Genomic DNA, 144179 nt, shown 5'->3' with positions numbered 1-144179 from the left:
TAAGTTAAATGAATTTTAAGATTTCACAAATGATTTTACAAATTCGATTCAATTAACCGAATATCAAATTATTACTCCAAGTTTTTCAAGATCAATTTTAATCCTTACTAAATGTGTAACATTGTGATTTGTACTTAAACTATTTTTGAAACAATTTTCACAAAGTATTTTGAACCAAAAACAAGCCTTAAATCAATTATTCAAAGGCATGCACCGATGCATCAGTACATGCATCGATGCATCGATGAATTAATTGAACATCGAATGCATTCCATGCACCGATGCACTCTCCATGCATCGATGCACTCTGAATATTTTCAAAACATCGAATGCATTTGATGCATTGATGCACAAGCCATGCATCGATGCATCAGGCTATTTTTCAAACATCGAATGCATTTCATGCATCGATGCACACTTGGTGCACCGATGCATCAAGTGTTCCAACGGTTAAAATATTTGAATTTTACACGAATGCACCGACGCATACTTGATCATGCATCGATGCATGAGACGCTCCACCTAGAAAAATTAATTGTTTTCACACTTAAACGTCTCTATTATCCCCACTAATTATCACCAACGTTCAGAATTGATTCAAGGGGTATTTAAATAAGTTCTGGAGCCATTGATCAATAACAAGAAACATCAATCAACTAGAATCAAGAGAGAATCAAAGAGAAAGCATCAAACCTCAAGTTTGAGTATTTCAAGCCTATTTTTCATCCAATATTCATTTGCTTTCAAGAACACTTTTGTACTCAATTGTATTTATCCTTGAGTGTTCTTTTCTTTGTTCTAGAATTGTGCAAACATCTTACCTTGTGAGGTTTTCTTGTAAGTTTGCAAATTTGTAATCTTCTCTTTGGGAAAAAGAGTGTTCTCAAGAGTTAGGGTATACTCTTGAGAGATTTTGTAAGGTTATCTCTTTGGCCTCAAAAGAAAGAACAAATTAGTGAATTTGTTGAAAAATCCTTAGTGTGGATAGCTAAGGTAGTGGACGTAGACTTTGTTTGAGAAAGTCGAACCACTGTAAATCGCTGTGCAATTACTTTAAATTTTCTGCAAAAGCTTCCACGAAATTTTTAATTGCCAATTCACCCCCCTCTTGGCCGATTCCGTAGATCGATTAACTCAACAATTGGTATCAGAGCCTCACTCATTTGAAGGTTTAATCGTCTCTTGAGTCGATTCGGGAAGAGTTACATCGATTACCAAGTCATCAATGGCCTCCACTTTAAATTACGACTCTGGTCTTGATTCAATGCCCGTCAACAAGCCTCCTTTCTTCAATGGAGCTAATTACGCCTATTGGAAGAATAGAATGATGTACTTCATTCAAGCAAGTGATATGGGAGCATGGAATGCCGTAGAAGAAGGATACATCAAGCCTATCACTCATCCAAGGTTGTGGAGTGAAGGAGAGACAAGAATGTTCCAGCTCAACTCCAAAGCCATCCATATTATTTTTTGTGCTCTTGGACCAGATGAATACGGAAGAGTTTCATCGTGTACAACCGCCAAAGAAATATGGGACAAGCTTCAAGTCACACATGAAGGTACATATGAGGTAAAGAAATCAAAAATTAGTATTCTAACGCATAGCTATGAAAATTTCAGGATGAAACCAAATGAAGACATCAAAGCTATGACGGATAGATTTTCAACGATTGTCAATGGTCTCAAATCATATGGAGAGATCATCTCAAATGAAAAGCTTGTGAGGAAGTTAGTCTACTCCCTCCCAAAATCATGGCAATCAAAGAAGACGACAATCATCGAGTCTAAGGACCTATCGTCCTTAACTCTTGAAGAACTTATCGGTTCACTCCTCACTCATGAGATGATGCTCGAAGATGAGGTGGACCTTGATAAAGTTGAAGAGACACCAAAGGAAAAGGAGAAGAAGAAAAATATTGGAGTTGCTCTCAAATCCACAAAAGATGAGAGTGATTCTAATAATGATGATGATGACGAGGAAATGGCATTGTTTGCCAAACGGTTCAGAAAAATGATGAGACCTTACCAAGGAAGAAAATTCAAACGAAACGAACGCCTCAAAAATGAACCAAAAGAGAAGGACCCGATCATTTGCTATGAATGCAAAAAACCAGGGCATGTCAAATATGATTGCCCACAATTGAAAAGAAAGGGTCAATCAAAGAATAAGCACAAGGCTCATGTGGCTACATGGAGCGATGAAGAAGGTTCCGATGAAGAGGAACAAGAAGTAGCAAACTTGTGCTTGATGGCATTCGGGGAAGATTCTAAGGTAACCTCTAACTCATCTGATTTTGATGATTTATCTTATGATGAGTTATTTGAGGAGTACAATGGGTTGGCTTCGGATTATGAGAAATTGTTTTTAAAATATAAAAATGATGTTTCAAAATTGAAAAATGAAAACAAACTCATATCCAAAACCAACAACGATCTTGAAAGTAAAATCAAAGATTTGCAAATCAAACTAGAAGAGTTTGAAAAGAAAAATTTAGATTTGCAAAATTTACTTTCAAAGATCAATGATGATCATCAAAAGAAAATTGATGATCTTAAAACTTCTTTTGATAAAGTTGGAACAAAACATTTTGAAAAAAGGTGGAAATTCAAAATCCAACTTTGTTAGAAAAAGTTTTAGAAACTACAATCATAGAGGTCCACAAAGAACCTCTAATGGAAAAATCATTAGAAGTATGTGGGTTCCTAAAGAACTCATTACTACTAAAGATAAAGATATCCTACACAAATGGATACCTAAGGGGACTAGGATTTTGGAAACTAATGAATATGGACCCAAAAGAATTTGGGTACCAAAAATCAAAAATTAATCTATGTTTGTAGGGAAAGGAGCATTGCTACAAGGCACGGGAAACAAATTCAAATTCATGGTACCTTGATAGTGGATGCTCAAGACATATGACCGGAGACAAAAGCCGGTTCATTGAGCTTAACGCCAAAAATGGAGGAGAAGTGACTTTTGGAGACAATTCAAAAGGTCACATTGAAGGTATTGGTACAATAGGTAATACCTCTTCCATACAAATTAAGAATGTTTTATATGTGAATGGATTAAAGCATAATCTATTGAGTATTAGTCAATTATGCGATAAAGGATTCAATGTCTTATTTGAAATTAATGGTTTTAAAGTCATTGACATTGCATCTAATCGGATTATGCTTGTTGGTCATAGAATAGGAAACATTTACATGGTGCATTTAGATTCTATTGATATGACTAATTTATGCCTAGTTGCTAAGGATGAGCATGATAGTTGGTTATGGCATAGGAGACTAGGTCATGCTAGTATGAGTGTTTTGCAACGGTTAATTCAAGGAGACTTAGTAAGAGGGTTGCCTAAGCTTAAATTTGATAATGATAAAATATGTGATGCTTGTGCTAAAGGAAAAAAAACGAATTTCTTTTAAATCTATTAATGATGTATCAACTAGTAGAGTATTACAATTGATCCATTTAGATCTTTTTGGGCCAACTAGAACTACTAGCTTGGGAGGAAAACAATATGCATTTGTCTTGGTAGATGACTATTCTAGATACACTTGGGTTCTATTCTTAAGTACTAAAGATGAAGCATTAGAAAATTTCATCACATTTTCAAAAATAATCCAAAATGAAAAAGGTTACTCTATCACTAGTGTTAGAAGTGATCATGGAACTGAATTTGAAAATCTTGGATTTATTGAGTTTTGTAATTCTAATGGTATTAGCCATAATTTTTCAGCACCTAGAACCCCTCAACAAAATGGAGTTGTTGAGAGGAAAAATCGAACTTTAGAAGAAATGGCTAGAACCATGCTTTGTGAAAATAATTTGCCAAAATATTTTTGGGCGGAAGCCACAAATACCGTTTGTTATGTTGTAAATCGAGTAATGATTAGGCCAATTTTAAAGAAAACTCCATATGAAATTCTCAAAAATAAAAAGCCTAACATTAGCTATTTTCATCCTTTTGGATGTAAATGTTTTGTTTTAAATAACGGTAAAGAAAATCTTGGCAAATTTGATGCTAAAAGTGATGAAGGAATTTTTCTGGGTTATTCCTTAAATTCTAAAGCTTATCGTGTATTTAATAAAAGAACTTTAGTTGTAGAAGAGTCTATACATGTTGTTTTCGATGATAATCCCCTTCCAAGGAAGGATTCTTCTGTTAATGATGATGTAGGTATTGCACAAGCAAATGACGTTAGACATGACGTTGGAGAATCATCATCAAAGGAAGAAACAAAAGATGAGGAAACTCATGATCCCCTCGAGAATCCAACCATTGAAGAAAGGGAAGTATCTTTTCCAAGAGAGTACAACTATGTCAAGGATGGTGAAATTATAGGTGATCCATCAAAAGGGGTAACTACTCGATCTTCTCTTAGAAATATCTGTAATTATGTTGCATTTATTTCATGCATAGAGCCTAAGAACATCAAAGAAGCATTAAAAGATGAACATTGGATTATGGCTATGCAAGAAGAATTAAATCAATTTGAGAGAAGTAAAGTATGGATATTAGTTGAAAGGCCTAGTAATAAATCTATTGTAGGTACTAGATGGGTTTTTAGAAATAAACTTGATGAAAGTGGTAATATAGTGAGGAACAAGGCTAGACTTGTTGCTCAAGGCTATACTCAAGAAGAGGGCATAGACTATGATGAAACATACGCTCCCATAGCTAGGATGGAAGCAATTAGAATGTTATTAGCATTTGCTTGTTTTCATGAATTTAAATTATATCAAATGGATGTTAAAAGTGCATTTTTAAATGGTTTTATAAAAGAAGAAGTGTATGTGGAACAACCTCCAGGTTTTGAAGATTCAAAATTTCCATATCACGTTCTTAAATTGACAAAAGCTCTTTATGGTTTAAAACAAGCTCCTAGAGCTTGGTATGAAAGATTGTCAAATTTTTTAATTGAAAAAGGTTTTTCAAAAGGAAAGGTTGACACTACATTGTTTTTAAAACATAAAGGTAAAGATTTATTAGTAGTTCAAATTTATGTTGATGATATAATATTTGGCTCTACTAATGATGTTCTTTGCCAAGAATTTTCTAAGCTAATGCAAAGTGAGTTTGAGATGAGCATGATGGGGGAGCTCTCATTTTTCTTGGGACTCCAAATCAAGCAAAGAAAAGATGGCATCTTCATTAATCAAGCTAAGTACGTCAAAGATATGCTCAAGAAGTTTGGACTGGAAAATGGGAAACCTCATAACACTCCAATGAGCTCTTCAACAAAGCTTGACTTAGATGAAGGAGGTAAATGTGTAGATGTTAAATTATATAGGTCAATGATTGGCTCTTTGCTTTATCTAACTGCAAGTAGACCGGACATTATGTTTAGTGTTTGCTTATGTGCTAGATTTCAATCATGTCCTAAGGAATCACATTTACTAGCTGTTAAGAGAATCTTTAGATACCTTAAGGACACTCCTAGTTTAGGACTTTGGTATCCTAGAGACTCTAGCTTTAGCTTGCATGCCTTTTCTGATGCGGATTATGGAGGATGCAAATTAGATAGGAAAAGCACCTCCGGTACTTGTCAATTCCTTGGAAATATGTTGATTTCTTGGTTTTCAAAGAAACAAAATTGTGTTGCATTATCTACCACTGAAGCGGAATACATTTCAGCCGGTAGTTGTTGTGCACAAGTTTTATAGATGAAACAACAACTTTTTGATTATGGAATTGAAGTAGGTACCATTCCTATCAAGTGTGACAATACTAGTGCTATTTGTCTCACTAAAAATCCCATCCAACACTCTAGAACTAAGCATATTGAAATAAGACATCACTTCATTAGGGACATGTCACTAAGGAAGATGTAGTTCTAGAATTTGTTGATACTTTGCACCAATTAGCGGATATTTTTACAAAACCCTTAGATAAAGAAAGATTTTGGACACTTAGAAGAGAATTAGGTTTAACTGACCTATCTTCACTTAGTGTTTAAAATAATTTAGCACTTTTAATAAATACTGAAAAATGCTTATAATAATAATTTTTGATTGTATTCTTGCTATTAGTTAGGGGGAGTTTATGATTCTTAATAAAAATTAATTTTATGTTCAAATAAAGTTTGAAGATTAATTTGATTGATTGAACATAATTAATTTTTGATATATGAGTTGACATTACCATTAGAGCCAAATTATTTAGCATTTTAAGTGTTTAAAACGGATTTTTGACATTTTTGTGCTTCATGCACCGATGCATTTAACAATGCATCGATGCATCCTTGAATATGCATCGATGCATAATACCATGCACAGATGCATCCGTCGGGTTTTAGGTTTAAAATCTTCATCTTCTTCATTTTTCTCAAAACCTAAAACATAAACTCACGGCCGTTCGTCCCACTCTCACCTCAAATCTCTATTTTTGCTCAAAATCTTCGGGAAAACATCGGATTCTTCAAGTTTTTCATCCTACAAACCTGCTACACTCATTAAATCGCGCAAAACATCTCCTCATTCCCCTCAATCCGAATTTTTCAAAGTATTTTCACAAAAACTCTATTTCATTAAATTTTTGAACTTAGGACTAGTTTAGATTAGTTCTAGTTTGAAATAATTATCGGGCATTGGCTATATGATGATTCTAAACTAGTTTCTACAACAAATTTCATCAAAAATGCATAATTTTTCAAAATTATTTGGAAATTTCGAATTTAAAAAAAAAATTATTTCGAAAATTATTGATTCAATTGTGTTGTTTTCATGAAAATTATGCGTATTATGATATTAATTTTAAATAGTTTTCAAAACTTTGCCCATTAGGATTATATTAGAGAACCTTGAATTATTGAGGACTCATTTGAGTTTTGGGATTGAATTTTGTGCATACATGTGTTTTTAAATTGCAGGTGATATTTCTTTTCCGATTTCCCTAACCATGTCTAATCCCAAACGCCCTAGATCATCCTCGAGTCGGTCTCACCAAAATCGTCCTCCCGCTCCTAGACCTCAATATCCATCCAATATTCCTTCATCCCTCATTAGTACTTGTTTTAACATGCCTGAAAACCGTAGGGATGAATTATACTCTAGGTACATGAACTCCTTCCAATCTTTTCTAGAGTCGTTTGATCTGCGTTTTGCTTCCATGGAGTCTATGATTACTGAGTTTCAGAGGGAGATGCGTGATCGTATGGATGCTCTTACTCTTGAAGTTAGAGCTCATTATCCTCCTCATCCTCCCGATTCTGCTATGGATGATTAACGTTATTTGATGATATTTGGTTTTAAACTTTAAGAACTTGGATTGTTAAACTTTTTGATTTGAATGCTTATGTTTGTTTGGATGTTTGGATGCTTGAATGTTTGAACTTAATTTTAATATATTTGGTTTGAATTTTATTCATTTTGCATCATTAGATATATGACCAATTATGCCATTTCACATTTTATTATGAATATTGTTTATGAAAACTAATGGCTAATCTCTCTTTTGATTGTGATCTTAGCAGCTTATTATTAATAAATCAATTGGCTAATTTTTTTTTAAAATTCTTGTTTAAAACGTTTATATAGAGTCTTTTTGATTTAACAAAAAGGGGGAGAAAATTTAAGATGTGCTATAGTAAGGGGGAGTAAGTTTTTCAAAATCAATTTCAAAAATAATTTCTTAAACAAATCTTAAAATTATTCAAATGTTTTGTTATATCAAAAAGGGGGAGATTGTTGAAAACATTTTTGATATTTCGATATAACAAATTAAGTTAAATGAATTTTAAGATTTCACAAATGATTTTACAAATTCGATTCAATTAACCGAATATCAAATTATTACTCCAAGTTTTTCAAGATCAATTTTAATCCTTACTAAATGTGTAAAATTGTGATTTGTACTTAAACTATTTTTGAAACAATTTTCACAAAGTATTTTGAACCAAAAACAAGCCTTAAATCAATTATTCAAAGGCATGCACCGATGCATCAGTACATGTATCGATGCATCGATGAATTAATTGAACATCGAATGCATTCCATGCACCGATGCATCAGTACATGCATCGCTGCATCGATGAATTAATTGAACATCGAATGCATTCCATGCACCGATGCACTCTCCATGCATCGATGCACTCTGAATATTTTCAAAACATCGAATGCATTTGATGCATCGATGCACAAGCCATGCATCGATGCATCAGGCTATTTTTCAAACATCGAATGCATTTCATGCATCGATGCACACTTGGTGCACCGATGCATCAAGTGTTCCAACGGTCAAAATATTTGAATTTTACACGAATGCACCGATGCATACTTGATCATGCATCGATGCATGAGACGCTCCACCTAGAAAAATTAATTGTTTTCACACTTAAACGGCTCTATTATCCCCACTAATTATCACCAATGTTCAGAATTGATTCAAGGGGTATTTAAACAAGTTCTGGAGCCATTGATCAATAACAAGAAACATCAATCAACTAGAATCAAGAGAGAATCAAAGAGAAAGCATCAAACCTCAAGTTTGAGTATTTCAAGCCTATTTTTCATCCAATATTCATTTGCTTTCAAGAACACTTTTGTACTCAATTGTATTTATCCTTGAGTGTTCTTTTCTTTGTTCTAGAATTGTGCAAACATCTTACCTTGTGAGGTTTTCTTGTAAGTTTGCAAATTTGTAATCTTCTCTTTGGGAAAAAGAGTGTTCTCAAGAGTTGGGGTATACTCTTGAGGGATTTTGTAAGGTTATCTCTTTGGCCTCAAAAGAAAGAACAAATTAGTGAATTTGTTGGAAAATCCTTAGTGTGGATAGCTAAGGTAGTGGACGTAGACTTTGTTTGAGAAAGTCGAACCACTGTAAATCGCTGTGCAATTACTTTAAATTTTCTGCAAAAGCTTCCACGAAATTTTTAATTGCCAATTCACCCCCCTCTTGGCCGATTCCGTAGATCGATTAACTCAACATCATGGAACATCAAGAGAAAATAAAGAACTTATATGAGCAGATCCAAATTGAGCAAGACGAGATTGAAGGCGTCAAAACGAATTGATCATTGGTTCAATCACCCTTAAACACTTGTTTGGGCCTATTTATCCATTTCTTTCATAACCACGAACCATAGCCTACATTACGTACCTAAAAGTCCCTTCTAATCATACATGAATTTCTAAACAGAAGAGACTATCTTCAGATTTCATTCCGCCCATCAGGATTAATCTTTTATTTGCAAAAAAAAAAGGTTTCCTAAAATCTTTAGTGCATGATAGATGAAAAAATAACAAATAGGGGTTCAAGACATAAATTCTAAATAATGTCTTGAAACCAAAGGAGGATTCGAGTTGAAAACCTGAAAAGGCGGCTCGAATACGAAGATGGTGCAGCTATTGCATAGAATACCATATCTTTGACCAATAATAACCTGAGATATTTTTATCATTTTCTTACCTAACCATTTCTCAAAGATAGCATTGATCTTGACACTTGTCAAATAGCTATAATTTATAGAAGGATTAACAGTGTAATTAATTCTTTGATATACAATGAACTCTTGTTTTATGACTTGCCAATTGTGAAACCTTGAAAGTGGCAATATTTTCAAAACTTTTGATTAAACATTTTTTCAAAACTCTTTTAATTGATATTTTCATACTTTTGAAAATACAAGAAGAAGAAAAACGTTTTTCAAACAAGATAATCTCTCTAGAGGCATATATTGGAATTCAACGAAGATCCCTCTAAAGTTCAAGATTGAAGCTGGGAAAAGAAAAGACAAATTTTTGGGACAAATTTTGATAGGGCAAGGAAAATAAATTGTCTCAGGTTGAGGTTTGCAAGAGTGCACCATAGTGGAAATGCAGACAAACTGAATCAATGATAGAGTAAAGACTGCTCTCGCAACCATTCTCCTTCTAGATCGAGAAAACATACAAATATACATATGTATATACATAAATATACATAAATGATACATAAAATTTGCATCAAACATTTATCATCATGTGCATTAAAGACATTTTTTTCTCTTGAGGACAAATTCAATAAAACGTCAAATAAATTTCATCTTGACATCAATCATAACATCTAAGATAGTCCGCCAAAAATGCATCATTTTGATATCTCAGGAAATCAAAGCTCGGAAATGACCAGATGTCTCTAACTTGAAGAAGCAAGGATTTGACTTCCTGAAGTCAAAAATCAAGACATTTCCTCAACATGCAGGAACAAACAGACTTTCTATCACCTTTGAGGGTGTTTTTCTTGGAACAAAATTATGTCGAGACATTTTTCCATAAATTTTGAGAATTTTAAAACAAATTTTTGTCTTGCTTGAGACAATTTTTCTCAAAATAAATTTCGTCTCGCTTGAGAAATTTTTTTCTCTGAGATACAAATTTTGAATTTCCTTCACTTGAAATAAAATTAATCTCACTTGAGATTGTTGTTTCTTTCAAAACAAATTTCGTCTCGCTTGAGACATTTTTTTCTCTGAAATACAAATTTAAATTTATTGTACTTGAAACAAAATTAATCTCACTTGAGATTTTCAAAACCGATTCGTCTCACTTGAGATAATTTACCCTTTTAAACACAATTTCTGAAATTGTTTCACTGGAAACAAAATTTGTAATCTTTCAGTATGTTTCTCTTGAAACAAATCTTATTTTCCTTGAGACTGTTTCTTATGAAACAACCATTTTGGGATCATTTCTCTTAAAACAAATCTTATTTTCCTTGAGACCATTTCTCACGAAACAAAAAATCATCTTTGAGTCGTTTCTTTAAAAACAAATTTTGTCTCTCTTGAGACAGTCTTTAAAGAAAAACCAACCTTTGAGATTGTTTCCTTTGAAACAAATTTCGTCTCACTAATGACAAAATTCATCTGTGAGTCATTTCTTTTGAAATAAAAATCTTTGAGTTGTTTCTTTTGAAAAAAACAATCTGAGTCTGTTTCGTTTGAAACAAAGTTTTGTCTCGCTTGAGACAGTTTTTCGTAAAAAAATCTTCGAGTTGTTTCTTTTAAAACAAAAATCTTTGAGTCATTTCTTTTGGAAACACATATCTTTGAGTTAGTTTCTCTTGAAACACCCACATTTGAGATCGTTTCTATTAAAACAAATTTTGTCTCCCTTGAGGCAGTTTCTCTGGAAACACAAAATCTTTGAGTTTGTTTCACTTGAAACAAAATGAAAAAATCTTTGAATCTGTTTTCTTTGAAAACAAAATTTTGTCTCTTTTGAGACAGTTTCTTTTAAGAAAAATCTTTGAGTCTGTTTCTTTGGAAACAAAATTTACCATCTTTGAGTTTGTTTTTCTTGAAACAAATCTTTGAGTTTGTTTTACTTGAAACAAATCTTTAAGTCTGTTTCTTTTTAAACAAATCTTTGAGTCGGTTTCCCTTGAAATAAAACAAACATCATTGAGATCATTTCCCTTTAAACGAATTTTGTCTCATTTGAGATAATTTCCCATGAAACACCGATCTTTGAGAACGTTTCCCTTAAAAACAAATTTTGTCTTGCTTGAGACAGTTTCCTTTTAAAGTCATTTTGAGTCGTTTCCCTTGAAACAAATTTTGTCTCTTTCGAGACAGTTGCTTTTAAAACACATCATCTTTGAGTTTTTTTTTTCTTGAAACAAATCTTTGAGTCTGTTTCTTTTGAAACAAATCTTTGAGTCAGTTTCCCTTGAAACCATAATCACTATAGATGGCCAGCCGTCCTCATCACGTAGGAACCGTGTCATCCCCTGACCAGACCTCCTCATCATGTATGAGCCGTGTCACCCCTAGATAACCAGCCTTCCTCATCGCGTAGGAACCGAGTTATCACCCTTCCTAAAGATGACCAGAACTCTTCATTATGTATGAGCCGTATCATCCCCTGACCAGATCTTTTCATCACGTATGAGCCATGTCACCCCTAGATAACTAGTCGTCCTCATCACGTAGGAACCGAGTTATCACAACTCTTAAAGATGGCCAGCCGTCCTCATCACGTAGGAACCGTGTCATCCCCTGACAAACCTCCTCATCACGTAAGAGTCATGCCACCCCTAGATAACCAGCCGTCCTCATCGTGTAGGAACTGTGTTATCACCCTACCTAAATATGGCAAGGATCTCTTCATCATGTATGAGTCGTGTCATTACCTGACCAGATCTCCTCATCACATAGGAATCGTGTCACCCTTAGATGACCAGACCTCTTTATCGCGTATGAGCAGTGTCGTCCCCACCAACACATTATCCTAGTTATAAGCAAAAAGGGAGAGAACCAGACAAAAACGTGTTGTCTTGTCGTATTTGCCCTATTCTTGTTAACACAATAATGTGCAAAGAGGGGCAGCTGTGGACAGTCATTTTTGTACGGGTCTTTCTTTTTTTTTGTTATATATTATTTATATTTAAATTATTATTATTAGTTTATTATTAATATTTTATTTACAATTTTAATATACAAATTTTGCAGGCTCAATTTCGGAGCCCAACACCAAAGCCCAATATGCTAATCCAATCATTAGACCTGGACTCTACCCACTGGATTGTGACCTAACCCGATGTGGCCCGTTTGGGAAAACCCTAAACACATTAGGGTTTTAACCCTAACTCATCAGCCAGTCAGCCAGCCGCCTCTGGCTATTTAGCTTCCCCAGCCTTGCGTGGTCTTCACCGGTCACTCCCGAGCCGAGTGAGCCACCGCTGGTGATTTCTCGAGCCACTGCCAATCTCTCCAGTCCATCCATCATCCACAGTGACCCTCAACAGTGAGATAGCAGAGAAATCAATTAAAAATTAGAAAAAATCCAAGCAAATCTAATCAAATCCAAGAGATGACAGCATGAGTATAGGGATATCATTCCCTACGAACTCAACCATCCATCAGTTAGAAGATATCAACACATGCATCAATAAAAGAAAAAAAATAACCCAAGAAAAAATAATAAAAAGAATCGAGATCCATTCGAACCACAACCGAGAATAAAAGAAAAGAGGAGTAGGAGAGGATAATACCTTCGTCGGAGGAGTGCCGGAAAGCCAAGTGGTCACCGGAGTTCAAAGCTTTCGAGAGGTATAATCTTAGATCTAGGGTTGTTAGGTGGTTTTTAGATGAAAATGGTTTAGGTTTCGAGTAAAGGAAGGTGAGGAGATGCTTTTGGGACCATCTGGTCCCTCCGGCCGTCGTGCCAGCAGTCGTGCGTCGCTGCTTGCTGCCGCAAGCTCAGCCGGGTCCCTCTCTCCGATGAGAGGAGTTTAAGAGATTTTTGAATCTCTCTCTCCTCTCTATTTTGATAAGAAATGAGAAATGGGGATGAATGGGTAAGCAAGCCCGATTTTGGGCCTTATATATCATTAGTGAAACGACGTAGTTTCACAGGGGGCCTTCTGCGTATTTTAGCTTGTGGGGTAACTACAATCTAGGTCATTTCTCATCTGTAATTTGTTATTTTGGCCATTAATGGAAATGCATTCTATTTTAATTTCAAGCTCTCATGTTTCATATTTCTATTTTAGTTCTTATTATGTGTTATATTATTTATTATTTTTTTTGGCTAATGTTCGACTTTGGTTTTTATATTCATAAATGTTTCATTTTCGTCCCTGTCTAGTTATTATGCATTTTTGCTAATCTTCCGGATTTTTTCTTATATTTTTGTTTTATTTTATGTTAATCCCCATTTGTAACTGCAATTATTATGAGAATATTTGAATGCGGTCATAGCATTCATGCAAGTTCACATTCTAGTCCATGTTTGTTTGTGTTTATTATTTATGGTGTTTTTGACTTCTGCTTCAATGTTTATATAACACTCATTTTGGTCCTTAAATAAAGTTTAGAATATAAAGACTTAAATCCTATAGGTTTAATTTTATTTTATTTTAAGTCATTATATGTTGATTCTGAAACATCTATGTTTATGGGTTTATTACACATCTAGACTTTTATTACTTTATTTTTGTGGTTTGGTCCTATCCTTAGTTTTACTTTAATCTTAATTAATCAGGTGCACTACAATTTGATTATCTCTAAATATGGTTTTGTATTCTCTTGTAGATTGCTTGCGTTTGTTTATATTTTTCGTTTATTGTTTGTATCTATGATATTATATTTGCATGCATGCATGTATGTATTTTACAAATTTTGACCTTATATATATTTATATCCATGTATATGATGTAAATTTAGTTTGATCTCATTTATTTATTTATTTAATAAAGGACCCGTTAGTTAATGTTTTATTACATACTTGATTCTAATATTTTGCAAATATTTTATCCTTTATATTTTATTAGGTATACGTGCATCTTATAAATATTTCAATATATATATTCTAATTATTTTACGTTATATGTTAACTTGTTGCTCGGTAAGTTTCAAGAACAATGATTTGTAGAATGGGCGTGGAAATCATTGCTTGATCGAAGTATTGCTTGGTCGAAGTATTACAATCCAATACGACATTCGAACCAAATACGGACTTGAAATAAATTAATTGTATTTTGCTAATTATTAATTCATTCCATTTTAAACATTGCAAAGGTCTCTGAATAATAATTTATTTCATTTCATGTAAATTGTCAATCTTCGTTCTACATTTTATATTCGATTCATTTTTTTTGTTAATCAATTTATTTTGTTGTATGTAAACATCAATTTTATATATATATATTCAATTCGTGTTTTATCAAAGAGAGAATATTTTTTATGGATAAGAAATAGTCTAAATAGTTTTCCCGACGGAAGATTACTAATTTCGAGATTTCTTTTCGAGTTAAAGAATTTTCTCTATTTATTTATTTCGAATCAAATTAATTATATCTTAATAAATGGATCATCGGTTAACTTTACATTTGATTCATCATTTCTACCATTTACGATGACATGTAAACGATACAATACAAATAAATTTTGGGCGTTGTGGGGGTGCTAATCCTTCTCCACGCGTAATCGACTCCCGAACTCGTTTTTATTCAAATCTTTGGTAAATGCATATCAGTTTTTTTGTCTAAAAATGATTTTTCTTAAAATTGTTTTAAAAGACGTTTTTAGGTATTCGACCTACCTAACCCAAAGGTCGATTGCGACTCTCTTTCTATTTAATTCAAATTAATCCAAAATCACCAAGTTTTTCAAATTAAAGTCATAATCGTTTTTTAAATAATAATTTAATTGTTTTACCGAAAAATGGTTATGACAAGTTTAATATCAAATTATAATGTGTTGAACAACAATATTACTGTAGCATTTTGGTTAAAGTTGGAGTACTGTGCATGGCTAAAGTTCTAACAAACGAGTTAAGTCTAAAACAACAACTCTATTCTCATTGTTTGAATAATGTTTGTCTACGATAAATCATTTAATTATTTGTAAGGAATTTGTGTTATAGATTATAAAAGTATGATGTTTGTTTTATTCATTGTTATTCGACCTTCAAAAATATTATCTTGAATATTCGTGAATCTCTCACAAGTCGCAACAAATTAGGTATGTGTTGTTATATTCTTGCATGATAAGATAAAACATGTCATAATTGGATCTAAGTGAAGATTTTACTTGTAGGAGATTAAAATAAAATTTTGATAGTAGTGTTAGGGGTTGGTCGAAATCTTCAAATATACTATTATTGCAAGAAGGAAGATCATATTAAATGTGAGTGTTATAAGTTGCATAATAGAAATGAGAGGGATACTGTAAATTAGAAGAGAAAAGCACAAGTAATGAGGAATAATTGACGAATCTTGATCCTATATGATCAATTTTCAGATATGTGGCTGAGATAAATTTTTCAAGGATAGAGTCAAAATAGAGGTAAAGTTGAATTTAGAATATACTCACACTAACCCGTCTTAAGGTATTAGAAAATACCCTTATATATATAAGTGTAAACTACTCCAATGGTCACTAATGTTTTGTAAGTTTTCGTTTTCACCATTGATGTTTGAAAAGTCACAAATCGGTCACTATCGTTACCCTTTGTTACAAATAGGTCACTCGCCGTTAACACGTGTCAACACACTTTTTCGTTCTACTAGGATTCAAACTCCTAAAAATAGGATAGAATTTTGCTAGGATTCAAACTCCTAAAAATAGGATAGAGTTCTACTATGATTTAAACTCCTAAAGATAGGATCCACAAACACTATAAATAGTCATTGTAACTCACTATTGTAAGACACGATTTACAGACAAAATACAGAGGAAAATACGGAAAATACAAAGGCAAAGCTATTGTAAACGATTCGAAAAGGAAATAAAAGGTAGCATTTTTTTGATTCGTTCATTTCTCGCATTTGCACGTTATTTTTTTGAGATTTGGTTCGAATAACCCAAAACGTGGGTTGTGCCGATGATAAAAAATGGGTGGGGTTTCGAAGTTTCGAACCTAGATCTACCCCAAGGCGTGTTCATTTTTTATCCCCCTAATGCGTAATATCAACGTTAATTGTCTTTCAAATTTGGCCCCAATCTTTATTTTTCTTTATATTAGTCCTTTTATTTATTGTATAGATATTTTTATTTATTTATTATTTACATTATTGTCATTATATAAATATATATACGTATGTTCTTTTAAATGATTTTTAATTGATTTTTTTACACTATATATTATTATTATCTATATATATATATTTTATTTATTTATATTCATTTGGTTATTTTTTATATATATTTATTATTTATATATATATATATACACTTTTTAAAAAAATATTTTACTTATAATCGTATTATTACTATATATATGTATATATATATTGTAATTATCTTTATTTAGTTTTTTTTTACTTTATCATTTATATATATATATATATATGTATGTTTTATATAGTTTATTTATAAGCCAATTATCATTATATGTATACTTTTATATTTGGTTTATATATTTATTTATTTTTGTTTTTGGTTTTTTTATATTATATTATATTTTCATATTACTATTATTATTGTTATGATTATTATTTTTCTATTTTACTCATATATATATATATATATATATATATTAAATTTCATTTATTTATTTATTTATTTTTCCTTTTATTTTTTTTACTTATTTTTATTCTTCATTTTTTCATTTTTTCATTTTTTCCCTCTGACACATCTTATGACTTTTTAAGGGTATTTTTGTCAATTAATCAGAGGTAAGTAATTCATTATCAAATTTTACATTTTAATTTAAAATTACAATTTTCTTAATTAAGACAACGGGAAATTACGTAGTACCGAAATGGCGGTTCAAGGGTGCTAATCCTTCCTTGACCGTAACCGACTCCCGAGCCCGTCATATTTCTGGTAAGACGCAGATCAGGTAAGAAATAGGGTATCCGATCAACCCATTTATTTTTAAATAAATGATCGGTGACGACTCCCAATCCATATTTTTCAAGTCGAAGCCCAATCCCGGGGCCCAACCGAAATATGGTTGCGACAGCTTGGCGACTCCGCTGGGGACACATGTAAGTGAGTCAAGCTAAGGTAATTTCCAGTTGTCTTTTTAATGAAAAGGGTAAGTTTAAATTTTAAGGTAACATTTCGATCCTTATTACTTACTTTTGATTATATTTTCGAGTAAATAGTTGTACTGGTCGTTTTTTAATGATTTCAGCCCTTAAAGATTTTTCATCCAAAGGCTCTATAACCGAGCTCTGAACCCGTTTTAAGTGGGGGTGAAAGCGACGTCTTCGTGTGAATGTATTCATCGTATGGGCCTAGCAAGTAACCTTCGGGATTCATATATCTTATGCCTTCGTGTGAATTTATTCTCCGTATGGGCATAAGGGAATGTTTCCTCTCAAGTTTAACTTAGTCCACACAAGCCTGTGATGGGTTTAGGACTAAGGGTCTGGTAAGCCCAAGGGGGCACCGACAAGGAGAACTCGAGTACCTTTTTTTAGAACCTAAACCCAGAGACTACAAGGAGTTAGGGCCCACCCCAAAACCTTGTTTTAAACCCTAGGATGCCGAAATTATTTTCTGCTTTACTTTCTGTTCAAAACATGTGAACTAGAAATTTATGCGGTTAGGACTTGTTCAAAATCAACTTGCGGGATAGAGATCATGTCCGGGTAGGAATAATAAGCATGTGGGGTAGATATCATGTGGGGTAAGACTTTTATTTTCATGATTGCTTTGATTATTATCTTTACCTTACTAACTCTTTTCATTTTTTTTCCTCTATTTTATTTTATTTCCATCATCTGCATCATTCAAAAGAGGTGTTGATCCACCAAAAAAACGTGTTCGTTAACCATAAATAATCTGCATTAATGGACAAATATGTTGTAAAAAAGGATATTAAAAACCCCGAGGTACGACTATGGTCTGAGAAGACTCAGAAAGAAAAGGGAGACAGTCTTCAAGGAAGTTATGTGTCGGAGCTTGTTAGCTATGCCTCTATCAGCCTAAAATAGAACAATGTGCAAGAACTTCGAGACATCTGGGACAGTTGGAAGAATGATCGAAAATAGAAGCTCAGTCAGCGGTATGGTGACATTGCACTTTTCCTTCATGTTAAGACCGGTGAGCCCTTAATCAGAGCCTTGGTTCAATTCTGGAACCCGGGATACAGGTTCTTCACTTTTAACCAAGAGGACATGGTACCAACTATCGAGGAGTATACTACACTATTGCACTGTGAAAGCATTAAACTGGAGCGAGCCTACATCAAACACATCAAGAGTCAGCCTTTCAAGAACAGACTGGCTAAGATTATAGGAGTTGATGAAAAGTGGGTGACTGACCGACTCCGAAACAAAGGTAACGGGCAAGGAATTCAGTGGATCCACATAAGGAAACTAATGAATGACCACCCTGATGAATGGAAGACTATAGACCTTTTTTGCACTAGGTCTGTATGGCTTGATCATCTTTCCGAAGATTTTGGGATGCATTGACGCAGCCGTGGTGGAACTGTTTGAGCAACTTCCGAAACGAGTCAACCCAGCACCAACCATCTTAGCCGAGACCTTTCGGTCTCTCAACCATTACTGAAGAGCTGGCGGAGGTAGATTCATTGGATGTGTTCAGCTCCTTCAAGTCTGGATTCACAGCCACTTCTGGAAGACTAATTGGGTTGCCTACCGCCGATTTAGCACTACATATTCACCTTTGAGAGAGTTCATCACCATGAAATGGCATGAAGGAGCTTCAAAAGAGAAGTGGATGAAAGTCTTCACTCATCTATCAAGACCGAGATATTACTTGGAGAGCCCCCTGGTTGTTCCTCAGTGACGTTCTTTTCCAATGTGGGGACTCTGACACTATGACCTTACCTGAACTTTGGGATGCAGTTGGGTATGCTCCATTGTTAGCACTTAGACATTATGGGGCACGTCAATTTGTCCCAGCAACATGTGGACTAGCTAAATCAGAGTTTGAGTATCACGGTGACAATTATAAGAAGATGATCAAGGAAGCAGTCGATTCATGGAAGAAAGTATTTCGGATGGATGTTGTAGCTGCCAGAAACATGCTTACTCCGGACTATGTGGAGTGGCGAAGATTGAGAAAAAATGATAATATCCCGGTGCCAGACTGTGAGGACACCTGAACCCTGGAAGAACATCTCAGGCCCGTCTTTTTTGAACTTGAGATAGCCAAGATAGAGTTTGAAGCTGTGAATAACGAGCTGAAGCAGAGGGTAAAGGAACTTGAAGCTGAGCGCTATCAATGGAAGCTAGATGTCGACTCTCAGAAAGATCGAGCAGATAAACTTGAAAAAGAACAGAAAAAAGTCAGTTTTTAGCTCGAAGACTTGAGAAATGGGTATCAAGATAAAGTCAAGGATAACTCCAAGTTGAAAGTGGCTTCTGAATACTGGAAAGACAAAGCTCATAGCCTGAAAAGAAAGTTCGAAGGGTCTGATGAGAGAGCTTGGAAGGAACAGATGAAGACTGCCCAGAGGCGCTTAGCAGACAGTCAGCATCAAAACTAATGCTTGAGAATCCAGATGGATAATCTGGAGAAACAACATGAGAGAGATGACAAAACAATAGTTGAGTTAGAAGCTATTGTAGATGAGTTCAAGAAGAAAGTGAGCGAGCTTCAGATAGTGCTCTTCGACGGAGGTTTACAGTGGCGTTTCTGTTGGGAGCAAGCACAACAAAGGGTGAAGGCCAGAGACGCAGTCATCCGAGACTTCCTGGATCAAGTACAGAAGGCAGCTCGTCATCTACAAGGCCTGGCAAGGGAAGTTGGAATGGTCTGATAAGGCATACAACCAGTGACAGATGAAGACAAAAGATTTGTCAATCTACTAGAAGCTGTTCGGGGTCTAGAGGATTTAGTCCGAATGTACCTTTGATCGTTTTTATGTCTCTTACAAGATAAAACATTTTTGTCTAAGTAAATATTATTTATAATAATGGACACTTTTCTGGATCAATGCCTCGAACTTTTCATGCATTCTTGCATTTTGCATTTTTGCCTTTTTGCATCTTCATCTACATTTTCAAGCATTTTCACAAACATGAAATTAAGTCATTAAGGACTCGATGAAGTAAATTTAACCACATGGAAGCAAGATTGTAACATTAAAGAGCCTGATCAGCTGATGGTAGGACAAAGCCGGTCAGGATGATCTAAGAAAAGAATCCTCATATCTTAAGGACTACGATATTGAAGCTGTTAGGTGTTACCACATAAGAAGCCCCAAATATTCCTCTGAGAACTATAAGGCGCTGAAGCGCAAGATCCAAAACCTGATGGATTCAGGGGCATAAATGATCGAAGAAGGGGGCATGGCATATACCATTTGCACTTAGAGGATTGTTTTGTTTAAACACGTCTCTAATCTTTCATCGTTTGCTTAATCTTTTAAAGGATTGAATTTATGCTACTTTCTAAGGTGGAACAATTGAAAAAATTCTAATCTTTAGTTCTTCGAATATTAAATGAATTAAGGATTCTTTTAATTCTTCATGAATTATAGATTTTTGACATATGGAAAGGTTATAATTTTCTTATCCTGTCTCAAACCCCAAAACAAAATACCTTGATTCTTTACCCAAAATAACTCATGGTCATTACCAAAAAGACCAAATTTTGACATTACCTCCCTTTGAAATTCTTGAACATTACCTTTATCTTTTTGATACACCCACACCCTTCTTTGACTCAATAAGATCACACCACTGTCTTTTTTAGACTCAAAAAATAACCTTTCTTACTATTAAAACCCAAGGCATTGAGTTGTTCATTTTAACATGAGCATTATTCTAAAGAACCAACTTGGGGTATCTCGCGGGGAGCCTGAACATTGAGACATTTGGAAAAAAGGGAAGAAAAATTCATTCGAAATAATTCTATCATGCATTAATTACACTGTTTTCATGTGAATAGAATTAATCTTGAAAATCTATCCCCCTGGGGATACCTCTTCTGTGAAGATTTACATGTATGAAATGATGAACGACTTTCTTTCTTTATCCCTTCACAACAGGAGAAAAAAATATATCCCTTGTATCCCCTTTTGAGCCTGTAGTATTTTTCTTATGATTCAACCCTAACCAAGGATCACCCTCCACACTGGGGGGTAAGGTGGAAGAAATATGCTCACATGAGCGAAGACATTGATTCAGATGAGATACCAAAAGGTGGACCAAATGGCAAGTGCGAAGATCCAATCAAGAACAAAAAAGAAAATAAGCAAAAAAACAAAAAAACAAAGAAAAAAGAGAAACAAGAACAAAAATCAAAAAGAAAAAGGGACAAAAAACACATGCAAAGATTCCCTAAAAAAATGGCACATCAAACTTCAAACTATGAGATTGATCAAGCACAATCATTCCCGAATCACTGAATCACTTCACTCGAAGATCATAGAGCATCAAGAGAGAGAAACATTTTGAGCAGGATTGAAGACATCATAATGAATTGATCCTTGGTTCAACAACCTGAAACACTTGTTTGAAATGGCACATCAAGCTTCAAACTATGAGATTGATCAAGCACAATCATTCCCGAATCACTGAATCACTTCACTCGAAGATCATAGAGCATCAAGAGAGAGACATTTTGAGCAGGACATGATTGAAGGCATCAGAATGAATTGATCCTTGGTTCAACACCCTGAAACACTTGTTTGGGCCTATTTATCTTTTTCTTTCATAACCATGAACCCTGACCTATATTACATTCCTTAAAAGTCCCTTCTAATCATACATGGATTTCTAAACAGAAGAGATTATCTTCAGATTTCATCCCGCCCATCAGGATTAATTTTTGTTTGCAAAAAACAATGTAATTAATGCATGGTAGAGAAAAATAACAAATGGGGGTTCAAGACGTAAATCATGAATAACGTCTTAAAACCAAAGGAGGGTTCGAGTTGAAAACCTGAAAAGGTGGCTCGAATATAAAAATTGTGCAACTGAGGCGATCATACAAATTCCTTGATACGACATCACACAACCCGAGTATGACCACGAAGATTGGGAGTCAGAGAACACTTCCAGTAGAGGAGCATGCAAGCTACCCCATCAAACCGTTGAGCATCAAATGCCAAACCTATGAGCATCAAATGCCAAACCTATGAGCATCAAATGCCAAACCTTTGAGCATAAAATACCAAACCTTTGACCAAACATAATAACCTGATATTTTTTTTATCCTTTCCTTACTTAACCACTTCCCAAAAATAGTTTTGATCTTGGCACTTGTCAAATAGCTATAATTCATTGAAGGATTAACAATATAATTAATTCTTTGATATCCGATGAACTCTAGTTTATGATTCGTCTCAATTGTAAAACCGTGAAAGTGACAATATTTTCAAAACTTTGGATCAAACATTTTTCAAAACTCTTTTAATTGATATTTTCATAACTTTGAAAATAAAAGAGAAAGAAAAACATTTTTTTTCAAACAAGACAATCTCTCTAGAGTGGATCTTGGTAAATGACATGTGACTTTTAGACACAAAACTCATGCTCAGAATCAATACTGAAGCAAGAAATGAGGAACATTTGGGGCATCTTTAAAGATTCAACATCAAATATTGGGGCATTTTTGGATTCAACATCCTAATGTAAATTATCAGACCTTTTTCAGGAGATAAAATATAACCAATTCATGTTACATGCATCTTATGCATACATTTTAGAGCATCATATGTATCATTTTCCACATACATAATTTTTTGCAGCTTTTAGAGTCAAGTTTCGACTTCAAGATGAAGGATACTCGATTCAAAAGCACCTTTAAAGATTCATGTTGGTTGCTTAACTCAGCAGCAAGAAGCTACACTTAGACCAACTTGACAGATTGAAAGTTTCTCTCGAACTCATAATTTGCTCGAGAGTAGATTTCAACTTCACAACGAAGGATATCTAGCTCGAAGCCAAACATCCACGATTTCAAATCCACGACGGAGGATATCGTGCCACTCAAGACAACACAAGTTCAACTTCACAATTAAGGGACCGCTGGTTGTCAATAAAAATTTCTCAATTTCAGCCAATTTCAACTTCACACGAAGGATATTGGACTCCAGACAACGAAGTTCAACTTCAATGAAGGGACCGCTGGTTGTCAACAAACGACTTCTAATTTCAGAGCCAATTTCAACTTCACACGAAGGATATTGGACTCCAGACAACGCAAGTTCAACTTCAACGAAGGGACCGCTGGTTGTCAATAAACAATTTAATTTCAGAGCCAATTTCAACTTCACACGAAGGATATTGGACTCAGACAACGCAAGTTCAACTTCACGACGAAGGGACCGCTGGTTGTCAATAAACAACTTCCCAATTTCAGAGCCAATTTCAACTTCACACGAAGGATATTGGACTCAGACAACGCAAGTTCAACTTCATGACGAAGGGACCGCTGGTTGTCAACAAACAACTTCAATTTCAGAGCCAATTTCAACTTACAACGAAGGATACTGGACTCCAGACAACGCAAGTTCAACTTCACGACGAAGGGACCGCTGGTTGTCAATAAACAATTTAATTTCAGAGCCAATTTCAACTTCACGTAGGATATTGGACTCAGACAACGCAAGTTCAACTTCACGACGAAGGGACCGCTGGTTGTCAATAAATAACTTCCCAATTTCAGAGCCAATTTCAACTTCACAGCGAAGGATATTGGACTCAGACAACGCAAGTTCAACTTCACGACGAAGGGACCGCTGGTTTCAACAAACAACTTCCAATTCAGAGCCAATTTCAAACAAGTTCAAATTCACGACGAAGGGACCGCTGGTTATCAACAAACAATTTCCCAATTTCAGAGCCAATTTCAACTTCACAGCGAAGGATATTGGACTCAAGACAATGCAAGTTCAACTTCACGACGAAGGGACCGCTGGTTGTCAATAAACAACTTTCCAATTTCAGAGCCAATTTCAACTTCACAGCGAAGGATATTGGACTCCAGACAACGCAAGTTCAACTTCACGACGAAGGGACCGCTGGTTGTCAACAAATAACTTCTCAATTTTAGAGCTAATTTCAACTTCACAACGAAGGATATTGAACTCCAGACAATGCAAGTTCAACTTCACGACGAAGGGACCGCTGGTTGTCAATAAATAATTTCCCAATTTCAGAGCCAATTTCAACTTCACAGCGTAGGATATTGGACTCAAGACAACGCAAGTTCAACTTCACGACGAAGGGACCGCTGGTTGTCAATAAACAACTTCCCAATTTCAGAGCCAATTTCAACTTCTCATCGAAGGATCTTGGACCCAAGACAACACAAGATCAACTTTACGACGAAGGGCGTGCTGATTGTCAACAAAATTTCATTCAGAGTCAATTTCAACTTCACAGCGAAAGATATTGGACTCGAGACAACACAAGTTCAACTTCACAACGAAGGGACGGCTGGTTGTCAACAAATAATTTCCTGGTTCCAGAGCCAATTTCAACTTCACGATGGAGGATATTGGACTCAGAACAATGCTACTTACTTGGATTTCAACTTCACGACAAAGGATATCCAATTTCAGGCTCAACTTCACGACGAAGGGGCCACCCGTGGTTTCAACTTCACGACGAAGGGAATCGTGCACATAAGCATCATCCATCTTTAGATTGGATTTCAACTTCACGACGAAGGATAAAGATACAGCATAACTCAAGGCTAGAAGGGTTATCTGCCATCAAAATCGAGTTCGATTCCATTCAGCTCGATGACACATCAATCGCACTACTTCCATTACAGTCGAGGTTTCAAGTCGAGAAGAGGACCTGGGTTAACCGTGCTTTAGTTACAAGCAACCATTTTCAAGCAAAACCTATCTGTCAATGAAGATTTCTCAGTTCGATTCCGATCCAAGGTCTTTAAACCGAGAAGAAGACCGAAGGGCAACGAGAAGCCACGTGCTGATTCAAATTCCGAACTACGGCTTCAATTTCATATCATTTCAAGATGAACTCGGCTTCACGACGGATGAGTCATCCGTAACTCAATTCGACAGGGAGTTATTGAAACATCAGAGTCAATTTTCAACTCCACCGAACGAAAAATGTGTCTTTTAATCTTTGTCCTATCCCCGTTACTCGACTATGGGCAAAAAGGGACAGCTGTCAACACATCTTTTCGTTCTACTAGGATTCAAACTCCTAAAAATATGATAGAATTTTGCTAGGATTAAAACTCCTAAAAATAGGATAGAGTTCTACTATGATTTAAACTCCTAAAGATAGGATCCGCAAGCACTATAAATAGCCATTGTAACTCACTATTGTAAGACACGATTTACAGACAAAATACAGAGGAAAATACGAAAAATAAAAAGGCAAATCTATTGTAAACGATTCGAAAAGGAAATAAAAGGTAGCATTTTTTTATTCGTTCATTTCTCGCATGTGCACGTTATTTTTTTTGAGATTTGGTTCGAATAACCCAAAACGTGGGTTATGCCGATGATAAAAAATGGGTGGGGTTTCGAACCTAGATCTACCCCGAGGCGTGTTCATTTTTTATCCCCCTAATGCGTATTATCAACGTTAATTGTCTTTCAAATTTGGCCCCAATCTTTATTTTTCTTTATATTAGTCCTTTTATTTATTGTATAGATATTTTTATTTATTTATTATTTACATTATTGTCATTATATAAATATATATATGTATGTTCTTTTAAATGATTTTCAATTGATTTTTTTTACACTATATATTATTATATATATATATATATATTTATTTATATTCATTTGGTTATTTTTTAATATTATATTTATTATTTATATATATATATATATATATACTTTTTTTTTAAAATATTTTACTTATAAGCGTATTATTACTATATATATGTATATATATTGTATTATCTGTATTTAATTTTTTTTTGCTTTATCATTATACATATATGTATGTTTTATAGTTTTATTTATATCCAATTATCATTATTTATACTTTTATATTTGGTTTATATTTATATCTTGTTTTTGGTTTTTTTATATTATATTATTCATATATTTATTATTGTTATGATTATTATTTTTCTATTTTACTTTTTTATATATATATATTAATATTTCATTTATTTATTTATTTATATTTCCTTTTATTTTTTTACTTATTTTTATTCTTCATTTTTTCATTTATTCATTTTTCCCTCTGACACATCTCATGACTTTTTAAGGGTATTTTCGTCAATTAATCAGAGGTAAGTAATTCATTATCAAATTTTACCTTTTAATTTAAAATTACAATTTTCTTAATTAAGACAACGGGAAATTACGTAGTACCGAAAGGGCAGTTCAAGGGTGTTAATCCTTCCTTGACCGTAACCGACTCCCGAGCCAGACATATTTCTGGTAAGACGCAGATCAGGTAAGAAATAGGGTATCCGATCAACCCATTTATTTTTAAATAAATGATCGGTGGCGACTCCCAATCCACATTTTTCAAGTCGAAGCCCGATCCCGGGGCCCAACCGAAATACGGTTGCGACAACACGCATGACAGAAAACACACGTGGACTGTTAACAGTCTTTAACAGGCTTACCTAGATGGTATAATTACACCAATAGTCCATGTTATTTACATATTCTTTCAATTTGATCGTAGTTTTAATAAATTAAAATAAACCTACGAATCAGGAGATGCCATATGTCATTGGTCACACACCTGTCATGACACATGTTATCATTTGATTGTAAGACTAAATTTATTTTAATTTATTTTTAATTTAATATATTTATTTCTACCAATCAGAAGGTGACACTAGTCACCCTCTGATTGGAAGAAAATAAAGCAACAAATACGTAAGTGGAGAGATTCAAACATAGAACCCTTGAGTGAAATAATGCAAGCCAAACCATTGAGCCAAGGACACCATTTGACATATTTTGGACAACTAATGGTATATATCTTGCATCTTAGCATGTAAATGCTTTACTCAAAATTAATAATATGTTATATATCTTAAATTTTAAAATTATCTCTTTATTTTTATTTTAACTTATTAAATATTTTTATTTTTGTCTTAATTTATTAAATATATTTTGTTTTTATTTTAATGTAATATATATATATATATATATATATATATATATATATATATTATCTTTATCACAACTTATATATATATATATATTTAAATATCTTAACTTGAAATATATTTAAATATTTAAATATTAATTTAATATAAAAATATATATATTTTACTCTTATTTCTATTTAAAATATATATAATATTTTAATATATTTTTTAAAAGTGAAGATGATAATAAAATATATTTTTAATTTAAAATAAGAATAAAATATATTTTAAGTAAAGATAAGAATTAAATATTATATATTTTTTAATTTAAAATAAGAGAAATATATATATATATATTATATTAAATTAATAATAAAATATTTAAATATATTTCAAGTTAATATATTTAAAAAAAATATTTTTGAGTGATGATAAAGATAAAATATATATTTTTACGTTAAAATAAAAACAAAATATATTTAATAAATTAAGACAAAAATTAAAATATTTAATAAGTTAAAAAAATAAAGAGATAATTTTAAAATTTAAGATATATAACATATTATTAATTTTGAGTAAAGCATTTACATGCTAAGATACAAGATATATATCATTTGTTGTCCAAAATATATTAAATGGTTGTTTTGGCTTAATGGTTTGGCTTGCATTACTTCACTCAAAAGTCCTATGTTCAAATCTCCCACTTGCTTTTTTTTTTTGCTTTATTTTCTTCCAACTAGAGGGTGACATGTGTCATCATATGATTGGTAGAATAAATATATTAGATTAAAAATAAATTAAAATAAATAACATTGTCTATTTGTGTAATTATACTGTCCAGGTAAGCCTGTTAACGGTTGTTAATTATCCACGTGTGTTTTCCATTACGCCTGTTAACGGCGAGGGACCAATTTATAACAAACGATAACGTTAGTGACTGATTTTTTGACTTTTGAAACATCAGTGGTGAAAACGAAAACTTACCCAAAAATTAATGACCATTGGAGTAGTTTACCCTATATATAATAATAATAGTTTGTGGTCAATATGTTTTGGGTAAATTACAAGTTTAGTGTTTAAATTATCAGTTTTGATTTATTTTAGTACCTAAACTTTCTTTTTTGTAAATTCATATCTAACGTTTAATTTTTGTTTCATTTAAGTACCTCACTGTTAAAAATTTAATGACACTGTATTTTTTATGGGTAAATTATATCATTAATCACTCAACTATCTTCTCACTTTTATTTCGGTGTCAAAGTTTAAAAAATTTCAATTTAACTACTCAACTTTCAAATTACTCGTTTTAACCACTCTAATTTATTTTATTAATAATTTTTGTGACATGAAATTTTTATTATTATTTTATTAATATATAATTAAAGATAAAAAATAAATTTGAAAGTTAGAGTGACTAAATTAGAAGTAATTTGAAAGTTAAGTAATTAAATTTTAAAAAGTTAAACTTTAGTGACCAAAATAAGACTGAGAAGATAATTTAGACTTGAGTGATGAATAATGTAATTTACCCATAAAAAGGTGTCACGTGCAAATCACCCGTTAAATTTTTAACGATGAGGTAGTAAAATGAAACAAAAACTAAACGTTAGGTATGATTTTGAAGAACTTGAAAATTGATGTACTAAAATGGAGCAAAACTGATAGTTGTACTAAACCCATTTTTTGTTTTGACTGTTGAATGATACAAAACACCCAAAAAAATTAGAAGATAAACGTTAAAACTATACTATTTTTTTAAATATCTAAACTTTTTTTTCTATTCATCTAGATGTCGAACGTTACAAACGTTATATTTTATATGTCCAAACAGTAACGATCGTTAAATTCTATCGTTAAAAGACGCGTGTCGCGTTTAGGTAATTTTAAAAAAATTATTTAAAATAAAAAACTTGAAATTAAATATTTAAAAAACCAAAAAAACTTTGAAAATATTGGGAAAACCCCAAACTTTAGAAACCCTAAATCTAATCCCTATACCCACACTACCATCGCCCTTTACCATTATCGTTGCCATTGACTGAAGCTACCCCCAACCGTGCCTCCGTTGGACGACCAACCACTAGACGAACATCCACCGATGAACTCGAATCGTTATTTAAAGGGAGAAGATTGAAAGATGTTTGATTTAGGCCTGCCCGTGTGCAATAATGATAAGGTTTTGTGTTCGGCGAACGATAATGACAACATGAGCGATGACGATGGGTGGGTAATTAGTTGGTGACGACGGCAATAGTGGTGACCAACGACATTAGACATTAATAAGAGTTAGGATTATGTATTTGATAATGATTTGATGGATTTTGTTTTTTAACTTTAGAAAAATTATGTTTTTTATAAATAAAATAATATTTTAAGTTTTTAATTAAATAAAATTTTATAAATGTGAATTATGTGCTTTAACAATAAAATTTAGCGGTCGTTATGACTAAACACTCTAAAATAGTAACGTTTATAATGTTAGGTATCTGAATGAATAAAAAAAAGTTGAAGCCTACTAATTGAGAAAAACGATACGATTTAGACATTTATTCTCTTATTCATAATAAAATGATAACTTTGAGAAGTTTTTTTTTTTTTTTTTGAGAGGGGTATTCTAGAAGATGTATACAAACTCTTGTTTTCAATTGTATTGGGGTTTGACATGGATGATAAACAACAAATAAAGAGGAGCAAAGTAAAGGGGAAAAACATGATTCCGTTTTAACTTTAATTCGTTACTTAAATTATGGAAGCTTTAATTTGTTACTTAAATTTAATTCCAGATGTTTGGATAAAGGGGAGGGCATTACTTAATAATCAACCAATATATTAAGTATTGATAATTAAGAATATGTATAAATAAATTCATATTTTCAATTTAAAACTTTAACTAAAAATGTCTGTTTTTCTCAATTTTATTTTATTTTTCTATATTATATTTAAAGCTTATTTAAGTTGTATTGGGAATGAATGATGGAAATATTTTTCTACATTCATTTATGTTCTATTTATTAATTAATTTAAATCAAATATTTAATTTTAAAAAAATTACTTTAGAAATTCAATATTGATAAAAAGTGGTATGGACATATCGTGATAATGAAATAACAAATCTAAAACATTTTTATTTTCAATTATCACTCAATTAATTTGATTTAATTAAAGAACAGTAAAAAAATATTTGCGATGTCATTGTAACGTACGCACGACAACTTATTCTACATATGCCTTGTTCGAACGAGAATTCAGTAACTGTTCGTGTCTTGTTCGAGACGGCACTAAGTCTGACGAGGAACATCCAGCCGCTACATCCGTACTAATAATATGGAAAAAAAAAGTTTAGAAAAAAAAATCGGCCCAATGTCGCGCTTCTTCGCTATATCGCACGGTTCCGATTGAATCGCGCGGTTCCGATCGCGCGGCACCGCTATGTCGCGCGACTTGAAAGTTCAGGTTGAACCTTGATGCTTTTTTATTCCCTATAAGTAGAACATTTGAGGTCGGAAAAAAATAAGGAAGACCATCGACTTGTTGAAAGAGTGTAGGTAGCAGCCATGACGGGGAAACAGCAGGTTAAACGGAAGGTTACCGGAAAGGAACACCTGAGGCCGAATCAAAGAAAGCTTCAGGTACTTAAATTCTTAATTTCATTTGAATTCTTTTCCTTCCTGAAATTCTTATAACGCGTTGTTTTTGCTTTTTGTTTTATAATTTAAAGAAGGAGATGAAAAGAATACAAGTGTTCAAAGGACGGGGAGAGGAGATGAAGGCGGTGCAAGCAGAGCTGACTGGATTAATGGACCAAAAGCTGCTGCAACTTAAATTGAACCCAAACTCAGAAAATCTTCAAGCCCTGAAACGCACCGGTCACAAGCTCCGAGAAGTCAACCGGCGGGCCATACTGTGGGATGCGCAGGTCTACGATTACCTTAAGGGTCTGCTCGATGAATTAAAGCAGGCTGATAACCAAGACAACGCCCCTCCGTCAGGTATGTGCAAAAGCAAAAGCTGTTCAAGTTGAAATTTTTATGGGATCCGTGGTAAGTCTGCGGAAATTAGTTTGATTACCTGTTTTTAATTCTGGGTTTCGTTAGCTAATTATGATGTTTGATTGCTTTTGTATTGGTGGTCTGAAACTAACAGGAGATGGGGTTTGGATGATCTTTTAGTAGGCTATTTCGTTTTTGTCTCCAGGTGTTTCATCTGATATATGTATATATATATATATATATATATATATGTGACATGAAACAGTCTGTTATCTTAATCCTGTAGGTATTCAAGGACGAAGTGGAATATTTTGAGCTGCTTCTTCATATGGGGGCAGGCTTTCCATCCTGTTTGTGTGTATGTTTGTACTCTTGTCCTATAAGCTTTGGTTTGTCAGGGTTGAATATGCAGAAAACTAGTGCTCATCGTAATACTCGTTCACTTTACGTAAATTATCATGTTATATATACGTGTTGATGTTGATTTTGTGAACCTTTTCGTAATAAATATGTTGAACTATGATGGTGGTAAAGATTCTATGTTTTACCTATTCTAGCTAGGCTCACATATCTCCTACTTTTAGCATGTGCTTTTGTTTCCTTATCTAGAGAATAGATAAAGCTCGATTGAAGGTGCTGGTGGTGTTTATGGGATTTTCCTTTGACATCCTAATCCCTATTCCCAGCAGTATGATTCTATCATACTACCATTTTTTATGGGTTTAAACATCTTATTTACAGGGCCAACATCCTTAATTTGTAGATGCCACTTCACTGGGGAATCTTTTGGTACATTAGTCTATCTTGTTTTACTCATACGAGTGTTGATTGTAACCTTTAATGGAAAAAAAGTAAGTTGAAGAGTACTTAAAGGAGAGGTCATTAAGAGTGTGATTTACTAATGATGTAATGGTCCCAAGATTGATGGGATTGTAATTACTGATTGTAGTATTGATTTATTAATGAGTTCTATCTTTGGACAAAGTCCCGCAGAGGTAGGTGGATTCACCGAACTGCGTTAACAATCGTATGTGCATTTATACATTCCTATTCTTGAACTACGAATTCTGGTTGGCAACTTCTCCAGCACATAGATTGCATACGATATTCACGACCTGATGCATGACGGATAAGCTTGAAGACCGTCGTACACATATTCGTTAAAGCAAGTCCTGCACGACCAACAGAGTTGTACTTCCTTTTGATCCTTTTCGTAAATCGAACATCCTTCAAACAATTACAGTCCTTTGACATGACAATTGATAACACATAATTTGTATGTCCTAAATTTACTACATGATAATTAGATCTATCTAATCTATCAACTTATAAATGCCAATTATCACTCTAGACTCAAACGCTAAACACCTGTGCATAAGCCAAATTATCTAAAATAAAGGGACATGAAATTCATTCCACTCTTAATGCAAAATAAGCATATTAGATGTTAGTGTTACAGCCAATCAGTTTCGAAGCGACGTATTCAATATTATTCATGCAGCAACTGAAAAGTAACTCAACAAAAATGGCTTCAAAATCTGTGCAATAAAATAAATCAGAAATAAACAGGAAAAATAAGAAGAAGAAGAAGAAGAAGAAGAAGAAGAAGAAGAAGAAGAAGAAGAAGAAGAAGAAGAAGAAGAACCTTAAATTACAGATCTTAAGCTTCGGCTCACAAAGTAAGACCGGAAATGATTCGGGCAAAACAAAATCAACAATCAAATTCCGGGTTCAAATCAATCCGAGGACAATAACGTTGATTTCATCCCATGCAAAATTCGCGGATAAAATACAAATACACATCCTTGTTCTCCTAGTTTATTTCTTGATCTTTTTGAAATAATAGTTGGGTACGTTGCGTGCTCTGTTTCTTATGACTGTAACAGACTCCATTTTGTCTAATTATTATGGGCGAAACGGAGAAGTGGCAAGAAAAGCACAACAATGGATCCACGGTAGATAAGATTCTCTCCCTCTTTACAACATGCGCGTCCTCATTCAATCAATATTCTTAGTCGGTACAAATACAAAACTAATGATATTTTTGTACTGAATAAAAAGTCTAATCAATATTCTTAACAAAATAAATAAATATTTATTTATTATTAAAACGATATCTAAAATATTTAATGAATATGTGTTTAACATTTTAATAAGTTTTTTAAATTATTTTATTTAAACACTATAATAATATTTTTTATGATTTAAAATAGCTTAATCATGAAACTAATATATATTTATTTATTCAATACATTACATAGTTATATATTCAATTTTAATACGTTAGAATTTCAAAATATCACTCTTTAACGTTGGGTTAAATAGTTATTTTGACTCACATTTTCTAGAGTATTTTGATCCTCAATATTTTATTTAAGGGTAAAAAGATCTATATTTTGAAGTATTAATCGTTTTTTGACTAATAGTCCCATCTATATAGAGGTCTTTTTGTTTCAAAATAAAATGTTGAGACCAAAATACTAAAAATAAAAATTTGTTATACAATTTTTTTTAGTTCTTAAAAAATATAATAAAATGAAGGGTAAACTAAAAATCATATTTAATTTTATTCTATTCAAATATATATTGTACAAATCAAGTGACCTCTGTGTAAATGAATTATTGATATTCTTTAAGGACTAGACTTCGAGTATAAGGAGTGTGAACGTTCAATATTAAAGGGTTAAGAGTTATCTTTAAATAGATATTGTCTGCCCTCTAGTGGCAGTTCAAAGGCTTCGCATTGAGTAATCTAGATCAACCCGGGCCGCACACCTAGCACTGGTGGGTGAGTCTCCCAACAAGGATTTTCTGCATACACAAGGAATCGAACCTGAGACCTTACTTAAGTGTTATCAAGTTGCTTACTACTTGAACCAACCTTATTGATTAATAGAAATTGTATTTTACTTTCCTATATCAATCAATATATATATATATAACATATTTGTTAAAAATTATACTTTAATGCATATTGCTTCTATTTTTAAAATTTTGTAATGTTTTCCTATTATAAATTATTTTTGATGGTTTAGTAATCATATTAAATTGTTAAAATTATTATTTTTCTTTAAATATTTTCATTAAAATATAATTTCATAGTATAATTTAATAATACAACAAAGTTATCTCTCTCCTCGTCTTGAAGTCTTTCTCTTCATTTCCTCATGTTTCCTCAGGTTTTTTTAATCGAAATATTACCCTCAGACTCATTAATTACCTATAAGACACCATTTTTCTTAATATTATTGATCTAACATCTTTCTGACAAAACACAGATCACCATCTACACCTTCGCGAGGTATTGTCCGAGTTAACGCCACGTACGTCATCCGTTCCTTTGTTGAACCTCTAATATATACAAAAGGCGCAGATTATGAAGTGTGCATTCCATGGGAAATATTGACATGGATCCACGTGATAAGACATGTTTCAAGGGGTATGTTTTTCAATATCCACATCATTCCTCAAAGGATTTAAAAAAAATATGTTTTAAAAAAATTAAACTATAGGAACTAACATCGTAATTTAATACATCTCAGTTCCATGAGTTGAAGAGATTAATGTGGTTAGCTTATATAGGCATATTGAAGTGTTTTAAGTTATGTTTTTTGAAAATGTGGGATAAAAGTTAATGTTCGTTATTCGGAATTTTCTGGTTTCGATTCGGATTTAGGGGAAAAATAGGGATTCCTTTGCCTACGCCATCTGTCTCATCGTTGCAAAGTGATCATGTTGTCGGGTTAGGATCCGGGTCGCCGTCGGTTTCAAGTGATATCTCTCGCGACGATAATCAGATTGCAAATGATCCGGTTCAATTCATCTTATACAGGTTCTTCTTTTCCTTAATGTAATGGAATCTGAGTATTGAATTAAAATTTTTCAATATTAAATTTCTGAATTAATATTAGATCAGTTACTGATTTTTTATATATAAAACAGTTGTTGATTAAGTAATAAAATATAAATTTTTCTGTCTTTTCCTGGGTGTCGGAGTTTGACTTGTTCTTCTTCCTCGTCTTCTTCTTGTTTTTTCCTTTTTAATAATAATTTTATCAATATATCCATTTAGGTCTGCTATTGGTTTAATACTTTTCAGCTTTTGGAACTGAAAATTCCTCTTGCTTTTGGCTGTCAGAGACTTGTTTACTTTACGGTTAGAAAACAAGATATTATGATTTTTCTGAGACATTTCGAGTACGACTGTTAAAACAATTTTCGCTGAAGGGTCAAACTTTAACTCTTAAAAATGAACCACTATTGCATGTTCAGGTTGAATGCAATTCTTGATTGATATACTGTTGGATTCTTACATCTTTAAGTAACATACCATATGTCTGTAATGAGCTAAATATTCAAAATTGTCGTATGGTATTGGATTCATCACACTCAAAATGAAGCATTTTCTGTAATGATTTTCAGCGAGCTGATATTAACTGAACTCCAGGTCATATACTGATCCCAGAGGCCAAGGTGAAATTAGAGTGAATGCAAGGTCAAGAAGCCCCGGTCTGCGGTCGAAAGGGCCTACCAGCCCGACATCGCCTCTCTGTTAGCATCAGCGAAACCAATTAATGTTGACTTGGAGGAGGGTGAGAATCGTAACCCAAAATCAATAGTACCCTGCAGATAGCGTAGGATTCGCTTTACTGCCTGAAAATGAGACTCAAGTGGTGCTTGCATAAACTGACATACCCGATTGACTGCAAATGCAACATCAGGACGAGTAATTACAACATACTGCAATGCACCAACAATACTTCTATAGTAGGATGCATCTTCAAACTGGGTTCACCTTTACTCGACAGTTGACAACTCAACACCATTGGTGTAGGAAGACTCCTAGCCCCAGCAAAACCACTGTTGTAGCAAGTCCTTAATGTACTTTCGCTGACTCAATACAATATCACCGGAGTCATAACATACTTCAACACCCAAAAAATAGTTCAAGGTTCCAAGATCCTTCAAGGAAAACTGCTTATTCAATTTGTCAATGACAAGTTGCACTTCATCAACTTTATTCCCAGTAAGTATAATGTCATCAACATATACTAACAAGTACATAATACTGGTAGTTGTCTTGTAAATATAAAGAGACGAATCAAATTTGGCTAATACAAACCCCTCAGACTCCAAGTATATACGAAGTCGTTCAAACCAAGCTCGAGGAGCTTGTTTCAGTCAATAAATAGCTTTATGAAGCTTGCAAATAGTGTTCACATCACCTAGCTCATAACATGGTGGCTGAAACATATAAACTTCTTCAGTAAGAATTCCATTCAGGAAAGCATTATTAATATCTATTTGTCTTAATGCCCAACCATTAGTCAAAGCAATAGAAAGTATAACACGAACTGTAGAAGGTTTAACCACTGGACTGAAAACCTCGTGAAAGTCAACTCCTGGTTCTTGAAGAAAGCCCTTTGCTACAAGCCGAGCTTTATAGTGAGCCATAGAACCATCAGCATTTCGTTTTACTTTAAACAACCATTTGCACGCAACAACTCGCCTATGTGCGGGAAGAAGAACAAGAGACCACGTATTGTTCTGAACTAATGCATCATATTCAGCTTGAGCAGCAGCCTTCCAATGAGGATGCATAAAAGCCTCTTTTATATTCCAAGGCTCTCTAACAGCACACGCAACTTGATAAATTTTCTGTTTTCTAATGCCACTTTTACTTCTGGTAACCATAGAATGAGCATTAGTAGTTGTGTCATGAGGAACATGAGTAGCATGCAGTGACACAGTTAACTCAGGCACGATTTCATGTGAACATGACTCACTGTCAGTGCTAGACAATTCAGCAACATCATCAACTAGATGATTCATACTAATATCGGGCATACCTGGACTAGCTACATTTGGTTCATCAGCATTTGTATTAGAGGACATATCCTGCCCATTGCTACCACTAGTATCATGAGCAGGAAGAGCATGTGCATTATTAATATTTCTCTCGACTGAAGACTGATGATCTCATGGAACCATAATCACTGGCAGGACTCTATTCGAAACATGAGGAGAAGCACTGTGATTTTTAGTCACCTTGCACACACTGTAGGGAAATACTGTCTCATCAAAAACAACATGCCTAGAGACAAAAATTCTGCCATTTTCATCCAAGCATTTATAACCTTTGTGAGAAGAGATGTAGGCAAGAAACACACATTGCCGAGATCGATACTCCAACTTGTGCCTATTAAACGGTCTCAAGAATGGAAAACAAGCACAACCAAACACTTGCAGGTCATAATAGTTAGGTGAGGCTTGATATAATTTCTCAAAAGGTGACTTACCACTAAGAACATCAATTGGTAGGCGATTTATCAAATACACAGCTGCTGTAAACGCATGACACCAGAATTTCAAAGGCAAATGAGCTTGAGCCAACAAGGTCGGCCCCATTTCAACCACATGCCTATGTTTCCTCTCAGCTTTTCCATTATGTTCAGAGGTGTTTGGACAGGAAATCCGGTGTTGTATTCCATGATCACAAAACCATACAGAAAGAGGCTGATACTCACCTCCACCATCACTTTGCACAACCTTGATTGTTTTACCAAATTGAACCTCTATCATTTTGAAAAAATGAATAAAACACTGCCCCACCTCAGACTTGCGCCTAAGCAAATAAAACCAAGTATGTCTACTAAACACATCAATGAAAGATACATAATAGACATAGCCATCTGGAGAAGTGAAAGGAGCTGGTCCCCATACATCCGAAACAATCAATTGAAAAGGAGAAGTGTATTCAGTCATCGAATTACAAAATGGAAGTTTATGTGCTTTGCCTTGCAAACAAGCAGTACAGATTTGAGATAAGCTACATGCATCAGTAGATACATTACAAGATTTCATAACTGCCTTTACAGTTTTAACAGAGGCATGACACAACCTTTTATGCCATAGATCCAAAAGAGATTGTGATCTTGACACATTATTAATATGGTAGCTAGTCTCCTTTTCAACAGTAGGATGTAACTGATATAAACCTTCATCCGTGAGCTTCCCTCGCAACAGAATGGTCCGAGTCTGAGCATCCTTCACAAAACAGTCGAATGGATAAAATTCGAGAAATACATTATTATCACGTGTAAACTGAGAAATTGATAACAACTTTTTCTTAATATCATGAACATGCAGCATATTTTGCAAGATCAAAGGCTTGAAACTAGTTTGCAAGCAGCCTTGACCAATGTGAGTTATGGAAACACCCTTACCATTGCCCATTAGAAGTGTGTTATTACCTATAGGTAGTTCCTGAATCAAACACGGAGAGGTCATTTGAAACATGATGAGTAGCACCCGTGTCAGGATACCATAGTGCACGAGCAGCAGTAGATTGAGATGTCACACTCGAGGATGCATCACTAGGCAAAGCATGAGCAAACGCTGCTGATGGCACAGTTGGATTGAATGAACTAAACCGAGTGTCCATAGGCATGGATCCAAACGACGAGTATGATAAACCAGAGTCGACAGTCCTGGAACTCCAGGATACAACGAGGATGGGTAAACCATACCGACTGAATAAGGTGATGCCATAGGATGTGAATAAGCTTGCATTCTAGGAGCAGGTGAGGTAGATAAATGACTACCAGCACTTGAACTCGAAGACTTCTTCCAAACATCACTCTGCCAGCCTCAGTAGGAACACCAGTGAAGTCCCTATCAAACTGATGATAACACTTTTGAACTGTGTGACCAAACTTACCACACAACTGACATTAAGATCGATTGGAACCATGAGACCTTCCTCGACCACACCCACAATAGCTATTACCTTATTGCCCAGTAATTTGAGAAGACTGCTTCTCAGATGTCTCTTCACTCACTGGAACATCACAAGCACGAGAATCATTCGAACGAACCACCAGATTTGCTGGAGACCCTCACTAAGAAAGGTCTTCTGCCGAGCTTCGCAATCAAGAAGCATTTCAGTAAGAACATCTAGTGACAAAGAATCACGAGACGCAATCGCAATAATAGACTCAAACTCCATGGATAATCCAGCAAGCACAACACTTACCTGCTCCTGCTCAGAAACAACACAACCAGCTGCATTTAACATATCACAAATAGATTTTACCTTTGTCAAATACTCACTAACAGTCAATCCTGCTTTTCGCTGAGAATGCAAAGTATGTCGAAGTGCAGAAATCTTGGTACTAGACCTAGCCCCAAACAATCGCGCTATGGCATTCCAAATAGCAAGAGAAGACATTAAACCTATAAGGTGAGGTAAAACATCCAAGCTAACCGTTGTCAACAACCAAGACACAAGTAATTTATCTTGCTGTCTATAAATGACAAAGGCTGGATTCTCCTCAGCCTGACCAGACTCATTTGTAACCCATTCATTTGGAACAACAGTATCAGGCGTAACATATTTCAGCAAACCATAACCATCAAGAATAAGAGCTACCTGATGCTTCCACAGCAAATATGTACTTTCAGCAAGTTTGACCGTATCATGCTTGGGAATATGCTGAACACAGGAGGGAGTAGAGTGAGACACGGAAGAATTCCCAGAGGAATTCACTAGAGATACAACCTGTGAATCAACCATAGCTCTTCACCAGCAAGCACAACACCACGCAGCGAAAAACACTTTTCCAGGAAAAGCGACTGATACCATGTTATGATAGCAGCTAAACTATCATTGAAAAACAAGAAGAAAGAATAATGAAGAATAACCTCTCATACATTTTATTAAGAAACTGTAACCTGCTTTTACATTTAGCAATAGGTGTGTATATATACTAAGCAGACTAACAAACTCAATAGCCAGCTTAGCACGCAAAGAGAGTGAATACACGTGAGTTGAATACACGTAAGCAAAACAGACTCATAACAGAATCTTAACAAACTCATGCTTAACATCATCCAGAAGATAACATCAGCATAGTAGTACTGCAAGACATTTCATACTCCTACACTCTCATCATCAATTGCTTGCATGGAGTATCGAGTCTCCGACAGGGAGAAAGGAATATGGGAAACCGGTGTGTTACAAGTTACCTCTTCCACCGGGTTCTCCTATTAGTTCCTCTACTTCCTTGCCTAGCAGTAGCACAAGAGCTTGTGGAGTGAGTGAAAATACATTTTGTACTTATCAAAATGGCGAAGAGGTAGACTAGGGGAACATTTGGACACGTTTACCTTGGATTTAATAGGTAGGACTTGCTCTCTGCATCGGTTAATCATCACACACTGTGAGTCATAAAATAGTTCAGATTTACCAGTCACAGAAACTAGTTGTTATCTTGCATTCATGGTACCAGTTCTGCTAGTATTCAAGATAAGAATGATATTTAGCAAGATCATCGGTATGTTTAGTTTCTTCCCATTGTACTTGTCCAAGTATTGTGCATCCACGTTCGACAATGAAAGTGGGCAGATGTGTGCAATAAAAGAAGTCAGGCTTGTCTCTGATGGCCGGACATCAAAAGAAAGCCTAAAGCAACTGAACCAGGTAATCTCAGTTTAGATTCCAGTTTCCTTTTGTTTTTTACCTGTTGATACTAAGATCATTTACGAGTTATCACATTTGAGTGCCTGGTTTTCTTATTCTTTTTAATATCAACAGGAGATTAATTTGCTGAGTCAACTATCTCATCCAAACATTGTTCGATACTATGGAAGTGAACCGGTATGGTTCTTTTATTCTGCTTTAGAATACGTGACATGCAATTGATCTCTTACATTATGAAATGGACACAAAGGGGAGTAGAGAATGATAATTGAAACCCTTCTCCAAATACCAGTTACTTGTAACTGGCTCTTAATAAAATATAATTGCCATTTTCAGGGTGAAGAAGCGCTCTCAGTCTACTTGGAATATGTCTCTGGTAGTTCAATCCACAAATTGCTTCAAGTATATGGTGCCTTCAAGGAACCTGTTATTCAAAACTATACAAGACAAATTCTTTTTGGGCTTGCTTACTTGCATGGAAGAAATACGGTGCACAGGTACTTGGATGGTTAGTTTTCTGTAGCATTGAAATTTATCACCGGCTTTCTTATGTTTTAATGCCGTGTTTCAAGTTTCAGGGACATAAAAGGGGAAAACATATTAGTAGATCCTACTGGTGAAATCAAGTTGGCAGACTTTGGCATGGCAAAACTTGTATGTTACCTTATATCATCTTGGGGATGATCGGTTTAATTCTAGAATACTGAAGCTTCAGCTTCTGGAATGGTGACCAATGATGATAAGTATCTACTAAATGACATTTTAATGTGATGCCGCTTTTGGTTGTAAAGACAACAGAGATCAAAGAGAAACTGTCATTTTAAATATATCACATCCTTTAGAAATCACTTGAACTCGTAATTTTCTGCAAGGTTACTATTTGTCTCTTTCTTCTTATCAGACCTTTAAAGAATTGACTGTAGTCTTGTGACGGAAAATCTGGACTTTGAGGTAAATCTAACACATGAGAAACCTATGAATTTAAACCGAAAACCTATGTAAAGACTGACGAAAATCTAACAAATAAAAAACCTGATAAAAATTGACAATGGCAAGTGATCTTGTCACCCTACTTCAGTTGTATCCCTAGTCAATGAAGAAAACAGACCTCTTATTCTTTTTCTTTCTGATCCAGATGACAGCTTGTGGTGCAATGCTTTCGTTCAAGGGAAGTCCTTACTGGATGGCACCCGAGGTATTGCTTTTCATGTCCTTTTCAATTATATGATCACAGTATGGCCCCCTTTTTTCACTTTTAGAACTCCTTAACATCTTCAACGCTAATTAACTTTCCCATTCGGTAACCCCAGTTCTCCATGATAAGGCCACTGATTTGTATATTTTTCTGATTTCAGGTTGTAATGAATACAAATGGCTACAACCTTGCAGTGGATATCTGGAGCTTGGGCTGCACTATACTTGAAATGGCAACATCAAAACCACCATGGAATCAGTATGAAGGGGTGCGACATATTAGTTCTTTAACATCCATCGGATAATGTCTTTTTCTGGCTAGCTCTGAACTGTTTAGGAACTAGGATTAAACCTTCTGTTATTTCTGAATTCAACGGGTCGTGCAGCATTTAAAATATGAAACAGTAAAGATATGCCGGAGATTCCTGATCACCTTTCTAGTGAAGCAAAAAATTTCATAAGGCTTTGCTTGCAAAGAGAACCATCTACTTGTCCTACGGCCTTGCAACTGCTAGATCACCCTTTCATTAATGACCAAGCAACAACAAGAGTTACTAACATCAGCATAACCAAGGATGCATTTCCTTACACTTTTGATGGAAGCCGCACTCTGGTACATATTCTTAAGATTCTTGTTTCTCTTTCTTCTTTTTCATATGGTTTTTTGTTACTCTTGATTGTATGGACTTTATCTTCTGTTCTAAAACACGTCAATTACCAATACAATGTCTTTGCTAGTTTTAGCCTCTTTCATGTTTATGATGCTTCATGCCAAATTTACTGTGAAATTAACATTCCTTCTTTAATTCTCTCTCTTTTCGAGTAGCAGCCATACCTTTAGCTTGTTTTGGTCTATTTAAGTTTGTATACATTAATGAACTTATGTGCTTGAAGCTTGCTTATCAGTAACTAAATGCCGAATTTATTTTAAATTCTGTTATATTTAAATCTGTGAGCCAGCCCGTATCAGAAATGCAGTCTAATAGGAGTAATATCGACGGAGATAATGAGACAAGGGGAATGACTACAACTTCAAAAGCTTTAAGGAGTCTAAGGTACTAACATATCGTCTTTCGTTTCTGCACTCAAAATATATGGCATGGAGTACAAAAGTAACTTTGCCTGTCTCATATTCATATGCACAGAGATAATGCAAGAACAATTACATCTTTGCCCGTGTCTCCTTGTTCAAGTCCGTTAAGACGTGGTAAAGCCCAAAAGAGTGGTTTTCTTTCTCCTCCTCATCCGGATTATCAGTTTGTAAGACAGAGCAGCTACAGCTCGGGTGATTTCTCTGCAAATGCTTCCAGACCAAATCAAAAATACACTATGGATCCCTGGTTTCAAGGCACCCCTCCAAGAACAAGACCCATTTGAGATATTGTAAATAGCGACGGGATAAATATCCTTTTTCTGCTCCATCCAAAAGTCAAACGAAATCGAGTATATTCCTTTGACAGAAGGATCCTCCCTCCCCATTCTGATTATTTTGCTACTCATTCTTCTAGCCAACTAGACAATTGGTTGCAATTTCAGTTTAAGGCTACTCGAAGAGGGAACATTTGGGGAGAATGGGAGTTTTGTTGCAGGGGAAAGATGAACAATGCTCCGATACTTCGATCTTGTAGCACTCTTTCATTGATTTTTGTATATGGAAGGTCGCCTTCAGTATGTTAACATTATTGTTGTATAATAGTTAATACCATCTCTTTGTCATCAACTGGTTGAACAGGCAAATATGCTATGTGATACCATCTCATTTTAGCCAGACTGGTGCTTCATTTTGAATCAAGGAGAAGGGTAACAACAATCATGTTTCCAAATGTCAAAAAGTTCCTACAAAGATCTAATCAAGTGTAAATTGGAATAACAGGGTTCGATCATGTCTGCAATTATTACAACGGGACCGTACATGGTTCCTAATAAATACATACGAAGATGATAACACCTTGTTTCACTCTTCTAGTTCCATTTGCCGGAAAAAGGTCATTCTATGTGACCGCGTATAACAAAGTTCATAATTGAGCTACAAGGAGTTCATAATTGAGCTACAAGGAGTTCATTCCAGGTATCAGGAATGCCAGGCAGACACCATTGCAAGCAATCATGGTAAGCCGAGGTACTGAAAATATGGTACTGGGATTTGTGAGCCTTGTCTCTTAGTTCAGAAAGAGCAGTTATGTCCAAAATCTTGACTCTCGTGCCTTTAATTGCTGTTTCAACAACTTTGTCACTTGATCCTCTTGAAACACTTTGCTCCCTCTCATCAATGGAATAGTATTATTGCAGAATCCTGTTTTGTCTAAATGCCTCGGTGACCTTGTCCGAAAGAAAGCTTTTAAGCCCGGATGGAATGGAAGTTGCAAATCAAGCCACTTCACAATCCTATGAACCATGTAGTTCTTCACGTTCGTCATGTCCATAAGTATTCCTTCTTTGATAGGCTTCCGGTTTACATGAATTATCCAGCCATTCGCTATGAATTTTGCTTTAATCCAGTGCTGTGCTGTATTCAGAACCAACAAATGAAAACGGTGTAGGAACTTAGTCAAGAAACTCGGCACGCGGTCCAAATGCAAGACGAGACTTGAATCTGGATTGGAGTTGTTAATTCGCTCCAATCTGCAAAGTGTTGAAGACCAATAAAATAAAATGGTGGTATTAGTGGATGGGAACCGGTAAGCCCATCCATCCATACGAATGCCTCTGGAATGTTTTGAGGAATCCGTTTTCACTTCTAACATCTTCAACGTCAGGGTGCCTTCCCCACCTGTGGCCAGACACATCAAAGAGTGGAATTGCTGCCTCCTAATGAATCACCTATAAATTTAATCGTTTTGTCCTTCATTCTGAAATGAAATCATTGTAAGCAAGCAGAATGTGAATGTTGTCATGTTTAGGACTTACATGAATAAAAAGATCTTACTTGCTTAAGAAGTTAAACCGCTCAAATTCTGGCATTTGGCAATCTCTTGGTTCCCAGCGGTATCCTTCATATGAAAAATCTGTTCACTGGGTTAGTCGACATGCCCAGGCACTCGTTTGCAACTAAACCCGGAATACAACGGGCGCCGGCTATCTGCAACCCATTTACCCTTTGCATAGTTACATTCTGCAAGAAAGACTTTAGCATTAATATGCATGCATAACTTCCATATGATCCTCTCCCAGACTTCAATATGACTTCAATACTCGGATGAATACGTAATGTTCTCCACATCACTATTGTCCTTCCTAGACGGAGACAACATTTCTGGATTCATTGGTTGAGGAGGAGCGAAATTCGGTTCTTCATCCTTCGTTTCTTCAGTCATGATCGCATCAAAATTGTTCACCTCAAAAGTACCTTCTGGTTCCAGGTTATCGGACATAGATACATCATATGGTTCAACCACGATAGCATCGGAGGAAAGAGGGTCAGTTTACTTAATTCAAGATATAAGACTAAAGAGACTCAATGAACTAACCCTGAGCTGATGGAGAAGAGTCTGTAAACTGATCCTCAGCCAATGAAGGAGACTCGATGAACTGATCTTCGCGTGACGGAGAAGATTCCATCAACCGATCTTGATCCGACTGAGAAGATTTGGTAAAAGGATCTTGAGATGAAGGCATAGTACTAGAGAGTGAGGAACCTTGTCTCCCGATTCGTACAAAAGCGGCCATCAAAATTAGCACGATAAGCACCATATAGATTTGCTTCCATCCCAAGCTATAAGTGGTCCTCGTTTTCATCTCTGCTGATGCACTGCAAAGCACACGACATGTCAAATATATGTCATGACCAAAAAATCAAAGGAAAAAACAACACAAATATATGGTAGAAAATGAGAAAGCAGATTGTTTACCTGCTTATAACGTACGTCCACCTTCCCCCCCCCCCCCCACCAAGGAAAATCCAATGAGTAGGCGCTGTATAAATAGGAAAACATAAGAGGAAATGTGTGGGGTGTGTTTGACACGGAGAGAGAGGGAAACAAATGCATGTTGTTGGAGCATGAAACATAAGGGAGAGGCAAAGGAACAAATTTCACTTTCACTGTTGCTTTTGCACCTCTGAAATGTGAAACAAATTTTCAAAACGGTACCATCTTCTGAGAGTTCATGGGATTTAGGGACATTAAATTTCAGCTATACAGGTCGAGGTCCAATACGTTTTTGATTCACTTTCGTTTCCAACTTCCAAATTTACGTGAGTAACACCTAACGCAAGAGAAAGCCAAGCTTCTTCATTAGCCATACTCTCCCTTTCCCTTTCTACACCACATTCATCTACAGAACATTTAACTCTTTCTACTTGAATATGTTCTTTAATGATTCTTTTATAATTGTTTAATAAATTTAATGATCATTTTATAAATTTTATAGTCAAAACAATTATTTAAATATAATTTTAATTTCTGATTTAAAACTCGAGTAATCAAAAATAAGATTAAGTCAGACTTTTCATATGTAAATTTAAAATTTTTAAATTTAAATGATAAAAATAAAGTGAAAATAAAATTGGATGATTAAATTTATAGTTGGTCATAGAATTAATAAATAACAGAAGCTGAGTAGCTACTCTCTGGCAAGCCACCAATATAATAAAGAGAAGGTTTCCTAGTTGAGTAAAGACGGTGGAATGCACGTTCACATCACACGCTTATGACTAAAACCATTGGAATTGCTGTTTGATCTGATCTAACCACAGCTACGCGGTCATCATTAAACGCCCGTGATACGATGGGCCCGTCATACTTGTACAGGCTTCTTCTTTACTCATTTTGATTAGATTTTTATAAGTCGGTGCGTTTCGGTCCCCGCACATGGCGATTGGTTGGCACTGAATCTAAACCCTCCACCCACAAACCGACACCCATTCCAATTTACACTTTTAAAGTTTATTCTATACTAAACCTGCCATATTACTCAACTATCCTTCACTATCCTTTCTAAATACCCAATCATCCCATTACTTTCCATATACTATAAAAAAATAAAACCTAATAACTAACATCTAAAAAAATTAGAATACTGTTTAATGATAAAAAGTAAATATTATTTTTTTAGAGATTCTAAATTCGAAAAGTTATATTTATAGAATGTCAATTATTTAAATTAATTAATTTTTTCAAACAGATATTATATATAATCATCTTAAATTATTTGAGTAAAGGGTATTAAAAGTCTTTGGTCTTTTAAAAAAATTAATTATGATTATTTTGTTAATTTAAAATGGTTACAAATGGTTTTATCTATTTTAAAAACTCTCAATCATTTAAAAAATATAATATAATCGTTGGTGCTTGAATTCAAAACCTCTTGAAATAAAAACTATTCTTTAACCATTAAAATCACTTGATTCATTCAATTTATTATTCTTTTTACTTTAAATTTTAATTATTTAATTTAAACACAATAGATATATTAAAATAAAGCAAATGGGTTCCAGCTGTTCAACAAGTACATGGACCCCAACCAAACAAATAAATGAAAATACCAAACAAAACAAAAAAAGAAGCAAAAAAAATGCAAAAAACTTTCCTAAACCATCCGGACGTTTCATTTCCTGCTATCTCTTCAAATCTTCATTGTAGCCTCAGTCAGCAAGAAAACTAAAACAAAACCCCAAATCAAGTTTGTCCTGAACTATTTCCATACCTTACGAGTAAATATTTTCATACTCCCATAACTCTAGTCGTCGCCTCACAAAAGATAAGCAGTCATCTGCAAATATGTGTGTAATCACAAGGATACTTTAACAACTCATTCATAAGTAAACGAACACTTTAACAACTCATTCGTGTGCTTGTGATACTTGGGGTTACACCATCAAGAATCGTCTCGTCTATCTCACCTCCAGTAGATGTATACAAACTTTCGAAATAGGTTTAAACCATTCCCTGAATTGTACCCTCATCCTCATAAAATCCTCCCTCGTTATCTTCAAGCCTACGGATTCTATTTAAGCTTTTCTTTTGAGTTACGAATCGATAAAAAAAAACTTGTGTTATTGTCACCATTCCATAACCAGATTGCCCGTGCTCGTTGCTCCCAGTAAAATTTCTTTGTCTACCTTAATGTTTAATTGGAGTTTGACACGGTAATTTGTTCCAAATTTTCTTCCAAGGGTCCATCTCTATGAGCTCAATCAAACGGGTTCTCAATGTTTATTCTGATATTTTTTTACTCTTGCGAATGCTTTCGATCCCATATCTAAACCCCTTTTGATCATGTTTATTTTTTTATAATCGAACCGGAGCACTCATTCCATATCCTCTTGACTTCTTCTTCACATGATTCCTCCAAAAGCCATGCTGCCTAGAATTTGAACCGCCAATATATTTCCTCTTTTTTTCTCCCCCATTGTATTCAACAACAGAGGACAATAGTCAAACATAGAATGAGTTAAATGTGGCAATTTATAAAATTGAAACATAGCCCAACATGCACCATTAGCCACGCCTCTATCAAGTCTCTCTCGAATATTTGTTGCTTCACTCCTACCGTTCTCCCAGGTATACCAAGCTCCATGATATCCCACATCTTTCAGTTGACAGTCGTCTAAAGCCCTTTGAAACTCCACCATTTGTCTCTCATTTCATTCTTGGCCCATATTGTTTTTCATGCGAATATAAGATCTCGTTAAAATCCCTGATAACTAGCCACGACATCTCTGGTTCATCATGCAGCCTTCGTAACAACTCCCATGATTCCCTCCTCTTAGATTTCTCTGGTGCTCCATAGAAACACGTGCATCGCCATTGAGTATTTTCTTTCGGATCTGCTATTGTAACATCAATATACGATTGAGAGAATGAGTAAAGTGTAATATCCGTATTACCCTTCCATCCTAAATATAACCCTCAACTACTACCTCGAGCCTCAACTTCTATTTCATTCGAGAAACCCAACGATCTTTTTACAGTTACCATTCGTGAATTTTGTAGTTGTTGCGGAAGACGGCTATCGGATAGAGCAAAATCACAACTGATAATTTGAGAAAATAAAAATAAAGATAAATAAGACACAAAATTTACGTGGAAACCCCCTAAATAATATAGGGTAAAAACCACCGGCAACGGTAAAAGAATTTCACTATGAGAAAATATGAATTACAACTTCTCTCGATCTACCAAGGAGAAAACAATGATAATTCTCTCTTGATAAATAGGAGAAAATAACTCTCAAGAAACTCTCTAAATTCTCTAGTATTGGGAGAAAGCTAGAATGATTTGGGATGGTTTTGAAGCTAAATGAGCTAGGGTATTTATAGTTAAAACTTAAGGACTAATTTGTAAATATCCTAAATTAAAATGACTAAAAATGAGATTTTACCATTGTCCAATTTTTCAACAATTTCAAGCCAACTTTCGGTGACTTGACAAATTTAATATTTCATCAAACTTTCGGTGGAAAGTTTGATGGCCACCTAGTGTTTACTTTTCAACAATCTCTCAATTGAAGATTTTATTAAAACAATCATATCTTCACACCATTTTTTCTACCTTGTACCATCATGTTGCTTATGTCTCTGACAGGCCACAAGAGGATCGACACCAAGTAAATTTATCAGCATTTATCGCATTTTTCATGAAATATGATATGTTGTCTTTGGTATGGATCTTTTGCATATCTACCGTCTCTTCTTCTACCTTTTCACGAATGAAATGGTATTGAACTCGTATGTGCTTTGTCCTTGAATGAATTGCTAGATGCAAGGCGCTTTGACTGTCACAAAACATAGAGACATACTCTTGATTGTGCCCAAGCTCCTCCAATAGCATCTTCAACCAAATTGCTTCTTTACTGGTTTGTGTAGCTGCCACATATTCTGCCTCTGTTGTGGACGTAGCCCAAATTGCAACTTTGAACACATATCATGTAGTAGATTTGATTTTATCCAAATCCCCTGCATAGTCAGAATCTACATACCCATTAATTAGTAAGTTTGATCCTCCGTAACATAATGCAACATTTGAGGTCCCTTTGATGTATCTCAGGATCCTCTTTACTGTATTCCAATGCTCTTTGCCTGGATTCGTCATGTACCGACCAACCACTCCCACTGCTTGTGCAATGTCTGGTCTTGTGCATATCATAGCGAACATTAAACTTCCCACTGCTGATGCATACGACACTCGAGACATCTCCATCCTCTCATCTTCACTGCTAGGACTCATACTGGAGGATAATTTGAAGTTAATAAGAAGAGGGGTAGAAATTGGCTTACAATCTTGGATGTTAAATCGTGACAAGATCTTCTTCAAGCAATTCTTTTGTGAAAGCCAAATCTTCCTATTACTTCTGTCTCGGTGTATTTGCATCCCTAGAATCTTGTTTGCTAATCCCAAGTCCTTTATTTCAAATTCTATAGCCAGTTGTGCCTTTAATTCTTCAATATGATCTTTGTTGGGTCTTGCAACCAACATGTCATCCACATACAACAACAACATAACAAAATCGTTATCACCAGACCTCTTGAAATAAGCACAAGGGTCTGCATTAAGTCTGTTGTATCCAAGGCACATAATGAAGGAATCAAATCTCTTATACCAATACTTCGGCGCCTGCTTTAGACCGTACAGAGATTTGTTCAACCTGCAAACCAAGTTATTCTTTTCTTTTTCTTCAAAACCTTCAGGCTGGAGCATGTAAATCTCTTCTTCAAGATTTTCATGAAGAAAAGTTGTTTTAACATCTAGCTTCTCTAGATGTAAGTTCAATGTAACACACATTGCCAAAACTACTCGAACTGTTGTTAGTCGAACCACAGGAGAAAATATTTCATTGAAATCAATACCTTCTTTTTGAGCATATCCTTTGACCACCAGTCTTGCACGATACCTCTCCACTTGATCGTCACCATTTCGCTTAATTTTGAAGACCCATTTGTTACCAATTGGCTTCCTTCCTTGTGGTAGTGGCACAAGGTCCCATGTATTATTTTTATGAAGGACATCAATTTTTTCTTGCATCGCCATCATCCATAGTGAAGCATCTAAATTGTTTATTGCCTCATGGTATGTTGATGGCTCACCGTCCTCTGTTAAAAGGCAATATGCAATATTTCCTTCTATAACATAATCTGAGTACCAATTGAGACGTCTTCTCACACGATCTGATTGACGAGATGTTGGAGCTTATGAACTCTCTGGTTCTTGTTCATCATGTGTTGGTTCTGCTTTAGAAGAATCTTCTTGTTCAAACTCTTTTTCCACATGTATTGCGTAGTCTCTGGCTTTTCAATGATATATTCTTCTTCTTTTCTTTGTAGTTTATCTTCTACAAAGATAACATCCCTGCTGATGATCACTTTGAGGGTAGTGGGATCCCACAAGCGATACCCCTTTACACCATCAGCATACCCCAAGAATTTACATTTCCTGGATTTTGGATCAGTTTGAAATTTCTTGGGAGTTGTACACCACATACACAATACTTCCAAATACATGGAGGTTTGAATAATCAGCTGGTTTACCAGTCCACATCTCCATTGGTGTCTTCAACTCTATTGAAGTTTATGGAGCTCGATTCACCAAATAACAGGCGGTATTGACTGCTTCTGCCCAGAATGATTTTTCTAGGCCTGCATCCCTCAACATTGCTCTTGTTCTTTCTAACAAGGTTCTGTTCATCTGCTCAGCCACTCTATTTTGTTGAGGAGTGTTTGCCACTGTGAACTGTCTTTTGATGCCTTATTTCCTGTAAAAGTCATCAAATTCTTCGCTTGTGTATTCTCATCCATTATCTGTTCTGAAACACTTGATCTTATTTCCAGAATCAAGTTCCATCCGTACTTTGAAGTTTTTTGAAAGTTAAAAACACGTCTGACTTCCTTTTAATAGGGTACACCCAACATCTCCTGGAGTAGTCATCAATAAATGAGACAAAGTATTTTGCTCCGCCTAGGGATGTAACTGGTGCTTGCCATATGCCAGAGTGAATAATTCTAGAACACTATTTCCTTTAGAATTTGATGTGTTGAATTTTTACTGGCGCTACTTACTTGTTATGTAATGCTCACACAAAGTAAGTGATACATTTGTTAAGCCTGGAAGTAGCTTTTGCTCTACAAGGACTTTCATTCCTTGTTCTGACATGAGTCCAAGTTTCTGATGCCATAGCATTGCAAAATCTGAACTACATGAGGCAACAAAGGCTTCTGCTTCTATCAAAGTTTCTCCCTCAGCATGTACAAGTTTGCTGCTATCTTTTCGCCTTTCAACACCACAAGTGCTCCACGAAACACCTTCATGATTCTTTTTCGTGTTTCAATCTTGCTTGCATTATTATCCAACAATCCATAGGATAATAAATTTTTCTTCAGGCCTTTCACGTGCCACACATCTCGAACAACTTTAATTGTTCCATCATACATATTCAATTTGATGGTTCACACGCCAATGATCTTAAGGCATGATCATTGTAACTATACATAGATCCTCCTGAGACAGGTTCATAATGATGAACCATTCTCTTCTTGAGGTCATGTGATATGTTGCTCCCGAATCAATGAGCCATATATCTGCATATCTCTTTCTGCCTTCCACGGTGGTTGACGCTTCACAGCATAGAGCATCTCCATCATCTGAAGTGTTTACGGTATTGCCTTGTGGATTGGAGTTTTTATTTAGACTCTAACAATCATTCTTCAAGTGACCATTCTTTCCACAGTTGTAGCATGTTAAATTCTTCTTGCTTCTCGACTTCGATCTACCATGTTTGTGACTGCTACTTTGGCCACGTTCTGTTGATCTTCCTCTCATCGTTGTCAACGCTTCTGCTTGTTGCAGATTTACTTGTCTGTCTTCCTTGTTCTTGCGCCGATTTTCTTTTGGATAACAGCAGCTGCAACGTCATCGAAGACTAGACTGGTGACATTATTGTTTGTCAAGTTGATGATGAGTTGATCATACGAATCAGATAGACTTTGAAGTAGAAGTTCAACACGTTCTTGTTCTCCTATTGTACATCTTAAGGATGTAAGCTGAGAAAATAGCGTGTTCAGTGTGTTTAAGTGCTCCGTCACTGAAGTAGATTCTGACATACAGAGAGTGTACAATTTCCTCTTAAGGAAAATTTTATTGTGCAACGATGTGGCCTCGTACAATTTGGTGAGATGATCCCATATCTCCTTAGCTGTCTTCTTCTCCTCGATGCTTGACAATACTTCATCTGCTAATGCTAGATAAAAGTTTGTCATAACATTCCCGTCCATCTCAATCTATTTGTTTTCATCTGTGAAATCTATCGGTATTTCACTGATAGTTGCTAGACAACCATCTTTCCTCAGGATGACCTTCATCTTCAATTTCCACAATGAGAAATTTCTCCCATTGAATTTTTTCAATATCAAATTTCGTTGCCATAGTTTCTATTACGGATAGCTCCCACTATTTCACTATCGTGAATAGTTCTCTGGAACCTTCAAAGAATGGGTAATAACTTCTTAATTTCTTATGTTGGAGGATCCACCTTTTGGTGGCAACCACAAAGACAATAAGCAAATATTACACACTCAAATCTGGCTCGGATACCAATTGTTGCGGAAGACGGCTATCGGATAGAGCAAAATCGCAACTGATAATTTGAGAAAATAAAAATAAAGATAAAAAGACACAAAATTTACGTGGAAACCCCCTAAATAATATAGTAAAAACCACAGGCAACGGTAGAAGAATTTCACTATAAGAAAATAGAAATTACAACTTCTCTCGATCTACCAAGGAGAAAACAATGATAATTCTCTTTGATAAATAGGAGAAAATAACTCTCAAGAAACTCTCTAAATTCTCTAGTATTAGAAGAAAGCTAGAATGATTTGGGATGGTTTTGAAGCTAAATGAGCTAGGGTATTTATAGTTAAAGCTTAAGGACTAATTTATAAATATCTAAATTATAATGACTAAAAATGAGATTTTACCATTATTCAATTTTTCAACAATTTCAAGCCAACTTTCGGTGACTTGACAAATTTAATATTTCATGGAAAGTTTGATGGCAACTTAGTGTTTACTTTTCAACAGTAGTTTCGTTTCAGACAAGAAAACTACATCAGGGCAAATGTCTTTCATCATGTGACAGAGACGAGTGACCGCCAGAGGATTACCCAAGCTTGGAACGTTCCAACACACGAGTTTCATGGCATTCAGCCAGCTTGATGTGTCAGGCCTGCCGATCTCAATTTAGGAGCATTCATGTAATCTTGTTTCTTCAAACTTGGAACTTTCGAATACGAGTGTCTTTGTCGTTTTAAACTTCCCCTTTTTCTATCAGTAATTCCTCCTCTACTCCCACCATCACCACATTAGTTCCCTTCATAACCTCCACGCTCTCATTCTGATCCGGATGTATTAGTATGAGAATATGATTAACCCAATCTGTTAGATTTGTATTGTTCTAGGTTCCTCGGCCTCCAATTGTTCTGCCTGTAGTACCAGTGTTTCATTCGAACTATTTTCTTCACGTACCTCTTCTCTCTCTTTTGTTCTCGTCGCTTTTGTAGATTTTTTCCGGATCACTCTTTCTTTAACCATGGACTCGTTCGAGCAACTCATAGCCTCGGTTGTGCTTTCAGTGATTCATCCCATTGAGGGCTCAACTCAGTTTGATTTTTCACCAATCTAAGAGAGCTTAATCCTTCCCCATGACCCAACTTCCCACATAAGTAACAGAATAATCAAAGCCTTTCATACTGAAATGTTGCATACACGAATTTATTATTTGGTAGAGCCATCTTTTTCCTCCTTTTCAAAGGATATCTAACATCAATTCTCACTCTCACACGAATGCTACCCTTCTAACCCATCGAAACAGCTGTGGTATCATACATTAAAAACTTGCCCAGAAATCTCCTAATTGTCTTGCTATCTGTTCAGAAATAAACCCAGTTGGTCAATTATTAATTTGTACCAAAAAATATGCAGTGTGAAGCGGGACTTTCACAGGGTCTTCTCCTTGTTGAAGTCTATGACATATCAATATGTGGGAATTGAAATACCACAGACCTTCATTAACAATCCTATCAACATCGATGGAGTGATACAGCCGGGACACATATCAATTCTCTCAATTCTATTATGGCGATTCCTCCTATCGGTCTCCAAACATTCGCTAATATTGACTTTATTGTGTTGAAATTTATTAGACTTGTCGTCAGGAACATCCCAACCAAACAGTTTTCAATGGGCAGACTATCGAACCCTTCTTGTTGAGTAATTGCTAAGGTTTCTTCCTCATCATCCCCTTTTTCAAATTCTTCCAGATTACGTTCCAACGTTGCCATTCCCTTTTCAGCTCAAGCCCCCTCTTTGATTAATTGAAGATGATCTTGAAACTTGATCCCGATTCTTGAAACAAAATTAAACAAAACAAAGGCAAGAACCTCAAAAACAGCCAGCAGTTGAGAGAAAAGGGCAAAACCCTAAAAAATATATATATATCTATTTAATTTTTGAATAACATTGATCATTAAATATAATATTTTCTTTTGTCATTTTAAGTCATACATCATGACATTGTTTTTTCACGTGACATTTCTTTAATTTTATTATTTTGATAATATATTTCAAAAATGTAATAATCTTTTATAAAAAAATAATAATTTTTTTAAAAGAATTATGTAGTCTGTAAATGTCACGTAATAAAATCTTAAATGCCACATTATAATAACATTTTAAGAAACTTTAATATTTAATTATTAGAATTGATAAAAAAAATTGATTAATTTTTTTATCAATGTAAAAACTATTTGATTCAAATTTTTAAGTACATAAAATTCGAGAGTTTAATTTATTTTCCCCTCCCCAAATTTAAGGCCTTCATATACCCTTAAACCAATAAATTATAGGCTTAGTTGATAATTGATCTACAAATTATAATAAAATTAGAATACACTATTCACATTGATAGTAATAACAAATTATGATCAATAACGAATTCATAAATATTTTTTATGGTGGACGCATATATATTAATAATATAAATTATTTTTATAAGGTGATTACAAATAAAATTTTAAGATAACACAACTAATAAAATAAGTAAATAACTTAAATTTTTTTCAAATTTCGTGGTACTCACTTACCCACCCATTTTAGAGAAACCTTCGATCTGCCACTAGTTATAATCCATTCACACATTTTATATTTTTAAAGTTTTAAATATTTTTAAATCGTTTGATAAGTATAAATGAATGTTTGAAATTAAAATTTTAAAACTTAGGATAATTTTCCCTTAAAAATCTCGTCATTATCTATTATTTATTTAAATTATTTATTTTTACTCGTCCAAAAATTTTAAAAATATGTAAAATTTAAAAAATTTATATTATTTCAACATAATATCTCAACAACAATAATAATAATAGAATAATAAGTATTATACAATTTATAGAATAATGGAATGGCAAAATTGTCATTTTCTGAGTAAATATTGAAATAAATAGTTTTACGGTTACAAAAATATCCCTGTATCGACAATATACTATTATCCCATTGATACGGGCTTTTCGCTTACTGGGTAGCCTTGGCCGTCCCTTTCGCTCCTTGCTCTCCTGAGCGCGATCTCCTCTATTTTGTCTCATAATGTGTTCTCCTATAATATAAACTCTAAACTATAGGTCTCTTGTATTAGACCACCATTAAAAAAACAGCCAGTTACACCCCCAATTTCCAGCGTCAGCTGTAGACAACGATAAGGTGGAATTCTTTGATTAATGCAGGAATAATGAAGCATTAACAATTGTTGAAGCTTTTCTCCTTCGGATCTCTTTCAGTCCTGTTTCTGGTAACTTCAATTTTCTTTGTTTGTCATAGATCTAGTTGGATTTCGCTCCTTTCTTTCGTTCGTTACTTCCAAGGCACTGTTTTAACTAGATCCGGCTGCTTCCGACTGTAATTTTGAAATATCTAGTTACATGCTTCGTTGCGTAGTTTCTACATACTACTGTTCTTTATTAATCTTTTAGATCTTATTTTGGCGTCTTTTTTTAAACGATTCATTATATTTCCGTTGAAATATAGTTCTGATTCTTCTTTTATATGAATTACAGGTGTGGAATATTTGTAGTATTGATTAGGAAAGGAAGGAAATAGTGATAATGGCATTAGGAAAATATAGTAGAGTAGATAATAATAATAATAATAATAATAATAATAGGAAGTCTTCGGGTTATTGTTCCTCTGTCACCGTTGTGGTTTTCGTGGGATTATGTTTAGTTGGGATTTGGATGTTGATTTCGTCCTCAAATGTCTCTGTTGGGGATGAGCCGGCTCTGGAAAAGAAAACTCAGCTCCAAGATAAGGTTGCTCCAGTAACCAGCGATAACAGTGACAGCAGCAACACCTCGCAGTTTGAAGAAAACCCCGGGGATTTACCTGACGATGCCACCAAAGGGGACACCAATGTGAGTCTGGCTGAAAATGATGGCAAGGGCAACTTAAATACACAAGTAAATCAGAGGAGTCTAAGAAGGATGATGAGCAGTCAGCTTCTGATGGTGGAGAGAAAAGCGGTGACAATGGTGAGAACTCAGGTGGAGAAGGGAATTCTGATGACAAGTCGGATTCTGAAGAGAGCAAGGAGAAACCTGATTCTGATGAGAAGGACAAGAAATCTGAAAAGAGCAATGAGAAATCTGAATCTGATGGAAAATATGATAAATCTGATTCTGATGATGGTGAAAAGAAGCAAGATAAAAACTCCTCAGAAACTAATGGAGATCAGGGGGATGGTCAGATAGAGAAGGTTGATCAAAATGATAATAATGAGTTGGATAAAGGCTCTGATGAGGCAAACGATGGTGTTCAGGAGAAAAACCAGAGCTTGACTGATGTTTTCCCATCTGTTGCTCAATTTGAGTTTTTGAATGAAACCACGACTCAAACTGGATCATTCTCTACCCAGGCATCAGAATCAACGGCTGAAAAAGAGTCTCAGTTATCATTCAAGAAATACAGTTGGAAGGTGTGCAATTCCACTGCTGGGCCTGATTATATCCCATGCCTTGACAATTTGGAAGCAATCAGGCATCTCCATTCTACCAAACATTATGAACATCGAGAGAGGCACTGTCCGGAAGAACCACCAACTTGCCTTGTCCCTCTTCCTGAAGGATATAAACTGCCAATTGAGTGGCCAAAGAGCAGAGAGAAGGTACCTTAATTTAACATGTGCTGATTCATTTTTTTACTCTGATTCTGTGCTTGATAGGATGAACTAACAGATACTTTCCTGCTGCTGCAGATTTGGTACTATAACGTTCCCCATACCAAACTGGCACAAATTAAGGGGCATCAGAATTGGGTAAAAGTTACTGGAGAATACCTCACATTTCCTGGTGGTGGAACCCAGTTTAAGCATGGCGCGCTTCATTATATTGACTTCATAGAAGAGGTGAATGCCCTAAATCAGAGTACTGTTTTCACATTATAGTGTGCTATTATTGCATTCCTAATACTTATATCTCACGTGACAAGTACTTAGATATAGTGTCTTTTGATCTGAGTTACGGCTGAAAATGATATTTACCAAGCACCATAATTATTATTGTCACCTCCATTGTTAGTTTTTTACCGTTATTGGTTGACTTAGATTAGTGGATAAGTTTCATGGTCAAAATATTTTCCCCTCTCACAATTTGTTCTTTGAATATTTGCTTAATTTTTTATTTCTTTTTCTGCAGTCTGTGCCTGATGTAGCATGGGGAAAACAAACTCGTGTAATATTGGATGTTGGATGTGGGGTTGCTAGCTTTGGAGGTTTTCTTTTTGACAGAAATGTTGTTGCTATGTCCTTTGCACCTAAAGATGAGCATGAAGCTCAAGTACAGTTTGCACTTGAAAGGGGAATTCCTGCTGTGTCTTCTGTGATGGGTACCAAGAGACTTCCCTACCCTGGCAGAGTATTTGATGTTGTTCATTGTGCACGATGTAGAGTGCCATGGCGCATAGAAGGTATTTACAATCTCCATTAGTTATAAGCAGTCTGGAGTCATAATAATCAATTGCTGGAGTTTATTTTATGTACTTTTGTTGCTTGAATATTCACTGGTCTTAATAATATGCAGGTGGTAAACTCCTCTTGGAGCTGAACCGTGTCTTGCGACCTGGTGGTTTCTTTGTGTGGTCTGCTACTCCCATTTACCAGAACAAAGCTGAAGATGTTGAAATCTGGGAAGGTATGTACCATCGTACTATCTTTGTATCTTGTGTGAGAAATCTATTATCTGGAACAGCTGCTAAATTTATGCGTGGATTCTGTGCAGCTATGGTTGAACTAACAAAATCTATGTGCTGGGAGCTTGTAAACAAAACTAGCAAGGATGCAGTAAATGGTGTGGCTGTAGCAGCATTTAGAAAGCCTACTTCTAATGAATGCTATGAGCAAAGGACAAAACAAGAGCCTCCGCTCTGTCCTCAGTCTGATGATCCAAATGCAGCATGGTATTGTTTCTTTGATTTTGATGTAAAAACTATATTCTGGCTAAAAACAAATTAACACTTCTTTGTAAGATGACAACAGAAATATCCGCCGACTGGTTTTCAGTATGCTAACTTGTATTTTTTGAGTAAGCTATCAAATATTTTTTTGGTATCAAAACAGCCATTTGATTTGATTATTTTTTGTAGGAATGTGCCACTGCAAGCTTGCATGCACAAAGCTCCTGTAGATTCAGCAGAACGTGGGTCTCATTGGCCTGAGCAGTGGCCAGCAAGGTTGGAAAAATCACCATATTGGTTGAGTTCTTCCCAAGTTGGAGTTTATGGCAAAGCTGCACCAGAGGATTTTACCGCAGACAATGAGCACTGGAAACGGGTGGTAACCAAGTCGTACGTAAATGGGATGGGAATAAGCTGGTCATATGTCAGAAACGTCATGGACATGAATGCTGTTTATGGAGGGTATGCAAAATTATATATATTCACATTTTTATGAAGTAGGAAGGATTATATTGGTTTGACAGTTTCTGTTTTATTGATTCATTTTCTTTTCGTTAATTCTGACTGTTGTATGCTTACAGCTTTGCTGCTGCACTCAAAGATATGGATTTATGGGTCATGAATGTGGTCCCAATTGACTCACCAGATACACTTCCCATAATATATGAAAGAGGTTTATTTGGAATGTATCATGATTGGTGTGAATCGTTTAGCACCTATCCGAGGTCTTATGATCTTCTCCATGCAGACCATCTATTCTCGAAGGTTAAAAAGAGGTTTGTATCGATATATTTCTTTTCCTGACTTCCATTCTTTACACTTTGCCTTCACTAGGTAAATGTATAGATTTACTACTTTTCTCGCTTATTTTGTTGTTGAATCCTGGGAAAATTCTTAGATTATGCCTGTTGTTGTGTGTGTGTGTGTTTATCGGATTGTTATTTTTCCCCCTTTTAAATAATCAAATCGTTAATGCTACATTCCATCAACCTTTTGTATCATGTAAGGATTAGTATTAAATCCCTGTTTCTGGTCTCTAAGCATTGTGCCAAAATACACTTGACATAATATGATATATCCATGGTCTGCTTTGGCCTGACCTTGTGCTTATGGCATGCAGGTGCAATTTAGTGGCGGTTGTTGCAGAGGTTGATAGGATACTAAGACCTGAAGGAAGGCTTATTGTTCGAGACAACGTTGAGATCATTAACGAGCTTGAGAATATGTTGAAGTCTATGCAGTGGGAAGTGCGCATGACATACTCGAAGGACAAGGAAGGCCTGCTGTGTGTCCAGAAATCCATGTGGCGACCTAAAGAGGTGGAAACAATCAAATATGCCATTGCTTAGGTCATATTCTACGCTTCAATGGATGATGTTTACCGGCACGTTTAAACATCAATTAGGTATTCTTTTTGTTTAGGTTTTGCAAATTGCAATTCATGGTGACTGATACTCCAGGCCTTTACTGGAGGCTTGGCTTGTATCATGTTTCACTAGGGGCTTTCTGATGTTTGTTTTTTTATTGCTTGATTTGTAAACCGTGTACTGTACCTTAGACATTTAATTTTATTTTATTTGGACTCCTTTTATGAGCAAATCTTGATGGGATAATTAATTACTGTTTTAATGATTTTATTAATTTTGATAGATATAATAACAAATTAATATTTAATGTTTACCCTTGTATCAATTTGATCAGAATCAAAAAAAAAAATTAAGACAATAGCAACAAAGAAAACCACGACGACAACATAAAGAAATGGAAACGACAACAACAGTACAAAGCAGAGTCCCAGGTTAATTAAGTAGAGGAACTAAGGTTGTAGTTTTGAAGGGTCTGAAGGTCAGCTCAATGGTGGTTATTTGTGAAGTCCAGTAACGCCCTATGAAAATAAACCGTCCCTGCTCGATTGGACAACTAGATCTTCTGGTGATCTCACCACGGCGTCTTCTTTGGGGCTCACAAAATAAACCAACGATTTCCTCTTCCTCTCCTCATCCATCACTGCCCTATGAATGCAGCCGCTTTTGTATCTTCTGTTACAAAACGCCTACACAGTAACGCTTAACACATTTGATTTTCAGATATCAAATTTTGAATTGTATCATCAAATAAAAACGTGCGGTAACGTATACCATGAAAGTGTCACAAATGTTGATGCCGAACGCATCTTGCCGGGCCGGAACAGACAGCCATTTGTTACCGGAGGAAATTTTGAGCCCTCCGACATGATCTTGGTGAAGCATCATAATGGAATTAGGGTCGCAATGAGGGCTGTAACTGGAATTTTTGCAGGGGATAGTAATTCTCACCTTTTCACCACGAGGGATTTTGTCACCATTGAATTGTCATAGATGGACTATTTTCTCACATGTGAGAATATCAAGTCAACGATATAAATAACTAAAATGACCATTTAAACTAACATTAAGAAATAGCCGATCTTAGTCCCGAAGCATTTCACTGAAAAATAAATAACAGCAATATAGTATTATTTAAATATCCACCTACTTAAATTTAAATAAAAATCTGTCTAAAGTGCTCGTCCACGTTCAGGTCATCACTGGCTGGCAGCCTAAAAGTCAACGCATTCTACACGAGAGCCGAATAGAATGAATCCAACGGTAATTACAGGTCTGTGACAGCAGACAATCAAAATTGAACTGTACGCGTAGAAGGCCGGCTGTGGAAACTTAAATCAAACAAGTGAACCGCCCGGACAAGAAACTAGAAAGGAAAAGCCTTAAAAAAATATATAAAAAAACGTCGTTTTCCATGAATATCTTATTTTTATACTAAAAAAGAAGTCAATCCAATTGAATCTTCAGCACTGTTTGTTTTTCTTTTCCATCTCTTCATCAGAAAGGTAACTTTCTCTGCAGAATTCCCTTTGTTTCCAGTGCGCATGACATCCTTTTTTTTCTTTTTGTACTTTCTGCATTTGGGGGATTACATTTGCTATCTTTGTTCTGTTTCTTCTTTGGTGTAGATATAATTTTTGTTATTTTTATTGAAGGAATGAGATTTGAGCTGATTTAGATATATTTTCATTGCTGGGAACTAAGTTACAGGAAAACAGAAATTCGAGAAACTGAGTATAAAGCAGTTTTCATCTCAGAGAGAAATCTATTTTTCCCATAAATTTCTAGCTGGTTGCTGGGAGATGATTATCGAAGAAGTTAAAAAAGGGAATTTTGGGAATCACAAATTCAGCTTTGAATGGCCGTTGACATTTGAATTTTTAATTTAGTTTCTATAGTTTCTCGGCTTCCTATTGCGTTTAAAATGGAAATTATAGGATTTATGATAGATAAACACACTTCAGATACATAATGGTTGTGGCTCTGTTGAACTACTTTGGACTTTTTAGGGGGATAGATTTGCTTTTCTGAGTTGACATTTTTAGTTCTAATTCTTCTTTTTAACACTTGCTTTCGGTGGAATTTGTCAAACATTAGTTATCTTACTATGGTGCTAGAAGAAAAGGCTCATCTATATCATCTTGAATTGATTTTGATTTGTCTAGTTTTGGGGGTTTTTTTTAAAGAAAAAGAAAAGAAAAAGGTTTCTCCCACAGGTATCGAATTGGCCTTTTACTTCCACGAGAGTTTTCTATAAAGTAAAAGTGATTAGTTGAAAGAAAAATCATTGATTAAATACTAAAAGAATTGTGTTTCATATAGCTCTGAGAGAGAAAATGCTCGACATAGAAAACTATAAGGGTTCTGCCTTGTGCCGTTGAATTTTCAATGCATGCATAAATTTGTTTGTTTCTAATGAACTCAATTTGATGTAAAGGTGTGTTTCTAATTTCATAAAGGTACCAATTCCGCAGGCATGGGAAATACCGAATCAGGATATGATGACACTTCTCACTCTGATTTTTGGCATCAACCTTCTTATGAACCTTCATCTGTAGCAGGAACTTCAGCAGATCGAAACCATCAACCCAGACAGCAAGCCCCATCTATACCTGACAGTTTCAGCTCATTGGATCAGGTTTTTACTGTTACTTTAACTTTGAATTTTAATTTGGCTAATTGGAGATAGTATATGTTGATAGTACAACTCATAAGGTGAAAATATGAACCATACCATAATAAAATGGCAAGTACTGTTTTTTTTTTACTATAGTTGTTGACTGCAAAGTCTTGTTTGAAAAGCAAATACTTTTACAGTTGCATTGCTAGTTTGATATAAAAATGTCCTGTTCTGATATTTGAACTGATACATTAAATTTTAAGCCTAGTGAAACAGAAAATAATCGATTCCAGAATTGATTGGTTATCATGAAAAGAATAATACAAAACCATTCATCATAAATTTAAAGGACGACTTGAATGATTTTAAAATATTGAATGCAGGCTGAGGATACACTTTAGCTGGTACATGGAGAGATGAGGAGGGATTAAGGTAGAACTAAGATCACATGTTAAGCAGTAAAGATGGATTTGACATCTCTAAAGCTATTGGAGAACATAGTCCTTGATTTAGCAGAAAGAAGTTCAAACAAATCTTTGACTTAAATTGTAGGTTAAATGTGGGTTGAGCTAACATGTCTTGACTTGAAATAACTTATCTGAAAGTGGTTAGCTGCATGACAGTTGCTGGCTAAGGTAGATGTCATAAACTTAGCATGAAAATTGTGATAGAGTATTGCGATCACGGTGCATTATTGTGATATACTTTGTGACAACATAACCTCCAACGTAGTTAAATAAGTACCAGGTAATACACTGTGAAAAATGATTATTGTACTTCAGATTCAAAAAATGTCACTGATGACTAAATATAAGCAAAAGTTATATTAAAATTTGGAGGTGACAATACCATTAGAAAATGTTCAAGCAATTGAAATGCATCGTGGTCCACGTATTGTAGAAAATGCCATTATGATGCATACTTATCTGTTTCTCATCTTTTAGATTCGGAGTTTTATGTGTTACTTTATGTTTGCATGTTTTATCTTGTTGTTGTATGCTGTTATTTTATTTAATAAATGTAAGTCTGAATGGAATACATTTGGTAACAACAAATATTTACATTGTAATTAGGTTATTTTAGCATTGAGAGAGGCAGGACTTGAATCATCCAATTTAATACTTGGTATTGACTTCACAAAGAGCAATGAGTGGTCAGGTACTCCCCCGGCCCCATTTTATCTTAATGTGTGGTTCTTATTATGCTGTATAACAGTATAAATAATTAGTACGAAAGAAGCTCACACTTTCTTGACTATAGGGAGATATTCATTCAACCGAAGAAGCCTTCATGCTATTGGTGGCTCTCCCAATCCATATGAGCAAGCAATCTCTATAATTGGTCGTACTTTATCTCCTTTTGATGAAGATAATTTAATACCTTGTTTTGGTTTTGGTGATGGTTAGTATATCTATTTAGCATCACTTGTTCCAGTTATTTCTCTCTTGCTTGAGTAAGTTATCTTATTATGCTTCTTTCTTTGTAGCATCAACACATGATAAATACGTATTCAGCTTTTATCCGGATCACCGACCTTGTCAGGATTTTGAGGAAGCTCTTGCACGGTATAAAGAGATTGTTCCACACATAAAGTTGGCAGGTTTTGAAGATCTTTCCTTCTATTCTCTTTAATTTATTTAAGCACTTTGCCAGGCGTAGATTATTGTGGTTGGGGCGTAGACTATTGTGGTTGAGTAGTTTCCCTAGTTGTCATTGATGCTGGCATTTCAATTTTCAGTTCAGAGTTATAAGATCAGAATGGCATCTGAGTTTTCTATTCGATTGTGTTTGAGCTAATAACTTAATTGCAGTCTTTTGAATGGTTGCAGAGATTTGAATTTGAAAATTTCTTATTCTTGTTACTAGGTCCAACTTCATTTGCTCCAATTATTAATGCTGCAATTGACATCGTGGATAGCAGTAATGGACAGTACCATGTTCTTGTCATTATCGCAGATGGACAGGTATAAAAAAACATGCTTTATGCGTTCAGTTTTAAATCATTCATTTCTTCTTCTATGCATCGGTCTTACCAAATGTTTATTTGATTGCATAGGTTACAAGGAATCCCGACGTACCGCATGGAAGGCATAGTCCACAAGAACAAGCAACTGTTGATTCCATTGTTGCTGCTAGGTAAAGAATTGTTTTTTTAGTGATTAAGATTTTATTTATTTCTTCTTATCGTATTGATCATGGTGTCGATAAACAGTCATTATCCTCTCTCGATTATTTTGGTTGGAGTGGGGGATGGACCATGGGATTCAATGCGACAATTTGATGATAATATTCCACACCGCGCCTTTGACAACTTCCAGGTATCTCTGCAAATTCTTTGAATCAATATGCACAGAGCAGCCTTTCTGATGTTATACAAGTTCAATTTGTCTTTTAGTTGCTAGTATATATCTAAACATTATTGTTATTTTATGGTAGTACTTGGTCATTATCATAGGATTAGCACTACCATTGCAATGTAATTTTCACATATGGTGATCTCTTTACAAAGGATAGTCTTTTCCAACTCATTTTGCGATAGTAAGCACGACCTTTTAACATGTTCTGAGCCACCAATTCTTTGCAGTTTGTCAACTTCACAAAAATCATGTCTGAGAACACGCAAACTTCGAAGAAAGAAACAGCCTTCGCTCTCGCTGCCCTCATGGAAATTCCGTATCAGTACAGAGCTACCCTGAATATTCGTTTTGATAAGTAAGGCCAGACACCAGCTTTCTGTTGATACCTAATTTCAGTTTGGAACAATTGTAAACATAAACTGTTAAAATATGCAGTCGAGAACTAGAATATGGACACGAAAGACCACTTCCGCCTCCACTAGAAGTGATTGATCATGACAATGCCGTTCGATCAATCCCACGCATGACAAACTATGAAACAGTGCAGCCAACAGTCCCTGCACAACCTGTAATAAGTTCTGCAGCAGAGCCGGTAATAGGGTTTTCTTTTACTTCTTTTCCAATTAGATTTTTCACAAAATCTCCATTCAGATTATTATACATTTATTGAGATATGAATTTGCTTCTTCAAGCTCTGCCCTATCTGCCTGACAAACCCAAAGGACATGGCTTTTGGATGCGGTCACACGGTATGTCCATTTTGATCAAATCATATAATTTGTTCAGATTTCCATCACTCGAAAATCAGTGTTTGGTATAGATCTTAAGTGACTGCATTGGGAACACATTTAGAGATACTCTCTTCTGATTAACATTTAGTTAATAGTTTTCATCTTCATCTTGATTTCATTATTAAAAGCCTTTTCCTCTGGGATATATACATCTACATGCCTATGTGTCTCTTACATAACATTGTATTGAAGAATGACATCGAATTTTCAGATTGAGATTAGTGCCTGTGAAGTGGCTAAAGAAATCTGACCTAGATTGTAGCAGATGTTCAACACTGCTGAATATAATATTTTACATTCTTATCGTATTTTGTCTTGTGTTGTTACAAGACTTGCAAGGATTGTGGGGTGACAATCTCATCATGTCCGATGTGCCGGCAGCCGATAACGACGCGCCTGAGACTGTATACCTAATAGAGAGAGCGAATTTTCCGTTGAAGCATATTCAGGACAGCCCCCCCCCCCCAACCCACCCAACCACCACATAAAATCTCAGTCAACAAATTATTTGCATTCCTTCTGCCCCCCCAGAGGTTTCTGCATTGGACTATTTTTGTTTCGCAAAGTTCTTTGCATTTGTTTGATATTAAGTGTTTGTATTTGCAATGTGTACTGCAACTTGCATGAAGAAGATGCGAGGGTGTTATGAAACAAGGGAAAATTATTGTGTACACAAGTGGTGAGGCCATGTACAAAATCTATCTGTGCTTGTAAACTTTTACTTTGTAATGATAATACGTGTTTTTATACTCGAATAGCTTTCGAACTCATAAAAAAGTCAAATTTTGTAATTTGATATGTAAGAACATGGCAGCATTAAAAACTGGAAAAAAATTTACCTTATGTTATGGAAGAAGTCAATGTATTATTAGATGCTTAGTAAATTGATTGGTGTTACTTTCGGGATCTATGAGTAGGTTCAACTTATATAGAGAGGGAATGAATTAAGTTCTAATCCCTTAATTTAGGTTTTTTCCCTCTTAACCCCTAAACCATTCTATTCACGCCAATACATTAACGCGAGTTTTTTCGTGTTGTGGAGTAAATGTCTAAAAAATCCAGGGACCAGATTGATAAGAGTTATCGAGTTCAAGGCTGGAAGTTCCATTATCCCTGAAGAACAAACGAAAATAGAGCTCCAAATCCAAGCTCGACTTCCCAGTCAACCATTATAAAATATTCTCAAAAACTCACAGTTGGCCGTTGACTAGATCTTCCAGTATCTGTATGAATGATTATATCTGTATTTTAACCATGAAAATGGATCGAGATTTCCTCCGTTGGATCCTTTAACATCAACAAGGAACAGTTCTAAACGAACCCAGAACCAAAAATTCATGGCTTCCGATCCCAAACCCAGTTTTAGTTTCCTCTTCTTCCTCCTACTTTCTGTACAGCCTCTCATCTTCTGCCTATCAACCGATGCCCCATCTCCGCCTACAGTCTGCATCGTAGGCAGCGGCATCGGCGGTTCCTCCGTCGCCCACTTCCTTCGCCACTACTTCCACCCCACTCCTTCCCAACCCAACCCTCCCAACATCATCATCTTCGAGCGCAGGTCCGTCGTCGGTGGTCGCATGGCCACTGTCCCCATTGGCGGTGAAACTTTCGAGGCCGGTGCTTCGATTCTTCACCCCAAGAACTACCACGCGGTTAACTACTCGAAGCTTCTTGGGTTGAAGGTCAAACCGCCTCCTGCCTCGGAGGATGACGATTCGATGTCTCTTGGGTTCTGGGATGGGAAGGAGTTCGTTTTCAAATCCCTTGAAGTGGATTCAAAGATTCCATGGGTGCAGAAGATTGTTTCCTATTATAATTCCTTGCGATTGTTTGTTCGCTACCGCTTCTCTCTTCTAAAGATGAGCAGCTTCGTCGAGGTTTTCTCTTTGATTCCGTTTCTCTTTTAAACTAAACGATATTATACATTGCTCCTAGTCATAGGATTCTATTACTAAGAAGCATATCAACTATGGTGGAATTAGTGTCACGTTTTTTGCCATATGTTAATCGATTCTGAGTTGAGAGTAAATAGTAAAATTGCAATGAAATCACCTGATTATTCTCTATGGAGTGATCTCTGTTGCTAATGTGAGACTAAAATGTGATGACCCTGTCCACTGCAGAGTACTGTGGATAGCTTCTTGAAGTACTATGAAAGCCCTGAAACGAGACCTGTCTTTGAAACAGTGGATGAGATGCTTAAATGGGCTGGTTTATACAATCTCACAACTCGAACTTTGCAAGATGAACTCGTTCACCTCAAGATATCTCCATTAATGATAGATGAGCTTGTCACTGTAAGGATTATAAGCTTCCTATATTTATTTGTCTCTCTACATTTTATTTCATGTACCAAGATTATTTTTTCCCCTCGAAAGGGAGGGTGTCTGTTTCCATGGATATGTAAATAATAGCATAGGGTTTCCTAGTGTTGATACAACCTTTGAGAACACAGTTAACTTCCTTGCTAAATGATCAGGGTCTTGATTTTTCCATCAAAATTCATTAAAAGTCGCACATTATAATGCAGTGAAAGGCAATCTGATGTAGAATCAAGAATGTGGGGTGTATATTGAAGGGAGACAAAGGCTGGTAGCTGGGATGTTTTTTCTTAGATGACTAGCTAATAATGTTTTTGACTTACTGATACTTGAGTGAAAAATCATTGCCTTCTGCCAAGTCCATTTGATGATTGTTGTGGAAGAATCTTTATTTAGATGCTATGGAACTTGCTATCTGTGAAGCATGGCTGCAGTAAATTTGTGACATAAACTGCATTCTAGAAGCCCTGAACCAAATAAAAAGAATGAAAGAACTATGACAAATTCTCATCTACTGGATAAAATTGACTCCTGAGTATAGATCTATGTCTGGTGTGCTAAGCTGGTGATTCCTGTGGTTGTGATTACTTTAGGCAGTTATTTAGAGTTGCATTATTTGGTACACCATAGATTCAATGTGATAGAAACATGTAAATATGGGAAATCTTTAGTTAGCAGAATCCATGAGCACATATTGTGTATGAATCTTTGGCAGTAGTCCATTAATTAAAATGGCCTATCTTAGTTTTTTAAAGTTATTTCCTTTGAAGTTCCTTATTATATTTGTCTAAAATTTGCCTAAAGACAGATAAGAGGCATATGCAAACTGTCGCTTATAGTTGGAGGGAAGTCCATTATATTTGTTACCCTATAAAACAGATCTTACCCTGTAAACTAGATTTGCTTAATTGCCAAGTTCTGGGATGACTAAAAGGTCAAATGCCAAATAGGTTCCCTATCGAGAAGTTATAACAAGTACTTATTATGCTGCATTGTGAAGGTCATAACAAGAATCAATTATGGTCAAAGTGTCTCTATCAGTGGACTTGCTGGAGCAGTTTCATTGGCAGGATCTGGGGGAGGATTATGGGCCATCGAAGGAGGGAACTATCAGATGGCTGCTGGACTAATTAAGAGTTCTAACGTTTCTTTGCACCTTAATGAAGAAATTGAATCCATCTCTTATCTTGGAGAATATTATGAACTTAACTCCACAAAAGGAAATAGTTATTCGTGTAATGTCACAGTGGTTGCTACACCCCTTGACGAAGTAAATATCCAATTTACACCTTCGGTTTCGATTCCTGCTAGGAAATTGCAGCATACACATGCAACCTTTGTGAGAGGCATCTTGAATCCGGTAAGTACCCCGGTAGCTGCTAATGGCTTTTCCAGTGAACTTTATTATTGTTTGATTTCTAGTTGTTCTAACCTGCTGCTTTTGTTCCCCTTGGCAAGGCCTATTTTGGCCTGCGCTCTGTCGGTGAGATTCCAGAACTGGTTGGCACATTAGAGGATCCCGACATTCCATTCTCGAGCATTTCAGTTCTCAAGCAACAAGATGAAAATGATATAACTTACAAAGTATTTTCTCGAGAGCCAATGACAGATGCATTATTGGGTAGCATTTTTAGGTAATTCGACGTTTAAGGATTCATTTTCCATACTTTACCTTTGTTCTTAAGCTTGAAAGATCGATTACAGACCTTTGCATTATTATTAGTATTATTATTATTATTAAGATTTTTGCATTATTAAATGATGATGACTGTCATTTGTTGCTGGTATTATTAGTGCAAGGCTGGAGACGGTTCGAATAAACTGGGGAGCCTATCCGCATTATAAAGCTCCAGAAGTATTTGCACCGTATATTTTGGACGGACAACATTTGTATTATGTAAACGCTTTCGAAAATGCAGCTAGTACGATGGAGACGAGTGCGGTTGCAGCTGAGAACATAGCGAGGCTCATATTGTCGAGATATTTTAGTGAAGCACACCCGCATTCATCAAACTTGAAGAGCAAAAGTCCTGATGCACACACATTACACGCCGACTTGTAAACTTATTGGTCTCTCAATAATGTGAAGCAAACCGTAGAACGTACAAACAGAAAGCAATGCTTGCATTGACTTGACACGATATCTAAGAATGCTTTGGTATTTGGTGGCAGTTCTGCCTGATGAAATGTGGTTTTTATTTATTTGTTTTATTGTCCTGCCGTCCACTAAAACTACGTAGTAAAAACTAGCCTGGCTGATTGAACCAGGAACCAATGATTCGTTCGGTCTATTATATATCGGGAATTATTTGAACCAACGAAGACCGGTTGAATAAGAGAAAACTCATGGCCTTAAATTTGCTTTTAAAGATTTGTTTTATTAGTCAGAATTGTTTACAAAATACTATTTATTCATAATTTTTTAATCAATTGATAATAAGAACACATATTGCAGCTTTTCATTTATTGCAATATATATTAGTGGCTTGGCTTGACATCGCATGCATCATATTCGTATTGGACCTCATGATGTCGGTTCACACTGAGGTCAACAATACATGCATGATGCATCCCGTCCGGCAACACTTGCATGATTCGAAAGGACGGGGGCAAAAAGACATTTACATAGGATATTTAGTCGTCGGAGATTATTTATAGCGGAGAACAAAACGTGCACATCCAAGTTCCTTTGTCTAGTCATTTTTAAGAAAAAAATGTTGATGCTGGGGAGTATTCAATTTTGATTTTGTCTTAAATGAAGTAGAATTTTATTAGATTATAATTGTGTTAATCATTTTACTATTCTAGTGATTAACTGATATTATTATTTTTATCATCGGTAACGTTATATATTTTAGGAAAAATTAATACCTAAATTATCAGTTTTGATATGTTTTAGTATTTAAACTTTCAATTTTTAAAATTATATCTAAAGTTTAGTTTTTGACTCGTTTTAGTACCCATATTAAAAAATTATCGTTAAGTTTTGGAAAAAAAATAAAAAGTTGAATACTAAAATCGATCAAAACTAATAGTTTAAGTATTAAATTTGTGTTTAAATACACTTAAATATGCAAGACTGTAAAAGGTAAAAGATGTTGAAATTTATAAACTTAGCATAGGCAAAATAAAAATAAATTATTCGGTCGATATATTTCATAGTGCAAAAGAGAGTAAATTGCATAATTAATTAGTTTGATGAGAGTGAATAAATGACAACCGAAAGAATAAAATAGAAAAGTGAAATTTGTCCAATAATTAGTAAAAGAAGAAGAAGCACGTGGGCCGACCCTGCCCATCGGATTCTTTTCTTTGTAATTCCCTATGCTCCGACTGTTTTCTTTTTTTTTTACTCCTTTTGTCGGATTCCTCAATTTATTTATTTCGATAAATAATAAAACGGCCCATATCGAATCCGACATTATGAAACGGGATATATATATATATATATATATATTCTTTTCCCCACAAACAGTTAGTTGTATGCGTAGTGGGCAATGAATAAATGAAAGCAACGCTTTGTGCAATGCTAAAGGCATCAAATCATGGATTATTAATATTAATATTCGGTTATGAAAAAAAAGAGAGGAAAGAAATAGACTAAATTAAGCGAGAAGAAAGATAAAAGCACACTAGATAGGGGGGCTAAGCAAGCTGAAGCAAAGCCTATACGGTAACCAAAAGTGAACCCTTCCCTTTGCAGCGGAGGAAGTAACATCGGCGTTTTGGTTCGGAGATGAATGTGATCGGAGATAAAGGGGATGAGGGGGGAGAAGGCGGCGGTTCCACTGTGTTGGTGGGTGTCAAATTTGACGCTGACAGCAAGGAATGGCTGACTTGGGCGCTTGTCAAGGTGGCTCAGCCCGGTGATCAGGTCATTGCTCTTCACATACTTGATTCTGCAACCGGTATTATTCCTCACTTCTCTCCTTTTAGTTTAATTTACTATATATATATATATATATATATTTATTTTTAACGGCGTTATTTTCTTGGTGAAATGTTCAATTTTGATTCCGCCAGAGAGTCCGGGGTCGGTTCTGTCTCTTGTGAAGCAATTTGATTATACGCTAGCGGTGTACGAAGGCTTCTGCAACCTAAAACAGGTAAGTTTACTTGTTTTTTTTTGAAATTTTATTTTTCAGAAATTGGGTGTTGAAAATTGGTGGGGGAAAATTATTTCAGGTGGATTTGAAGCTAAAAGTGTGCAGAGGATCATCGCCAAAGAAGATTCTGGTATGGGAAGCCAGGTCTTTCGAAGCAGCTAAGCTAATTCTGGGAACTACCAAAACCAATAACCCGATACAATCGTCTACCTCAGTTGCGAAATTTTGCGCCAAAAAGTTACCCAAATGTTTCTCTGTTTATGCTGTTCAGAATGGCAAAATCTTGTTCCAAAGGGAAGCAATTCAGACCATCTCGAACCGGTCCCAAGGTAGTGATATTTTCCCCAGTTTTAGTTCTAATTATTAGAAAATTGCCGTTTCTCTATTGAATTCTTCTTATTGATTTATATTGTTCTTTGCTGGTTGAACAGACAATGATTCACAGGATAAGAGCCTTGTCCGCTTAGTGTCCTTGCCGAAGAATACAAGAGCTGATAATGGCTATTCAAAATCCGGTTTGTTTTCGAGGCATAAAACGTTAAAGAAGAATTGTGAAGCCTGTGTTTCAGCCTTGAAATTGCCAGAAAATTCTACCTCCCAATCTCCGGAAGAGGTATCCGGAAATGGCAGTGTGGGTAATAGGCTAGATTTGGTACGCTTTCAATCGAGTGAGGATAACGTTGTTCTGGTTAGAAAGTTGCCCGGTTGGTCTCTTCGCCGCTGGGTGTTTTTACCTAAGCACCATCACTTGGAGAATTCTTCTACAAAGAAATCTGTGGACCAATGGGTGTTAAAATTACCAAGCCAGCATTCCTCAGCTGTTGTTTATCCTGATCTACAGAAAAACCGTTCTGGTCAGAAAAAGAATCATTCTTCCGATTTGGACGGAGAAATTGGTGCAATTTTGCCTGTTGGCTGTGAAGCTATTTGTCCTCTGTCTCCTAGCGATTTTCCAAAAGAGCTACAAAGTTTACTGGAGAAATCCTCTTCTTCATGTAGATTGTTTAGTTATGAAGAACTTTTGGAAGCCACCTCTAGCTTCATGGCAGGTTTATCTTCATTAGCAATTCATGTATAAGTATTGAGTTTGGCTTACTTTGGATGTTTATGTCAATGATTCTTATTTTCTGATTTTGCAGAGAATCTCTGGTAGGTAAAGGTGGTAGCAGTCACGTTTACAGAGGGTGCCTTCCTGATGGTAAGGAACTGGCAGTGAAAATTGTTAAGCCAACTGCGAATGCAATCAAGGATTTTGTTCAGGAAATCGAGATCATTACGAGTTTAAACCATAAAAGTCTCATTTCCTTATTTGGTTTCTGTTTTGAGGAAAACAAGTTGCTCTTGGTTTATGATTTCCTCTCCAGGGGAAGTCTAGAAGAGAACCTTCATGGTAAGGACTTCATCCAATTTACTACCTTTTACTTGTCAAATTGGATCTTTTCCTTCCTGGGATTGGTTGTAGTTTACAGTTTTTGATTTACTATATTTCCGAACCTGACTGGCTTCTCTTGTTACAAGGCAATAGGAAAGACAGCAATGCATTTGGCTGGCCGGAGAGATATAAGGTGGCTCTGGGCTTAGCTGAAGTGCTTGATTACTTGCATAACGGTTGTGAACAAACTGTGATCCACAGAGATGTGAAATCTTCGAACATTCTTTTGTCCGATGATTTTGACCCCCAGGTAGCACGTTGAAACAAACCGGTTCTAAAGTTATCTTTTGGCTTTAAGCTTTCCCGGCTCATTACTAGCTGTTCTGCTATTTCAGCTGTCAGATTTTGGGCTTGCTAGTCGGGTCTCAAGTTCTGCATCTCATAGGACTAGCATGGATGTTGCAGGAACCTTTGGGTAACAATCTGCTCCGAGTTTTTCTTGTTTATTACTCACTTTAGATATAGTCGGTAATACTTGTCTGTGACAGTTACTTGGCTCCTGAATACCTCATGCACGGCAAAATGAGTGATAAAATTGATGTCTATGCATTTGGCATCGTCCTCCTAGAGCTCCTCTCTGGTAAAAAGCCCATTGACGATAACCGTCCAAAAGGTCAGGAGAGCCTTGTTATGTGGGTGAGTTCATTATACCTAGAAGCCTTTGTTTATCTGCCTTATTTATTTGAACATGGTATCAGGAGAGTGGTTCTGCACATCTTCATGAAACGAGATAATTGTAACATAATTTAGAGCAGATAAACAATGTTTACATAGTTCAGAAAAACAAGTTTATCTAAGTAGATCGTGCTCTAAATTCATTTTGTTTCTCCCTTGGGCCTTATTCATAGTGTCACTTCAATCCAGTTATTTTCCGAGTTATTAACATTTGGTAATGCTCTGTTGTTAACATCCAGGCAAAGCCAATTTTAAAGGACGGCAATTTCTCTCAGTTGCTAGATCCTCAGCTCGATAGTAGCTACGAATTTCATCAGATAGAAAGAATGATTTTAGCTGCTAACCTGTGCATTCGACGTGCACCACTAACGCGGCCTCAAATTAGCCTTGTAAGCTTACTCTCGATTGACCTCTTTTTCCCTTTCGCTCACTTTGGTTATGTTTATACTGATCTCAGCGTCTTTTTTCTACCAAAGATCCTGAAGCTCCTACGGGGTGACCAGGAAGTAACAAACTGGGCGCAGAAACAAGTTAGGGACTCGGAAGTTGATATTGTTGACGACGGTTTTCATCATACTAACATGGAATCCCATATCAACCTTGCATTACTAGACTTGGAAGACGATTCGCTTTCTGCAAGCAGCAACGAACAAAGTTTCCAAATAGAGGAATACTTGCAAAAAAGATGGAGCCACTCATCGAGCTTTGCCTAGCCATCTCGATGCAGGTGTGTGTTTATCGTTTATGTGATCTTTTTATTTTCTGCTAGTTATTAGATCAGGTCTTGGAAGAGAGGTTGTTTAAAAGAGCTTCCCCACCTTGACTTAGGTTGGATTGTAGCCCATATGATTCCCAATTTTATGTATGGGCTAGTTTTCTGGGAAATAGAGAGGAACAAATGTATACTCAACATGCACATGATTGATTGTAAATAAACCATTCCTTCAAGATTGTAGTGTATGCTGTTTACCTTCACTTTGTTCCTTGTTTAATGAAAGTCAATACTAATTACGCACTTCTTTCGAACACATGATAATTGAAATAAATTAATATATACATAATTTGCTAACTATTGTTGACATAAGTAGTTTAGATTCAAGAATTTGAGCTCCTAAGGCCAAGTTCGAATCCTATCACCGTCACTCTTGGTAGGCAATCTATAAATTCTTATGTAAATCTCAATTGGGTCTTAGCTATGTCTTGGTCCTGTATTAGGAAGCCACCATTGACCTAAACTTTTTGTAACCAAAACTATAAACATAATTTCAAATTTCATTTTAGTTTTTATTTCCTTTAAGAAATTCAACTTTCTTAATATTTTATTTTAGGTTACAATAATCTTGATTAAATAAAAGTTACTAGTCAAGTAAAGATCAGCGGTTGTTGTTAAAGTGACACGTCATATGTATACAAAATATTAACATGACACTACCATATATGCAAGTGATAATATGATACATATTATGTGTTTGAACTAATGATATGACATGCAATACTAGTAGAATATTTTATTTTTATCAAGTTATATTCCTCTAATGAGATGATAACACATCATAAAAAAGATGAGAAACTAAAAGAAAATACAAATGGTGGGACTTAATCTTTAATTTTTTTTCTTGAGTCGAGGGTTCATGAGTAATTATCTTGCGTGTTTGTGTTTTTTTTGTATTAAATAATATTATTTTATGATCTATTATACCGATCATATGAATCATTCGTTATTAAATTTCACATATGGTTTTAAGATCATTGCAGAGGGTATAACCGTTTCTATTTCCATTTGGAATTAAAGTTGCAACTCTCTCTCTCTTCGTGACTTGCTGGTATTTTGTTAGTGAAATATATATATTATAGTATTAGTTATAAATATATTGAAAATGAAGTGCGAACAGAAAGCATGGCATTGTGGCGGGTCGAGCCACCGAAAACAACGTTTTCTAAATACTTTACAGTAGCTACGATGATGAATAAAGAGGAGGGAATTGCTGAACCCGTGCCTTCAATTCTCTCCATTCTTCCATCCATCGACTAAAGCTTGAATTCTTCAGCATTACATCTTCAGACACCTCTTTATTCTCTATTAACTTCCTCGCATATTTCTCGAACATATCGATCTTGCTCCATAACAGTTTTATCTTGCTCACATCTCTCTCACTCGTCGCATTATCCAGCCATTCCCGTGCCTCTTCCACCCTTGCCCAAAAGCACGAATCTTGTGTCAAGCTGGCGAGTTTACTCCTCTTGTGTTCTTCATTTGAACGCTCCTGTCCCTCCACCATTTCTCGAATATTTCGTACCTCCTCTCCCTTCCGTTCTCTATGTAATGCCCGTGTTGGCGGTGCATCCCGGTCCGGTAATAGTCCGCGATGTCGAGCGGTTCAACGAGGAGCTTGTAGGACAGTGAAGCGAATACCCATTTGTCCCTTCTGTCGAAATCGTGTGGTAGCTCGTTGTTTTCCAGCATGTGGATTACGCTGTTCCAGAACAAAGCAAGCTTGTGGCGGTTCATGTTGACCCTGGCTTCTCTTCTTGAGCCTGCCCTGCGCTTGAAGGAATCGTAGTAACCCATTTGGTCATCGGCTCCGTCGCAGAAGGCTTTGTACCACTCGATTTCAGCTCTGAACGGTGCTATCTTGGACAATCTTATTGCAAGGTTGGCGGCGGTAAGATTTGGCCTGTGATCGTTTTGACACATTTGTAGGCACTCCTTGGCCATAATTTCAACATTTTCCCTTAGGTTCCAGTCTTGAACTTGAAATGGTCCCTGTAAGTCCATAATAAAAAAGATTAGGAACTAAATTATAATGTGAAAATTGACCGTGTTATAGGTTCACAATTTACATTACCTTGTCAGTTAAATTTGAAGATTGCAATGCCAATGCCACACCAGCTTCAAAGCTAGAATCAGGTAGGCCATCACCATTTTCATGAAAGCTTTTGGCATTCAAGAACTGCTTACAAACTTCCCCTACATAATCTCCATACTTGAGATGATCCTCAATGCAACAACTTGGTGAACCCATTGCCATCATCAGATACATCATTTGAATAACAGACGCTGCATTTTCAACACAAACGGCACCCTCTTGGCTGCAAAACACATAGCTCCCAAAAGGCCAAAACAGGGTCTCAGTTGACACGTCTTTTGCATGCGCCAACATTTCCATGTCCTTTAAAACACATTGAAAAATGTTGCTGTTTAGATCCTGGGGTAGTTGACACATCCTTTGTATGGAAACGTGGTTCGTGATTTCGGCGGCGAAGAGGATCCTCGGCACGATGTCGTGCTTGGAGACGACGTGGCAGAAGATTCCGCCCCATCTTTGGCGGAGTATCGATCGATGGAGGGCTTCGTTGCCGAGCATCGGAGAGCCGAATGTGATGCACAGCACCGGCATGGTGGACTGGAGATGGCAGAGCAGCCACAGTGCAGACAGAGCGGCTGCTGTTCCGCCTATGGAGTGGCCTGTCATCACTATTGAATTCACTTTCCCTACTAAAGCCGCAATCTGCATCACCATATCAATTTAATTTGGTTGATTCAATGCAACTTAAATCCAGAAAGTTTTAAGAAAATAAATAAATGGTAAGACTGTGTTGTGACTAAACAAATGAGTAAAAAAAATGTTATTTTGTTTTCATAATTAAATTTAATTTTTACAATTATATATTCATCATCCATAAACAATATGTTTCACTCTTATTTCTGCTATACGTATATATGTTTAGTAGTTTATTATTTAATAATTCTAAACTTTAAATCTTAAATCTTAAGTTTCTAACTCATAAATCTTACATAAATAACACATAACAAACATTAGAATCCGCTTGTGAAAAAAAATCACTACCTATATATGATATAATTTTTTTATATTTAATTCTTACAATATATAAAGATAAATAAATAAAAACAACTAGATGAATACGCATTAAGTGGTTGAAAATTTTTGTTTTTAAAATTTTGTTTAAAAAAACAGAAAACAAATTATATAGATATTTTCCCAAAAGTTAATAGGTGTTTATTTAAAATTTATATTAAAATTTATGTATCTTAATAAAGTACTATATTTTTTGAAATATTTAGCATATTTAATAACTAAAATTTCGTCAATACCATATTTAGTTCAATTAATGTAATCTGTTAAACTCATAATTGAAAGCGATACTAATTTTACATTGTCCGGTTTTCTTCGACAATGGTGTGGCAGTCGGGGTGGCTTTATTTGAAGGTTGACCGCAACACTCTGATGAGGTAGCCTTTCTTATTCTTCAACTTTGAATGTGGAATGAACTAGTTAGAATACGATTGAGATGGCTATATTTATAATTCATTTTTTTTGGGTATGACTCGTGTTTATTTTATTATTTTATTTAAAACTAATGTCTTTAATAATGTTTTTTAATACTTCAATTTAAATATCTTTTGAAAATATAATAGCGAGTTTCATTATATTCAGTGGTAGATCTAACATTAATTCTAAAATTTAAAATTATTTGATTATTTATTTGTTTTATTAATTTACAAAATTAGCTGACCCTTATTCCCATATGTAATGGGGTAAGGGGAAGGTAGGATAGTAGACTGCTCCCAACGCCAGGTTGAGAACAACTTTCGTATGAGACATCCGAATTATGAAATACCTTCAGTGGGACTCGATTTCACGACCCCAAGATTAATAACCTTGTGCTCTACCAACTGAACTGAATGATCATTTATTTATTTTATTAATTACGTCTACATTAAAATTTTATTCATTTCAATTCATAAAAAAATTAATATTATTAATATAAAAATATCTATCTTTAATAATATTTCAGGATCTACCACATACCGAATTCAATAATTATTGATTGGTTACTGAAAATTAATTGTGCGTGATTTTAAACAAAATCATGGCGACCGATTCTAACAGGAATCTCGCCTTTTTCACGGCCAAAATATTAGATTGAAAATGACATTGGATGGAACCTTTCTCCTTGAAAACGCAAGGAGCGATAATTAGGGGTCAAATTCCGTCATAGTCCTTGTACTACACATGTGTTGTAGATTTAATCATTGTATTTTAATCGTTATAATTTTTGAATCTTAAAATTTAAATTCAAACAATATATAGATAATATACTTAGATTATGGACTAAAAACGATCAAATCAGGTAATAATTTTTTGAATAAACCTAGACAGTAGGCATATTTACCATAGCATCGTCTGATTTAATAGATTTAACAATAAATGTTTGGACCATGATCAAAATTTTAAAACTGTAAAAATACGTAGATTGAAAATGATCAAATTAGTATATATGAATTCAAGCCATAATGTTTTCATAATATAGGGACTGATAAAAAAAGTTTAATGAAGAAAGTATGGTTAGTGCTAATTTGCAGGAGAAAGATTCTCCAAAACGTTTGCCTAAATTTGGTGACTAATGCCACTAGAATTCAACTTCATTTGTTTGTTTATGTGTAGTTTATCCTGTTGATGTCACTTCTTGGCTTTGCACAAATGAACTAATAACTTTTCAACTCTTGCTCTTCTAGTTTATACTTTCATAAAGCACGCCTCTCCAAAGGCCATTCATTTAATTAATTACAACAAAGAAATAGATAGGTTCATTGAGTCTGGTTTGATTAGTGCTTTTTTTTTAATTAATCTTTTGTTGAAAATTGTAGTAATAACAAAAGCATCTTCCAAAATGAAGCCTAACTTCCATCATAAAAAATTAACTAAAAAAACTCAGTCACCCTTGACGACATAATTATATTTAAATAATATGATTACATTCAGAATTATTAAAATTATAATGGTTTGTTAGGAGGAGGATGGGGATCAAATTATAAAATTTAAAGAAAAAAGTTGAAAATTAAAAATTTTCTTTTTAATCAAAACATTTGAAATAACCATCCAACTCAGTTGGTAGAGCACAAGGGTTCTTAACCCTGAGGTCGTGGGATCAAGTCCCACGGAGGACATTTCGTAATTAGGAGGTATGTTACGTAAACTGATCTCAACTTGATATTGGAGACAATTTATTATCTTACCTCCTTCTTACCATCCATATAAAAAAATGACATTTTTTTAATCAAAACATTGTTTAAGAGGATTTAAATTAAATTATTATTTTTGAGAAGGATCAAACATTTAATCAAAGAGACGGGTGAGAGTTATTTATTCATGCAATCAATCATGCTAGATTTTAGTGAACAAGCTCCAAGTTCATGCCAATCACTTTTTTTTTCCTTTTCAAATTTGGAAATTATGATAAAAATGAACTATAAATCTTCGACCATAAATTAAGAAAGCTGCAAGAGCAAAGAAGAAGATTAAAAACTAACCTGGATCCGCAGTCCTGAATAGAATGAGAGGAAAAGCTTTAACATCCCGTGATGAACCTTGATGGGCTCCTCCGCTTGGCTATGCCGATAGAGAGGAGCGAAAAGGCCACCGTCGGCGGCGTCCAACGGCAGCAGATCTCTGCAGCTCTGCTCTAAATCGGAATCGAATTGCCTGCCGGAGAACGCGACGTATCCGACGGTTCCGATCTGTTGGACGAGGTAGGAGTTGGGGAACCTTGTGTTGGCGATACTGCAAGCCTTCCATGCCTCTTCCAACAATGACGTGGAGGCCAGAAATGTTGCCAGCATTTCGCTCGATTCGAATTTTGTGTGGCTTCAATTAATTTCAAACCAGGAGGTTAGAAAGAATAAAGAAATTTGAAATTTGGATTTTGGAAATTGAAGCAAAGAGAGTGGCTTCAGCCACGATTTACTTACCATGAAGTTCCAGTTTCCATTTGGAGTCGAAGGTCTTGCTTTTCCTTACTGGTATTTTTATTATATATATATATATATAGAGAGAGAGAGCGTGTGAACACAATTATTATTATTATTATATTAATTATTAAAAATCTGAGGGAAGTTTTGTTTTAAGTGATAATTATATTGGCGTCTCTTAAATAGATTTTAAATTTGAGTATTTGTGTGTGTAAAAAATATTTGTCTAGATATCTACTCATTAAATTTAAATGTACGATATGGATCAATTCGAATTAAATAGAATAAAACCCTAAAATCAAGAGTGTAACTAAAATAACGAGTAAAGTTGATATTATAAACTAATTCAATTAAAGATTACAAAATTTCTCAATTTTAAATTATAGAAATATTTTCGTGTGATATTTTTCTTTTCTAATAAATCTTAGAATAAAACAATTTTCCTTAAAATTTGGACATATAATTGAAAAAAAACTTTCACGTATAAATATTCTAACATTCAACTAATAACCATATATTAAAATTATTAAGAGAATTAATACCACCTGTTAAAATTAAAAGTTATACGAGTTTAATAAATTTAAGAATAAATCAGATACTTATAAACTTTTATAATTTAAAAATATAATTCTTCGATTTTTATAATTTTATAACTTGATATTTTCAATGTATGACACAAATTATTATCATATTAATTATTTGTGAGTCAAAAATTTTTTGATCAATTATTATAGCAGTAATTGTTTTTTCAACAAATTAGAGTTAAATTGAATGAAAAGAATTTATGAAAACTTAATTGACCTTTTTACTGAGAAATAAAGTAATATTTAAACTTTATTTTTATCGTATAAAAAATTATGTAAGATTCAAATATAAAACCTTGATAAATGAGTCGAAACAAATAGTAAATTCGATGGCAATAATGAGAGAGCAAGTGTGAATGAGCTTTTGTTTTATTTGTTAACAGGTAACCTATAGAGATTGTCTAAGGAAAGACAAACAAATATAAAATTAAAAAATGTCGCAATTGAAAATTTGAAAATAACCTTAATAAAATTGGTTTATTGCAACTGGAATTGTTAATTTATATGTAATATATTTGATTGTAATTATTTTAAAATAACTTAAAATTGTATAATCGAGAATTTTATCTTACAAGTTAGAAGTAGATGGGTAAAATTCTACTACTAATCCCTTGGTCTTTCTAATTAGACTAGTGAAAAGGTTTTAGGGTGATTTTATCGTAATAATGAAAGCGTTTGCAATATTAGAATGAAGCATCCTCAATTCTCCCAACGCCCGAGAAGCCATTGAAGGGCCATCTTCCATGACATTGAAATTCAAAGACCTAGTCCATGCACAAGAGCAAGGTCAACATCGATGGGTGCTGCGTCGTTTAATGAAGCCACGTTGTGATTGATATTCGTGGAAGTAGTCAAACGAGAACTGTTCTCCTTCCTTCTTTTTCAAACAATGCTATGGACAGAGGAGACGCTCTAAGTGATAACGTTGGATGTATGATACTGCTGTCGAGTGTCGACTGTAGGCTGTAGTTCACACAAGAAAACGCCACTGTGGCCCCTTCAAATTTAGATTAAACTAAATTTGGTCAAAGTATTTTACATTAGAAGTCAAAAGTATTTTTGGGGCACTTTAGATGAGCAGCTGGTTTTTTTTTTTAATTTCAGTTGGAGATACGATGTTAGAAAAATCGTTAATCCGAGAATAAAATAAAAAAATAATGACAATAATATTAAAACATTATTATAAAATCAAAGATAAAGAATAGTTTACTTTGTCTTATAACCAATAATCAAAACTGAGAAAATATAACAAACGAAATCAAATTTCTTAAATAATAAATAAAAATATGTAGAAAGAAAAATATTATTTTATTTGATTGATCAATTGGTAGAAACAGTTAGGGCATGTCGCTACACAATTTATTTAAAACATATTTACGGCCACTTTTTTTGTGCTTGAAATTGTTGGTTGTCTGCATATTAGGAACATGTAGCATGTTCTGCAAAAACAAAGGCTTTGTACTAGTATTCAAAACACCATGTCCTACATGTGCATTCTTAACTTTGTCACCATTGCCCATGTGTAAGACATTACTACCAGTATAAATTGTACCTGAATTGAACGCCGAGAGATCATTTGTCACATGGTGAGTGGCACTAGTGTCTGCAAATCAGACAGGATCATTTGCAGACTTCACTGAAAGTTGAGTCCCTGGAAGCGATGGAACTGCTGAGACAAACGCAACAGGTGTTGTGGACGAAAAAGGATTCGAATTGAAATTGGAACTGAACGAAGTTTCAGCAGCAGAAACCCCAGGTGGCTGATGATGATAACCAAGAACAGATGGTTGATGCAAAGGAACACTATAAAACACTGGATTAGCCGAGTCTAAAAATGAAGGATGAGTAGGAACAAAAGAAAGGTGTGAAACCGGGTTCAAAGTATGATTATAAACTCGAGCATGAGACTGATGTTGCTCCAATCCTGAAGCATTCGATCATTTCTGATATTCTCCTGTCTGAGCATCAGATCCAGTCACACCACTATAGTCTCTATCAAATCGATGATAACATTTCTGCACAACATGACCAAATTTTCCACATAACTGACACTGGGTCTGTTCGAGTTGTAGTTCCTACCACGTCCTCGTCCGCGATAATTCCCACCTTTCTGACCACGCTCTTGAGACACGCCCTTTTGATGAGCTCTTAACGTCTAAGTCATCACCATTTTGACCACTCGTTGAACCATATTAGCTGAAATCCCTTCACTCAAAAACAATTTCTGTCTCGCCTCACAGTCTAGCAGCATTTCAGTGAGAGCATCCAACGACAACACCTCTCGAGAAGCTATGGAAGTAATGGATTCAAACTCCATTGTCAGACCAGCTAGAACAACACTAACATGTTCTTGTTCAGTGACAACACTACCAGAAGCATTCAACAAATCACAGATGGAGTTAACATTAGCTAGGTACTCACTAACAGATAAATCAGACTTCCTTTGGGAGTGAAGACTATGCCTAAGAGAGGTGATCTTGGCAGTAGACCTTGCAGCAAACAAACGAGGCATCCCATTCGAAATAGAAACAGTCATTGTAAGTCCATCAAGATATGGTAAAACATCCATACTTACAGTGGTTAACAACCAAGAGGCCAACAATTTATCTTGTTGCTTGAAAAACACAAATTCTGGATTTTCCTCAATCTGCCCAGAACTGTTGGTCACAAATTCACTCCGAACAACAGTATCACCAGAAATAAATCTTAGAAGACCTAACCATCAATTATCATAGAAACCTGATGCTTCCACAACAAATATGTACCTTCAGTGAGCTTTACGGTGTCGTGTTTAGGAATATGTTGAATCATGTTCAACTTTGAAGCAACGGGGCTCACAGGCGAGTTAGTCTGAGAAGCATTCTCAGTCTCACGAGTAGGATAAGCAGTGAGATCAATAATTTTTAAGAAAGAAAAATAACAGAAAAAGGCGAAAATAACCACAATAACAGAACAAAAAATCGCAAAATATTACAAAGACGTAAAGAACTAGATCAAGAACGTTAAACGATCACTAGCTTGCTCTTTATACACTGATTCATCACGAGACAAACATACTTGTGACCAATATGTAATTCCACCAAACAGATCTAGAGCAGAAGCAAAAAAAGCAAATAGCAAAAGCTGTAAAACTTATCTACCAAGAACGAGCTCAAACTTCTGATCATCTCCAAAATAATTAGTGGATAAGAAATCATTGTACCAGGATTCGGCGAATGATACCATGTTAACATGATAGCAATTTATCTAACTTAAAAGTAAACAAGAGTGAAAAAAGTCTTGAAATAAAGAGAGAGAGTACGAATCATTCTCTGAAAACTTATTAAAATCAATTTGTATTACAAAGAGGAAGAATGAGCTATTTATACAAGAAAGTGGTATACCACAGCTGTAACAGAAAACCCCTAACAGACTTATAACCACCCATAACAAACACCTCACATCACCCATGACATAAGCACATGCAATACACCAACATTTACATCATAAAAACATACTTGGGATAAGAAACTCCACAATGATCATACACAATTTATGTGATTAGGTCGTCTCATTGAACTTAAGATCTTCGGATCTCGAGTCAACTAGGTAGTATTTTACGTCATGTAAAACCTTTAAATTTCATGGGCTTTAGTCACATTTCTTTAGATGTTTTCTTAATTTGATCTCGATTTAACCCTTTGGTTAATGGATCCGCAACATTATCCTTTGATTTTACAAAATCAACAAAATAACTCCAAGTTGTCTAATGGTATTATATCGATGACATATATGTCTCGTTTTACTGTTATACATAAAATTTTATGCTAGTCACAATATATGTATATTGCGGGCATATGTTTCATTCATTTAAGAATATCCTCCAAAAACTTCTAAAGTCATTCAACTTATTCTCCAGACTTATCTAGAGCTACAAACTCAAGCTCCATTGTGAATTTGATTATAATTGTTTTCTTGAGGATTTCCATGACACGACTTCTCCTCCCAATATGAAACATATTCACTTGTGTCGTTGATATTTTGAATATTAAATATCCAACTAGCATTGGTTTATCATTCTAAGTCAACAAGATAGTCAAAGAAAATACAATCCATCATTTAAGACTTATTTTCATTTGCTTGATAATATGGTCATTACCTTCGCAATACACCCCACATTTTCAAGTGTTTGTAGAAAGGGTTTCGATCTTTCTATAACTCATATGGTGTCTTATCTTTTTCTTTTCGAAAAATCAAGGTAATTAGTTGACAAATCAACTTCTCTTTCCCCCTACATGTTCTGCGACAACCCAAACTTTTAAGTGTTACGTTTTTATTTCTTTGAGAGTTCGTTTTTTCATTCGAGTATTCCATTTGATCAAGGAGAGTATAATGATGTTAATTTGTGAATAATAGGATGTTGTGAATAATACTCATCAAATGGTTTAATATATTCACCATCATTATCACTTTTTACCATGTTAAATTTTTAAGTTGGTTTTAACTTCATGTTTATAAAAAACAAATTTCTCTATAACTTCTCTTTTACTCTTTTAGCAAATACACACAATAATATTTTTGCTATCATCAATGAAGGTAATAAAAATATTTATTCTCCCTCGTCTGTCATTATTATGAATTTTAAGAACTTCACAACTAAAATTTTCTTAGTGTCAACATTTTTCGTTTCATACTTATGGTTCAATACTATCCATATATTTTTTTATCCATCTTATGGATACTATACACTTTATTTAGTGTAGTTTAGGATTGTTCAAATTCAGGTACTCGTGTTTTTGGGTACCCGAGTCTTCGAGTAGTTGATTGGACGTCCCGTGTCCAGACCCAAATGTTGCAGGTACTCGAGGTTTTGCGGGTACCCATAATTCAGGTAATCAAGAACCTGATTTTTTTTTATTTTTAAATTATTAATTTAAAAAAACATACACAAATTTAAATGTTCGAATTACATACTCCATCATACAAACATAGAATTTAATGTGGTTTTTTTTCCCGTGGGAGATTTTTTTTTTAAATTTTATTACTTTAATTTAATATAAAAATTATTAATAATTAAATATGTAATATTATTATATAAAAAATATAACATAGTACCCGGAACGAAAAATTTTAATTTTGTGACCTGGGCCCGACCCGGGAAATGTCGAGGTCGGGTATCCGACTTGGAACTTGAAATTCTTTTAAAAAAAATACTCGGATTTTTTATTGGGTCGACAGGTCGAGTCATTTGAGTCAGGTATTTTTGAACACCCTAGGGTGCGTTTGGTTCACTGAATATAAGATTACCAGTGGGAATGTAAGATTATTAGAGAATAGGATTGCTGGGAATGTTGTATTTTGTGTTTGGTTGGTTTAGCAAGAATGTAAGATTACGGTGTTTGGTTAAAAGAATAAAAGATTATTGAAATGTATATTTGATCAAATTGTCCTTATTGTATATTTGTTTTTTTAACAAGTTGGAAAATATTTATATATTTTAAAAAAAAAATTACATTCATAAAATATATATATATATATATATATATATACAAAATTAACAATATAAAAAGGTTTAATTAAAGGGTAAAATTTTATTTTAACAACTGAACTTCATATAAAATTTTAATTATAGATTTTTTTTTGTAAATCTAAAATAGTTTAAGGATAAATTTGTAATTTAACCTTCGTAGAATTTTTATTATTCAATGACAGAAGAATGATATTTTTGAAAAAAAAAAATTTAAGGGCATTTTAGTCCAAAACGCCGGTAATCCAACAATACATAAGGAAATAGAGGTAATGACATCCCTGATAATATACCCCAAAAAATCTACTATTGGTAATAAAATATTATCGGGAATGAGATTCCCGGCCAACCAAACATGGGGATGTGGATTCCAGGCCAACCAAACATGGGAATGTGGATTCCATTCCTATGGGAATCCCACATTCCTTTGGGAATCCCACATTCCTTTATCCAAACAGCCCCCTAGTGTAGTTCCAACATTGGAAGTCAAAATGCTCCTAAGCTTTAACAATAGTAAACGTGGTGATAATGTATACCTCATTCTCTCTAATAATAGGAGGATCATCCGATATTTGGTCCAATTCAACATGATCAAATAAAACATCTTATATTGTTATATCTTGAAATTCTATCCACAAAATTTCACAAGCTTCTCGCTGTGATTCATGGCCACTGATAATCATTATTTCATTTAACAAACAAAATTAGAACTAATAATAATTCCAACAATAAACCAAAAATAATTTTTGGTTTATTCTACTAACATAATTTAGTTAGAAACTAAATTAGTAACAAAGTTATTACTTTTAGATGCTTTTTTATTATAAATAGTAATTAAATAAATTCTATAAAAATATCAATTGATTTTAAACACGGAACCAGAAATTTCAATAAATAGAAAATTAATTTTTTTATATTTTTGATTTGTTATCAGATAGAATCAAAATTCTAAAACAAAATTAGTAATCAATGTTACTTTCACGATAATTTCTATTAAACAAATTTGTTCACTTTGAGATTTAAACGAACCCGTTAAAACGAACAAGATAAATCTTGAAACAAATTTATTCGCTATCTCGTTTTTACTATGATATTTGAACCATTTCAGATTAAAGAAATATAGAATAAAGAGTATTGAATCATCTCGGATTAAAGAAAAATACTAAAATTTCACCAACTTGATTGAATTTTTTATAGTCATTCAACTTCATGATGTCAACCAAAACTTGAATCATCAAAATTCAATGTGTCCCACACAAAGTGCACAACCATAAAGAATTAGCAAAAGATTTTGGAATCCAATTATTTGAATCTCTGCACAAAAATTAGTGGAATCATCTCCCGCATAAAAAATTAAATTCAAAATCATTGCACAAAGGATTTTAGAATTCATAATTCACAATTGAAGAGAAACTTATTGTTGGTTTAAATTTCTTTTGATCATTGCCTAATATTTATTTTGTCAAATTTTTGGCGTTTTCTTGTACACAATAAAGATTAAACACAAAGAAGTTTATATAATATCGGATTAAAATTAAGAATAAATTTGTCTTAAGATTGTTAAAATTTTGTTAATCCGATAAAAAAATTAATGATAATAATATGAAAATATCATTATAAAATCAAAGATAAAGTACGAGTTTACATTGTCACTGCACAGTTCACCGAAAAACTAGTGAAAGACAAAATGGTTTTTCTTTTAAACTCTTGAAATCCGAAATATGAAAACTTTTGAAACTTGTGTTAACCTATAAGGTTAGCACAATATTTATGGGGGGTTCTCAAAGTAAAACAATCCTTCTAGAACTGTAATATTGTATTTTAATCGATTATAAATTCGTAATAATATATTCGTATTTTAATTGAATATAAATTTATAAATAATATATTTATATTTAATCAAATATAGATTTATAAATAATATATTTCTATTTAATCAAATATAGATTTATAAATAATATATTTCTATTTTCGGTAAATTATACCGTTCTTCATTGAACTTTAATCTTTCTCCTATTTTGTTCACCGTACTTTCAATTTGTCTTAAGATTGTTAAAAAATTGTTAATCCGATAAAAAAATAATGATAATAATATGCAAATATCATTATAAAATCAAAGATAAAGTACGAGTTTACATTGTCACTGCACAGTTCACCGAAAAACTAGTGGAAGACAAAATGGTTTTTCTTTTAAACTCTTGAAATCCGAAATATGAAAACTTTTGAAACTTGTGTTAACTTATAAGGTTAGCACAATATTTATGGGGGTTCTCAAAGTAAAACAATCCTTCTAGAACTGTAATATTGTATTTCAATCGATTATAAATTCGTAATAATATATTCGTATTTTAATTGAATATAAATTTATAAATAATGTATTTATATTTAATCAAATATAGATTTATAAATAATATATTTCTATTTAATCAAATATAGATTTATAAATAATATATTTCTATTTTCGGTAAATTACACCGTTCCTCATTGAACTTTAATCTTTCTCCTATTTTGTTCACCGTACTTTCAATTTATCTTAAGATTGTTAAAAAATTGTTAATCCGATAAAAAAATTAATGATAATAATATGAAAATATCATTATAAAATCAATTATAAAGTACGAGGTTACATTGTCATTGCACAGTTCACCGAAAAACTAGTGGAAGACAAAATGATTTTTCTTTTAAACTCTTGAAATCCGAAATATGAAAACTTGTGAAACTTGTGTTAACCTATAAGGTTAGCACAATATTTATAGGGGTTCTCAAAGTAAAACAATCCTTCTAGAAATATTGTATTTCAATCAATTATAAATTCGTAATAATATATTCGTATTTTAATTTAATATAAATTTATAAATAATATATTTATATTTAATCAAATATAGATTTATAAATAATATATTTCTATTTAATCAAATATAGATTTATAAATAATATATTTCTATTTTCTGTAAATTACACCGTACCTCATTGAACTTTAATCTTTCTCCTATTTTGTTCACCGTACTTTCAATTTTTCTATTTTGTTTACTGAAATTTACAGATTGAATCATTTTGTTCACTCTGTCATTAACTCTCTAACGTTGCGATGATGTGTCATTTTTATTATATTTTAATACTAAATAATTGAAAATATAAAGGGTAAGTTACATCGGTCCTCACTAAACTTTACTCTCTCCCCTATTTTGCTCACCCAACTATAAAATAAAAACAGATGGTGACCAAACGGTGGCCGTCGACTGCTGTAGATGGTGACCGTTTGGTCCCAAATTTCATGGGTTGCTTCGCCTCGACACCTTGAGTCCGAATTCGACATTCATTTTTTTGAAACTTGATGCGAAGTCCACGAATTGAACATTGAAAGTGATTGTTTCAGTCGAGATTCACAGATTTTGAGACATTTTTCGGTGAAAAACCACCAGATTCGGAATCAGGGGTCAAGACGAACTAACTCATGAATTTTGGGACCGAACGACCACCATCAACGACGATCGACGGTGGCCGAAATAAAAAAAAATGATGTGGTGGTCGGCGGCGACAATTGGGGGAAAGAAAAGGATTCGAAACGACGTCCTTTTGGTGTATATTTGATTTTTTTAGAAAATGACGTTGTTTTGATTCTTGTGCCATGACATAATACCGTTAAAAAGATAACGACATATTGATTAAAATGATTCAATTTGTAAAGTTCAATGAGCAAAATAGAAAAATTAAAAGTACGATGAGAAAACTAGGAGAAAGAGTAAAGTTTAGTGTGTAACAGTGTAATTTACCATTATATTTCAATCGAATATAAATTCATAAATAATATATTTGAATTTTAAAGAATTCACATAATATCTTTTTAGTTCGGAATATTCAAATAGATAAGTCATATTTAAGGATATTTCAATTATCAAATTCATCAATGAATTCAACATATTTTTCCAACATTTGATTCTCATTTTAACTTAAGATGAAGTACATAAATGACATCTAATTATATGATATTGCTTTGTTGAATCCCCAATTATCAAAAGTTATAAAATTATCCTACAATTATAAGCTATTGCATTGTTGAGTTTCTCGACTATTAAAAATTATAAAATGCTTACTTGATTATTTATATGTTCTAAAAACTTATGATAAAAATCTAATTCTAGAATCTCAAACGACTATCATATCTCAGTCAACATACATGTTAACGTCCAATTCAGACGACTATCAATCTTCTAACAAAAGAGGGTGATTTTAAAACACATAAATAGTCAAGTGATTATTTTATAACTTTCAATAATCGAGAATTCAACAAAATAACACCCTATAATCAGAAGACTATTTTATAACTTTTAATAGCCAAGAAACTTAACAATATAAATCCTTATAGTCGGAAGATCATTTACGTAATTATACCCTACAATCGGAGGATCATTTATGTATTTCACCCTTTAATTTAAGGATTGGATAATAACAATGTGCACAGTCTACACAATATAACAATAATCAACGGTGGCAATAAACAAATACAAGTTATATATAACTAATTGTATCTTCGCCCCACGTTAAGCAAAAACGAATATTCCACACCTGAAGAGCTAGCTACTTTCGATCCTCTGTCTCCTTTTGAAATTTTTGTTACTCTTCGACATTTGAGTTTGAATTTGCTGTGTGGTAATCTTCGCTTAAACTGCTTCAATCGCAAGTTTCTTGCTAGTACCAGGACACAAGTCCTTATTGAAGTTCTCTTCTGTTAGTACTATGGCACACTCGTTTTTACCCAGGCAGACCTGCGAAGAGAATCAGTGTTATAATTAGCTGATATGTATTAACCTTAAATGGATATATGCTTGGTTCATAATCATGTAGATATGGTGCCTATGATCGTGGCTTAGTTTTTCGAACATCCTTAATCCAACTACTAGTTCCTTGGCTTCAGATTGTGCGGCCAACTTTTGTAATATTTAGCAAATTCTTGGCTATGGTTGATTCCTTGGAAGTAATTGTTGGCATTAGACAAATATTTCAAGCTTGGGACCAATTTAAAAATACTATGAAGGGAGGTCATCCTAAACAGTTTTGGAAGCAAATCTATTCACTAAATGATCAAAACTTTCAATTACCGACTATTATCCCCACAAATTCCATTGCAACCTTCAGTGCAGCATTACCAAAACTTTGACAATCAAATAAAATAGTGAAAATCGCCTCAGTGACCAAAAATGCCTTATAATATACGATTTTAACCAATTTTTTCCGGATTTGCCAAAATGACCAACAAAATCGCAATGCGATCGCTAATTCGCAACGCGATGGTCTACAGTGTCGTTGCGATTTTCCCAATTCGCAATGCGAATAAGTAAATCGCAACGCGAATTGGGAAAATCGCAATGCGATACTGACTATCGCAATGCGATACTTACTATCGCAATGCGAGAGTCCCCTCCCACCGTTCAAGAGGCCACTGTCATCCCTCAAGAGTCCACTCCTATCGTTGAAGAGTCCCCTATCATTCCTCGAGAGTCCCCTCCCACCGTTCAAGAGGCCACTGTCATCGTTGAAGAGGTCCCTCCCACCATTCAAGAGCCCGATTCACATGGCGTCATATGTAGGATTCTTGAGAAACCCTCTGACGTGCCGGACATGATGGATTCAAGTTGGCTCTCGTATGAGTTACCGGCCAGTACCATACCGGTATCTGAAGTGGAGAGGAAACAACTACCAGACACAATTCTGGATAACACCCTTTGGGCTAAGACCGCAGTTGATTTTTATCTACATGAGCGAAGCCAGGGGTGTTTCACTGACATATGCAAGCTCAATGATGATATCTATTTGTTGCTTGATCGGTCTTGGTGGGGCGTATTATTAGGGGTCAAAGACAATGGCTATTTCGATGGAGGGGTAAGTCTTATATTTTTCTTATATTTTAATTTGATTATTTTTTTGTAAATTTATGTAAGTTACTAATATATGTCTTTTTTTGTAAAACAGTATATCGATGCGTGGGTGTCACGTCTTCTAATAATTAGGAAACTTAAGGAAAATAAAAGAAATACACGATATACAATTATGCCGACGTCTTTTAACGCCGTTCACTTGAAGAATCAACGAGATGAATCATTTGCGTTGGGCAATGGACAAGCTAAACTTTATCCTGCATGGTGGGAGGTCGATAAGGTTAGTGTTTATTTTAGATTGAGTTTAAAGGTATTCATAAAAATTAATGATAATAATATGAAAATATCATTATAAAATCAATTATAAAGTACGAGTTTACATTGTCACTGCACAGTTCACCGAAAAACTAGTGGAAGACAAAATGGTTTTTCTTTTAAACTCTTAAATCCGAAAAATATCATTATAAAATCAATTATACCCTACAATCGGAGGATCATTTGTGTATTTCACCCTTTAATTTAAGGATTAGATAATAACAATGTGCACAGTCTACACAATATAACAATAATCAACGGTGGCAATAAACAAATACAAGTTATATATAACTAATTGTATCTTCGCCCCACGTTAAGCAAAAACGAATATTCCACACCTGAAGAGCTAGGTACTTTCGATCCTCTGTCTCCTTTTGAAATTTTTGTTACTCTTCGACATTTGAGTTTGAATTTGCTGTGTGGTAATCTTCGCTTAAACTGCTTCAATCGCAAGTTTCTTGCTAGTACCAGGACACAAGTCCTTATTGAAGTTCTCTTCTGTTAGTACTATGGCACACTCGTTTTTACCCAGGCAGACCTGCGAAGAGAATCAGTGTTATAATTAGCTGATATGTATTAACCTTAAATGGATATATGCTTGGTTCATAATCATGTAGATATGGTGCCTATGATCGTGGTTTAGTTTTTCGAACATCCTTAATCCAACTACTAGTTCCTTGGCTTCAGATTGTGCGGCCAACTTTTGTAATATTTAGCAAATTCTTGGCTATGGTTGATTCCTTGGAAGTAATTGTTGGCATTAGACAAAAATTTCAAGCTTGGGACCAATTTAAAAATACTATGAAGGGAGGTCATCCTAAAAAGTTTTGGAAGCAAATCTATTCACTAAATGATCAAAACTTTCAATTACCGACTATTATCCCCACAAATTCCATTGCAACCTTCAGTGCAGCATTACCAAAACTTTGACAATAAAATAAAATATGAAGAGAGATTATTGCAGTTCAAACTCAATAAAGCAAAATGCCTTGTAGGTCCACTTAGTCATAGATAAATCCATTGTTCCATTGTTGATCCCCTCGATCTTGACACTTGTTAGCCTTGCTCCTACCCATTCATATAATCCTCCTGCATTCTAAAAACACGAATGGTCCGACTTTCAAAAGCTAATCATGAGGGAGCAAAAGACAAAGTTCAAGGTAATACAAAACTATACAATATCTGATAAGATAATAGAAGGAAATAGAATTTTCAAATATAAGTTACTTGCAGATGACTGCATATATAATAGATATAGCAATGTAAAGCTCAAGAACTGATGTGGGGTGAGGATAGATGAGAACCGCAAAATTGCACAATCGGTTCGAGAAGATTTAATGATCCAAAACACAGAACATACACACACAAAATAAAAAGAGGGAAGATACTAGTTTTTTTCATCCATTTGTTTTTATTTATATTTTTATTATAAATATTATTATAATTATTTTATTAATATTATATTATTATTATTAAATAATAAATAATTACAAACATTATTACATGCCCAAAATCGGAGCCCAATTACAATAGTGACCCAAACCCAATCTGGTACAGACCCAAACTCGGAGCCCAAATGTGTATCTCTAAACCCGGTTAGGGTTTACATCTCATCATCCAGCCACCGATGCCATCCACCGTTGGATCTTGCCAGATCCAACGGTCCAAAGTTCTCCAACAAGAAACCCTAGGGTTATGATACCCTAGAGACCACGCGGCGCCACCTCCACATCCACCATCTGCTGCCGACACTACCGCCGCACTGCCGCTTCACCAAAGCCACCATTAACTGCCACGATATAACACACGTTATGACCCTATGGTGAGTCACCACTGTTAGCTTCGGTGACTCACCTAGGGTCGCCCTTTGCGACCGGTCCGAGACAAGAATCGTAGTGGCCTATAAAGCCACCACCTAACCTACAAAAGAAAAAACACCAACAGACGGCGAGAACGAGGAACACGAGCAGCAAGCACTACCACAGCAACCAACAGTCACGAAGAACAACACCCAACAGCAGCCAAATAAAGAAGGAGAAGAGAAAATGAGACTTACCGAGGAAACTACAGTCACCAGAGACTCTATACGCCGCCGTAAAATCGAAAGGTCGAAGGTAAAGAGAGTTAGATCTACTTCGATTTAAAGGGTTTTAGGCTAAAAAAAGTTTGGATTCGGGTATAGAAAAATCAAGGCTTTGATTTGGGTATCTTTGTAAAATCCGGCCACCGTGGGAGGTGGTCGGCAGTGGTGACCAGTGCCGAAGCATGGTTGTCGGCCGGAGATGTTTTAGAGAGAAGGCAGAGAAAAAATTTCTCTCTCAGTTAGAGAGAGAAGAAGAAAGGAAAAAATGAGGCCATTTTAGGGTATTTATACCCCTTCCCAAACGATGCCATTTTGGGGAGGGGTGTATCTGTAATTTCAGAAAATGGGTAAATCATACGCGCCGCCATTAAAGTTTTGCAAACTTTTATTTTAGTCACTACAGTATGTTTTCGTGCATTTTAATTTTGTTTTGTAGTTTTGTTTTATTTATATTTTAGTCACTATTTAGTATTAATAAATATTTAGGGTAAAACAACATATTCAGTCTCTTATAGTTTTAATATTTTTTATTTTAATCCCATATTAATATTTATGGTTAATTTACAATGTTAATATTCTTACTTTATGATATTTCGAATTATTTACATTAATTTTTATATTTTGCAATTTAATCCTATAGCTTTTAATTCCTTTTATTTTGACTATTTAATTGCAATTTAATTTTATTTGTATCCTTTTAATTTCAATATGTTTAAATTAATACTTTGGTTATTATTTATTTTATTTTAGTCATATAAATATATATTTTATTAAATTATAATATTTATTTATTTATTTATTTATTTATTTATTTCTTTTCTATTAAATAAAAATCCTATTTATAAATTTAATTTTATTACTTTTATAAACATATTTTAAATATTTATTAAGAAAAGAGCTATCTTAAAGCAACTAGAAGTCCTTTTCTGATATTTTTAAATTACTAAATATCCTACTTTTATAAATTATATATATAGCAATTTAATTTATTTTAATTATTTTTAGAGAAATATTTTATTAATATTTATTTATTTATTTTATATTAAGAAAATGACTGCCTTAAAGCAACTAGAAGTTTTTTTTATGATATTTCTAAGTAAATAAATATCTTATTTATAAAAATATAAAAAATATATATTTATAAAAATTAATATATTTTCTTGGAATTATACTAATAAATTTGAAATCACAGGATTATAAATTAAATATATATTTGAATTTTTAATTTCCAGTAATAGAGACAATTTATAATTAATGAGTACCAATTTGAGAAAATAACCTCCGTGACCGAAAATGCCTTATAATATATGATTTTGACCAACTTTTTTCGATTTGCCAAAATGACCAACAAAATCGTAATGTGATCTCTAAATCGCAACGCGATCTCCAGTATCGCAAATCAGTTTCCAGATTCACAACGCGATTTTGACTATCGCATTGCGATTTTCCAAATTCGCGTTGCGATTTTAGAAAATCGCAATGCGAATATATAAATCGCAACGCGATAATACAAAAGCGCAACGCGATAATACAAAATCGCAACGCGATTCTGACTATCGCAACTCGATAATACAAAATCGCAACGCGATTCTGACTATCGCAACGCGATAATACAAAATCGCAACGCGATTTTCCAAATTTACGTTAGTCCAAATTCTTTGCGATAGTCGAAGTTCGCGTTGCGATTTTCCAAATTCGTTGCGATAATCGAAGTTCGCGTTGCGATTTTCCAAATTCGTTGCAATAATCCAAGTTCGTGTTGCGATTTTCCAAAATCGCAACGACTGGTGGTATTGCATTTGTTTCTTAAGAATTTTCTCTAAAAAGATAGTATTCGTGCGAACATGTCGAAGACACGTATTACCACGATCACGACCACGACCCGAGACGGGAGGGCGGCGGCGGCGGTGCGTGAGAGTCTCCCTTGTTCTCTTCGACTCAACAAGGAAATGGGAAATCCAAGCCTTAAATAGCCATTCCCAATAGTGTTTCCAATACTATGTGGGATTGAGCATTGCAAACACTTGGGAATCTTTTACACTATCGTAACACATTCTTTATTGTTTCAAACTAAGATCTTACAAATGGCTTGGGAATCTTTTACACTATCGCAACATATTCTTTATTGTTTCAAACTCCACGTGAATTTGGAATAGTTAAAATGTAAACTTATTTTCGATTTTTCACAATCGCAACACTTTTTCACTATCGCAACAACACGTTTTTCAAACTCTCGCAACACATTTTAACTATCGCAACACATTTTTCAAAATCGCGTTGCGAATCTTACAATCGCATTGCTAATCTGGATATTCGCGTTGCGAATTTGGAAATTGAGTTGAAAAATTAGAGTTCGCGTTGCGATTTTGTTGGTCATTTTGGCAAATCCAAAAAAAGTTGGTTAAAATCGTATATTATAAGGCATTTTCGATCACTGAGGTTATTTTCTCTACCAATTTTGGGCGTTATAGGGGTGTTAATCATTCCCTAAACGTAACCGACCACGAATCATTTCTTTACTAATTTTTTTTTGGTTATACGCAGATCAGATTATTTTTTAAATTATGTTTTCTTAAAACCTATTTTAAAAGATTGTTTTTAGGTATTTGACCTACCTAACTCAAAAAGGTCAATGGCGACTCCCAAAATATTTTTTAAAATCAAAATCATTTATTTATTCATTTTATTTTTCCCGTCAAGTAAGAATTCGTACCCGGGCAAAAACCGGTTACGACAGCTTGGCGGCTCCGCTGGGGATCAGTCAAGCTTTGAAATTAATTATAAATTGTCTCTATCAATTAGAAATTAAAACTTCATATTTATTTAATTTATAATTCTTTTCTTTCAAAATTTTTATTACTTATGATTTTCATAATATTTATTATATTTTTTTATTATTAATGTTTTTATTTTATTTTTAGATATTAAATTTCATTTTTATTTGTTTGTCAAAGGTTTGAATATTTCTCCTCACACACAACACTTGCATTACATAACATAAGCTTTATAATCAAGCTTGTCCCTTTTAAGTGAGAGTGAAAGCGACGTCTTCGTGAGAATTTATTATCCGTGTCAGACCCAGCAAGTAGCTTTCGGGGTTTATATGCTCTATGTCTTCGTGAGAATTTATTCTCCGTGTCAGGCATATAGAAATGTATCCCCTCGAATTGAACTCGATCCGCTTAAGTTTGTAATGGACTAGGATTGAGGGTTTGACAGCCCAAGGGGGCATCGACAAGGACAATTCAGGTACCTTTACTCTTAGAAATGAAACTCTGCATATAGTAAACTCTATAAACTCTTCCGATCTGAAACCATGCCGAAATTTTATCCAAAAATAGGTGTACACAAAGGATAAATGAATTCTAACTTTTTCCTTTTAATTTATTTATTTATTTCTCTACTGAATAAATTGCATGTGAATTTAGATTATAGTATGCTATGTAGAAAACATGTTTAAATAGAAATATTTGGGTAGACATTATTATTAAATTAAAATTTTCCTTCCTTATTATTTGAACTAATTCATTGCTTTTTATGTTTTTTATTTTTTGCTGTTTGCATGGCATCATACAAGATTAAAAATATTGATCTTCGAGTTAATCGTCTCATTGGAAAACCTTCATCTATGGATAAAAAGTGTTCAAATCAAATAGTTCCGAACTCAGAAGTAAGACAGTGGTCTGAGGACTTACAAAGACAAGGGGGAGACAGTCTGCAGGATGATTATGTACCCGATTTAGCAAGTTATGCTCCGGTTTCTCTAAAAAGAAATGATATGCAAGATTTGCGAGGCATTTGGGAGAGTTGGGATTCAAATAAAAAGTTGCAGTTCTATCAGTCTTACGAGGACATCTCATATTTGCTCTATGTTAAAGTTGATGATGAATTGCTTCGAGCCCTAATTCAATTATGGAATCCAGGGTATAATTGCTTTACTTTCAATAAAGAGGATTTGGTTCCTACTATTAAAGAGTATACAACTTTGCTACATATAGAAGGGCCTTTGGAGAATCAAATTTATTCAAGGTCAATCAAAACTCAACATTTCCGAGTTAAATTAACAAAGATTGTAGGAGTACGAGAGGAATGAGTAGTGGCCCGAACAAAATAAAAGGGCGAGGGAGAAGGCATTTCCTGGACCAACATCAAAGAAATTATTCAGAGTCGTCCAGATGATAAAGTACGATTTGATCTCTTTACTCTGGATATATATGGTATGGTCATCTTCCCGAAAGCATTGGGATACATTGGGGCTGCAGTAGTAGATTTGTTCGAGCAGCTACAAAAAAGGGTCAATCCTGCTTCTGTAATTTTAGTAGAGACTTTTCGATCGATAAGCGCTTGTAAAAGGCTGGGAGGTGGACGATTTTCGGGATGTGCACAATTGTTATATGTATGGATCCATAGCCATTTTTGGAGGACAGAAAAGGTCTCATACCGTCGCTTTAGTACGGACTACTCACCGTTGAAAGAGTTTATAGAGCAAGAATGGTCGAAAGAAGTCACTAAAGACTTCGAAATTTGCAAAGCAATGACATCGTTTGGCGCGTCCCATAGCAAATACAAAGGGAGTTCTTTTACAAATGTGGTGACTACAATTAGGTGATGCTGCTTGGTTTATGGGGAGGAATTGGATATGCACCACTTCTGGTTATAAGGCAGTACGAGGGTCGTCAATTTGTTCTTGTTACTGCTGGGTTACATTCATCTGAGTTTGTATTTCATAGCAAAAATTACAAAAGAAACATCATGGAGGCCGTTAAAGCTTAGAAAACAACTTTATGTATTCGAGCCAAAGCAGCGAAAGTAATGTTAACCCCTGATTATGAGGAATGGAGGTCTGTCAGGAAAAATGAAAATATTCTTCTACCATACCAAAATGAGGATATCTCTATGGAAGACCACATTCGGGTAGTCCCATCAAAAAATATAAATCCTAAGAGCTAAGTTTGAAACAGAAAGAGAAGGTTGGTCAAAAAAGTTAACCCAAATACGATAAGATAAAACTATGTTTGGCGGTGGTGTTGACTTTCATTCAGCACAATGTGTGATGCTGAGGGAAAACAAAGAAAAAGTAGATGGTGAGTTCAGAACGTTAAAGAAGAATTACCTTGAGCTACAAAAATCCTGGAGAGCATCAGGATCGAGCAGAGAAACAACACAGATGACCAAAGAGTTTAACATTGAAAAATGCCAAGTCGACGATTTGAAAGGAAAAAATAGCCGTTTACTCAAAAGCCTTGAGAAAGGAAAGCAGAAAATTGAAGATCTTGAGGTTGACAAAAGGGAGCGAATTATAAAGCACAAAGCTGAAAGTCGCGAGATTATGAATGAAATGAAGAAAGAAAGGGATCGAGCCAAAGAATTAGAAGATATGAAGAATGGCATGCTTGAGGGGTTTGAGGTTGAGAAAAACACCATGTTCAAGGGATTTGAAGCTAAAATGAATAATACGATTGCCGAACTCGAAGTTAGGGGCCAAATGATTGAAGAGTTCGATGTTGAAAAGGAAAAATAGGATTTGGAGAGAAAGAACTTCAATACCAGACTCGAAGTAGAGCAAGAGGTGGCCAATAATTGGATGTAATGATGTAAAAACAAGAATGTTCAAATCTACAAGCTCAATCAAAGGACACAAGAAACACGAACAAAACTTGAAGAGGATTTGGATCAGTGTAGAAACACAAATACAGAGTTTAATGTTTACATCTTGCAACTTGAAGAATCATTATTCCAAGAGAAAAGGCTCATCTAGGACCTAGTGATCTTAAAGAGAGTTATGAGGAGAACGCTTCATTACGAAGAAGAATCCGAGATCTTGAAAATACTTTGCACATTTGTCAAGTCAGAATCACCGAGTTAGAGCAAACTCTCGATGGAACTAATGAACAATGGCAAAAATCGACTAATTTCTATGAAGAAAGAAGTGAAGATATAAGCAGTATGTATTCGAGGCCATGGTACAAATGAGCGAAGTTGCCATATATATTGGGGAGTTAGCTGCTGAAGCAAAAATTATTGAGCATCACATTGATCCAGTTTCTAAGTTTGGAAAGAAGATGTCATGGCTGATGAAGGAAATCATAGAGCTTAATAGGAAAGCTGTGTCGTATATGTAGTTATGAACTATTATATAGAAACTTTTGTATGCCGATGGAAGTTGTTCTATGACAGTAAACTTTTTGGGATCAATACCTTTTGCATACATGCATTTTGCATTTTCATTTTGCATTCGTACTTTTATGTTTGCTTTTACATTACACAATTTGCATTCTTATTTTTGCATTTCTACATATTTGTATTTGCATTTGCATCTTTGCATTTTTACGTTTGTATTTACATTTTCATTTTTGCATTTGCATCTTTTCATAATTACATTTTGTTTTAAACTATTTTATATGCATTTAATCATGAAAACATGGGAATAATTCGTGGAGGATTCCATGACAGAATTTCTGAAATCAAATTGGAGCTAACTTGGTCTTTCTAAATAAGGATAAGAGCCATGAATGAAATTTTAGCAAGGGTTGGTAGAATCGAGAAACTGCAAGAGCAACTTATCAAGACTCAACAAGAAATGACTGATCATACAAAAAAGTTCCAGGCTGATTCAAAATAACAAATGACCATGTTAATGGACATGATGAATGATATGATCCATGGAGAGAAACCATTAGAGAATCCCGCTGTAAAGGCTGTGAATAAGGTGCTGAATGATAATGATGAGTTCGAAGCGATATTGTCTGATGATCAAGAACCTATTAGGGAGCATGGTAATTCAAGACAGCTTCAAGATTTGGTCCCAAGGGGAAATTTAAGGAATCTGGTGAATACTACCCCAATTATAGCTGAAATGAGCATCCAGAACCCCCACGATCACAAAAGAGCAATTAGTCATTCAGAACGATCACAGAAAGTGAAAGTATCTCGATCGAGAAAAACTCTGAAGGTGTTTTAAAAATCTATCTTAGATATGTACCCTCATTTGGTTAAAGGTCAATATATTACACCAAGATTGGTGAAAGTGTCACCAAAACCTTATGCCCATTGTTATGATCAAAATAGCTTTTGCAATTTTCACTTGGGGGTAAAGGGACATTCAACAGGGAGTTGTTGGCCACTGTTAAAAGAAATAGAGACGCTCGTTGATAAGGGAGTCTTGACACAAGAAATGATCAAGAAATGGGGGGCAAATAAGGATGAGAATCCTGGGCCAAGTACATACCTAACATTCGAGGAATGATAGAGCAAGATAAAATAAACAAGTGGAAGTTGTTATCTACCACTGTAGTACCTTTCTATTTTCAGCATCTTGTTTGAACATGTTTTTGTTCCTTTCTCTGTCTTGTTGTGATAAATAAATTTTTGTTGCTTTTGTAGTTATGAGCAAGGAATTAAATTTTAATCTTGAAATTTTTGAGTATCAAGTAGATTAAATATTATTTTCAAGAATTATAGATCTTTGGCAAGTGGTAAAATTATACATTCCATATCCCATCCAATGCTAATTACTTGACCCTTACTAAAATCAAATCTTGACCATATATTTATCTGAGACTCTGAAGTCATGTCTCTACCTGTTTTTGAGACACCAAATCCAGATGTTTACCTTTTTGGGTATAGTTGATTGGTTTATAACATTCTACCATATATACGACTTTAAAAGTCATACATTAGTCCTTCTAAATACAAAACCATCATGAACCAAAAGACCTCAAAAGAACCAAACTTTCAAATTATCTGTGAATCTTCCTGCAAGAAGAGACGAGATGAGGCATCATGGATCAACTTATTGAAGATAATTTCAAGTGATTGGGGTATACTCAAAGCAAGAAGGAAAAAAAAAGAGAGATTGAATAATTATATCATGCATTAATTACATTGTTTTCATGTAAATAAAGAGTAATCTTGAATATTCATCCCTTGGGGATATCTCTTTTTAAAAAGGCTTCTGTGTATGAGATGACGAATGACATTGTTTCATTTATCCTTTCAAATATATGTATGTATATATATATATATCCCTTGTTGTCCCCTTTTGAGCCTATAATATTTTTTTCTGATTCAACCTTAACCAAGGATCACCCTCCATATTGGGGCGCAATAATAAGGATATCTGCTCACAGGAATAAAGATTGTCAATTACGAAGGCAAATCTTCATGAAATGAAGAGAGTTTTGAACTACAAGGTAGATCAAAATGCAAAGTGCTTGAAGATCAATCCATTCAAGAATAATGAAAGAATTTCCAAAATGCAAGAGGAAAAGGAGGTGCTCAAAGCAATTGAAGTCCTATACTCATTCAAAAAAATGATGAACATATGATAAAATGGAAATGAACTAAAAAAATTGACAGTCTAGAGGGATCCAAAAGAAGAATGAAAAATAGTAAAACATATCCAAGTCAAGCAAGACAAGATTGAAGGCATCAAAATAAATTGATCCTTGGTTCAATTACCCTTAAACACTTGTTTGGGCTTTTTTATCCCTTTCTTCATAACCATGACGTACCTAAAAAGTTCATTCTAATCATACATGGATTTCTATGTGAAAGAGACTATCTTAAATTTCATTTTGCTTCTCAGGATTGATTTTTATTTACAAAAATTATTTTTTAAATATTTAATGCATGATATGAAAAATGATAAAAGGGGGTTCAAGATGTAAAATTTATATATAACATCTTGAAACAAAAGGAGAATTCGAGTTGAAAACCTGAAAAGGCGGCTTGAATATTGAATGGTGCAACAACGATATAAGAGACGATCTTAAGCTCTTGATGAAGCACCACACATCCCAAAGACGTTCCTGAGAGTCTAGAATCAAGAAGTATCTCTATGATATGATCATAAAAACTATTTCTTCAAGTTAGTGAAAGTTCAAAGATACATATATCCTGGGCCAACTTGAAAAGACCTTACTTTACCAGAATCAACATACACCTTAAATTAGTTAATAATTTTGACACTTTCCATAAGACTATGATTTTTTATTTAAAAGTATAATTGATTTATTTGATATTCATTAAATTCATGCTTATGATTTGATTTTATTGTTAATCTGTGATAGGAACACTTTACAAAATTATTTCATTCTTTAATAAAGAAATGAGAAAAATCATTTTCAAACATGACACTCTCAAATGAGGAAGGCCCTTGAAGCAAATTGTTGTCTATTCTACCTCTATTGAAGAAAAAAGAATAAGCAAGGCCAGAACGATGAAGCATTTCACTTTCTTGAAAAAAAGTGGTCCAAGAAGCCAGAAAGTCTGGAGAATTGAACTTGTAACGATCTCATGTGACATTATTAGCAATTCATCAAGAAATATTATCACTTATCTCATACTGAAGGCAATAAGCATCACCAGACAAGTTACTTCCCCCATCTATCAATCCATGTCCCCTAGAAGATTACATCACAGAGCTATAAGTCCCATTAAGGTGTATTATGGGAATGAACAAGTCCATCACATGCACTCTGGTTATACTGTGATACTGGCTCAAGTCTTGATACATCATTGCTACTTCTTCCATGTCGATCATTTTCTTTATCAGGATTATACCCATTATGTCCTATAGAAGATTGTTGAACTTGAATTTGAGAACTTATGGCACAAAATAGAACATTGGAACATATTCTACACTTATAAACCTTTCATATTGGGTAACATTGGTTATAGGATTCCAAAAATAGAGATAACTAGTTTTACTGTCAACTAAACCTTTCCATGGTTCGGGAATAGTGGGATATGGCAGTGCGTATCTTGGAGCAACAAAAAAGACAGTCACTGTAGCAGCCATTGCAAGAAAAAAACCAACAAAAATCCTCGAGTCCATCCCGATGATGTTTATTTCTTCCAGTAAGGTTGTTACACTGGATGCTACCGACAACAATGTCAAATCCGCCAAATCTACTCATCAATTGCACTAACCGATCATCATTCAGTTCTTGCACATCTGCTTTCAAAGGTATATCGAGCCGGTAAAGGGCAACCTATGTAACAATAATCCAGAGAAAAGAGAAAGAACATTGATACCCTTGGGGAACATGTTTCTTAAGACTAAAAGATGATAAGCAACTGTGTCGACTTGGAATGTATTATCAAGCGATTTATACCACTTTGTCCGACTAGATCCCTCCAGATCTAAAATGGGCACCTCATTCAGAAGAGACACACATCTCATATATTTTTGTCAGAATGATTGATTACTTCTTAAGTTTGTGACAACATGAAGAATCCTTCAAGTTACTAAAAAACATTGCTTTTTAATGACACAAATGAGAGCATTCAAGATTAACAGATTTGGACACAAATAGAGCTATGAGTACCCGCAATGAGGCATTAACAAAGTTGGACCTCTTGGAAATCATGAGATTCAAAGCCAATGAACATTGAGGGTAAGCCTTACGATTTAAAATATTGGGACATCTTGAAGGTCATTTCAACCAGAAATAATGAGGGGCATTTCGAAGGCCAATATTATATATGATTGCGACATTTTTACCAAAAATTGAATGTTAAGGTATTTTGAAGTACCAATTCAGACAGAAATGATCCATGTGGGGCATTTTGAAGGCTCACATCAGTTTGAATATTTGGGAATTTTGAAGGCCCATTCCAGACAGAAATGATCTATGTGGGGCTTTTTGAAAGCTCATATCATCAGGAAATAAATGTTGAAGTATTCCAAAGACTCACATCAGCAAGAAAACAATTTTGAATGCATTTTGAACGTTTATATCAGCGAATATTGGGAGCATGTTGAAAGCTCATTTCAACCAGAAATAGAATGTTGAGACATTTTGAAGGCTCGCATCAGCAAGAAGCAAATGTTGGGGGCATGCTGAAAGCCCATTTCAATTATAATCAGGAATATTGACGTATTTTGAACGCTTGTATCAGCAAGTGTTGGGGCATGCTGAAGGCCCATATCATCATGTGTAAAGATTATTGCTTTGAGAAAATATTTCCAATAAGACAGAAAGGTATGAAGAATGAAAATGGTGAAACAATGACAGTCGAGCTGACTATACATAATTGATTCGTTCATCATGCAGTTATATTAGGGTCCTGTTGTTAAACAAATATCTACTCAGCAAGTATGGTTTCAAATACCAGTCTTCTTAACCATGTGTTACATGATAGCATGTTCTTTGTTAAGCTATATCACAGGTGCATGGTCCCCAAGCAGACCATTCGATCCAGGGTTCAGTTCCTTAATATCTCGATTTTGAATTTGGCCTTTTGTGTGACAGTAATGATTGTACATATTTCTTTGAGGTTTTAACCATACTGTTGAGGTTACGAAGTTGTTTTTCACATCAGTTTTTGTTTACTTGATGACATTGAATAAAAAGGCTCACCTTACGTATATTACCATTATTCTTGTTGTTACCGGGGTTATCATTGCCATTCAGGCTGAACTGAGTTTTCATCTATTTGGTTTTATCATGTGCACTTCATCAACAGCAGCAAGTATTCCATGAACTTCTTTTTGTATATGGCTCCTATAACTGATATGTTTCTACTTCCTACAACACTCATTATGGAAGAAAACATGATCGTATCACAACTGGCCCTTGCCCGAAATGATATCAAGATCAATTGGTATCTCTTATTCAATTCGTCACTAGCACATCTCATGAATTTGACCAACTTTTTGGTCATACCAGCATCTCACTTATATTCCCATTGACTTTTGCTCTTGGTGTCTTTGTAACATCATACAAAAATTCTGAACATTATGCAAAGAGGTTCATTGGAAAACATATGGGCAGAAGCCACAGGAAAGAATGAATGTGTTGTCAAATGTTTTACGAACATCAGAGCATAAACCACATGAGATGATGAATGTGTTGTCAAATATTTTACGAACCAGTTATTCTGATATTGAACCAATGTTGTGATCATATGATTTCTATTTATGGACCCAAGATGAAGTTTGACTTCTTCAACCCCAAGGATAGAAGTGAGATATGATGAAGATTTCTTTCCACAGAAGGAGAGCTGAAATTTTAACAATAATAAACTAGTGGAGCCAACTAAGATTGAACAATAGGTTGTTGTTAAACATCTCGACATGATATGGTCCAAGTTTCCTTGTTCAAAAATCTGATTAGATGTGGAGACAGGAAAGGAATTAGGATAAATCCTCCTTGTGATGTGTTTCAAGAGTCAAATCAGAATAGACATTGCTCTCCTAATTAATCCCTGCTGAGTTTAGCATATCGACATCTACATTCTTCAAAGATGATAGATTCTCTTTTCAAAGATGATAGATTCTCTTTTCAAAGTTAAAAACTTTATTAGATTTCTACACAAGTCTAGAATAAGAAAGTCAATGTTATCAAAGATAAAAATGGGGCATCCAGTTCATAATTCTGATTACGGCAAGAGTTCTATAAATGAAACATTTCTTCTAAGACTTTAATGCAAATGAAGAAGACACAAAGATGCAGGTGGATCAGATGGTTCATCAGAGATATCAGTTTGAAATGACATTTTAATTAAGTGACGGAAGACTGAGTTCGCCACTTTGAAGTCACATGAAGATTGCATCAACATTTATGCATTCATAAGAACATCATTTGCATAAAAAATGCATTACATTGATATATTTGATTGCATTCAAACATAAGGTTTTTTTTTTTCCAGATTTTCGTATGAAAAAGAAGATTCATGATGAAAAATACCTTACAAAAAGAAGGTAGAATTCAAAACCTCAAATACAGGAATCATACAAACATCTGAAGAATAGATGGTCGCAATCCACAAAAGAAACATTATTTTGAAATAGGGCATGCTACCCAATCAACAAGTTATTTTGAAAAATGAGAAAACGATTTCCAAAGTTTCTCATTCAATCTTTTCTGAAAATGAAATTATTGAATAGTAAGAAAACGATTTCCAAAGTTTCTTACTTAGTAAACTATTTCCCAAATTTATGAGTCCTACGGGCCATCTATAAGACCTTCAGTGCAGGATGTTTTTCAAATAGTAATTTATCTCAATTGAGATTGTTTTTCTTAAAACAAACTGCGTCTCTTGAGACAGTTTTACTCGAAATAGAAATTTATCTCACATGAGATTGTTTTTCTTAAAACAAAATTTGGCTCGCTTGAGACAGTTTCACTCGAAACAACAATTTATCTCACTTGAGATTGTTTTTCTTAAAACAAGATTCGTCTCGCTTGAGACAGTTTCACTAGAAACAAAAATTTCCACCACTCGATGGACCAACATTTCCAGAGGAAGTTCATAATGAGAAGAACTCATCTGAAAAGAAAGAAGAAGTTCATAATGAGAAGAACTTGTTCAACCTTTTGCTTGACTCTATCACAGAAGGAGATAGATCAGCACCAACATTTCCAGAAGAGTTCATAATGAGAATAACTCATCTGAAGAGGAAGAAGAAGTTCATAATGAGAAGAACTTGTTCAACCTTTTGCATGACTCTATCACAGAAGGAGATAGATCAGCATCAACATTTCCAGAAGTGTTCATAATGAGAAGAACTCATCTGAAGAATGAGAAGAAGTTCATAATGAGAAGAATTTGTTCAACCTTGCCTTAATTCATCATATATGAAGCTGAATCAACAACCCCTGTTTTGAAGATCAACATTTCCATAAGGAGTTCATAATGAGAAGAACTCATCTAAAGAGGGAGAAGAACTTATTCAACTTTTTGCTAGATTGCATCATAGAAGGAGATGAATTGTCATCCCCATTGAAAGAGTTCTTAATGAGAAGAACTTGTTCAATATTGCCATCCTACAAGTGAAGTCAAATGGATAAAAAAACTTATTATCTTTTCGTCTTTGCCCTATTCTTGTTAACACAAGAATGAGCAAAGAGGGGCAACTAAATATACTAGTTTTTTTCATCCATTTGTTTTTATTTATATTATAAATATTATTATAAATATTATTATAATTATATTATTATTATTAATATTATTATTATTAAATAATAAATAATTAAAAACATTATTACAGGCCCAAAATCGGAGCCCAATTACAACAGTGACCCAAAACCCAATCTGGTCCAGACCCAAACCCGGAGCCCAAATGTGTATCTCTAAACCCAGTTAGGGTTTACATCTCATCATTTAGCCGCCGATGCCATCCATCGTTGGATATGGCAAGATCCAAAGGTCCAAAGTTCTCCAACAAGAAACCCTAGGGTTATGATACCCTAGGGACCACGCGACGCCACCTTCACATCCACCATCTGCTGTCGATGCTGCTGCCGCTCCGACGCTTCACCAAAGCCACCATTAACTGCCACGATATAGCACACGTTATGACCCTATGGTGAGTCACCACCGTTAGACCGGTTCGAGACAAGAATCGTGGTGGCCTATAAAGCCACCACCTAACCTGCAAAGGAAAAAACACCAACAGACGACGAGAACGAGGAACACGAGCAACAAGCACTACCACATCAACCAACAGTCACGAAGAACAACACCCAACAACAGCCAAATAAAGAAGGAGAAGAGAAAAGGAGACTTACCGAGGAAATTGCAGTCATCGGAGACTCTATACGCCGCCGTAAAACCGAAAGGTCGAAGGTAAAGAGAGATAGATCTACTTTGATTTAAAGGGTTTTAGGCTAAAAGAAGTTTGGATTCAGGTATAGAAAAATCAAGGCTTTGATTTGGGTATCTTTGTAAAATCCAGCCACCGCCACCGGCGTCGGAGCACAGTTGCCGGCTGGAGATGTTTTAGAGAGAAGGAAGAGAAAAAATTTCTCTCAGTTAGAGAGAGAAAAATAAAGGAAAAAAATGAGGGAAATGGCCATAAGGCCGGCCAATTTAGGGTATTTATACCCCTTCCCAAACGGCGTCGTTTTGGGGTGGGGTGTATCTGTAATTTCAAAAAATGGGTAAATCATACACGTCGCCATTAAAGTTTTGCAAACTTTTATTTTAGTCACTACAGTATGTTTTCGTGCATTTTAATTTTGTTTTGTAATTTTGTTTTATTTATATTTTAGCCACTATTTAGTATTAATAAATATTTAGGGTAAAACAACCTATTCAGTCCCTTATAGTTTTAGTATTTTTTATTTTAATCCCGTATTAATATTTATGGTTAAATTACAATGTTAATATTCTTACTTTATGATATTTCGAATTATTTACATTAATTTTTTTATATTTTTCAATTTAATCCTATAGCTTTTAATTCCTTTTATTTTGACTATTTAATTGCAATTTAATTTTATTTGTATCCTTTTAATTTCAATATGTTTAAATTAATACTTTGAATAAATTATAATATTTATTTATTTTATTATTTATTTTTTTCTATTAAATAAAAATTTTATTTATAAATTTAATTTTATTACTTTTATAAACATATTTTAAATATTTATTAAGAAAAGAGTTATCTTAAAGCAACTAGAAGTCATTTTTTGATATTTTTAAATAACTAAATATCCTACTTTTATAAATTATATATATAGTAATTTAATTTATTTTAATTATTTTTAGAGAAATATTTTATTAATATTTATTTATTTTTAGAGAAATATTTTATTAATATTTATTTATTTTTTTATATTAAGAAAATGACTGTCTTAAAGCAACTAGAAGTCTTTTTTTGATATTTCTAAGTAAATAAATATCTTATTTATAAAAATATAAAAATATATATTTATAAAAATTAATATATTTTCTTGGAATTATACTAATAAATTTGAAATCACAGGATTATAAATTAAATATATATTTAAATTTTTAATTTCCAATAATGGAGACAATTTATAATTAATGGGTATCAATTTTAGGCGTTATAGGGGTGCTAATCCTTCCCTAAACGTAACCGACCATGAATCTTTTCTTTACTAATATTTTTTGTTATACGCAAATCAGTTTATCTTTTAAATTATTTTTCTTAAAAACTATTTTAAAATATTGTTTTTAGGTATTTGACATACCTAACTCAAAAAGGACAATGACGACTCCCAAAATATTTTTTAAAATCAAAATCATTTATTTATTCATTTTATTTTTCCTGCCAAGTAAAAATTCGTACCCGGTCAAAAATCGGTTACGACACTCTCAATCTAAGGAGAAATTCACTCACTAAAGGGGGGGAAAAAGATAGATAGAAAAATGTTGAAAAAGATATTCTTAAATTAACCAACATTAGCTTTGATGCAGATTATGCCTTTAAAAGCTTCGGCACTGCATGTTTCAAATTAGTTGAAAAGAAGGAAGAATCAAGGAAATAAAGCTTGTCGAGTGAGTTAAAACAAGCAGCTGCAATGGAACTCGAAACAAATGTTGTAATCCTTAAACAAACAGGCAAGCAAGAAAGTGTTTTAAGAATAACCCTGTAGGCCCACTGTCATACTTAACAGTGCAATTTCATTCTTTCCCGCCTTCAGAGAAATTGGATTCTTAAATTTGAAGGGTGAATGCGAGCCATTTCCAGAAGCACTACCTGTAAAATGTCAGCAAAACTTTTTAAACTTATTACAAATATGTCCACCTGACAGACTGATAGTAAACCTGAGGAAATACAATGTCATACAAACTATAACTTGCACATAAATCAATTAACGATACCCAAATAACTAAAGAGCATCTTGGAACATCAGAATAACCTTGAAGTTTTTGGTTCACAGATGCATGAAGAGCGTGACCCTTTGACTCAATAAGAAGGACTGGACGGCTTGCCTTCTTCAGAAATTCTTCATTTTCACCAATAGTTATGCTGCAATCAAAGGATCGTAGTATTAGCTGGGAAGGCTATATTAAAATATGATGGAAGATAAAACGAGAAAATTCAAACATATATGAATACCAAAGTTTCATATCATAAAAACTAAAAAGTTTCATATAATTAATCCAGATATGGGGGAACAACTTGAGAAGCTCCTAATTTACTAAAATCCATTCCCTTTCGTGCCTATTTGTCAATCCTTTATTCATCCAAATCCTATTAAACTCCTAAAGGCAAAAATTTAGCCAATTGCACAGAGAAAGACAAACCTTGTTGTACACCACAGGTAGTCGGTAGTATCTTTAGTGGTGTTTATTTGATCCACAAAACCATTTTTAGTGGAGTCAGCCACTCCCCAAACTCCAGCATTCTCCGTAAATATATCCCATTTAAGACCATTCAAGCCTTTACTTGGTGATGCGGCCGATGGCTGCAACTCCTCGGGTACCATTTCAACTACAGAAGCAAGGGGACCTACCTGTTGACATCAGGCAATGGATGAAATGTTCAAACATTAACGTTTGGAAATATTAAAAACAAAAATGGAAATATACCTTCGCCGTGTTAAACACAACATTCATACAGTCAGAGAGAATGCCGACTGACCATGAAGGCAGGTGATATGCCACATTCCGGAACACAACATTTTTGTCAGTTTTGTCATCCAGGTTAGCAAGAAAGGCAGCGCACACTCCTGAACCATCATCATAAACATCCGCCTGCAGTGAAGTAGTTGTTCAGATAATGATAGTCGGTCAAAGGAACAGAGTAACTTGCCGGTAAAGACTTGCCGCGTTTTTCTTTGATTTATTTTTTGCCGACAAAATATCCAATAAATTTATCCAGATCTTTGGTTTCAACGAGAGTCCCAATTCTTTAAAAAGTCCAACCTTTAACCCCACAGGTTTCCATCTATTACAGTCTTATGTGGTTTTACAAATTAAAAAAAAATAATATAACTATAATAATTATTTTGAATAAAAATTAATTTAATAATATATATAAATTTTTAAAAATTAAATTATTATATTATATTACATCATCATTTTCATTAACAACCAGTAGTTAAAATTAAAAAAAATAATAACATTAATAACTATTTACGTAAAATTATAATATAATAAATATTAGCAAAAGAATATAATATAATAATTGATTTTTTTTTAATAAAAAGGTTATTCTCCTTAAAAATCTTTCATAATTTAATCGAACCAAATCAATTAAACCAGCGGAAAGAGAAAAGAATACTCGAAACTGTATCCAATTTAACCGAAATAGTTCAACAGCACAGTAAGACACAGCCTGAGTGAATACTTCCCAATAAAGCATCTAGCAACACACTGCGGATGACAAAAACCAAACGATTGAATTAAATACACTAGATTACTTAATTAAGAAATAGCTAGAGGCTTTAGGATAAATTATACGGTTCCTCAAACTGAATTAGGTGTCTTACAGTAAAATTAAGAGAAATGATGTTTGACAGGTAATTATTACACGTCAGAGTGATATTTCGGTAAAATTGCAATAAATTTGAGTATTATTATTATTTTTGATTAAGTTACGATTACAAAATAATATTTATTCTAAAAATTTTAGTATTATTATACATGCTGAACTAGTAATGGCTTTTTTTTTTATGTAAACCTTATCACAAAATATATCCTTATAAGTTCGAACATTTCGTTATGCATTTTTTTTCCGGAAATGATTTGGGAGAAGAAGTTTTTAAGTATTAATAGAGAAAAATATGCCTAATTCAATTCCTAACTTGCAAATAAAATTATTTTTAGGTATTAATTTGAGAAGATAGGTGTAGTTTAAAATATTATATATATTAAACTAATTTATGATAAAATCACCATTGAACTCAATTTACTTATCCTTAATTTAAAAAAAAATCAAATTAAATGAAGTTTACAAAATAAAAATTATCAACTTGATTCCGATTACTTGAAAATTAAAAGGAAAATTGCCCAACAAAATACCTTGAAAGGCCAAATGCGAAGGAAGGCGTCCACAAGAGATGTTTGGAGGAGCGTGTCATCGAAACCTACCATAGAAAAGAGAAACCCATTATTTCACAAAGTAGCAGCAGAGCAATCACTCCCATTGTCCATTTGATTCAGTCTTTAATGGCGTTCCTTGCTTCTTCTGCTTCGGTTGCTGCACTCCTGCCTTTCAACAGTACTCTCTCTCTCTCTCTCTTCCTCTCTCTATTATTGTTTTTATTTCTTACGATCTGTTTTCCCAACAAATACAAGTTTCTTTTTCATTAGGACTTTTTAGCGGGGGGAATGGTAAGAGATGGAATCGACTGTGTACTGGTTACTCGGCTAGGTTGAGGGCTGGACCCTCCGCTTTATCCAGGTTCAGGGCATCCAATTTTTCTTCAGCCGCGGCTGGAAATGCTGGCGGAGCTCCGCCGTTACCAGAAACATCTGAAGCTAATAAAACGCCGCCTCCTATTTACGCATGGCCTAATAAAAAGGTTTGATTAACATATGATTTGATAAACTATGGAGTAAGAACGGACCATTGGAAATTCCCAACTACTAATATGAAGCTTTGTTGTGAGGACAGATGAACTTGCAAAAATCCTGTCATATTTGTAAAATTATATATATGCAAGTGGCTTCCTTGAATATGACATCATTACATAATGGTTTCTTGAAGCTCTAAAGCTGGTACCTTTTGACATGAAACAATCGAAAAGGGACAGAAAAAAAAACGGTGTTAGAAATTTGAGCTGTTTTATTCTTGTGTGAGTTTGTGATGGATCTCTGTTTACAGAAGCCAAGAGTGTGCATTTTGGGCGGTGGATTTGGTGGTTTATATACTGCTTAAGGCTAGAATCTCTTTTATGGCCTGAGGATAAGAAACCTCAGGTATGTTGAGATCGAATTCTTGTGTGTTTTAGTATGTAACCCTGAATTTGTAAGAAATCCGTGAAGTTTAGAACCTTGAATACAGGCATCTATTGATTGCTTCTCCATGATGTGCATAGGCATATGTCTTTATGTTTACGTCCCTTGATATTAAAAGAGGATGGTATCTAAACACTTTTACCGTGACATTTCATTTTCACCCGTTCTCAACTGATTTGGTTACTTCATCGAATGTGGGATCAGGTGCTTCTAGTTGACCAGTCTGAACGGTTTGTTTTTAAACCAATGTTGTATGAGCTTCTATCTGGAGGTATTTTTTCTGGATTAAATTCTGAGAACATGATTTCGTGCTTCTACAGAAAATTTATTGTACTTTCTTTTCAAATGCAATCAAGAGCTTGATTGCTGTTTGACAATTTTTTGATGCAGAAGTAGATGATTGGGAAATTGCTCCTCGCTTTTCTGAGTTACTGGCAAACACAGGTGTTCAGTTTCTCCAGGACAAGGTAAAAATATTACATCCGTCTGACCATTGGGGAATGAATGGCCATAAACAATCAAGTTGTGGTGGCACTGTGCTGCTTGAAAGTGGCCTTCTCATTGAGTATGACTGGTAAAATTTTGTTACCCTGACCACCAATCGTAGTTGCTTATGATGAAAACTTTCTAGGTTCTCTTAAAGACCACTTCTTATTGACTTTGTTGCTTCCTCCTCTCTTCTTATGCTATATTTCTTGACCTAAAGCCGCTGAATTAAATATTATAAATATTCAATGAGAAAAGGAATATGTATTGGTCTTGTATGGTTCTAACACTATTATTCATCGCTTGGGCAACATTTATGAACTTTGCATAAGTGGTTTTCTTGAGTAGCATACATACATATTTGTTATTATTGTGACTTCATTGACTTTTTGAATACCCATCTGATACCAGTTTTACCTTATCTTGGGCAGCCAGGTTGGTTCTTGCTTTGGGAGTTGAAGCTAAACTTGATGTTGTACAAGGTGCTTTAGAGTTTGCATTACCATTTTCCACCCTAGATGATGCATGTGTAAGAGTCCTCCAGCTACCCCCTTAATATCTCGCCAAAGTCTTCATTTAGCTTCTAGTTTGTTGTTGGATTATATATTTTAAATCCTTACATTTTTTGCTTTGTTCTGCAGAAAGTTAACAAGAAGTTAAGAACATTGGAGCGGATGAAGTTTGGTAAAGATTCTCTTATCTGTGTGGCTGTAGTTGGTTGTGGCTATTCTGGAGTGGAATTAGCTGCTACTATCTCAGAGAGACTACAAGATAGAGGGATAGTACAAGCTATTAATGTTGAAACCACTATCTGTCCAACTGCCCCAGCTGGAAATAGGGAAGCTGCCTTAAAAGTAAGATACTAACTTTTTGAAAACATGAGAAATCTGCCCTTTTTTCTTCTTATGTTCCCATGATTTTTCAATATTAAATGATAAAATGTGTAGAGAGGTTTATTTGGTTTTAAAGAAGAAAAGGAATTTGTCTTCTTTTACATTTTATTTATAGAGTTCATGTATGATGGTTGCATGACCAAGTATTATCAGTTTTCCAAATAGTAATGAGCTTAAATTTGGCATCAACGTTGATCCTGGTAATGCATGGATTTTCAAGTCATATTGGGGAACCTATTAATCAATGCATGCCTTTTTTATGGTGACCTATTAATTTCCTTTCTGGAAAGTCCAATTTTTCTACTATTAGGATAATTTAATTTGAAACACTACTTGATTCACTTTTCCTTTTATTTGTAGATAAGGTGCTCAAATTCTGCAAAAGTATATCTAATTTTTTACTGAACAGCATGTATTGCATTGTTATTTCAGTTTTAAGCAGAAGTTGAAGCGTGAATTTCCTCGTTGTTAATGCTCTCGTTAATAAATATTATTTCAAAGAATCAGGCTTGGGAGCTTTGAGCCTAATGTGATTAGATATGTCCATAAGCATCTAAGGTTCTTATGATTGTGTCTTATGAATGCTTTTAATTCACATGTTTGTAGTATGTAAATTTTAGTTGTTGTAGCAGCCTTAACTTTGGCTTTAAAATGTTTCTGCTATTGAACTAGGTTCTTTCATCTAGGAAAGTGCTATCTAAGAGACTTAGCTGCTGTGTTGGTGACGTTATTAGTCAGTCTCAGTTCGCCTTTATACCGGGGAGACAGCTGCTGGATTGTGCCTTCATTGCGAATGAGGGAATTGATTATTGGAGAAAACAAGGGTTGAGAGGAGTAGTGTAACATCCTCCATGTCGGGTTAGTGATTAATTTGCAAAGTTTCAACATTTGGTGATTAAAGTAGAATAATTATATAGTTTAAATAGTATGGTTAGTAAATATGAGATGGGGTAAGGACCAAATGGTCATTTGCAAGGAATTTCTAATTAAATAAAATGTTATGGGGTATATGAGACCACGTGTGATTTTAGGTTCCAGAACCTCCCATTTCTTCTCCTTCTTCCTCATTTTCTTCTCTCCTTCTCTCAACGTGTGGCTTGCAATTAAAGGTAAGAAACTGAACTTGGTAGTTTCTTTGATTGTTAAGATTGGATATGAAAGTTTGTATGTTATATAGGCTAAAGGAAAGCTTATATGACATTAAAACAACAAGATTAGTGTTTTAGAGATAGATTTGGAAATGAGTTTTTAGATGAAATTTTGATATGGATGAGTTTTTGATGTTTGAATCAGATTTTGACTTGTCAATAAGCTAATTAAGAAGTATGAGGGGTTAGAATTCAAATTAGACATATTGGAATTTGGGTTGGATTCTTAAATTCTACATGGAGAATTGGATTTCTAGGTTTTAGAGGTATTTAATGGATAATTAGTTTAAGTAAGTGATGAGAGCTAAGAGTAGTAAAGGGATTGAAATATGTATGTTTGAGCTAAAATGGGATGATTTCCGAGCTCAAATTAGGATTTCTGGGTTAGGGGAATCGGTACCCATTCAAGGGGAACGATACCCCCTCAACGAAATGAATTTCCAGAATGCTAGAGGGGAATCGGTACCCCAGGGGGGGAACCGATACCCCCTCATCGTATGAAATTCCAGATTGCTTGAGGGAATCGATACCCCCAGGGGGGAACCGATTCCCCCATGAGAAAAAGAAGAAGAAAGAAAGAAAGCAAGACTAAGCTATAAATTCTTTAAATTAGTAAGCTATTAAAGCTTAATTTCAAGACATAGACGTCTGATGATCATCTTAAAAATTATGTTTATGTAGATACCGAGCCTACTCGAGTTCGGGAACAATCTACAAGTAGGATCGATCGAGGAAAAGGCAAAGAAGTATAGGTGAGTGCATATGCATAGCATGAATATAGTATTATATTCAGTTCTAGACTTGTGATAAGTCTAGATTCCATATTTTGACATATGATCACATTCCATATTATGATACATGACATGAATTTATATTATGTGTATTGCATGACATGAATGCAGAAAAAGTTATATGAGCTATGTGATAAAGGTATGTAAATATGTCTATGTGATAAAGGTATGGAAATAATATGACTACGCGATATGAACTACGGGAAATGTATAAGCCCATGTTATGTAGATGAGAACTATAGGTATAGTTGGCATGCCAAGGGTAGAGGGTATACTCGGTTCTTTAGGACATATGTATATCCTTTGGAACCTGTGTGAAGTCTTGAAAGACACATACTTGATCCATAGTATATGTATATGATTCTTAAGGAATTCTACGTGGTCCTTATGGACATAATTCTCGGGCACTTCGGTGCAATTCTACGGGCACTTCGTGCAATTCTACGGGGCACTTCGGTGCATTTATAGCTGTTGACAGCATAGTGCACAACCTCACATTACTCAAATACCTTAGGTTCTCAATATGCTATCATGGGCCAATAAACTTATTAATACAGAATAATGAATGTTACAGTCATACGCTTACAGTATGGATATGATGAAGTATACTCCATTGATTAGTTACATGTTTGCATCTCATCTCATATGATCCTGACTTTTCATTACATTACATTGCCTTATGATTGTTGCCTCACTAAGTCGATGACTTAGCGTGTGAGTGTTTCACACGTAGGATCCGAGAAAATAGAAGAGACAGGTGAAGCAGCTTGACAGTATTACTCCTGCAACCATCAGATCAGAAGCAACTTAATCAGTAGGTCATTTTGTTATGTAATGATAGTTGCATGTAATTAAAGGGTTAAGTTGTATGCTCTGAATATTTTGGTAAACTTATACAGTATGTATATTATGGTATTTTCTAATAAGATCAAATATTTTACTATTATTTATTAAGTTGTGTTTAAAGTCAATGTAGTATCTCTGACTCATATCCGGGTCGGGTATGGGTTAGGGGTGTTACATTTAATGGTATCAGAGCTATGGTTTAGCCGATTCTAGGCATAACCAGAGTCTATGGAGTCTTTAAATGGAACATGCCAACAATAGTGAGAACTTCTGATCTGGTATATAGAGTATGTTGTTTAATAGGATAATGTTTATTCTTATTAGATGTCCGGACATAATAGCTCCGAAGTGAAGCGGGAGAAGATAGGCATGCTGAAAGCAGTAATTCACCTGCCCTGGCCAGGCAAGGAAGAACAGGCATCTCAAGGAGTGCCTGTACAAGATCAGATACGTTCTTCAGAACGTTAGACGCTATTTTGACGCGTCTTCAACCTCCTGTTCCACTAACTCCAAGAATTATGTAGCAAAAGAGTTGAGAGTTTAGGAGCTCCCGAATTTAAGGGAGAAGCTGAGGAAGGTCCGGTGTCAGCGGATCTTTGGTTGAATGATTTGAAAATCATGTTAGATGGTCTCCACTGTTCCGAATGGAATTAGATGGAGCTGTGTCTTTATTAAGGGTCAGGCTAGGATTGTGGACGAACGTCACCATGAGGATGTCAACCAACCAGTTGACTTGGTCTTTGTTTTTAGAAATTTAAAAGCAAGTATATTGGAGATCAGTTTATCCGACAAATGAAGCAGGAGTTTATGAATTTGAAGCAGATGAGCCGCTCTGTATATGAGTACGAATGTGAGTTTAATAAGCTGAGCAGGTTTGCAGCTGAACTTGTGCCTACTGAAAAAGATGCTTGCGAATGGTTCGTGGAGGGCTTGCGCCCTAGACTTAAAGAAATGTTGATAGTATTAAACTTGTCCTCGTTCCAGGAGGTGATCAATCGTGCAAAAGCTCTTGAAAGGGCTCAGAATGAAAGATTTGGGGACTCGAGAGTTCAGACATCAAAGAGGACGACTACTTATTCTGGTTCAACACCAACAAAAAGGGGAAGAGACTCGAGATTTCGATCACAAACTAGATCAGAATCAGTTGCATCGTCTGCTAGGGGAGCAAGTCAGGCAAGAACTAGACAGACGCAGTCAGTGGAATCTGGTGCTGGGAGATCTACTCCGGGTCAAAGGAAACAGTGTGAGCACTGCGGGAAAAACCATTATGGGGATTGTCGTATGGCAGCTGGGACTTGTTTTCGATGCGGAGAGGCCGGACATTTTGTCCGGGATTGTCCCTTGATTGTTAGTGAGCCGACACCATCTGGAAGAGCTGGTTCTTTCTCACAAAAAGGACGAGGAAGAGGCAGAGGAAGGAACCCGTCTGAATTCTCTGCTCAACCTGAAGTTCGATCCACTGCTCGAGTATACAACCTAAAGACAAGTGAAGATCGTGATGACCCTGATATTATAGCAGGTACGATCCGGGTTCTAATATTCTATATTACAAGTAAGTTAGTAAAGGAGTTGGGGATTCCCTTAGAAGCTACGAGTAATGAGATTATAGTAACGACTCCGTTAGGCCAAAGTGCCAGGGTGAATAAAGTTTGTAAGGGGTGTCCCATAAAGATTCAGGGAATTGAATTCCCTGCTAATCTGATGGAATTACCCTTTGACGAGTTTGAAGTGATTCTGGGAATGGATTGGTTGTTCCGGTATTATGGAGATGTTAGTTGCAGATTGAAAAAGGTAACTCTGAAAAGTCCAGACGGAATAGAGATAAGTGTGAGCAGTGAAAAGTTTAATCCTTTAGCAAATGTAATATCAGTGATGTCTGCCAAGAAATTATTGCTACAAGGATGTCAGAGTTTTCTTGCAAATGTGATTGATTCAAGAGCTCAAGAGAAAAGGTTAGAGGAAATTCCAATAGTTCGAGGTTCCCTGATGTTTTTCCTGCTGAATTGCCAGGATTACCTCCGGATAAGAGAGGTAGAATTTCAAATAGAAAATGCCGGGAACGCTCCGATAGCATGGCACCTTATCGAATGGCTCCTAAAGAATTGCAAGAGTTAAAGAATCAATTACAAGAATTGCTAGAGGGATTTATCCGACCAAGTGTATCGCCTTGGGGAGCTCCGGTGTTATTTGTTAAAAAGAAGGATGGATCAATGCGTCTTTGCATTGACTATCGACAGCTCAATAGGTGACCATCAAGAACAAGTATCCCCTTCCGCGCATTGATGATTGTTTGATCAACTAAAGGAGCTTCGGTATTTTCGAAGATTGATCTACGTTCGGGTTATCATCAATTAAAGATCCAGGAGAAAGATATTCCGAAGACAGCTTTAAGAACGAGATATGGTCATTATGAATTCATCGTAATGCCATTCGAGTAACGAATGCACCTGCTGCTTTCATGGATCTTATGAACAGGATTTTTCAGCCCTACTTGGACCAGTTTGTTGTTGTCTTTATTGATGACATACTGGTGTACTCGAAATCCCATGAAGAGCATATACACATCTGAGGATCGTCTTGCAAATTTGAGAGATAAAAAGTTGTATGCCAAATTGTCCAAATGTGAGTTCTGGTTAAAGGAAGTAATTTCCTGGGGCATGTGATCTCGGCAGTTGGGATTAGAGTAGACCCTCAGAAAGTTAAAGCTATAATGGATTGGGAAGTTTCCTAAAGAATGTGTCTGAAGTTCGGAGTTTTCTGGGACTTGCCAGTTACTATCGAAGATTCGTAAGAATTTTTCGATGATTGTGCTGCCTCTAACAAAGCTAATGAGAAAGAACGTACCATTTGTTTGGACTTCTGAATGTCAAGAAAGCTTCGAAGCTTTAAAGAGAATTCTGACGGAAACTCCGATATTGGTTCAACCGGAATCTGGCAAGAATTTTGTAGTATACAGTGACGCATCCCATAACGGGTTGGGGTGTGTACTAATGCAAGAAGGAAAAGGGTAGCGTACGCATCGAACAGTTGAAACCACATGAAAGGAATTACCCCACACATGATCTAGAAATGGCTGCTGTAGTATTCGCTCTCAGGATTTGGCGTCATTATCTTTATGGGGAGCGTTGTTACTTATATACGGATCATAAGAGCCTGAAGTACCTGATGACTCAAAAAGAATTGAATTTGAGGCAACGTAGATGGGTAGAGTTCTTAAAGGATATGATGTGATAATTGACTATCATCCCGGAAAGGCTAATGTGGTAGCAGATGCTCTGAGTAGAAAGACGTTTGCCAGCTTTACGAGCTATGGATGCAAGATTATCTTTAACGGGAGATGATGGTCTTTGTGCAGAATTAACCCTTAAACCAGCATGGTTGGAACGAATAGGAGAATTGCAAGGTAAAGATGAAATGTGTTTGAAAAGAATTGAGCAAGTAAAGAACAAAGAGATTAAAGACTTTGAGATTAAGTCAGATGGAAATCTATATTGTAAAGGAAGAATTGTAATACCCGACAATGACGACTTGAAGAAAGAAATATTAACAGAGGCTCATTGCAGTCCGTTAACAATGCACCCGGGTGGAACCAAGATGTATATGGATTTGAAGGATCGATTTTGGTGGTCAGGGATGAAGCGAAGCATCACAGAATTTGTGTCTAAGTGTTTGATATGTCAACAAGTCAAAGCCGAGCATCAAGTTCCCTCCGGATTCTTGCAACCGCTGTTCATTCCTCAATGGAAATGGAAAAATGTTACGATAGATTTTGTTTCGGGGTTACCCTTGACTCCGAACAAAAGAGAATCAATCTGGGTAATTGTTGATCGATTAACTAAATCCGCGCATTTTCTCCCTGTTAGAACGGATTTCTCTATGGAAAAGTATGCAGAGCTGTATATTAGAGAAGTTATTAGATTGCATGGAGTACCTGTTTCCATAGTCTCGGATCGAGACCCTCGATTCACTTCTAGATTCTGGAAATCTTTGCATGGAGCGTTGGGGACTCGTTTAAACTTTAGTACGGCTTTTCATCCTCAGACTGATGGGCAATCAGAGAGAACTATTCAGATATTGGAAGATATGTTGAGAGCATGCGTAATGGAATTTAAAGGATCATGGGAAAAGTATTTACCGCTGGCAGAGTTCGCTTACAACAATAGTTATCAGTCTAGTATAAAGATGGCCCCATATGAAGCATTATATGGAAGAAAATGTCGTACTCCATTAAATTGGTATGAACTCAAAGACCGAAATGTTCTTGGTCCGGATTTAATTCAAGATGTAGAACAGAAAGTTCGAGAAATTCAGCATAACCTCAAAGTGGCCTCTGATCGGCAAAAGTCCTATTCTGATCTTAAAAGGAAAGAAATTGAATTTCAAGTTGGAGATAGGTGTTTTTAAAAGTGTCTCCATGGAAGAAGGTGTTGAGATTTGGTCGGAAAGGAAAATTGAGTCCTCGGTTTATTGGACCATATGAGATTGTAAAGAGAGTAGGACCTGTAGCATATCAGCTAACTTTACCACATGAGATGGAAAAGATACATGATGTTTTTCACGTTTCAATGCTTCGAAGATATAGATCTGACCCTTCTCATATCGTGACACCAGAAGATTGAGGTTCGTCCTGACTTGACTTATGAGGAAGAACCGATTCAAATTTTAGCACATGAAGTTAAGCAATTGAGGAACAAGATTATTCCTTTGGTCAAAGTATTGTGGAGAAATCACAGAGTAGAAGAAGCAACGTGGGAGCGTGAAGAGGATATGCGACATCAATACCCTCATTTGTTCGTGCAATGAAAAATTCGAGGACGAATTTTTCTTAAGGGGGAGAGATTTGAACATCCTCCATGTCGGGTTAGTGATTAATTTGCAAAGTTTCAACATTTGGTGATTAAAGTAGAATAATTTATAGTTTAAATAGTAGGTTAGTAAATATGAGATGGGGTAAGGACCAAATGGTCATTTGCAAGGAATTTCTAATTAAAATAAAATGTTATGGGGTATATGAGAACCACGTGTGATTTTAGGTTCCAGAACCTCCCATTTCTTCTTCCTTCTTCCTCATTTTCTTCTCTTCCTTCTCTCAACGTGTGACTTGCAATTAAAGGTAAGAAACTGAACTTGGTAGTTCTTTGATTGTTAAGATTGGATATGAAAGTTTGTATGTTATATAGGCTAAAGGAAAGCTTATATGACATTAAAACAACAAGATTAGTGTTTTAGAGATAGATTTGGAAAATGAGTTTTAGATGAAATTTTGATATGGATGAGTTTTTGATGTTGAATCAGATTTTTGACTTGTCAATAAGCTAATTAAGAAGTATGAGGGGTTAGAATTCAAATTAGAACATATTGGAATTTGGGTTGGATTCTTAAATTCTACATGGAGAATTGGATTTCTAGGTTTTAGAGGTATTTAATGGATAATAATTAGTTTAAGTAAGTGTATGAGAGCTAAGAGTAGTAAAGGGATTGAAATATGTATGTTTGAGCTGAAATGGGATGATTTCCGAGCTCAAATTAGGATTTCTGGGTTAGGGGAATCGGTACCCATTCAAGGGGAACCGATACCCCCTCAACGAAATGAATTTCCAGAATGCTAGAGGGGAATCGGTACCCCCAGGGGGGGAACCGATACCCCCTCATCGTATATGAAATTCCAGATTGCTTGAGGGGAATCGATACCCCCAGGGGGAACCGATTCCCCCATGAGAAAAAGAAGAAGAAAGAAAAAAGCAAGACTAAGCTATAAATTCTTTAAATTAGTAAGCTATTAAAGCTTAATTTCAAGACATAGACGTCTGATGATCATCTTAAAAATTATGTTTATGTAGATACCGAGCCTACTCGAGTTCGGGAACAATCTACAAGTAGGATCGATCGAGGAAAAGGCAAAGAAGTATAGGTGAGTGCATATGCATAGCATGAATATAGTATTATATTCAGTTCTAGACTTGTGATAAGTCTAGATTCCATATTTTGACATATGATCACATTCCATATTATGATACATGACATGAATTTATATTATGTGTATTGCATGACATGAATATGCAGAAAAAGTTATATGAGCTATGTGATAAAGGTATGTAAATGATATGTCTATGTGATAAAGGTATGGAAATAATATGACTACGCGATATGAACTACGGGAAATGTATAAGCCCATGTTATGTAGATGAGAACTATAGTATAGTTGGCATGCCAAGGGTAGAGGGTATACTCGGTTCTTTAGGACATATGTATCCTTTGGAACCTGTGTGAAGTCTTGAAAGACACATACTTGATCCATAGTATATGTATATGATTCTTAAGGAATTCTACGTGGTCCTTATGGACATAATTCTACGGGCACTTCGGTGCAATTCTACGGGCACTTCGGTGCAATTTTACGGGGCACTTCGGTGCATTTATACGAGCTGTGGTGACAGCATAGTGCACAACCTCACATTACTCAAATACCTTAGGTTCTCAATATGCTATCATGGGCCAATAAACTTATTAATACAGAATAATGAATGTTACAGTCATACGCTTACAGGTATGGATATTGATGAAGTATACTCCATTGATTAGTTACATGTTTGCATCTCATCTCATATGATCCTGACATTTTCATTACATTACATTGCCTTATGATTGTTGCCTCACTAAGTCGATGACTTAGCGTGTGAGTGTTTCACACGTAGGATCCGAGGAAAAATAGAAGAGACAGGTGAAGCAGCTTGACAGTATTACTCCTGCAACCATCAGATCAGAAGCAACTTAATCAGTAGGTCATTTTGTTATGTAAATGATAGTTGGCATGTAATTAAAGGGTTAAGTTGTGTATGCTCTGAATATTTTGGTAAACTTATATACAGTATGTATATTATGGTATTTTCTTAATATAAGATCAAATATTTTACTATTATTTATTAAGAGTTGTGTTTTAAAGTCAATGTAGTATCTCTGACTCATATCCGGGTCGGGTATGGGTTAGGGGTGTTACAAGTAGTTCTAAAAGTTGATTTCCGTAGAGCCTATGATTCTGTGGAATGGCCTATTTTATTTAGAGCAATGACAGAGATGGGTTTTGGTAACAGATGGTCTGCTTGGATTTCACAATGTCTTTCAACAGCTTCGATTTCAATTCTTGAGAATGGGTCTCCTTCGGATGAGTTCCCAATGGAAAAAGGTTTACGACAAGGTTGTAGTCTCTCTCCATTATTGTTTAACATTGTGGGTGAGTTGCTTCATTTGATGCTTTCTAAAGCAGTGGACAAGGGACTATTCCAAGGGTTTACAATAGGCAAAAATGATAATACTACTAAGCTGTCTCATCTTCAGTTCCATGACGACTTAATCATTTTTTGCCAAGCTTCGATTTCTCAGCTCAAGAACGTTAAACGAGTGTTGAGGATTTTTAGTATAATGGCAGGTCTGCATTTAAATTTGGTAAAGAGTAAGCTGTTTGGGATTAACATGGAGGACAATGAATTAAAAGATTGGGCATCACAAGTGGGTTGCTCAGTAGGTTCTTTTCCAACAGAATATTTGGGCCTTCCTTTGGGTGCCAAGACTGTGTAGCAGACACAAGGTCAGTAGCAATTCTTTGTCTATTAGGGAGGTCTCTCATCCTCATTCATCTTGGATTTTGAGAGGAATAGCTAATAATTATCTGAAGGATGATTCGGTGGGAGATTGTCTAAGGTCAAATTCGAAATTGAAAGTAGGAAATGGCAAGTCTATTGCTTTTTGGAATGACGTTTGGGCGGATGACTGTCCTCTGAAATTCCTTTTTCCAAGAATTTTTGTGCTCTCTCCTAATAAAGAGGGGAAAGTTGAGGAGTTTGGCAGCTTCGAATCGAGTGGTTGGGTGTGGACTGTCCAGACTAGGAGAAATTTGTGTGATTGGGAATTGGTCCAATGGTTGGAGTTGATGTCTAAGTTGAAGGATATTCAACTTTCAGAACTTGTGGATGATTTTTTATCGTGGACTGCTAGTGGAGATGGATTGTTCTCAGTTAAATCTTGTAGGAATACTCTTGGTATTATGTCTGGGGGTACTGCAGTGTGGACGAAAGGGGTTTGGCAGGGCTTTGCACCACCTCGGGTGGAAGCTTTCCTTTGGCAACTTGCTCATCAGAAAGTAGCTGTCAAAGTCGAGTTGGTCAGAGAGGTCTACCCCTAGGGATGATATTCTGTGTCCCTATTGTAAGAATCAGGAGGAATCTGTGCAGCATCTTCATCTCTTGTATGGTGGTTTGGGAATTATGGAATAAGGTAGCTAATTTCTGGGATATTGCCATGGTTCTACCACAGGATCCTCCTTCTCTTCTTTGTTCCTGGGGTGAGTTGAGGGCGAAATCTACGATTTGGAAGTTTATTCCGGAGCCATCTTTTGGTCTGTATGGAAATTTAGGAACGCAAGGGTTTTCGAAGGAACTCCTATTGACAAAGTGTCACTATTCTTCATTGTTAGATTCAGGATTGCTAAATGGTTCCTAGCCAAATTTCCGGGTATTACTATACAAGAGGATGTGCTGATTGGTAATCCATCTCTAGCAGATGGTGTTTCTTCTAGTAATGTTATTGATCGTGTTGTTTTGCGCTGGTTACCCCCACCAGTAGACTTCCTAAAGATGAATGTAGATGGAGCCGTTAGGCAGATTGATTCGGGTGGAGGTATTAGAGGTTTATTAAGAGATTGGAATGGTTGCACTCTTTTGACTTTCTCAGAGAGTATTGGTCAAGCAATCCCCCCTCTGGCTGAATTAAAAGCTATAAAAAGAGGCTTGGATATTTTTCTGTCTTCTAGGTGGGCTTCAGTAGCTAGGTTGATCGTCGAAAGTGATTGCTCTGCAGTGGAATGGATTCATTCTCCGGTCTTGGCACCTATTTTTTTCTTGCCTTGTTTTTCAGATTTCAAGGCTTATAGTGATAAGGTTCATTCAGTTAGGTTGATTCCTAGGGAGTGTAATGGAGAGGCAGATATTTTAGCTAAGGAAGGGATTGGGTGATTGTAAGGGTCTTTTTATGATTTTCTTCATTTTGTGTGTAGGTTTTTATGATGGGAGGAGTGTTTCAGTCTTATGTCAAGCAATTTAGTGTTATTTTTAACTATTATGTAACTTTCAATATTTATAAAAGTTCCAAGGCACTCTTTCCCTCCTTCCTATGATTAATGACCTTTCTATAAGGTCCTTAGTTAAGAAGGGGGGTTTTAATGAGGCCTTTCTTTCCTATCAAAAAAAAGGAAAGTGCAACTTCTCCTGGGTTATTTTGTTCGTTGCGTACGGAGAGTCACTGACATGGAAACTTCAGGAGATGCAACTGTGAAAAGAGAAGGCAAGGACATTGCAGAATCCAACTCTGAGAAATATGTTTTGGATCTGCAACCTGCTGAAAAGGGATTAGAAAGTCAAATTCTGGAAGCAGACTTGGTCTTATGGACAGTTGGGTCCAAAGCTCTTCTTCCTGAGCTTGAACCCTGTGACAAACCCCACGAACTTCCCCTGAATGCCAGAGGACAAGCAGAAACTGATGAAACGCTCCGTGTTAAGGGCCACCCGCGTATATTTGCAATTGGTGATTCGTCTTCTTTAAGGGACTCAGCTGGAAGGCTTCTGCCTGCCACAGCTCAGGTATAACCTTCATGATTTATTGTTTTGTAAGATTTGATTATATTTTTCCGTTTCACTGCTTGATGAAGCACTGCCAAAGTCAACTTTTTTGGTCTTTTTTTTTCTGAATGGAACTGATGGTTTTCTACGGATCCGGAACTGCAACTTTCCAATCCTGTAATGTTTTCTACTTTGCTTTTTTTTTTTTTTTTGATTGACTTGCTTGCTTGTCTTTCCCAGGTTGCTTTTCAGCAAGCGGACTTTGCTGGTTGGAATCTATGGGCTGCCATTAATAATCGTCCATTGTTGCCATTTAGGTTAGAATTTTTGACACTTATGATGTGGCTAAGAAGAAAATCTGCAATAAAACAATAAAATTATGACTGAAATACGAATGGGAAAGAAGATGGAACTCAAGAAAACTTGGGGTTATAAAAAACCTTTAGTTTTACTATTAATTCAAAGAAAATAATAGGAATAATTGTTTTGGCCGTAAAGCCTACAACTTATTTGTATAGGCTAGTTTTCTTGCAAGCAATGTTAATCATAACCCCAGATCTAAACCCTAAAGATAAATTATAAACCCTAAAGTAGTTAATAACCCTAGCCTTTGCTGTCTGTCATAAATCTGATGATGATGATGATAATATAATAAAAACTGAAATATTAAAAAACATATTACAAAATTATGCTCCTGCATCATTAATACGAAAGTAAATTGCATGACTTGATATTATTCTTCTTTCCTTATGTTCATCCTGTTTGCTATTGTGTTTTTCAATAAAGCATCCATACGATCCGTCCCTCATTAAGATTTTGCTATTGTGTTTGGTATGGTACATTGTGTTACTGTTAAGTGCATGACTTGATATTATTCTTCTTTCCTTATGTTCATCCTGTTTGCTATTGTGTTTTTTCAATAAAGCATCCATACGATCCGTCCCTCATTAAGATTTTGCTATTGTGTTTGGTATGGTACATTGTGTTACTGTTAAGTTGTATTGAAGTTCTTGAAGTGGAATAAGTTGTCATAACCCATCATATTTGCTGACCAGATTCCAGAATCTGTAGAAATGATGCAGCCATTTCACCAAGTTTCATCGATGGTGTAACCTTAGAGGGTCCTATTGGTCATGCTGGTAAGTTGTTTTGTGCATCGAGTTCTCCGAGTATGTTGCTACTTTCTCTACATCTGCCCCTATTTCAAGTGTTTAACCAAATTTCCATCATCCCAGCAAGGAAATTAGCATACTTGATCAGATTACCGACAGACGAGCACCGGGTTAAGGTGGGACTTAGTTGGTTCACCAAGTCGGCCATAGATTCAGTTGCATCGGTGCAGAGCACTCTAACAAAGGTTCTTTCAGGTTCATAGATAACGGTTACTCTTTAAGAAAGCTACACTAATTGGATTATTATTATTATTATGGTTTTTATAGTAAAATTGGTTCGGTTTATTTGATTTTGATATCTCAGACATCGTATTATCGTTCAATGAAGTAACGCAGTAAAAAATATTAAAATATTAATTTTTATTACATTCGTGTGATTACAATTATTGATATGATTTTTAATTATATTAAATATTAATTATTTAAAAAAAAGGTTATTTAATAATTTCTAATTGAATGATGATAGAAATTTAAAGATTATATAGAATAAAGGCATATTTAAAAATTATTATAATTAGACTTGATATAATTATACACTTGCAACGTGTTTAGATAATCGTCGTAATTTATTTGTCTTCCTGAATCAGGTCTAATCGAAAAACACCCAATTATATTTTTCAATTCATAGAGAGATAAGTACTATTACAATTACATTATTTTAATTTATAATTAATATTATTAATTTAACTTATATAAATTTATAATTATAATTTACACTACCAAATATGATATAAATTTTTTTAATGCAATTACACTCTATAACCAAGTTCATATTATAAGAATAATTACATATTCTCAAGTGCAAATATGGTTTAAAAGTTTACAACCATCATGATGAAATTGAATTTCAAGGGAAGATAAAATAAAATATTTATGATTTCATTATTTAACAGTGAAAAATACTTTATAAATATTTTGTTTAATTATTTTTAATATATTTAAAATTTTAAATTTTAAATTCGGATTATTTCATGATCGATGCGGATAATAATCAAATAAAAAGGGTGAATTATGCGTTTAGTATCTAACATTTAGTTTTTGTTTCATTTTAGAACCATGTTGCTAAAATTTCATGGACGGGCTTGTTGGTCGCGTTTACAGTAGTCGACCGTCGCATCTGTAAATCAATGAAGCCCAAACTTTCTAGCTCATACCTTTTGACCCCTTGAACGTGATTTCGACCTTCGTTTCATCGAAGAACGCCTCAATCTCCCAAAATCAACGATGAACTCTCTGATTTCTTCATCCTTCGATCTCCATGGTCCATCGTCCGAAGAGCCTGAAATAGATGTTGATCGACTCATCATTCTCCCTTGGTTCGCCGTTGGGATTGGTCGTTCTTCCACAAGAACTATGCCACGTCAGGCCGTTCGTTAAGTTTTGAACAGTGGGTACTAAAATAAAACAAAAATTAAATGTTAAGTATACTTTATTAAAAAATAAAAGTTTAGGTACTAAAATAAATAAAAAATTAATAATTTAAATATTAAATACATAATTTTTACCCTAAAAAAATAACTGTAGTAATGCATATAGGTAGGAGTATATATTAGTAACATCTGATTTAAGTATAAACTTGCCTTTCCAATTAAAAAAGAAAAAAAAATGGAAGAGGAGAAAATGGAAATGAAGAAATTGGGAGGATACGGAGGGGAGGTGAGAGTGTTGGAATGGGAGACAGAGTGGGGAGCTGCGGAGGAGACGATGCTGCTTTGGGGAATCCAACAGCCCACTTTCTCCAAACAAAACGCCTTCGTTTCCCACTCCTCTCTCCAACTCCCTCTCGATGCTTGCGGCCATTCTCTCTCCATTCTCCAGTCTCCTTCTTCCTTGGTACTCCCCCCCCTTCTCTTTCCCTTTCCTTTTCAATTTTATTCTCCAAAGACAAAGCGGAGGAGTTCGATCTTCGATTTTCTGACCTTTTCCTTTATATCGTAAATTCTGCTAAATACTTCTATTTCTCTGCACGTGTACTTTAGCCACTAGGGGCGATTGAGCTGCTTTCTTCAGGTTAATCAAATCTGGAAGACATTTGAACATCATTAAGTGTTTCTTAATGATAAATCATGTTTCTGACATCATTCCCCCCTCCCCCCACCCAAAAAAAAATGCAGGGAAAACCTGGAGTAACTGGGGCAGTCATGTGGGTAGTGGAGTTGTAGGGAAGTTTCTTGAGCATGCTGTGGACTTGGGGATGCTTGTTCTTCAAGGCAAGAAGGTCGTTGAATTGGGTTCGGCTGTGGATTAGTAGGGTACTTTTATTCACTTGAATTCTTTTTATTTCGTATATTTTAGTCAGTTAGTGATGTCTTCTGAAATCTCCATACTCTTCAAAAAGGATAGATTGAAAACTGACTTATGAAGCTGTCATGTTGTTTAGCAGCAGAATTTTAGTCTTCTTGAATTAGCATATCTTACACATAGGGTTCGGTATTTTAGTTTCTATATAGAAGTAATTATAAAGATTTTGATGAATACATTTTCTTTTCTCACTAGGGAGTATGTTATTTGCATTTTCAGTTGTATAGGTGCCCTTTTAGGTGCTCAAGTTATCCTCACTGATCTGCCTGATAGACTGAGGTTACTTAAAAAGAATGTTGAGACCAACCTGCGACATGGAGTGCGGGGTTCTGCTGCTGTGAAGGAACTCACTTGGGGATGACCCTGACAATGATTTGATTGAACCTCTACCTGATTATGGTAGTAGATTCCCTTATTCTTTCCTGATTACAAGCTTTGACACTGTTAAGTTGCAAGTGCTCAGTTTGCTAAAAAAATAGAGGTGCTGTTTTTCCATGATTATATAATAAAGGTTGGATTTTCTGGTGGTAGTGGAATGTTCCAACGTGCTTTGTTAGGCACAAAAGGCATGTGTCTTATTAAAATCGCCTTGCCTGAAGGGTGAAAGGTTCTTTGTTTGATATGAGCTGCATCTGCACCTAAGTTTGTGCCTCATTTTTATCAATCAGCTGAGTTTAACTTCCACTTTAAGTAGTTATTATTATTTTTTTTCAGTTGACTAGGCATTTTCCTGAATCATAATGTCAAGTGTGTGCTTAGGCATGCCTACTCATTGCGTCTTAGTGTTAAACAACAAAAACGCTTTAGATTTCAGGTGAGACACATTTGATTTGGTGAACCTAATCCGTTGCTTCTGGGATTTTTTCCTTGTAAGGTCATAAGAAAGCCTGTTTTTTGATCGAGTTTCATTCTCTCGCTTTTAACTTTCTTAATTAAATGTACCTTTACTAGTGACAAGGGATAGTATCAAACTTCACCTTTCAATATTTGAGTTTTCAACAACAAAAATGGGACCATAAGGAAATCATATTGTCCAACAAAAAATTGTACTATTGTTTTGTAGATAAACTATACCACCCTTTGAAGTTTATTATCAAACTATATTTTAAGCTTCTTTCATATATACACACGCAAAAATATCATATACATATTGTTCCTAACTTCACTTTGGCAAGAGCTTTTCTTGACAATATTGGTCTGAATCACAATTTGATAGTTATTTAGTGCGGATAAGATTTCGATTATATTCAAAGGCTTTACGTGCGAATGCATACATGATTAATATTGTTTCTGAGGAGCATCATAACTTTTTAGCCTTCTTGGGAAATCTAAGGTTTTTTTCTTCGCAGAATTCCAGTCTCAATTAACTATCTGATGAAGCTAATGCTGAATGTTTGTTCTAATAATGAAAGGAATTGAAATCATAGGAGTGGTTTTGTCATCAAGATGTGCTCTTTTAGGCATTGCCCGGTATGATATTCTCATTCACATGTTGCTATTCCGCCAAGGTCCATAGGCTAAAAGTTTGAGGGGTTGGAACTTTTGCTATATTAGTAGAAAGACCAATAGATAATGTCATTGCTCCAGGACCAGATGGTTTCACCATGGGTTTCTTTAAAAACTGCTGGCCGATTTTAAAGGAGCACGTGTTGAAATTTTTGAAGATTTCTATTTTGGAAGGAAATGGGAGCACGGTATAAACCATGCTTTTATCACACTTATTCCGAAGAAGCTTAATCCGGACAGTGTAGAGGAATTTAGACCATCAGCCTTGTAGGCAGCTTATACAAGATACTTTCTAAAGTTCTATCGAAGAGACTGAGTTGTTGTGTTGGTGATATTATTAGTCACTCTCAGTTTGCGTTTATACCAGGGAGACAGTTGCTGGATTGGCTTTTATAGCAAACGAAGGGATTGATTACTGGAGGAAAAAAGGGTTAAAGGGTTGCCTTCAAAGTAGATTTTCGTAGGGCTTATGATTCCGTGGAATGGCCAATTTTAATCAGAGTAATCAGAGATGGGTTTTGGTAAGAGATGTTGTCGTGGATATCTCAGTGTATTTCAACAGCTTCAATCTCAGTTCTCGTAAACGGTCTCCATCGGAAGAGTTCCACTGGCCAAGGACTTAGGCAAGGGTGCAGTTTATCTCCGCTACTGTTTAACATTGTAGGTGAGCTGTTTAATTTGATGATATCTAAAGCAGTGGACAGGGGTCTGTTTCAAGGCTTTGTTATTGGGAATCTGAAAATTCTTTCGATTGACACATCTACAATTTGCAGATGACTTGATCATCTTCTGTCAAGCATCTCTCTCCCAGATTAAAAATGTCAAGAGAGTATTGAGGATTTTTAGTGTTATGACAGGGTTGCATCTTATCTAGCTAAGAGTAAGCTATTTGGTATTAATGTGGAAGAGGAAGTTTTATCAGAATGGGCATCTTCGGTGGGCTGTTCTATGATCTCTTCCAACAGATTACTTGGGACTTCCTCTAGGTGCTAAGAAAAACTCAGAAGCCTTATGGGATCCAGTTTTCAAGAATTTTAGTTCCAAACTAGCCGGCTGGAAAGCTAATTGTCTCTCATTGGCGGCAGGACAGTTTTATTAAAGTCGGTGTTAACATCCCTACCAATATTCTTCTATCTCTTTTAGAATGCCTTGTAAAATTGGTAAGAAGCTTAATTCTTTAATGGCCAGTTTCCTATGGGGGGATAATGAGGACAAAAGGAAGATACACTGGGTTAATTGGAAATCAGTCTGCACCTCTAAATTGTGGTGCCTTGGTGTTCTTGATGTGAACCTATCTAATCGGGCTCTTTGGAAAATGGGTGTGGAAGTTCGCCAATGAAAAAATACTTTGTGGAAAAGTGTTATGTCAACATTTCTTGAAGAACGACTCGGAGGGTGAACGTATCGGATCTAACTCCAAGTTGAAACTGGGAAATGGAAAGTCTATTGCTTTTGGACGGATTCATGGGCTGATGAGTCTCCTTTAAAAATCTTTTCCCTAGAATGTATGTGTTGTCAACAAATAAATGGGGTATGTCGCTGAGTTTGGAAGTTCAGATTCGAACGGTTGGGTGTGGAACGATACCAGAAGGAATTGTGTGACTGGGAGTTGGATCATGGCTGGATTTAATGACAAACTGAAGGACTTTAAACTGACTGATTCAGTTGAAGACTTTCTTTCTTGGTCTGCAAGCGGGGATGACTGTTTTCAGTGAATCTTGTAGAAAGGAACTCGGCAAGGTGTCTGGGGAGTCCGATTTATGGGTAAAAGGGGTGTGGCAGGTTTATCTCCTCCTCGTGTTGAAGTCTTCCTGTGGCAGCTAGCTCATCAGAAAGTGGCAGTGAGAGAGGAGTTGGTGAAAAGAGGTTTGCAGCTAGGGGATGAATTCTTGTCCGTTTTGTAAAAAACAGGTGGAATCAGTTCAGCCATTTATTTGTTTGATATGAGCTGCATCTGTGCACCTAAGTTTGTGCCTCATTTTTATCAATCAGCTGAGTTTAACTTCCACTTTAAATAGTTATTATTATTTTTTTCAGTTGACTTGGCATTTTCCTGAATCAGTAATGTCAAGGTGTGTGCTTAGGCATGCCTACTCATTGCGTCTTAGTGTTAAACAAAAACGCTTTAGATTTCAGGTGAGACACATTTGATTGGTGAACACCTAATCCGTTGCTTCTGGGATTTTTTCCTTGTAAGGTCATAAGAAAAGCCTGTTTTTTGATCGAGTTTCATTCTCTCGCTTTTAACTTTCTTAATTAAATGTACCTTTACTAGTGACAAGGGATAGTATCAAACTTTCACCTTTCAATATTTGAGTTTTCAACAACAAAAATGGGACCATAAGGAAATCATATTGTCCAACAAAAAATTGTACTATTGTTTTGTAGATAAAACTATACCACCCTTTGAAGTTTATTATCATAAACTATATTTAAGCTTCTTTCATATATACACACGCACGCAAAAATATACATATATATATTGTTCCTAACTTCACTTATATTTCAAAGGCTTTACGTTGCGAATGCACACAATATGTGTTTCTGAGGAGCATCATAACTTTTGTAGCCTTCTTGGGAAATCTAAGGAGGTTTTTCTTCGCAGAATTCCAGTCTCAATTAACTATCTGATGAAGCTAATGCTGAATGTTGTTCTAATAATGAAGGAATTGAAATCATAGGAGTGGTTTAGTCATCAAGAAGTGCTCTTTTAGGCATTGCCCGGTATGATATTCTCATTCAATGTTGCTATATTCCGCCAAGGTCCATAGGCTAATTAGGCTTGCCCGGTATGATATTCTCATTCAATGTTGCTATTCCGCCAAGGTCCACTCTTTTCCTCCTCCTTTGATCAAGAAGGAGGTTTTTAAGGAGGCCTGTCATTCTTATCAAAAAAAAAAATATTACCTATAATTAAAGACGAAAGATATCCATACTTTTGGACAATAGCGGATTAATAGATAATGTCATTGCCACCTGGCAAGAGCTAATGTGTTGAAATTTGAATTGATGTTTGTAGTCACAGTGCTTAACTCCTTTGATGAGCATTTGGAAATTTTTCATGAGATCATAAATATTCAATCAAATTTAATATTGTATTCATTGATAAGCTACGTGTACCACTTTTCTAGTACTAGGGTCAGATGTGATCTATAGTGAAGGAGCAGTTGTGGATTTACTGGACACCCTTATACAACTATGTGGACAACAAACGACGGTGTTTTTGTCTGGGGAACTTCGAAATGGTTAGGATTTCTCCCTCACACAAACATACTTTCATACATGCATACTGCACTTCTCTTAGATTTTGCTTGGCTGGGTGGAAAAATAGAAGTATGCAAAGGCTGGAGTGGAAAAGTAGAGAGAATAAATTGAGTGTGCTCAGTAGGAAAGAAAAGCAAGGATAAAGAAAATGAGAGGGATGATAATTTTTCATCCTCGTGTGTAAAAATAAATTATTCCAATTTGGAATGCGAGACAGATGTGATTTACTTCAAACTATGTAATTTTGAAAGCTTAATTTTGTTTACCAAGCACACCGTATAAAGAAAAATAATAATTTTTCATATTTTCACTTTTCAACCCCATTCGATTTTTCATCGTTATAATTTTCTTTTCACTCTACTAAGAAAACCCTTGCTGATATGTTACTTTTGATGCATAAACTGCAGATACCGTCCTTGAATGCTTTTTAGAAGCTGCGGTGAAGGATTTTGTGGTTGGGCGCGTCGATCAGTCACAGTGGCATCCAGACTATCGTACTCCGAGGGTTGTGATGTACATCCTAGTGAAGAAGTGAGGTTTGGCCAGCGTATTTTGAGCAGACAGTAGTCTGCCATTCATTCAGCCAAATTTAGAACATGTTTGAAGAACATAATTCGATCTTTTCGTCAGGGTAAAGAATGAAGCACATATTCGCGTCCTTAATGATGCTTTGGCTTGGCTGTATGCCTGTAGCTATCAGTACTTGATTTTCCTTCCCTTTTTCCCGATCATTGCTGATTATCCTTGGATCTGCTTCTATGATATTTCCCCCTTTTTTTTAATTAATTAGTAATAATTACAGTTCCGATTATTTTGGGTTTTTGAGCTTTTGAAAAAAAAATTTAAAGAAGCAACTAATTTTATTTAAAATAGGAAATATTTTGAATTATAATAAAGATTATAATCACAATAGTAAATTAAGCACATAATTAGAAAAATTTCCTAATAATAAACAAAACTAGAAATTTAAAATCACAAAAGGGTCATGCAACGAAATATTAAAAATCTAATCAAGAAACTCGAACAAAGATAGATACAAACAGATTTGATCACATCGACAAATGAACCACAAAAAGAGATCAAATTATTGAAATATCATCGACAAATCATAAATCAGACTCGAGTGAGGTGAAAAACTATCCACGAACGCAAATCAGTATCCAAATTCAAATCGAGAATCCAAATCAGGGAAGATGAACAATATATCAAATAAGCGACATCTTGATCAGTCGTGGCATGTCAAATCAACTCTTAGAAAAGAGAAATATAAAACGATCAAACAATCGAAAAACATATAAAAAAACATAAAGAAAACATACAAGCAGACTTATTGAAAATAAAAAAATAGATATACGATGTAGAAAAGAAAAAAATAAAAAATACTGACGATCGGCAACTAATATTAAAGTCGGTGCCGCAACCGATTATAAAGATGAAAAAAAAAGTCGAGTGACATACCAATAAAAGAAAACTAAGATTTTTTAATAAAAAAGTTATGTTTTTAGTTTTAAACGTTATCAAATGGTTACATCGCTACTTTATTACCAAATGGATTTGTTATGAAAAATACATTAAAAAAATAGATGATTTCTTAATTCATGTGAGTTTGCTGTTCGAGACTGTTATTTTAAAGAGGTTTTACTTATGATTATCTCTATAAAGATTAACATTTTTTTCTTTTCTTTTTCAAAGGTCTAACCTTGTATCGAAGAAACGTAATAACCTTTAATCGTTGAGTATTCGATGATTATTTTATTTCTTTAAGAGTTAACTACTTCAAATATCACCAAACTTTAAGCATTGGCTTGTTTATATCATCAACGTTTTAATTTTATCAATTTTAACATTAACGTTTATGTTTAACTACAATTATATCTCTCTGCCGTTAATAGTTTAAAGAGACAACATGCCGTGACATCGCTGACGTAGAAGTCTCATCTAAACGACGTCGTTTTGACGTTTCTGTTTTAGTGCTCAAAAGAACTAAAATGACGCCGTTTTACTTGAATCCTAATTTTACTAGGGACTAAACTCAAAATTTCCCATTATATATATTTTTTTCTTCCTCTCATTTTCGTATGCATATCCTTTTCCATGATTTTCTCGGCAACCAAACGGAAGTACCTGCTGTATATTTTAACCACCACAATTTTTCTCTACAAAATTCGTAACTACTTTTTTTTTTTTATTAAAAATATTATTTCCTGCTATTGAGTGAAGTGAAAGAGACAAACGTTAAGCTCAACTGCAATGGAGGGGGGGAGGAACGCAGACGAAGATTTCGATGGCTTTGAAAACTGATTGTTAACACTATTCGGTTGGTTATTGAAACGTATTCGCATTAAATAGATTTATTTCTATTTCTTTGCTTTATATATATAACCAGCAAATTTTGGTCCCTAAAATCAAGTTTTGAACAATAAGTGATCTTCTAGAATTGTCGCTGACAAGTTCGATGATGGATGTTAAGAAAACGTGCCAAAGATGAAAGTGCAAGTATCCTTACCGATCATGGTGATATTTGGTTTTGTTATGGTCTGTGTGTTGGACAAGCATTGTTAAGTTGCAGTCATGTTTTCAGTGCATCCGAGACCGGGGTAAGCTCCGACATCGTGGCTCGAGAGCTAAATGTGTGTACGATAAAATCGGGTCCGTCTCTCTCACTAATGCAAACACTACTTCGACCGTAACCGTATGCAGTAAGCAAAGCATGGTCTGTTTTCTTTTTTGGGGTTCGGCAAGAAAAGCTTGGACTTACTTTTATCGGAGGGACTCGTTTACAGGACCACTGATGATCACTACAAATCTACGGATGCCTGAGGTATGTGGATGTGGTGTACAAGCTTGACTGTGACGTCACTCGCCTTGTGGAACAAACTTCTGTTGGTAAAAGGTAGACCGATACCATCCATTTTCGATTTAATCAGTTGAATTATCGGTTGGATAATGTTTGGATAAAAAAAATGTAACGCTTTATAAATTACTAATTTGTGATCCGTTCGGTACATGGATTTATCTTATTTATTTGTATAAATATATGAAATTATCTCACATAAATATTTACGTACTTTTATAAATAATAATATAGTTTATAAATTACAATAAAAGCAGTCTCCAAAACCACGAGATTTCATAATTTAGAATTTTAGAGCCCTTTCTAATTGCCACCTCAACAATGTCATACACTATAATTTTGGTTCAATTGTTGGAATTTAATTATGGGTGGTACTTTTTCTTGAAAAAATTAATTTTGGGTAATGTTTAAATTGTGGGTATTTTTAATGAAAAATGTTTTAGCAACAAATATTTATTGATAATTTAATTAATTTAAATTTAGATGAAATTATAATATTTTAAGTGATTGATAATGAGTTTGAATTCGAGTATCAAATGGAGTTCATCAATTTTTGAACAATTCGACATATTAATCGAACTAAATTTAATTTACTCGAAGTTGATAAATGTTAAAGGAGAAGTTAGTGGAGTTGATGTAGAAATAGAAGTAAATTTTGTTTGTTGATGACAGTTAGATATGGATGTGACTTTTAATCCATTTCTTAATAAAGTGGAGTCTTTGGACTATGCTTTGGGGCATCATCGCATGAAACATCCACCAAATCGAAAGAATTGTACTATTTTAAAGTAAAAAGAAAAAGAAAAAGAATTGTGCTATTCTTACACATGAAAGTGCAACGGCAAAATGTTAATTACAAAAATGCAGATTATCCAAATAGAGGAAGGTGGCATTGTTTTAAACAAACACTATATGATAGTAATTTAACTTTACTAAGATAAAAAATAATATTATTCTAACTTTTTTTTTTCTAAAATAATATTTTTTCTGATTAAATCATAAAACGAAATTCTTGTTTTATTAATGATTTTTTTTATTAAAAAAAGGATCTTTGAAAATAGGAGAAACTTTTCATCATAATTTTTCAAAAAAAAAATCAAAGTGAACTGATTTAATATTTTTTTAATTTAATAATCATTATCTGATTTATCGATAGGCTAATCTAAATCAAATATTGTATAAATTTATTATGAGAATAATTTTCTCAATTTGAGTCTCTAACTTTATTTAAGAAATCTAATATTGTTGGTAGTGTATTAATCTAGCATTTATATATGAGATAAATATTCACATATATTTTATAGAGTTATTATTGGGTAAACTATAAAATTGGTCATTTTCTTTTGAGTTTTATAAACTTCTCCTCACTGAATTCAAAAAAAATGGTCACTTTTGTTTTGTTTCAATTAAGATGTGGTCACTGAATGTTAACTCTCATTAAACATTTAGTGGTTTGCTTACGTGGCATGAAAAATATATAAAATTAAAATTACATCATTCCCACGTAGATAATATGTGCATTAAGTTTTTGTCATTTTCCTTTCATATTTATACACTTTTTCTCACCAAATTAAAAAAAATAAGTTTTGGTCACTTACGTTATAGTTTTATTAAGTTTTGGTCACTTATGTTATCGTTTTATTAAGTTTTGGTCACTTGGATGTTAAATATCATTAGTTTGATAACGTGAGCCATTAGTAAAATGATTTAATTTTTATTTTAACTCCTAAACTTTAGACAAAATACTAATTATGGCGACGCCATAGCCTCAAGCCGAGAAAACTAGAGCTTCTTCAATGACGGCGTTATTAGCAAAACAATACTAGGTTTCCATCTCTGACACATTGTTGACCAACAAAATCCCTGTGATGCGAAAGATCATCGAGAACGCTTCATCGCATCCGAATGTGATCGACTTCCACAACGTTTATGAAGATTAAACCGACGTTCACTTAGGGGTGTTTGGTTAACGGAAAAGATCATTACTAGGTAATAACTTATTACCAATAGTAGCATTTTGGTTTAAAATGATGAGAATGTCATTACCCCAAATTCTTAGGTAATGAACAATTCCCACCACATTGGACACAAATACCCCTGAATTTTTTTTTCATATAGATCATTCTTAATTCTTATTCTTCGTGTTTTACTCAAAATTATAAGTTTAATAATAATATACAAAGAGTTTAATTTAGTAAAATACTGATAAATTTGAGTAGTTAAAATTATTTTATATTTTTAATATTTAATATATTAATTATTTTATAATTTTATGAGCTGAAAATAATATTATTGTAAAAAATGTAATTTTAAAACAAGATTTAATTTTAAGTTTTTAAAAATATATCTTATACATTAAAAATAATATTTGTCCATTCAAAATCACAATATTATTTTTCATATTATTTTATATTGTATATAAATATATATGATACTTATGAAAATTATTTAAAATTATAAGTTTGATATATTATATTAATTATATGTTAAATGTATTTTTTAAACTTAGATGGCATAATTATTAAAATATTTTTATATATTTCCGTTCAAATATTTATAATATTAAAGTTTTACTTGTTAAAATAATATATATCACAAGAATAATTTAGTAAAATATACATCCAAGTAATCTTATATTCTTCCAAACAAACATTGTAACCTTACATTCCTGCTAAGCAAACCAAACAGGATAATACAACATTCCCAAAGTAATGCTACATTCTGATAATCTTATTTCCAAAGGTAATCTTACATTTCGTGAACCAAACGCACCTTTAGTACTAGAGCTTTGTTCGACGATGAGTTGTTTGATAGGGTCGCCGCCGAAATGAGGTATTCGGAGGCCTACTTTCACATTATTTTGTCTAAAGTTTAGGGTTAAATAAAAATTAAATCATTTTACTAACGGGTCACGTCATCAAATTAACAACATTCAACCTCTAAATGACCAAAACTTAATAAAACAATAACATAAGTGACCAAAACTTATGCTTTTGAATTTGTTGAGAAAAAATGTACAAATATGAAAGGAAAGTGACCAAAACCTAATCCATATATTATCTACGTGGAAACTATGTAATTTTAATTTTATATATTTACCATGCCACGTCTGCAAACTGTTAAAGGTTTAACGATTGTCAGCCTTCAATGACCACATCTTAATTAAAACGAAACGAAAGTGATCAAATATTATTATTTTTTTAAAATTCAATTAGGAAGAAAATTATAAAACTCAAACGAAAGTGACCAATTCTGTAGTTTACCCATTATTATTTTATATGTTTACCATTGAATCAGATATTACCACATCATCGTAAAATTTAAAATTAAATTTGTTTA

General features: G+C 34.7%; 6 protein-coding genes and 5 pseudogenes across 11 annotated transcripts; 8 read left to right on the top strand and 3 right to left on the bottom strand.

The window, feature by feature from the left end:
• The first annotated feature begins 30688 nt into the window (after window positions 1–30688).
• Window positions 30689–32338, top strand: LOC120144578. Of its 3 annotated transcripts, XM_039158615.1 has the most exons (5): window positions 30690–30864; window positions 30957–31040; window positions 31130–31400; window positions 31555–31605; window positions 31687–32336. In XM_039158615.1, the coding sequence occupies exons 1-4, from the start codon at window positions 30841–30843 to the stop codon at window positions 31578–31580; spliced, it is 405 nt and encodes a 134-aa protein (XP_039014546.1). In that variant the 5' UTR covers window positions 30690–30840; the 3' UTR covers window positions 31581–31605; window positions 31687–32336. The 3 variants fall into 3 exon arrangements, 2 of the variants coding, with proteins under 2 accessions (XP_039014545.1, XP_039014546.1); XR_005518047.1 differs by having other exon boundaries at window positions 30689–30864; window positions 31130–31605; window positions 31687–32338; XM_039158614.1 differs by lacking the exon at window positions 31555–31605 and having other exon boundaries at window positions 30689–30864; window positions 31687–32335.
• Window positions 32339–33344: 1006 nt separating this feature from the next.
• Window positions 33345–42435, top strand: LOC120144906 (annotated as a pseudogene).
• A 1464-nt stretch (window positions 42436–43899) lies between these two features.
• Window positions 43900–45624, bottom strand: LOC120144596 (annotated as a pseudogene).
• Window positions 45625–57088: 11464 nt separating this feature from the next.
• Window positions 57089–61049, top strand: LOC120144866 (annotated as a pseudogene).
• A 1273-nt stretch (window positions 61050–62322) lies between these two features.
• On the top strand, window positions 62323–67080 carry LOC120144598 (E3 ubiquitin-protein ligase RGLG3-like). 2 transcript variants are annotated; one of them, XM_039158628.1, is made up of 13 exons: window positions 62323–62366; window positions 63056–63068; window positions 63340–63503; window positions 64559–64643; window positions 64746–64886; window positions 64972–65085; window positions 65352–65449; window positions 65542–65621; window positions 65698–65803; window positions 66070–66197; window positions 66278–66434; window positions 66535–66591; window positions 66964–67080. In XM_039158628.1, exons 3-13 carry the CDS (start codon window positions 63342–63344, stop codon window positions 67045–67047), a joined length of 1212 nt encoding a protein of 403 aa, XP_039014559.1. In that variant the 5' UTR covers window positions 62323–62366; window positions 63056–63068; window positions 63340–63341; the 3' UTR covers window positions 67048–67080. The 2 variants fall into 2 exon arrangements, with proteins under 2 accessions (XP_039014559.1, XP_039014560.1); XM_039158629.1 differs by lacking the exon at window positions 63056–63068 and having other exon boundaries at window positions 62350–62370.
• Window positions 67081–67784: 704 nt separating this feature from the next.
• On the top strand, window positions 67785–71125 carry LOC120144865 (farnesylcysteine lyase). Its single transcript, XM_039158828.1, has 5 exons — window positions 67785–68510; window positions 68757–68930; window positions 69955–70314; window positions 70413–70588; window positions 70749–71125. Exons 1-5 carry the CDS (start codon window positions 67971–67973, stop codon window positions 71014–71016), a joined length of 1518 nt encoding a protein of 505 aa, XP_039014759.1. The 5' UTR covers window positions 67785–67970; the 3' UTR covers window positions 71017–71125.
• Window positions 71126–72544: 1419 nt separating this feature from the next.
• On the top strand, window positions 72545–76089 carry LOC120144506 (probable serine/threonine-protein kinase PBL7). Its single transcript, XM_039158547.1, has 11 exons — window positions 72545–72862; window positions 72978–73060; window positions 73140–73413; window positions 73618–73890; window positions 74011–74109; window positions 74202–74450; window positions 74579–74742; window positions 74828–74907; window positions 74981–75128; window positions 75407–75556; window positions 75644–76089. The coding sequence occupies exons 1-11, from the start codon at window positions 72691–72693 to the stop codon at window positions 75878–75880; spliced, it is 1929 nt and encodes a 642-aa protein (XP_039014478.1). The 5' UTR covers window positions 72545–72690; the 3' UTR covers window positions 75881–76089.
• Window positions 76090–77107: 1018 nt separating this feature from the next.
• Window positions 77108–81978, bottom strand: LOC120144478 (annotated as a pseudogene).
• A 13182-nt stretch (window positions 81979–95160) lies between these two features.
• Window positions 95161–115101, bottom strand: LOC120144904 (beta-galactosidase 10-like). The gene is made up of 6 exons (XM_039158860.1): window positions 115030–115101; window positions 113596–113760; window positions 113311–113519; window positions 112923–113032; window positions 112650–112759; window positions 95161–95316 (listed from the first exon to the last, which is right to left on the bottom strand). Exons 1-6 carry the CDS (start codon window positions 115099–115101, stop codon window positions 95176–95178), a joined length of 807 nt encoding a protein of 268 aa, XP_039014791.1. The 3' UTR covers window positions 95161–95175.
• A 288-nt stretch (window positions 115102–115389) lies between these two features.
• LOC120144484 (alternative NAD(P)H-ubiquinone oxidoreductase C1, chloroplastic/mitochondrial-like) lies at window positions 115390–131145 on the top strand. Of its 3 annotated transcripts, XM_039158522.1 has the most exons (11): window positions 115390–115532; window positions 115835–115929; window positions 116173–116239; window positions 116359–116542; window positions 116890–116983; window positions 117096–117308; window positions 118020–118033; window positions 129377–129764; window positions 129984–130060; window positions 130799–130882; window positions 130979–131145. In XM_039158522.1, the coding sequence occupies exons 3-10, from the start codon at window positions 116215–116217 to the stop codon at window positions 130812–130814; spliced, it is 1011 nt and encodes a 336-aa protein (XP_039014453.1). In that variant the 5' UTR covers window positions 115390–115532; window positions 115835–115929; window positions 116173–116214; the 3' UTR covers window positions 130815–130882; window positions 130979–131145. The 3 variants fall into 3 exon arrangements, with proteins under 3 accessions (XP_039014453.1, XP_039014454.1, XP_039014455.1); XM_039158523.1 differs by lacking the exons at window positions 129984–130060; window positions 130799–130882; window positions 130979–131145 and adding an exon at window positions 129833–129886; XM_039158524.1 differs by lacking the exons at window positions 115390–115532; window positions 115835–115929; window positions 130799–130882; window positions 130979–131145 and adding an exon at window positions 130191–130248 and having other exon boundaries at window positions 116886–116983; window positions 129984–130160.
• A 1302-nt stretch (window positions 131146–132447) lies between these two features.
• Window positions 132448–138531, top strand: LOC120144665 (annotated as a pseudogene).
• Window positions 138532–144179: the final 5648 nt, after the last annotated feature.

This window comes from Hibiscus syriacus, unplaced genomic scaffold, assembly GCF_006381635.1.
Source record: "Hibiscus syriacus cultivar Baekdansim isolate YM2019G1 unplaced genomic scaffold, ASM638163v2 tig00110890_pilon, whole genome shotgun sequence".
NCBI lineage: Eukaryota > Viridiplantae > Streptophyta > Magnoliopsida > Malvales > Malvaceae > Hibiscus > Hibiscus syriacus.
Note: the sequence above shows the minus strand (reverse complement) of the source record. Positions and strands in the feature narration are given on the sequence as shown.

Bases quoted from the DNA above. Each gene is read 5' to 3' on its own strand.
- LOC120144578 (XM_039158614.1), top strand. From the start codon at position 30,841: ATGTCGCGCGACTTGAAAGTTCAG. The intron at 30,865-30,956 runs GTTGAACCTTGA...GAAAGAGTGTAG, and splicing joins CGCGCGACTTGAAAGTTCAG to GTAGCAGCCATGACGGGGAA. The intron at 31,041-31,129 runs GTACTTAAATTC...TATAATTTAAAG, and splicing joins CGAATCAAAGAAAGCTTCAG to AAGGAGATGAAAAGAATACA.
- LOC120144598 (XM_039158628.1), top strand. From the start codon at position 63,342: ATGGGAAATACCGAATCAGGATATGATGACACTTCTCACTCTGATTTT. The intron at 64,887-64,971 runs GTTAGTATATCT...CTTTCTTTGTAG, and splicing joins TTGTTTTGGTTTTGGTGATG to CATCAACACATGATAAATAC. The intron at 66,435-66,534 runs GTAATAGGGTTT...TGCTTCTTCAAG, and splicing joins TAAGTTCTGCAGCAGAGCCG to CTCTGCCCTATCTGCCTGAC.
- LOC120144865 (XM_039158828.1), top strand. From the start codon at position 67,971: ATGGCTTCCGATCCCAAACCCAGTTTTAGTTTCCTCTTCTTCCTCCTA. The intron at 68,931-69,954 runs GTAAGGATTATA...TGCATTGTGAAG, and splicing joins TGATAGATGAGCTTGTCACT to GTCATAACAAGAATCAATTA. The intron at 70,315-70,412 runs GTAAGTACCCCG...CCCCTTGGCAAG, and splicing joins TGAGAGGCATCTTGAATCCG to GCCTATTTTGGCCTGCGCTC.
- LOC120144506 (XM_039158547.1), top strand. From the start codon at position 72,691: ATGAATGTGATCGGAGATAAAGGGGATGAGGGGGGAGAAGGCGGCGGT. The intron at 72,863-72,977 runs GTATTATTCCTC...TGATTCCGCCAG, and splicing joins CATACTTGATTCTGCAACCG to AGAGTCCGGGGTCGGTTCTG. The intron at 73,061-73,139 runs GTAAGTTTACTT...AAATTATTTCAG, and splicing joins GCTTCTGCAACCTAAAACAG to GTGGATTTGAAGCTAAAAGT.
- LOC120144904 (XM_039158860.1), bottom strand. From the start codon at position 115,101: ATGGTAGGTTTCGATGACACGCTCCTCCAAACATCTCTTGTGGACGCC. The intron at 113,520-113,595 runs GTATATTTCCAT...TGATGTCAACAG, and splicing joins TTGTGTTTAACACGGCGAAG to GTAGGTCCCCTTGCTTCTGT. The intron at 113,033-113,310 runs GTTTGTCTTTCT...CTTTGATTGCAG, and splicing joins TACCTGTGGTGTACAACAAG to CATAACTATTGGTGAAAATG.
- LOC120144484 (XM_039158522.1), top strand. From the start codon at position 116,215: ATGTTGTATGAGCTTCTATCTGGAG. The intron at 116,240-116,358 runs GTATTTTTTCTG...TTTTTGATGCAG, and splicing joins GTATGAGCTTCTATCTGGAG to AAGTAGATGATTGGGAAATT. The intron at 129,765-129,983 runs GTATAACCTTCA...TGTCTTTCCCAG, and splicing joins TTCTGCCTGCCACAGCTCAG to GTTGCTTTTCAGCAAGCGGA.